The sequence below is a fragment of the Olea europaea genome, chromosome 11 (genome assembly GCF_002742605.1).
Source record: "Olea europaea var. sylvestris chromosome 11, O_europaea_v1, whole genome shotgun sequence".
Lineage (NCBI taxonomy): Eukaryota > Viridiplantae > Streptophyta > Magnoliopsida > Lamiales > Oleaceae > Olea > Olea europaea.
In genome coordinates, this window is record NC_036247.1 from 33,997,628 (window position 1) to 34,101,118 (window position 103,491).

At 33.9% G+C, this 103,491-nt stretch overlaps 7 protein-coding genes, 1 non-coding gene and 1 pseudogene across 8 annotated transcripts; 5 read left to right on the forward strand and 4 right to left on the reverse strand.

Moving 5' to 3' along the window:
* Window positions 1–14,912: 14,912 nt before the first annotated feature.
* LOC111404165 lies at window positions 14,913–17,291 on the forward strand. Its single transcript, XM_023032929.1, has 2 exons — window positions 14,913–15,069; window positions 15,426–17,291. The coding sequence occupies exons 1-2, from the start codon at window positions 15,023–15,025 to the stop codon at window positions 16,291–16,293; spliced, it is 915 nt and encodes a 304-aa protein (XP_022888697.1). The 5' UTR covers window positions 14,913–15,022; the 3' UTR covers window positions 16,294–17,291.
* Window positions 17,292–21,847: 4,556 nt separating this feature from the next.
* Window positions 21,848–24,300, reverse strand: LOC111404167 (cytochrome P450 76A2-like). The gene is made up of 2 exons (XM_023032930.1): window positions 23,265–24,300; window positions 21,848–22,726 (listed from the first exon to the last, which is right to left on the reverse strand). The coding sequence occupies exons 1-2, from the start codon at window positions 24,189–24,191 to the stop codon at window positions 22,115–22,117; spliced, it is 1,539 nt and encodes a 512-aa protein (XP_022888698.1). The 5' UTR covers window positions 24,192–24,300; the 3' UTR covers window positions 21,848–22,114.
* A 4,088-nt stretch (window positions 24,301–28,388) lies between these two features.
* LOC111404767 lies at window positions 28,389–35,473 on the reverse strand (annotated as a pseudogene).
* Window positions 35,474–45,780: 10,307 nt separating this feature from the next.
* Window positions 45,781–57,195, forward strand: LOC111404168 (probable 3-deoxy-D-manno-octulosonic acid transferase, mitochondrial). The gene is made up of 12 exons (XM_023032931.1): window positions 45,781–46,011; window positions 46,111–46,204; window positions 50,636–50,678; window positions 51,853–51,975; window positions 52,198–52,317; window positions 52,400–52,478; window positions 52,941–53,057; window positions 53,655–53,752; window positions 54,469–54,559; window positions 55,853–55,972; window positions 56,066–56,136; window positions 56,830–57,195. Exons 1-12 carry the CDS (start codon window positions 45,813–45,815, stop codon window positions 57,025–57,027), a joined length of 1,353 nt encoding a protein of 450 aa, XP_022888699.1. The 5' UTR covers window positions 45,781–45,812; the 3' UTR covers window positions 57,028–57,195.
* A 2,099-nt stretch (window positions 57,196–59,294) lies between these two features.
* Window positions 59,295–64,932, reverse strand: LOC111404768. The gene is made up of 6 exons (XM_023033528.1): window positions 64,137–64,932; window positions 63,147–63,354; window positions 62,711–62,781; window positions 60,322–60,557; window positions 60,069–60,239; window positions 59,295–59,823 (listed from the first exon to the last, which is right to left on the reverse strand). Exons 1-6 carry the CDS (start codon window positions 64,757–64,759, stop codon window positions 59,726–59,728), a joined length of 1,407 nt encoding a protein of 468 aa, XP_022889296.1. The 5' UTR covers window positions 64,760–64,932; the 3' UTR covers window positions 59,295–59,725.
* A 3,635-nt stretch (window positions 64,933–68,567) lies between these two features.
* TRNAR-UCU lies at window positions 68,568–68,640 on the forward strand. The gene has a single exon. It is a non-coding gene; the product is annotated as a tRNA-Arg (tRNA).
* A 12,648-nt stretch (window positions 68,641–81,288) lies between these two features.
* LOC111404169 (F-box protein PP2-A15-like) lies at window positions 81,289–86,329 on the forward strand. Its single transcript, XM_023032932.1, has 3 exons — window positions 81,289–81,734; window positions 82,435–82,553; window positions 85,583–86,329. Exons 1-3 carry the CDS (start codon window positions 81,417–81,419, stop codon window positions 86,034–86,036), a joined length of 891 nt encoding a protein of 296 aa, XP_022888700.1. The 5' UTR covers window positions 81,289–81,416; the 3' UTR covers window positions 86,037–86,329.
* A 7,152-nt stretch (window positions 86,330–93,481) lies between these two features.
* On the forward strand, window positions 93,482–95,571 carry LOC111404170 (putative homeobox-leucine zipper protein ATHB-51). The gene is made up of 3 exons (XM_023032934.1): window positions 93,482–93,841; window positions 94,201–94,538; window positions 94,688–95,571. The coding sequence occupies exons 1-3, from the start codon at window positions 93,745–93,747 to the stop codon at window positions 94,922–94,924; spliced, it is 672 nt and encodes a 223-aa protein (XP_022888702.1). The 5' UTR covers window positions 93,482–93,744; the 3' UTR covers window positions 94,925–95,571.
* Window positions 95,572–96,887: 1,316 nt separating this feature from the next.
* Window positions 96,888–100,663, reverse strand: LOC111404171 (probable glycosyltransferase At5g03795). Its single transcript, XM_023032935.1, has 4 exons — window positions 100,383–100,663; window positions 98,665–98,861; window positions 98,209–98,554; window positions 96,888–97,730 (listed from the first exon to the last, which is right to left on the reverse strand). Exons 1-4 carry the CDS (start codon window positions 100,590–100,592, stop codon window positions 97,053–97,055), a joined length of 1,431 nt encoding a protein of 476 aa, XP_022888703.1. The 5' UTR covers window positions 100,593–100,663; the 3' UTR covers window positions 96,888–97,052.
* Window positions 100,664–103,491: the final 2,828 nt, after the last annotated feature.

The following is a 103,491-nucleotide window of genomic DNA, read 5'->3' on the forward strand; positions in this document are numbered from 1 at the left end:
TTTTTTTTCTCACGTTGAATGCCCTTTCATACAAGTGAAAATCTATTTTTTCTTGCAAGGGAAAATAATGGCAACAACATTTCTATTTAAAGGTAAGAAAATGATTAATTAAAGGTGACTCTTCAACCATTTTCTCTACGTGGGCTGCATGGATGCATTTCTTACTTCAATCAAACACCTATCAATTCATTAACCACCTCATGCTTAATTTAAAACAATTCATGCGTTGATTAAACACCTCATGCCTGCTTGATACATGCAATACACGGCCAAGTGGAAGGAAAGAAAAAAAGAGAGAAAAAAAAATACTTAACCTTGGTAATTAGGTGCAAAATTGGACATTTATCCCAAACCCCTAATTAACAAATTATTTGGAAAACTTTTAATAAATCAACCAATGCAGAATTTGGCAACCATTAATAATTTTGGCCATACGAAATTTTGAAAAGTTAAATTGCTATCGTAAAAATTAAATGAGCAAGTTAAACGAGCATAGAATTTCGGAGTATTACGTTAATAGCGAGCGAGGCGCTCCTCTCAGGCGGCGGCGGCCGCTGCAAGAGCGGCATTTATCGTCACTCGGGCTGCTGCAGTTGCAGCGACTACTGTTCTAGCAACGGCTGCCATTGCACTTGGCGACGGTGGTGAGCGCAGAAGCGTGCCGGCGACACGCTGCCGCCCTCATTTTTTTCTTCAAATCAGATTCCAAAAATTTATTTTCTTTTCAAAATCAAATTTTGAATATGAAAATTAACTTTCATAATTACTAGAAACAATGTAACGAACAAAATCAACTTTTGATTATGCTCAAAAATTCAAAACAATCTCTAACAAATACAAAGCAGGCTCAGATACCACTATTGGGAATTTACTTATCATGCGCAACGAAAATTAAAACAAATTTCAATTCCCGCCAGGAATCGCCTTTGTGTTTGATAGAAATTGTGATAAAAGTGATACATTTTCACGATCTACAAACTCCTTTGCCTTATCTTTGTTCCAGCAACTTGGATCTGTTTTTCGCAACTGTCCAATTGTCCAGCCTCCAACGATGATCCACACAGAGAATAAAATTGTAGTATTAGGACTTTTCTTGTGCTAGCAAGAATAATGAAAAATCTCTACAATTTTGAAAACTCTAATCATATTTATATAAGTCTGAACGGGTTTGGCCTGACCCGATCCAACATTTAATTAAATTTGGTCCGTGAATTAATTAATCCAATTAATCAATTCAGGCCTATAAATAATCAACCCAATTAATTATTTTATCCTACACTTGTTAAATTAATTAATTAACAAATCACAATCTTCCAGTTATCCTTTTGTGTGCGACCCATCAGGTTCCCGATCACGATGCCTAACGATGTGAAATATTATTTTGATTTAATCAAAATTAATAAATTAAAACACCCAATTTATTATCAATTCACACTTATCGTCCCAAATTGACATCTAACAATGTGTCAGAGCAATACATGTGACGAGAAATGTCATAAGGTATGATAAAACCAAACTCGTTCGTTTACCGTGAAACTATAATCCCTTCGTCAATATGATCCGATCAATTATGAACATGGAAGTGTGTCAATCCAGATTATCAATCATATCTTTCACTCCACTATTAAGTCAATATAAGTCAAAAACTCATTTTTTACTTATGAGTACAACTTGGTCAAGGATTTCGTTATCGACTTAATCGAATGAAATATGAATCATAATCTTTTACTATCTAAGAGTGACGAATCTTGATACATTTTATTATCTCGTGTTTTAGAAGTATGACTTATGAAGGAAGATTCCACTAATCAAGCCAAGGAGGAAAAATCAGCCACCACTAATCAAGCCAAGGAGCAAAAACTAGCCAGATAGCAAATAATCATGCCTGTAACAGTCAATCAATTTTCTGTAAATATTATTTTTGTATAACCATGGAATTAACTTGCTACTTTTATATATGCAAAAGGTTAGCTAATTTCCTAGAATAGAGATCGGAGATTTTGTATTTAAATATGCGCAAGTCATTGTAAAATGTAGGTTGTAAAGTCTGTCATTTTTATAGAGAAATAAAACACTGCTCTAATTTCCATCAGTTGCTCTTGTTGAATTTCCATCATGGTATCAGAGCTGCTATTCTCTCACGAGAGTTTGATCCCCATTTCATCTAACCCCACTCAAAATCCTTCATCCCTAACAGATATTCCCTTGATTGCTCTCAGAGTTTCAGCACAAATCAATGACAAACTTACTCCCTGAACCTTCCCACAGTGGCATGCCCAATTTGAAGCTCTTCTAACTGGGTACGACCTCCTTGACTACGTCACTGGAGAAAAACCTTGCCCCCATCAAACTTACCAACCCTCATCCTCCCTTCAAAAAACACACTAGGTAAGGCAGGTTAAACTAATCCTAAGTGCTATCCTAGCATCCACTGCGACGACCATCACCCCTCTCATTTCGTTTGCGAAAACTTCGTAGGAAGCGTGGAAAAAATTAAACACCCTCTATGCAAGTAAATCTCAAACCAGGGCAATGTAACTTAAAGAGGAAATAACACTAATGAAACGGGGCAATCAAACCATCCAGGAATACCTACATATAGTGAAGTCTATTGCTGATGAAATAGCACTCATTGTTTATTCAATTTCAGATGATGATCTCACTTTATATATTCTCAATGGTCTCGGCTCTGATAATCGGGAGATTGCTGCACCCATTAGAGCTCAGGAAAAATCCCTCACCTTTAAGGAACTACATGATCTGTTCATAGGTCATGAGACATACCTGTGTCGTCTTGAAGTCTCAACACAGTAGCTACTATCCACGGCCAACTACACGAACCGGCGTCCAAGTTCTTCCTCTTCATCTGGAAGCAACGGCAACTCCTCTCGGGGTCCAAATAAGCAACATATCTTTAAAGGGTCCATGGCCCAATCACGCCCAAATAGTTGGCCACGTGATAATAGGAAGCAAAACAACTTGGGCCGATACAACGGCCAACGACGCTTCCAGCCCAAATGTCAACTTTGTGACCAATTGGGTCACATTGCAAAGCAGTGTCCACGAGTGACTTTTCCTAAAGCTACTGCAAATTGTGCTTCCACCTCTCATTAGTAGAACACTAAGTGGCTTATTGATTCTGCTGCTTCACATAATATTACGGGTGATTTGGCAAACCTCTCAATGCACTCGGAATATGGTGGGACAGATGAACTTGTAATAGGCGATGGTTTAAGTTTGCGTGTATCACACATTGGTTCTTTAGTATTTCAATCACCAACACGTACCTTTCATTTAAATTATACACTTTGTGTTCCAAGTATCCGCAAAAATTTGATTTCCATTCATTACTTTACTACTCAAAATAATGTTTTTCTTGAATTTCACCCCACTTATTTTCTTGTCAAGGATCAGACCACGGGAGCGACTTTACTCAAAGGTGCATGTGAAAATGGTGTTTACACGCTCCCAGACTCCCTGACGGACTCTCCTTCAAAAATGGTTGCAAATGTGCATGAGCGAACATCGATTGATGGGTGGCGCAAGAGGCTTGGACATCCATCTCAAAAAGTTGTTCATTATCTTATCAAATCTTTTTCCCTTCCAATTAAAAAAGACCAAGTGTCTCACATTTGTATTCATTGTTCAATGAATAAAGCACACTAGCAACCATTTCATTCCACTAGTTTAAAAAATAATGTACCCCTTGATCTCATCTACACCGATGTTTGGGGTCCCATGCATATAATTGGTATCGATGGTTCTAAATATTATTTGATTTTGGTCCACCATTTTACCAAATATGTGTGGTTCTACCCTTTAACAAAAAAATCCTATGTAAGCACCATTTTTCTACAATTTAAAAATCTTGTGGAAAATCGCTTTCAAAAAAGAATCAAAAGTCTCTATTTCGATAATGGTGGTGAATTTGTGGCACTCAAAAATTATCTTTCATTTCATGGAATTAGCCACTATACCACGGCACCCCCTACATCACAACAAAATGGGGTCTCCAAACGTCGTCATCGTCATCTTGTTGAAACAGGATTAACCTTATTACAAGATGCTTCTCTTCTCCTATCATATTGGCCCCATGCTTTTGAAACAACTGCTTATCTTGTTAACTGACAACCAACACAATTGTTAAAAAATAAATCACCATTTGAAGCCTTATTTCAACAAACACCAAATTATATCAAGTTAAGAAAAATTGGTTGCCTTTGTTTTCCTCTAATCCGGCCCTACAACTCAAATAAACTCCAGCCCAAATCCATCCCATGCCTATTCTTAGGCTATTCCCAAACCCAAAACGCATTCAAGTGCCTTAATATGAACACAAAACCTATGTATCTCTCTCGGCATGTTATCTTCGATAAAACCAAAAGTCCCATCAAGACCCCAAGAACTCGGCACTAAATCCTCGCCATCTATGCTGCCTATATCGATGATTCCCGTGCCATAACCACCGTCAGTACAGTCTGAGAGCTCACCACCTTCCGCTGTACCCTCAGGTAATTCCCCTAATTTCTCTTCTCAAAATTTCCCCAATTTAAACTCAATTTCTTCGATCACACCACACCAGTCGCACACAAGTGAGTCCACTCACTCAAGTCCCTTACTCACCACGGGTAAACAAACTCCTTGTACAGAAATTATCGAGTCCGTAGTCAATAACCCACCTCCTGAGATAACCCGAACTCACACCATGACCAATCGGTCATCTACAAGCCGAAACAATTAAACTCAGTCACAAAACATCCTATTCAACCAACCATTAAACCAAACTGTGTGAGTCAAGCACTTCGTGAACCAAAATGGAGACATGCTATGTCTGAAGAACTCACGACATTAATGAGGCATGGTACGTGGGACTTAGTTTCTCTTTCTACACACTGCAAACCAATAGTCTATAAATGGGTATTTCAAGTTAAGAGGAAAGCTGATAGGTCTATTGATCGCTTTAAAGCAAGACTTGTGGCCAAAGGGTACAACCAACGCCCTAGCTTAGGTTATAAAGAGACATTTAGTCCAGTTGTAAAGTCGGCAACAATAAGAACTGTCTTGACTATTGCTGTTATGCAAGGATGGATTTTAAGACAACTTGATGTCAACAATGCATTCTTGCATGGGATGTTGACTGAAAATGTTTACATGGTTCAACCTCCAGGGTTCAAGGATACATCTAAGCCTAACCATGTCTGCTAGTTACACAAGGCCATCTATGGCCTAAGACAAGCACCAAGAACCTAGTATTCGGCCCTCAAGAAAACCGTTACAGAGCTTGAGTTTATGAATTCTAAAATAGATTCTTCATTATTTATATACAGAACCAGCTCGGTTACATATTTTCTGCTAGTATATGTGGATGACTTAGTCATAACTGGCAGTGATACTCAATTTGTTGCTTTAGTAATCACAAAACTTGGACACTCTTTCTCTTTGAAAGATATGGGATAGCTAAATTTTTTCCTGGGGACGGAAGTTATACCTACTAAATCTGGTCTCTTCTTGTCTCAGCATAAATACATTAGACATATCCTGTCCAAAAGTAATATGCTCGGTGCAAAAGATGCATCCACACCATTATCAACCACTACATCCCTCAAACTCATTAATGGAACCAGCTCCATTGACAGCACATAATTTATGAGTGTTCTATGTGATCTTCAATATCTATCTCTCACTTCATGCATAAGCCCACTGCATCGCATTGGACGGCTGCGAAGAGGCTCCTTCGTTACTTGAAACAAACAATTTTTCATGGAATTCACATCAAAAAATTCAGTCCGTCAACTCTTACCACATACAGTGATGCAGATTGGGCAGGGAACTTTGATGATAGAACTTCAACCTCTATTTATATATGTTTCCTTGGCACAAATCCAATTTCTTGGAGCTCGAAAAAATAAAGAGCAGTTGCTCGATCATCAACCGAGGTCAAGTACAGAGTCCTTGCAAATGCGGCCTCTGAAACCATTTGGCTCCTTCAGTTATTTCAAGAACTTAGCCACCCTATATTATCCACACCAAAGCTACTTTGTGATAACTTGGGTGCCACACAACTGAGTTTCAATCCAGTCCACTACTCTTGAATGAAGCACATTCAAATTGATCTACACTTTGTACGCAATATAGTTCAGAAAGGAACACTCCAAGTTCATCATGTAAATACATAGGACCAGCTTGCAGATATTCTAACAAAACCACTGTCAAAGCAACGTGCGGAACAACTGAGAAACAAGATTGGTCTTGTCGATGGTAGCCCAATCTTGCGGGGGCGTATGAAGGAATATTCCACTAATCAAGCTAAGGAGCAAAAATCAGCCACCACTAATCAAGCCAAGGAGCAAAAACCAGCCAGATAGTCAATAATCATGCCTGTAACAGTCAATCAATTTTCTATAAATGTTATTTTTGTATAATCATGAAATTAGCCTGCTACTCTTATATTTTCAAAATGTTGGCTAATTTCCTAGAATAGAGATCGGAGATTTTGTATTTAAATGTACCCAAGTCATTGTAAAATGTAGGTTGTAAAGTCTGTCAATTTTACAGAGAACTAAAACACTGCTCTAATTTCCATCAGTTGCTCTTGCTGAATACCATGTTAAGATTTGTGATCCATCTTAATAAGGTCAACTTTGTTAAGAGGAGTAGTCCAAGATCTTTTTAAGTTGGTCAATATTTCGGTATTTAACCGATGTGGGATTTTTATCCCTTAACACGCCCCTGCAAGATGATGGCTCGTTTGAGCAGACCAATCTTGCAATCCGTTGCTCATTAATTGAGACTTATAATCGGATCGAATCGCTCGTTGGGGCTTAATGGACTCTGATACCCTGTTAAGATTTAGGGTCCATTTTAATAAGTGCCATATTTTGAAGCTGCTAAGATGATGACAAGTGGTGCTATGATGATGTTTATGGAAGAGTTTTGTTCCATTTCTTTTTCTTCTTCGTTTGGTGAGTTGCATATAGAGATTGAGGGAAATATGATTTTCTGCTTTTTTTTTTTTTTTTACTTCGAAAGGGCTTGCGAGAGAAATTGATTTTTGGGAGCTTTTCTTGGTCGATACATGGTGTATGATTTGTAATCTTGAACATTATTTGATTTTTCTAGTAGTTTTAGAGTGTTAGTCACTCCTGTGAAAGTTCAACGTGGTGAATAGGCTTTTTGACTGAACATTCAAGTTCTAAGCGACAAAAAATCTTGATGATCTATACTTTTCAGTATATTGTTGTTTATGGTAATTGGACCCAACATAGTTGAACCCCATGATTTTAGAAAAAATGTCAACAAATACGGTGAATACTCGTCATGATTATTATGTGGCTGACTCTTCTTCCTTACCTAACGCTCTTAGAAGGGAAGTGCTATAGTTCTAAATTTTCAAGAAAATAAAAAGAAAAAAGTAATGAAAATGAAATAAACTTATAACGTGTGACACATAATAGAAAATAGTAAACATGATAATAAATAAATTTTAATATGTTTTTATAATTCTATCATATGTGAATGTCAATTTTTCTTGGAATGCTAAGATCAAGAATAAATAATTATTGATAATATATTTTTTTAATAAAGTGCAAAATATAAGTCATTATTATATGGGAAAAATTCACAAACCATGTTTTAAGTATGCACACTTCAAAATTAAAGTGGTTAAGTTTAATTGTGCAAAAATCAGGTTTTTATTTAATTAATTAAAATATTTAATAATTAAATATAATAAAAATCACAATTACATAATTAATGGTCACAGATCTCCAATTATAGTTCACGGATTTATTTAAGATCACATATTATCAAATTAGTTGGTCACAAATCAAATTTTGTTGGTCACAGATTTTTTCATGATCACAAAATCAAAAATTTTGTTGGTTATAGACTATTTCGAGGTCGCAAATCAAAAATTTTATAGGTTACAAATTTCATCATTGATCTTAGATGAAAAATTATAGGTCACAGATTATCTATTAATCACATATTTTCGAATTTGTTGATCACAATTATCAAATTTTAAGGTTACATTAGTCACATGTCACAAAATAATTGGCCACAAATTATGTCGAGATCACAAATCAATTTTTTTCAGGTCATAATTCAAAATTTTTTTCGGTAGGTCACAATTAAAATTTGGTAACAATAAAACTTGCTTGGTCACAGACACCAAATAATCGGCCACGGACAACCGCCACCAACACCACCTCCACACCACCACCATCACCATCATCAACCACCGACACCACCACCGTCGACAACTCCACTACACCATTAACAAGATCTACCATCGCCACCAGCATCCCTACCTGAACGGCCAACAAAAACCACCTAAACCCCATCAACACCAAAACCACCACCACAAGCAGCCTCAATACCACCACCACAGCCCGACACCACCATCGCTGAATACCACGACAACCGTAAACCACCACTACCACCACAATTCGACGCCGCCACCGCTAAAAACCATGGCAGCCTGAAACCACCACTACCACCACCACACCCCAATGCCGCCACCGCTGAAAATCAGATCAGCGCTCACAGCAATGGGGTTTTGACACCATGGCGCTCACAAAGCAGCCTCCACCAACACACCTTGACGCCGCCAGTTGTGGTTTGCCTCTACCACAACCCAACGACGCCGCTGCTGAAAATTGGAGCGACGGACGGCGACAAGGTCGCTCACATTACAAGCAGCCTCCACCAACACACCTACAACGCCAGCTGAAAACCACATCAACCCAAACCACCACTACCACCACCAGTCGCTACCAGCTCCATACTCGACACTGCCACTGCTGAAAATCGAACCAGCGACCACAGCGATGGAGATTTTACCACGGTGCAAGAAGGCGACCGCACCAGAGAGGAAACCACGACGCTCACAGTGATGGAGGTTTTACTCCCTGCTGAATGCTGTGGTGACCGCACCGGAGAGAGGCAGTGACTGTCGATCGGGGCGGGGGGGACTAAAGTTAGAGAGAGAGAAGCGAGAGATGGAAGAGAGGGAAGAGGGATAAAAATATTAGGGTTTGGGAATTAAATTTGAATATTTAATATTTAATTATTATATTAAAACCTGGTTTTTGAACAATTAAACTTGGTCCTTGATTTTTGAATTGTGATCTTCAAAGACCTGCTACCATGTAATTTCCACTTATTATATATGGTACAGGCACCTTCAAGAATCCAATCCAAATCTCAAAAGCTTTCTGTTGTAATCCACTCTTTTTCTTCATATCTTATGATACGGTTTGTCGGTGAAAGAAAGAATCAGCATCTCCAAGTCTTTTTAAGAGACAATTTAGGATTTGTCTGCCTTTCTTTCAACATCCTAATTATGAACAATATATATGAGTTTTTAATGTTTTATTAGTTTTGAGAAATTATATCGCTTTGCATTCAAATCATGTGTGGAGTTTTCAATCTATCAACAATTGTTTAATCTGTAACCAATAAACAATACGTGATCAATTAAAAAGACATATTGTAACCAAAAAATAATGTGAGGCCTAAAATTGTTTATTTGTGAGCTATAATTTGATAATTTTTTACAGTATAATAAGTTATGACTTACAATACTTGTAATTTATGATCGTTAAATAAATTGTGATTTATAAATTTTTATTTATCATCGATGAACAAATTGTGACCTATAAATTTTTTTTAATTGTAAGCGTAAAATAATTTATGACAAAAAAATTTTCTAATTTGTGATCAAAAAATAATATTTTACTAACTAAATCGTTAATTTAAATTTTTGATTTGTGACAGATGAAAGAATTGTGACCAATATTTTTTTTAAAATTGTGATCATAAAATAATTTGTGACATAAAAATTTTAATTTATAATCGAAAAATAATGTGTGATTAACTAAATCGATAATTTGTGATTAAATTGTATAACTCAATAATCTTAATATATTTAATAAATTATATAATTAATTAATTAAATCATAAATAAATTTTAATAAATATTTGATTTTTTAAATTTGAAACTTTTATTCTTCATTTTAAAATGAGTCATATTTAACTTCTTAGCTATGAACCTTTTCGAGTTAATAATCCAAATGGTCACTGAACTTTGCAAAAAAATTTTACTGGGTAACTGAACTTTAAAAATCACCTAAGTTGTCACTAAACTTTGCAAAATGTTTACATGAGGTCACTGAATTTAAAAAATCACTCCATTCATCACTGAACTTTTCAAAAGATTTTCACGATGTCACTGAACTTTGAAAAAACTTTCCCAAGGTTTACTGAACTCAATGACCCTTGGGAAAGTTTTTGTAAAATTCAATGATGAATGAGATAATTTTTAAAGTTCAGTGATTCCGTGGAAACCTTTTGCGAAGTTCAATGATCCCGTGAAAACCTTTTGCAAAGTTCAGTGACGATTTGGATGATTATTAAAGTTCAATGATCCCGTGAAAACTTTTTGTAAAATTCAGTAACCATTTGGATTGTTAACTCGAACTTTTTCCATAGAGTAACTCTAGTTTTTTTTCTTGGAAAAAATGGAAAATAGATCCAAAGATGCCAACTCCTACCAAATCATATTTGAAACTCGACAGAAACATAGTTTGGACTATAATCGTGTCTCTAAAGTCAGATAGTTGGGATTAACGATGGGCCATATTTGGACTAATAATTTTGGCTTTCTGTAAATTAATCATTATATACGTACATATAGTACAATCGAAGAATTATAATTCTTGTTTGGTGGAAATTAAAATCAAAATTTTAATTTAAGTTAAAGTCAACAATTAATTTTAACAACATATTTAGTAGGATCCACAACTTTTCAACTACATATTTTTATCAATCTTCTTGTAATTTAATAAAAATCTGATTTCAATTCCCTCAAATAGGGCTACATTTGGTATACAGATTAATATTTTAAATATTTTTTTTTCTTTTTCTTGATACACAATTTAATATGTTGTTTTCTTTTTCTTGACTCCTTGAGTGTATCTAATCCTACTTATTGCAAGTTGTATTTGTTATACCACCATAAAATTAGTGTTGATAATAATTTTATTCTTGAATACAAAAGATTTTTTTTTTTTAGAAATATCGCATATTTATTTTGACTTATTATTTTTCATTACAAATAAAAATTAAACATTACATTAGTTCATGCATCATGACAAGAGTGTAAAATTAGTGTTGATAATAATTTTATTCTTGAATAAAAAAGAATTTTTTTGGAGAATACCGCGTACCTATTTTGACTTATTATTTTTCATTACAAATAAAAATTAAACATTACATTAGTTCATGCATCGTGACAAGAGTGTAAAATTAGTGTTGATAATAATTTTATTCTTGAATAAAAAAGAATTTTTTTGGAGAAATACAGCGTACCTATTTTGACTTATTATTTTTCATTACGAATAAGAATTAAACATTACATTAGTTCATGCATCATAACAAGAATTCTAGATTGTAAAGTTTGATATTATATTCTTTAAATGTTGAAAATGTTAAATAGTATTCATCTCCTTGAGCAAGTTTATTTGTGCTTGTGTTTGACTGTGCTTAACATTTTTTTTAATGTGGTTCTAAGGATGACGACCGTAAATATAAAATAATAAAAAATTAGTTAGACAACATTTAAACACGTCTAAGTACTAAACTGTATCCTATTATATATATGTGCTATACAATAATTAAAATTAAAGAGTTAAATGCTAGAAAAATATGTAACTTTTCCCATTAAGCTCTTGATTTATAGTCTCAAATTCGACTCTTGCACAAGTGCTTCACGACATTTAGAATATGACTTTGAATCTCTTACTTTAATTTGCTTAAGTTGACTTTGCACCATTTTATAATTGTCCTTGAAAATTTAACATTTCTCTTCTCAAAGTAGTATGACTTGTCCCCATCCTCTTATTCGAACTCAATAATGCATACTTCAATCACCTCATCATGTTTAATTACAAACTCAATTTTTGAGCAAACAATAAAGTCGAAATGTAGCGTGTTAATTCTATCTTATTTGAATGCTGCTAATTCAATTGGACTGATTACCATTAATGTATTTGTCTCTACGTGCTCTTCTCCTTACGTGTTGGTTCCTTCAATTGAATGATCAGTCTATTATCCAAATTTTTTGACATTTGCATAAGAAAATTTTCATGAGAAGCCTCCATTTCTTGTTGATGATCGGTGGGATTTTTATTACTCTTACCATCTCGTCAATAGAGATTTTTGTGTCTATCTCAACTCGAATTGTGTGTTTACTCGTAAGGATTGTACTCTGGGTGTGTATCGTCTAAACTTATTTGGACTGCCAGCTTTTCATATCATTGCATTGCCAAAAAATTCCATTCCCACAGGTGTGCTTCATCAATTTCGACATATGAATTATAGTGGAGATTCCTTCTATTCATCCTATACTTGGTAGCACGATAATACCCATAGCATGACCTATGCATGTATTGCCAAGTACATGTCGAGTTATACCATTGTTAACGTTATTTTGCCCTCAATCCTCTCAAAACAGTCTTTTTGTCAATTAGTCCCTATTTGAGCTTGATTATTAAAAAGAACTAACTTAAAACTTTCTTGCATCTTATGACAAATGAATTATATATCATATGTCAAAATTAGTGTCCATCATTTACCAAATACAATTGAAAAAGAAATGTTTAGTGATCAAGGACTAATTTTATCCAATAATGCTACCTAGCATCAACGATGCTAAAATACCAATTCATGTGACTTTATGCCATAGACTCAATAAAAGATATAATTAAGTGATTCATTTAATTGTACCTCTTATTTAGTGTCATATTATTGTCATTTAAATTGATGTTTTAACACTAATGATACAAAATAACGTTACTCAATTTTAACAGCATAGATAACATTTGAGTAAAGAAAAAAAAAAGTTTTTTCCAGATTACTATGCCATTTGAGTAGAGCCAAAACAACTGTGTTAGAATATCGGTGTGATCCGAATTCTCTTTTAGAGATATATTTGGAGTTGAATGTTCGTATTGGAGAGTTCTTGAAGAAGTAATAGACGACAATGAGAAGGTTTCTCGATTTTGACAGTTTTTCTCTCATATTTCAACTCAAATAATTCATTATTAGTCTATCTACTATAATAGGGTTTTCACTTTTGTGTTAAACTCTTGTTGGTATTAATTCTCCGAGTACGTTAGAGATTTTTGTATTATAAATATGTGATGTATTACACATATTTATCTAATTGACTCAGAGAGTGATCCAGATGGATCTAAATTAATTAAGAAAGACTCGCAGATAGAGAGATTACAAGTCAGTCTTATGAGATCCAGCATCACATATTGTAACTCTTTACTTTTAATATAGTAAATTCTCCACATCTACTCGTGATTTTTCCCGTTTCAGGTTTCAACGTAAATCTTGTGTGCTCATTATCTCGTCTTTACTATTCATAACAATTGGCTTAATTTCCAACAAGTGGTATCAGAGCTAAAGTTTGACAATTCTTGGAAGGCCAGTTTGGTTTCTTATTAGAGCAAAATTTAATCAACTCAAAATGAGGTTTGATTGTTTCGAGATGGCAAGTATGAAGTTTGATATTTTGTTATCGGATAGCACCACTAGATTTTTGTTTGGAAGTTGGGGGAAAAGCAACGTAAGGATCAAGTTGTCATAAAGGGACAAAGAACACTTCGATTATATGTTTTGGAAGGTTTAACGATCATGTTCGATGTAGTTGTCGATTGTAGAAAATAGATATTGGACATCGGGAAAGATTCAGTGAGACTGATTTGATTATTTCATCTATTGAAAAAAGAGGCCAATTATCAACTCAAAAGCGAATTATTGTAAGATTGTTGATCCCTTTTCAAGATTTAGATTAAAAAAAAAGGTGGATTTCTTTACTTTTCTTCCACATTTCTTCATTCCTAGTGATATTATTTCCTTCTTGTGTATAATTCAATCAATAGGGTATTATACTAAATTTCTTCATTGTATTGGATATTTGATGAACCCTTTTGTTCATTTATTTTAGTTCAAGACTATTAATTTAGTATTTCTTGAATTTTTTACTAGTTTTGCATTCCCATCATAATTATTTAATCGCTTAACTACCAATTAGATAATAAGTTGTTTGTTATAGTGTAGAAATACTCACACTGAATTTAAAACTCGGTAAAACTAACATGTTTAGTTAGAATTAAAAATAATCTCTCTCACACATGCAACCACTTAGATAATATAAACTAAATGCATGATTTTCATATAAATTCGGATTAGGAATAAGATCAGGTCGATTAATCATAGGTTCGTATATTTTGGAAAAAGTCATTGAATAGGTTAAAGTTATCGATTGTCAAAATGCATTAAATTAACTATATTATGAATTAAGAGTTGAAATAAGTGGCAATAAGGTATTCAGGATTCCAATGCAAGCATCTCACATTTGAAAACTTCACTTTTATTACTTTAATAGATTAATAGTAGTATAGAAAACCAAACAATCATTCTCTTGATGTCACTCACACTTGAATTTAATAAAAACTATTGAACTAAATATTAGACTTTATTTCGCGCGAAAACGATAAACTTAAAAACTTTCTATTCCTATTACTTGTACAACGATCTTGTACGCTTGCAAATTTCAATGTCACAAATATTCATAATAATTGGCTCAATTTCAAACAAATTTAACACTATTACATTTCCATTAAACTCTAATTAAATAATAAGACAAGCATATGCCCCGAGAAATTCCTACAGCCACTCTTAGCTTCACCCAAGTACCAAAATAAACAATGCCAATAAAAGTTAAAATTTTGCACAAAAAATCCAATTTATATCCTAATACGACGGCGTGTGGTTCCACCAGAGTTGCCACGTATGACAGAACCCCATCGCATATACAAATAATTTTCCCTTGGTCACTCCGAATTTTGGCATGATGGCGCGACGTTTACAAACCTACACCTCCTTCAAACTTCCTCTTTAACTACTCTTTTTAACTCTTTTCTCTCGATCCTTTTTTCCAATTAGTAAAATGATGCTTGGGCGCTCGAATACCATTGGAGATTGCTTGAACAATCGGTGAGCTTATGTTGTTAATTAGCATAATTTATAGGTTTTACTCGCTGCATTGTTTTTTCAGGGTGTAATATTGGAAAATTCTGTAGAATTTCGCTCTATTGCTGATAGTATCAGAAAGATAATGATTTTCATATGCTTAAACCTAAAACATTTATGTGTTATTATGCTAAAAATGGGAAATTATTTGGAAATGTAGTTTATGCTCATGAAGTAGCCGACTAGTCGTGAAGTTTATATAATTTGTAACAGTTATGCGTCTACTTCAAATACACACAGAGTGTGTGTGTATTTCCTTTTTTTTATGTGGTTTCAAATTTTTTTTCCCTAAGTCATCTGATTTGTGAAATTTTATACAGATCAATGGATGGTATAGGTGAATTAGGCATTTATCAAATATGTGGGACGGGGGGCAAAACTGTGAAAGAGAATTGGTTTGGTAATATATGGAGAAGTTCTCGCAAGGGTAGAACATTGGATCCTCAGAAGCTCGTGATTGGAATTTTGGCATTTGAAGTCTCGAGGTTGATGTCGAAGGTGGTTAATATATGGCAATATCTTGGTGATCAACAGATTGTTAAATTGAGGGAGGAGATTGTAAACTCAATTGGCATTCAAAAACTAGTTTCTCGAGATAAGGACTATCTGATGGATCTTGTTCTTGCTGAGATATTTGAGAATCTGTTGAGTGTGTCGAAGTCGGTGGCTATTCTGGGGAAGAAGTGTGAAGACCCACTATACCACAATCTTGAACGAGTATTTGATGATCTAGGCGAGATAGATCCCAAATGGATATGGTGGCAATACAGGCTAAAGAAGATGGAGAGGAAGGTTAAGAAAATGGAGAAGTTTGTTGCGAGCACGGAGCAGTTGTATCAAGAGCTTGAAATATTGGTAGAGCTCGAGCAGAATCCGAGACAAATGAGGGCTGGTGCTGATATGGACCAAGTGAATTTATTTGGGTTTCAGTGGATGGTAGTGTGGCAACGTCTGGAAGTGAAGAATCTTCAGGAGACTTTTCCTTGGGTTAGAACATATGACTATATTGTTCGGTTGCTTTTGAGTTCCCTATTTACGATTCTTGAGAGAATCAAGCACCTACATAGAACAAATCAGATCGAAAATATTGAGGACCATAATCAGTACCCCGTAATGATTTACTTATGCGTGGGAATTCTATCTCAGCTCGTATGCAATTGTCAGTTTATACATCTGAAAACAAATTGAATAGGTCATTTTCTGATCTGGCCCCGTCTGATGACAAGATTAGATCAAGGAATAAGCAGTTGCTTGTTCTTTCCCCATCATCCATCCATTCGAGGAAAATTACTCAAATGAAAGGCAGACAATTAGCTCCTGGTGGCTTCAAAGGACAGGTGACTGGTGGAAATAACTCCCCTGTTAAAGATAGCTAAGTACCTTCAAGTAGCTACACTTTGCAGTCAAACGATACTTCTAATAAAGACACTGATGACTCCATTGCAATTCCAACTCGATACAGTAGCACAACTTCCACTAAACAATCTCTCTTCAATTCCAAGCGGAATCTGTTAAATGCCTCTCCAGCTACTCTCGATTATGCTGCTTTGGATCTCCGCTATGGAAATGTCATCCTAATAATCAAGAAGCTAGCTTCAGCTCCTGAATTGATCAGTGACGACTTAAGAGACTATCTTTACGATATGTTACCAGCAAGTATCAAAAACCGTCTGAGAGCAAAACTCAAGATAGTTTCAAAATCCTTAGGTTCAACGACTTATGATACCTCCTTTTGAGAGGAATCGAAGTTAGCACTGGTAAGAACACTGGAATTTTTGTCTCCACTTGCTCTTGACACAATAAGATAGCATTCTTTTCTGAACTTTGAAAGGCAGCGAGTGATTTTTGGGTCAAACGGGCTTCTTGTTCAGACCCTTCACTTTGCGAAGCAAGTAAAGACTGAAGCAGCAATTTTCGAACTTCTCATGAGATTAAATTACCTCTCAAGATTTCGTAGAGAAATTAAAGAAAAAACCTCCCGATAGTCTTCTTGTAGTAGAGCATGTGATGGTTATATTTTATCCGTAGATTTCTCATGTGCCTTTTAAAGTTTAATGAAGGGTATTTAGTTGGGCATGTATTGTGTTTCATATGGATCCTCTATGACTAACTTTTTGGCATGAGCTTTTTTTACAGTTGCATCGATCTAAACTTTTTCCTATGGCATGTTTGGTAAGTAATAGAAGATCGGATTAAAAATCAGATTCTAATTTTATTTGCTTAAATGCTATCAAGTATTGTATAGTCCTACTAAATAAGCCACTAGTATATATTTCTCCATGACTTTTACTCCTAATGTCATTTGGTGAATCAGATTGATTTATCTCTACGCAGAGTTTGCTAACTTGTTTCAGTGTAGAATACAGCGAATCCTATCTAATGCAGGTACTGCTGTTGCTATAAATGCATCAGCTCATCCCTCATAAATTCACTTTGCTAAACCACAATATAAATTCCTTTTTTCATCAATTACATCAATCGAATAGAATCAAAGTGCTGTGAAGTAAAGAGGCGACAGTGCTTTTGGAAAATTTGGCGAGTTGGTGAAAAATTTAGGTTCATTGAATGAAAGATAGAATATGAGATATTGATATATGGCACATTCGCACTAACGGTTACAAGAAGTGCAAGAAGGCACAGGTTTGAGTGTATTCTTTCCTAATTATGTCGGGAAAGAGTGCAAGAAATATTTTGACGTATATCGTTTTATTGTCCTGCTAAAGGCTTTGCTTGATCAATATGAAGAAGAACTCAACCCTAGTAAGCCCATAGCACTATGCAGCATCTCTTCCAAGAAATTCGAACTAATACTTATTATTATGAAGGTCGAGAGCCAATCTTCCTCGTACCATTAACAAAAATGGAGAAAAGCAAGGAACCGATCCGAATCATGACACACGAACATTTCATATAATTTTATTATGTGGCCTCCATATTTGATTAGACCTTCATAGTAGCTTGAGTTTCTGCTTTAAACAATTTAAAGTAACTTACTCCTTCAGATTTATATAAATAGGGACGAGATTATAAATCATGAACAAAATTATTATTTGTGTCCATGGACTTCTCTATGTGTCCTTAAAAACAGTTGTCCAATCACATAACAAGATTGTAGGAAATCAATATTTTCTCCACCTGTTCTAGCAAGAAAAAATAGAATTCTCTCTAAAATGCAAACCCTCACTTTATTTATATAAACCCAAACGGGCTTGGTCTGTTTTCTGACTCGGTCCTGGGCGTTTGTTTCTCATTTTTATAAGAATGAGAATGAAAAATATAGTCCTTATGAGCTCCACACAAGAGATAGAAATTCAAATTTGGTGGCTTGATGTGAATGATAACGGTCATATTTTTCATTTTAATAAGAAAAGAATGGGAACCAAACATGGGCTTAATTAATCTATTTAATTAAATCTAGTCCATGCAAACATATAAATAAGCAACTCAATTAATTAATTTATCCAACGCTTGTTAAATTAATTAATTGACAAATCACAATGTTTTAGTTCTCCTTTTGTGTACGACTCATCATGTTCCCAATCATGATGTCTAATGACGTGAATTATTAATTTGATCTAATCAAATTGATAAATTAAAATACCATTTTAATTTATCAACAATTTACATTCGCTGTCCCCAATTGACATCTAACAATGTGTCAGGGCAATGCATGTGATCGAGAATGTCATGTGGTATGAAAAATCAAACTCGTTCGTTTACTGTGAAATTATAATCTCTTTGTCAATATGATCCGATCAATTACGAGATATTGAAGTATGTAAATCCTGATTATTGATCATGTCTTTCATTTCACTATTAAGTCAATATAAGTCGAAAACTCTTTTTCGACTTCTGTGTACACCTTGCCCAAGGATTTTGTCATCGATTTAATTGAATGAAATGTAGATCATAATATTTTACTATTTAAGAGTGACAAATCTTCTATTGGTCATTCACAACATTCATAAGATTCTTAACATACCCGAACGATGTAGTATTAGCGGCCTTTGGCAGAGCAACATCTAACACCGTCAAAGTATGGTTGTCCTCATATAAGGCACCATGATGATCACAAGTCAAACGACCAATTTCACTCCCAGAACGTTAGAGATTAACCACTGATATTCATATAATTATCCATGTGGAATTTCTCAACGGGTTTCCAATATTTTGTTCCATAACAAAACATCCATGTATTCATTTAAATATCACCACACTTTAACCTGTGAGATCACCTATTTACTTTACAAGTAAGAAATGTCACACGTAATGATCTATCTGTAATAACGATATCTGTATCTCGTTATTACTTATGACCACGTATGATTTAACACTCAATCAGATATAATTTGTATCTCATAATCACAACTTCTCGTATTAATAAATTACCAAAATTTGAATCTACGAACTCTATTATTTAATTTAATTGAATATTAAATATTAAATCTGCCATAAATTGCATCAATTATATATTAAAAGTGTTTATGTCCAAAATTGATTAGATCTAAGACATAACACTTACACGAACAACCTCAAAGCTTTTAGAGAACAATGGGGACTATTCAAACAACCTTTCGATGAAATGTCTATCTAAACAAAAAAACAAGTGTCAATGGTTTCTAGGTATGCGACGCGTGCACAATCCAAAACCCATGGTACTTAGGCCTTCTCTCTTTTCTCACAAAATTGGGTGCCTTTGTGGTCCAAACCCAAATGCCAAACACGACATCATAAAAAACCAAATATTTTTCACTAATTTTTTCATGTGAGTCAAATGTTCACCAGTTCAATCAAAATTTCAACATTTCAAGTTTTAAGTGGGTTAACCTGTAAAGTAATTAAAAATGTCGATATGCTTTCTTTTCTTGTTCTGGATCAATAAATCCTTCAAGTTGCTCTATATGAACTTTTTCATCTAATTAAAATGTCATTTTACATCCATTTGATATATTTTCAAACTATTTAATGTTGTTATTGCTATAAGCATTCAAATGGATGTTATTCTTGTAATATGTGAATATATATCGAATAATCAAGATCTTTCTTTTTTTTTTTTGTAGCCTTTAGCTACAAGTCTTACTTTTATATTTATATTTGTCAATTGATTCACCGGCATTTATTTCACTTTTTAAAGCACATTTGCCCCCATAGAAATCTCTCTATATTTTGTCCTAAATTTTCAAGTATTTTGTCAATTTGAAACAACTCATAGACTCTATTGTAAGCGAGTGAGCCACGGTTATGACGTACGAGTGATGAAGCCCTCACTCAGGAGCTAGTGACTAAAGGTTGGTTCTTTATTTTCTTATGGTCGTGTACATAGAAGAAAAATAGCTAAGACTATAAGAGTATTAACTTAAAGTTGTGTAGTGCCACTATTGCTATAAGCATTCAAATGGATGTTATTCTTGTAATATGTGAATATATATCGAATAATCAAGATCTTTCTTTTTTTTTTTTGTAGCCTTTAGCTACAAGTCTTACTTTTATATTTATATTTGTCAATTGATTCACCTGCATTTATTTCACTTTTTAAAGCACATTTGCCCCCATAGAAATCTCTCTATATTTTGTCCTAAATTTTCAAGTATTTTGTCAATTTGAAACAACTCATAGACTCTATTGTAAGCGAGTGAGCCACGGTTATGACGTACGAGTGATGAAGCCCTCACTCAGGAGCTAGTGACTAAAGGTTGGTTCTTTATTTTCTTATGGTCGTGTACATAGAAGAAAAATAGCTAAGACTATAAGAGTGTTAACTTAAAGTTGTGTAGTGCCAATAGTATCGACATGAAGAAGAGGCTATCGACTTTAAGAAAACATTATTGTGATCACCTAAGGCCAGAACTTTGTAACTCTATCTTTTATTTATTTTTTTGTGTTAATTTAAATCTATTTATATAATTAGCTCCTATTTAGTTCTAATAAAATAATTGATAAAAATTTAAGTCAAAATCAACAATTAATTTTAGTTACACATTTCATGGAATCCACAACTTTTCAACCACACGTTCTATCAACTCTTATCAAAATCTACTAAAATCTGATTTTTTATTGAGTAGTAAAATTAAATGTTAAAAATCAAAAGGTTGTTGGTTTATTTAAAAAAAATTTATTCTCTAAATTTATATATACTCTTTAACAATAAAAAGCCTCTTGAATATGCCGTAAGTTAATTAAATATCATTTTCTCCCATAACAAAGCAAGATGCTTATTTACTGTATCACTTTGCCGTCGTAGATATAATAAGTTTTATCACCGTAAAAACTATTGTGTACAAGTTGGAAATTTGACGCATATTTTCAACACTAATGGTTGTTTTATAAAATGTACAGAAAACGGTGATAAATTTTCTTTCATTTCCCTTAATCGAAATTAAACATTTATTTCAAGGTTTAATTCCATTTTTTTATATACACTTTCCAAAGTGTCACTAACAAAGAAATATTTGCAGAGATCGATTAGGAGCAGACATGAGACTGGAGAATGATTGTTGACTGTATACGACAATTCATATGATTCCTCCATTCCAACCAGGTGGCTAGCACCCAACGATGGCTAGCCATTGTGTACACTTATAAAGGAAAAATCTTCGTCCAAGGCGCCTGATTGGCGCACCCTCCGGGCACCGCCCTGTGCGTCCAGCAGGGCACCACTTGTAGATTTGATACAATTAAAAGAGAGCTTAGCGGTGAACAATCAGCATTATATCAACAAAAACGATTTCATACTGTAGAAATTATCATCAAATTGTTCATCCAAATAAGCAGATACTCATATATATATATATATATTGTAGGTCTATTACAAGATTAATCAACTAACACCAGGGACAGATACAAGCACGGGCGCGACCATGCTATAACCCGTGTCCGCCCCTGAAAATGTCTACTTTATTCTTTTTTTATTTTATTAAGATAAATTCATTTATTTTTGTTTTGTAGCCCGGCTGGATCCGTCACTGACTACACACACACACATATATATATAGGTCTATTACAAGATGAATCAACTAACACGTTTTGTTGGTACCACCTTCAAGGGTTCCTGTTTTCGCACAACGGTTCCAATCAACTCATTCATGTCAATGGTGTTTGGATTTTTCGAAAAATCAAGTTCCCAATTAAATTCGTGAAGCAATGAGCCTAACAAAAAGTGCATCATAAGATGGCCTAATGGAAGACCTGGACAAATCCTTCGGCCTGCACCAAATGGTATGAACTCAAAATGTTGTCCCTTGAAATCAGTATTGGAGCCTAAAAACCTTTCCGGCTTAAAATCCCAAGGCTCCTCCCAATTTTCTTCGTCTCTTCCAATGGCCCAAACGTTAACAAAAACTTGTGTTTCTTTGGGTATCAAGTATCCCATATAATTAGTGTCTTGAATTGCCTTCCGAGGTACGAGGAAAGGAACGGGAGGATGTAAGCGTAGGGTTTCTTTGATAACTGCTTGCAAGTAAGGAAGTTTACCGATATCACTTTCTTCGAATTTCCTGTTTGATTCTACCACACTTGAAATCTCGTTTTTAACCCTGACCATTGCTTTCGGGTTGCGTAGGAGCTCCGCCAATGCCCACTCGATGGAGGTGCTAGAAGTCTCTGAACCAGCTAAGAACATTTCCTGCATAGGAATGCAGTTGCTTAGCAAATGATTGAGAAATTATTTATGATAAAAAAAAAAAAGGATTTCCAACCACGAAGAAGATTACAAACTTTTTTCTCAATTATGTCTTCAACAAAAAATTCACTTTTTAACCAGATACCTAATTTGTGGATAGAGTAATGCTATTTGTAGTCGTTCACTGCAACAGTTATCCTACGTGGCATACATATGACAGTTGATTATTTGATACATTGATGTGGTAGTTTTTTTATTCATTAATATATCAAATAATCACATGCCATGTGTATGTCACGTAGGACGATTGGTGTAGTGAGCGACTGTAAATAACATTATTCTTGTGAATAATTTTTTCAATGAATGATTGGTAAGGAAACTTCAACTTAGGATATAAATGTACTCCGATATCATATTAAAATCATATCATCTAAAAGTTTTTAAGTTTTAGAGAAGGATACACATATATGCTTTCCGTTTCAAGTTCTAATCCGAGTAATACTAACGACTAATTTTGGTCAAAATGAAAGTTGAAATATACCAGGATAAATGTGTTAATCTCCAGTTCTGATAATTTAGCAGGTTCATTCTTGCTTCCTTCAAAATCAAGCAACACATCCAAGAAGTCTTTCCTCGTCGGTCCGCCTGCCAGACGTTCTTCTATACGCTCCTTGACAAATTTTGTGGCAATATCCATTGCTTTCCCCAAATCACGGTCCATTTTTCTTCTTAGACCTTGCAGGTCAAGCCATCTAAGCCAAGAGAATAAATCTGAAATATTTGGACGGCCACCCCACTCCATTATTCTCTTCATGGCGTCAAAGAATTCTGAAGCCTCTTTCGACTCTGGATCCACTAAATCTTTGGACAACATCAGATTCCCGATCATGTTAAACGATGCCAAGAAAACATATCGTGCCACCTGAATACCATTCCTCCTTCCTTCCACAGAGTTGGCTTCTTTTTCTATCCACAAGAGCATATTGTCAGTGCACTTTCTCCTCAAAGACTCGGTCTCGTTGATTCTCTTGTTAACAAACATTTCCACCGTGCAGAGCCGTCTCATCACCCGCCAATAGACGCCATATGGAGCCAACGCCAAGGAACCTTTGTGGTAATTCTTTGACCTCAAGATGTCAGTAATGTTGCGGTTGATGAATGAGAGATCATGGTTCTTGAAAAATTCATTGGCTACATCTGCAGATTGTATAACCATCGTGTTGACTGAACCAATCTTTAACCACACAACGGGGCCATACTTTTGTTTGAGTCCGGCTATGGTTCTATGTGGTGCAGTTCCAAGTTGGAATATGTGACCAAATAATGGCCATCCAGGTGGTCCTGGAGGTAGCCTGCTGTAATTTGGCCTTCTTTTGTAGAATATGAAGAACAACATTGGTAAAAAGATGGTGCTGGAAAAAACAAGGAAACTCCACTCCATCTCTACAGAACTCAAACTCATCTTCATTCTTAGCCTAATGTCTCTATTAATATTTGCAGTACTCCAGATTTCAAGCTGATAACAAATCTTCTGCTTATAAAATTACTGTTGACTTTTGAATTAATTTACAGTGCTGACAATTACGGATGCATGCTTCTCGAATGTATGTACTTTTAAATATTAGATATTCAAGATTATGGAAACATAATTGAGGACTTGTTTGAACTACATTTTCTCAGAAAAAATATTTTCTTAAAGAGTTATATCATTTCAATCACATATTTTTCAATAAAATAATATTATACGCAAATCTAAAATTTTTCTTTATTTTTTAACCATACATTTTTCATCAATATATTATTAAAAAATTCATTCTAAGAAAAATAATGTGACTCAAACAAGGGTTAAATGTGCATCACATGGACTCTTGAAATTAGGAAAATGAAGAATTATTATATATGAATTGATTTCTTTTATTTTTGTTTATATATTATTCAAAAGTTTAAGATGGACCACGTATTCTCATTTAAATCTTAGAATAAAACTAATTGGTCAGAGTTAAAGACAGGGCCAAATTCAAGAACGCCAAGTGGCCAATAGCCACACCTCCAATATGGGGGGGGGGGGGGGGGGGCCGGGGGCGGGGGGGGGGGGGGGGGGACCCCCCCCCCCCGAAAGAGAATTTTGATTTCTCTGCATGTATTGAAGGGAATATTTGGCATTTCGAAAACCAATATCGGATGAATGAGAAATTACGAATTCTTGGCTCCTTGCCTATGACAAAATGATATATTACACCAAAGAGGAAATGGATTTTTTTTATTTTTTTTTATAAAGATAAAGCGAGTAATTAGAATTAAGTCATAATAAAGTAGTTGAAGTGGAAAAAATCAAATTCTTTAAACTCCAACAAAAAAAATATTGTTAAAAGTATTGAGAAAAAAGAATTATATAGGCAATCTATATTTATGAACAACAATCGAGTATATTTTGAAAGTGTTTATAAATGATTTAAATTATAAATAAGTAAAATGAGTTGTAGATAGTACTTGTTAGTTTTTCAAAATTTGTACATAAAAAGTGGCTTAATTGTTTATAGAATCATGCTACAAGTACATTGAATTTGACATTAATTTTTACATTGTGCCACGTGACAATATCATATTAGACAGTTTTTGAAAAAAACACACTTTCCCGTCAACTCCATTTTTGAAAACATTTAAAAACAATGGAGTGTCAAGACTCCATGTCAACGAAATAATGTACAAGAAGTTTTATTCTTGTTTATAAACATAAGCCAAACATAATAATTTCTTTATGAGCATTTTTGGCTAAGCTTAAATCCTTACCTTTAAGTGAAAAGTAAATTTTCAAATAAGTAATTTTTTATTAGTGAAATTCAGAAATAAGCAACTTACAGTAATATTTTTCTTCAATAATATGATGCCACGTGTCAAACCTTGGGATCATTACATTTGCATACATGGCACCCTGAGATTTCTTCTTCTTTTGTATTATGAGCGAACCAAACAAGGACTTGATGCCTACCAATGAAGATATTCAATTGGATGTGGTTGAATTTTATTAAAATTACACGATTTTCTGCATATTTATTCATATTATCTTATATTTATTGTTATAAGAATCGCTCTCAATCGGGTAGAATGTCACGTTTATTTATATTAATATGTTGTTGAAGAGGCGTCACAAAAAATATATGCATGTACAGTGAAAGTTTGGGAAATTTAGTTAAAAGTGTTGGAATCAATTCTCTATCTTAAGACATGATGTTTCATCCGTTTATAATCTCTTTATAAGTTTCCTTACATAGATTTGGCCTTGACTTTAAGCCTAGCCAAACAACACGGTTCTAAATCTGATCTTCTTATCGTGTGGAGATGTAGTATGGTCCCTTCATCTGGGAGGAATTTTGATTGGATTTTAAGCAATTTGTTTTCAAGTGGGTCCCAATGCTGCCATTTTTTGACTTTTTAATCAATAAATTATCACCTAAAAATCCATTTCCAAATATACCCTCTTTGACATAGTCAAACATAGTGATTGATGGAAATGTGTACAAGTAATTCAAAGTAAAAATAGGGGTGATATAGTCTTTTCACACTAGACTTCAATTTTAGGTGATAATTTATTTCTGTTGTAGTTAAAAAAAGGGGGCAAGGTATCTTTTTCATTGGCAACAGTCAAAGAATTGATGGCTTTCCTGAGAAAATGGCTACGAAATAGGGGCCTAATTTATTTTTTTTAATCGAAGTTACACTTGCACAATTTTTTCCAACAAGCGGCAATAAGATTTAGTCATGGTTGTTCTCATTTTTTCTTCATTAAAATGAAAAATATAATCGTTATTCATCACATTAAGCCACCAAATTTGAATTTATATATCTTGTGTGGGGCCCATAACTATTATATTTTTCATTCTCATTTTTATAAAAATAGGAAACAAACGCCTCCCTAAACTTAGTTCCGGTCTTACTTAATACCATGTTAACTTTTTCAATTGCTTGATAACGTGAATTTTACGTTGCTTTACAATATTAAAATCTATAGAATATTAAAAAAGTATCAAATATTATCTATTTAACACATTGGCAGTCAATCGGACCTGGTTTTCAACCGTTGAAAGGGACAATGTTGGAAAATCTACTGCAGTACAGTAAACTTGACACTCACATTGTGGATGTATCACAATAGTCGGAACCAAATAGGCAAATACGAATACATGAAACAATAAATATCCCCAATTTTTTGCATAATGGCTAAAATATTATGTCTTCTTAACGAATTTTAAACGTTGATATGAATATTGTTAATTGCTAGTTAATAATCTTTTCTAGTCTTCAATAATTACAAACCGTTGATAGATTTAAGGAAAATTTAAATGCAGTCTACAAGACTACTACCAACCACAGAATGCCCTCACGTAGACGCTATCGCTAATCAAATATTAAATTTCTTAAATATGTCAATATGGTGAAATGTCTTTTCTTCGTTAATAAATTCATCTCCCTATTATTGAAAATAACTTTTTTATTTGAATAATTTGACTTGCTTGCTACTATTTGATAATTAGTCATATTCACTACAACAAAAATAGCATTTTCTAACGTTTAAAAAACGTTGTTGAAGGTCTTTTGCAATGTTTGGACGTATGTTACAAATCTTGATATTGTTGTTAAGATCAATATTTGTTGTGTGGTTACGTTCAATATTTGTTCCTTCCTTCAAATCAAGAAGAAAATAAGGGTTATTTGACAAATTTTTTGACAAAAATTTTAGCAGATTTTAATAAAATTGGATGAAATGTGTAATGACGAGTTCATGAAAAGTGAGGTTAAAATTAATTATTAACTTTGCACTCGAACTTTTGTTAACGAGTTTTTAAGCTATTTGAATTAAATACTAAGATGATCCAAGTAATGACGTCAAAATATAGACTTATAACTGAATAGGTGGACAATTTTGACATAATTCTAGATCAATCATTGAAGTTGTGTATAGATTTCAAAACTGGGTCCCAGTGTAATATTTTTGGTGATTATATTCAACAATTTAATGTTACTTTTTCTTAGACCGTTACCAAGGATTTCTTGCTCGTTGACAAAATTTGTAGATAAGTCCTTAATGAAAAAATAATATTCTATATTATTATTCGACTCTCAACGTCTTTAATAAAAATTAAAGTGCTTCACTTGCAGAAAAAATTTAATTTTAACATGTAATATACTATTTTCAATATCGAGAGTTTGACAATATTGGACTTACCCAGTACTGTAAAAAAGTTAAAATAATGAGTATTAACATACATAAACGTTGCAAAAGGCAATATTAGCAACATTCACTTAAAAAATATTGCCAAATCTAAATTATTAACATCAATGGCAACATTTACTCATTAAAATGTTGCAATAGACTCTTTTAGCAATATTTAATTAATGAATGTTGTCATTTGTATATTGCAAAAAGGCATTTTTGTTGTGAAGATATAAGTGAATAAATTTTTTTGTTTGTAGTTGAGGAAACCACTAAGCAAATTAAATAAGATAACAAATAACAAGAAGATTATATTACTTTTATGTTTCTAAGCCTAAGATTATAGATTTGTTCTTCAATACATGGAGTTAAATGCACCAAAGGCACTTATTATTACATGATACTTTTTTGTAGATAAAATTAAGATACATTTATAGGTGATGAATACAAGAATCAAACTACATATTTTCTTGGTATCACCTTCAAGGGTTCAAGTTTTCGCTCCACAAGTCCAATCTTGTCATTCGTGTCAATGGGGTTAGGGTTAGTAGAAAAATCATGCTCCCAATCAAATTCGTGAAGCAACGAGCATAATGCAAAGTGCATCATACGATGGCCTAATGGAAGATCGGGACAGATCCTTCTGCCCGCACCAAATGGAATGAACTCAAAATGTTGCCCCTTGTACTCAATTTTCGAGCCTAAAAACCTTTCTGGCTTGAAACACAAAGGCTCCTCCCAGCATTCTTCTTCTCTTCCAATGGCCTAAACATTAACGAAAACTTGAGTATTCTTTGGTATGAAATATCCCACAAGATTAGTCTCCTAAATTGCCCTTCGCGGCAAAAGGAAAAGAATTGGAGGATGCAAGCATAGTGTTTCTGAAAGGGGGCAAGAAAAACCCACACAATAAGTTGCAAAATACAATCGAACTTAAAATAGAAATTAAACTTGCAGAAAATAAAGAACACAACAAGATCTTTCGACCGAAGCCCCAGAGGTTTAGTGACAAGCACCTAATCCCCTGTTGAGCATCCAATCGAAGTGGATATTGCTCGGTTGCACTAAAACCCCAAAAATAGGCAATCGAAGGTTACGGAGTTCAATTACTACAAGAATACACAAGAACGATACTTATCTCTTCGAAGGAACTACAAATCTACCTCAGACTCACAACGAATCAACAGACCACATCCCTAATCTCAACACATGAGAACTCTAAGTATCACTCAAGAACAAACCAGTATTCAGTGATTAATAACCTTCAAAAACATCGAATGATATGATCGATTCCAGAAAATAGGGAAGATTGAAAAACCCTAACTCGAGAGAGAACTGAAGAACACTCTCGAACCTCACTCAAGAGTCATACTAAATGAAAAGTCACTCGGCCAAACGAACAGCCAATCTCATTTATATCACCAGCATGTAAACTCTTCATCCAACGGTGGAAATTAAGCCAGGTGTCATCATCAGGCAGAATGCCATTTATAAAAGTGTGTTTTCATAACACGTTTTTGGTGGCAGAAAATATGGAAGCATAAATAACATGGTTCGAGTCACAACAATCTCCACCTTGCTACCATATTTTCTACTTTAGTGCAGCCAGGAGACAATATCACTTTCTCCTTTCATTTGCTCCAAGTACCTACAATTTTATCATATAGAGTCAATAGATAATGTCTTCAAATAGTTTTTAAATTTGTTCAAAATTATTATCTTTGTTCCCATATCAGATGGGTTATATTGAGTAGGTACTTTACCAATTTTCAAAACACCTTTTGAAATGATGTCTCTAATAAAGTGATACTTAATGTCTATGTGTTTAGTCCTGTCATGATACATGGGAATTTTACTAAGATGTATAACACTTTGATTATCAGAATATAATGTTGCATTTTCATCAACAATTCCAAGTTCCTTAAGTAATTCACTTAACCATATTCCTTCTTTAAAAGCATCAGAAGCAGCAATGTATTTTGCTTCAGTTGAGGATAAAGCTACAATCTTTTGTAATTGTGATTTCCAACTAATTACTGTACCACATAAGGTAAAAAAATAGGATGAAGTTGATTTCCTATTATCCCTATTTCCAGCAAAATCAGAATCGGTAAATTCCTTTAAGGTTACTCCTCCTTTGTTCATCTTAAACACAAGACCCAAGTTTACAGTACCCTTTAAGTATCTTAAGAGTCATTTTAAAGCATTCCAGTGTTCTTCCCTAGGGTTACTCATAAACCTACTTAATATGCTAATGCTGAAAGCAAGATCAGGTCTAGTACATACCATTAAGTACATCACAGAACCAATAACATTTGCATAAGGTATTTTTGACATTTTATCAAATTCTTCAAAAGTTTTGGGACAGAGATCAGAGGTTAGCTCAAAATGATTTTCAAGAGGCAGAGACTCGGATTTACAGTCAAACATGTTGAATTTTTTCAAAATCTTTATCACATAATTATATTGATTCAGAAATAACATATTTTTCTCTTTATCTTTATAAATTTGCATGCCAAGAATCTTTTTAGAATTTCCAAGATCTTTCATATCAAATTCAGATTTAAGTTGTTACTTAATATATTCAATTTCAGATTTATCACAACTTGCAAGCAACATGTCATCCACATAAAGTACAAGATAAAGAGAATGTTTACCTCCTTTACCTCTACAATACAAACATGTATCATAATTGTTCCTTTGAAAACTAAGTTTCAATACAAAAGAATCAAATCGTTTGTACCACTGCCTAGGAGCATGTTTCAGGCCATACAAGGACTTCTTTAACAGACACACAATATTTTCTAGATTTCCTTTCACAAACCCAACTGGTTGTTTCATATAAATTGTTTCATCCAGATCTCCATAAAGAAAAGCAGTCTTAACATCCAACTGGTCAAGTTCCCATCCAAATTGAGCAACTAATGCAAGTAAACATCTAATTGTAGTGTATTTAGATACAGGAGAAAAAATTTCAGTGTAACCTACACCTTCCTTTTGTGTAAACCCCTTTGCAACTAACCTAGCCTTATACCTAAGACTATTATTTCCCCCCTCACCTTCTTTTCTCCTATAAATCCATTTATAGTCTATAAGCTTTTAACTTTTTGGCTTCTCAACTAATTTCTAGATTTTATTTTTAAGAAGTGAACTCATTTCATCTTCCATAGCTGTTATCCAATGCTTAGAGTCTTTGCAGTTTATGGCATCTTCATAAGTGTTAGGCTCATTTTCAGTTTGTTCCTAATAGGTAAATAATGAAACAAAATCATCTTAATCATATCTTGCAGGTGGTCTAGTCTGCATTCTTTCCCTATCTCTAGTTAATTGATATTCTTCAATGGGATAGGTTGGATTTTCAAACTGGTCATTAGTGTTATTATGTAGATTATTTTCAGTTTCATTTTCAGCATCATTTTCTACGTTAATCATTTCTGGTTCAACAGGTACATTGGTTTTTCCTTCAATCTTAGGAGGCTCCACCTTAATTTGTACATCATCAGAAGTCAAATTTTGTTTTCCTTCTAGGCATGGCATAAGGGATTCATTAAAGACAACATCTCTTCTAACAATCACCCTATACCCCTTCTCACTTTTAACCCACAGTCTATAACCCTTCACATTTTCACCATAACCCAAGAAAACACATTTAAGTGATCTAGGTTATAGCTTTTCAATATTTTGGTGTGCATAAGCAGCACATCCAAAGGTTTTTAAATGTTAATAATCAACAGAATCTTTAGTCCATACTAATTCAGGTACTTCAAAATTTAGGGCAGAAGTGGGTGTTCTATTAACTAAATATGCAGCTGTTTTTACAGCTTCACCCCAAAATATTTTTGGCAAGCCAGAACTTAATAGCATGCATCTAACTTTATTTAGTAAAGTTCTGTTCATTCTTTCAGTTATGCCATTTTGTTGAGGTGTATAGGTAACAGTGAGATGTCTTAATATACCATGTTCTTTATAGAAGTTATTGAACTCATGATTACAAAACTCCAAACCATTATTTGTTCTTAATATTTTTATTTTGTGATCGGTTTAATTTTCTATTTTTGTTTTCCAGTCCCTAAAGACTGAAAAGGTCTCATCTTTAGATTTCAATAAAAAAAAATTCAGATTTTTCTTGAAAAATCATCAATGATCAAAAGATAATATTTAAACCCTGAAAGAGTACACACAGATGCAGGTCCCCACAAATCAGCATGCAAGTACTCAAGAATTTGTTTAGTTTTATGAGTTCCAGACAAAAAAGGAAGCTTAACTTGTTTACCAATCACACACTGTTCACAATGACCAATATCACCAAGATTTTGTTTACCAAAAATTCCTTTGTTTTCTAAAGTTTTTAGACTTTTCTTGCCAATGTGGCCAAGTCTCTCATGCCATAATTTTGTAAAAGAAAAATTTTCAGTTAAAGTAGTAGCAATTAAGCCAAGTAAAAGTTTAGCTTTAAGAAAATAAAGTCCATGTCTCTTACGGGTACTAATGACTAAATCATTGCCCCTAAGAATTTCAATATGTCCATGACCCAATTTTATGTTGAACTCCATATCATCCAACATTCCTAGAGACACTAGATTTCTCTCAAGTTCAGGCACATATCTAGTTCCTTTTAGAAATAGGACCTTCTCATTATCAAGTAACAATTTTATAGTACCTATTCCATTTACTTTACATGTCATATTGTTACCCATTATGACTTGCCCACCAGTAGTTTTTTCAATTTCAAGAAAACTATTCTTATTAGGGCACATATGAAAAGAACAGCTTGAATCAAGAATCCATTCATCACTTAGTCTCTTGTCCCCATTAATAAGGACCAAGTCATTTTCATTTTTATCTTTGTTATACATGAAGGCTGCATCCCCAACTTCATGTTTCTTTTCTTTTGACTCATTTTTCTTTTTATAACAGTCTTTAATAAAATGACCCTGTTTTCCACAATAAAAACATTTCTTTCCTTTGGCCTTGTTTTTAGACTTTCCCTTATCACCCCATTTTTGCTTATTTTCAAATGAAGCTTTTGAGTGATAGTTAGGTTTACTAAAGCCTTTTCCTTTTGCCATTAAAGTATCCCCATTATGACTTTCTTTTGTTTCATATTTTATTTCAAAGGCCTCATTTTTTAGGGTATTAATTATTATTTCTGTAGTAAGTTCATCCCTGCCATATTCTAAGGCAACCTTGTTATCTTTATATCCATCACTAATAGAGTTCAACAAGATCATAGCCAACTGATCTTGTGAAAGTTTTTCATCACAGTTGGTAAGATCTTGAGTCAATTTTGCAAACCTATTCAAGTTGTCATCCAAATTAGTGGAAGGGTCCATCTTAAAAGAAAAGAGTTGTTTTAATAGGTAATATTTGTTTGGGATGGTTTTTGTCACATACTGTTTTTCTAATTTAGTCCATAGTTCAGAAGCTGTCTTAGTTTCACCAATAGTTCTTATAACATTCTCAGACAGATACAAGAAAATATTACTCCAGGCTATCTCTTCTAATTCAGCCTTCTTAGTAGGGTTCATGTCTTGAGGCCAAGTGTCATCTAAAGCCCTAACATATCTCATTTGCATTAGTATTGCTTTCATCTTTTGATTCCACATATTGCAATCAATTTTTCCATCGAATTGTGCAACCTCAAATTTAACAGTAGTCATTTTCTTATGTCACACAAAATGTACAAGTTCGAGTCAAAAGATCACACCACAGCATACACTGGACGCACAACAATGTCAACAAGATTCACAGTATTGTTCAAGAAGACGCAACACATGCAAGTTTAAAACACATATGTAATATGCAAATCAATTCAAGAACTGAATAACAAAGGGCAGAAATTTTAGGTTTCTGTAAAATTCCACCTTCAAGATTCCCCAGATACACCCCCAAACTGGGCTTTTCTCAGATTCCCAAGATCTCACAGGAGTCTTTGGACAAAGACCAGACACCAGTGGGTAATTGGTGTATGGTTAATCAAGGGAAGAAAATTGAAACACACGATTTCATAAAGTAATCTTTACAAATTTAAAAAGATCTCACCCAACGAGTATAAAATACTCAAGGTCCTTCAATACTGTTTTAAAACAGTTCCAAAAATTTCAAATCTGCAGTAGATCGATCCTTCCTTCAAAGACCCAGGTATCTTACCTCAGTTCAACGCTCTGATACCACTGAAAGTGGGCCAAAAAACCCATACAATAAGTTGCAAGATACAATCGAACTTAAAACAGAAATTAAACTTGTAGAAAATAAAGAACACAACAAGATTTTTCGGCCGAAGCCCTAGAGGTTCAGTGATAAACACCTAATCCCCTGTTGAGAATCCAATCGAAGTGGATATTGCTCGGTTGCACTAAAGCCCCAAAAATAGGCAATCGAAGGTTACAGAGTTCAATCACTACAAGAATACACAAGAAAGAGACTTATCTTTTCAAAGGAACCACAGATCTGCCTCAGACTCACAACGAATCAACAGACCACATCCCTAATCTCAACACATGAGAACTCTATGTATCACTCAAGAATAAACCAGTATTCGGTGATTAATAACCTTCCAAAACATCAAATGAGATGATCGATTACAGAAAATAGGGAAGACTGAAAAACCCTAACTCGAGAGAGAACTGAAGAACACTCTCAAACCTCACTCAAGAGTCATACCAAATGAAAAGTCACTCAGCCAAACGAACAGTCAATCTCATTTATATCACCAACATGCAAACCCTTCATCCAACGATGGGAATTAAGCCAAGTGTCATCATCAGGCAGAATGCCATTTATAAAAGCATGTTTTCATAACACGTTTTTGGTGGCTAAAAATATGGAAGCATAAATAACATGGTTCGAGTCACAACAGTTTCTTTAATCCCGGCTTGCAAATAAGGGAGTTAACCGATATCACTTTCTTCAATTTTCTTGTTTGATCCTACCACATTTGAAATCTCATTTTTAACCTTAACCATTGTTTCTGGATTGCGTAGGAGCTCCGACAATGCCCATTCAATATGAGCTACTAGCAGTCTCCGAACCAGCTAGGAAGATTTTCCGTATTAGAAAGTGGTTGCTTAATATTGCTTTCAAATGATACTAATAAAATGGAAAAACTTAAAAGTAGTAGACAAGCTTATTTATAGTTTTATGCTATCAATGCTAATGATTCAACTCACTGTATTTTAGCCAAATTGGAAAGAAAATCAGTAACAATGTAACATTACCAATATGAAAATGTTGATCTCCAGTTCTGATAATTTAGCAAGTTCATTATTGCTTCCTTCAAATTCCAGCAACACGTCCAAGAAGTCTTCTCTCTTTTCTCCACCAGCCTTGCGTTCTTCTATACGCCCCTTCACGAATGTTGCAGCAATTTTCAATGCTTTCCCCATATCACGGTCCATCTTCCTTCTTAGTCGTTGCAGGTCGAGCAATCTATTTATATTTTCACATATTCTTCTTCATATTCCAGAGTCACTACAACAAAAACAACTTTTTACGGCATGCATCTACTGCATGCCGTAAAAAGAGACTAATTACGGCATGCGCTATATGAATGCCTTAAAAAATTAATTAATTAAAGTATTTACGGCATACATCCTCTGCACGCTGTATTAAACAAACATTTACGGCGTGCTTATAGTGCACGCCGTGTATTGTAAAAAATATGAAATTTAAAAAGCCCTAAATGTCATTTCTCCCAATTCCCCTCCCTTCAACACTACCTCTCCACAACTTCGTCCGACGCCACATCTCTCTCTGCCTTCCACCGCCGACCAACGGAACCCCGCTCTCACTCTCGTCTCTCTCCCTTTACTTCAACGTCTACGCCACCATTGGCGTCAATAAGGTAAGTAATTACTTTTTTGTCTTCAGGATTCGAGTTTCAAATTAGAATATGGGCTGTAAATCCTGAAATCCAAACCTAACATTTCATCCCCTCTCTCACTCGATGGATGACAGCTCTTTGGGACTCTCACTCTCAAAGTCTCTATCGACTACCTAGGCACCATCTGCAGAAGAAGGTATAAGTGCTAATTTTATTTTCTACCAATTAGTAAAAATTAGTATCTCATTGTACATTTAGGATTAATCTATTAGGAAGAAAGGATTTGAGAAAAATATATTGTAAATTAGGAATGGATTATAATTTATTATGCATTTATTTGATGGGATGTGTTAGATTACTGATTAATTAACAAGCTATAAATATGGAAGATTTAACATCCTTTTTAACTTATGATTTTCTTTATACTAAACTTGCCTTGCCTCGTCCATATGTTCTCCTTGTAGTATTTGATTTTCTTTATACTAAACTTGTCTTGTTCTTATATTGTTCGGAATATTACCGTGGCTCTTGGTTTGGTGGCAATTGCTTTGCATTTCGGTAGTTGGACTTTTGGCCTGTGTATTGGTTTGCGCATGGGACAATTTTCTAGGGCAATTTTTGTTATTGGCCATGATTGGTAATCCCTTTTTCCTTTCTCAATATCTACTAACTTTATATATCTAATACAAAAACTAAGTGTCTATTAAGATTAATTAGATTTGATTACTTGGATTGGTGAGACTGCCCGATATAACAAAATTTTACTTTCACTATCAACACAATTAACAGCTATGAAAAGAACGGAGTTGTCTATGATTGGTGTCTTTGTTGATTACAGTGGCCATTGGAGCTTCTCCGAGAATCTCAATCTCATGGACATGTTGAAAATGACGAATCATGGGTACCAGTAATGTTTTCCATAGATTCTTGAGCTTTTTTTTTATTCATGGGTACATGGCAATTTTTGTTTATCTTTCTTTTAAGAATCTGTGGGTAATTTGTGGTTATGATTTCTTAACTGGATGGTCCAATTTGTGTCCCTGCCATTTCTTTTCTCATTCCAGTTGCCAGAGAAGATCTACAAGAATCTGGATTTGTCAATCAAATTCCTCAGATGCAAAGTCCCTTTTCCCCTGTTTGCATATCCACGGTATCTGGTAAGGTTGCTTGAGATTATTACAGTTAAAAAGAAATTTTCTGTGTACTTTTTTGATAACATGGCGACATTGAACGTTACCAGACATAATAAAAGGATCATATCCTTCTCAATACTTATGTAGAATGGATTGGACAATCCTCACACGATTAAGAGAGTGTTGCTTAACTAAACTTGTGTTTTGTCGGTCTTGTATTGCAATGGTCTAGGAGTCCAGGGAAGAAAGGTTCACACTTCAATCCTTGCAGTGATTTGTTCAAAAGCAATGAGAGTTCCAACGCCACCACCCCAGTGGATATTGGTGAGACATGCTAGATGTGTGTCTCCCGCAGAAAAAAATTGAGGCCATGGCTCCAGAGAATTTTGATTATAAATGGAAAAAGAAAGAAATTACAAAAGGGAGGAACTTACAAATTTACTAGAAAAATGTTAAATCTGAAGACTCCAGTGATAACTCCGAGGCAGATCCATTTGGTAGAATATATAGTGGAGCAACACTTCGCCATCCGTGTCTTTGGCTTCTTAGAATTGTTTAGACACAATCTACATTTTTTTTTCATTTTGTAATAAATTGTACTTTTTTTTTTTGTTTATCGAAATTATGGAAAACGAGATTACGAATGTATTAATGTATGTAATTTTGTTCTTTAATTATTTTATTTATTATAGGTTTGATGGCAATCAAATGAATAAAAATTTGATGTTTAGGACTCTTTTACGGCTTGCACGTGTATGCCATAAAATGAGGCATCTTTTACAGCATGCATATGTATGCCGTAAAGAGCAACATCTTTTTATGGCGTGCAAATGCATGCTGTAAAAAGTCTATCAACAGCGCACATTCCCTTTTTTACGGCATTCATTGTACACCGTAAAAAAAATTGAGTATTTACGGCATGGCTTTATACGGCGTTCAAGTGTATGCTGTAAAGAACTTTTTAAGGCATGCATTGTATGCCATAAAAAACAAATTCTGTTGTAGTGGTATAAGATAGAAAATCTTTTGCTTATAGAAGTATATTTGACTTCAAGATTTCCCATGAATCTTAACTCGCTTTTGGCCGCTCTACGAGGCCAGTTCGTTGCATATTTTTTGCTGGAAGCCATTTGCGATCAGTAGTTTAGATTAAACATATAGTGCTAACATTGAACTTGTGGAGTTCTGTTACCCATTTAACCATTTTAATCTTTCACACAGAATTAGTTATCTATTTCTACTATCAAAAAATATATTCTTCATGTTTCCTAGAGATACTTTTAATTATATATAAGATATCCTAGATCATGAAAACATAAAGAAATGTTTGTTTGCCCTGGCCCAGAATATCAAATTGAATGTGGAAATTGGGAGAAGTGATGAGTACATCATATACTTTCTGTTGTCTTAAGACTTAAATCAGCCAAATATTTAACTCGAGGGTTTATTCTCTCTCCTTATTTATTTTAAAGAGTAATGGGGAACCTTTTCTAACTAAACATGTCAAGAGAAGGCTTCTATGGCTAAGAAATTACAAGATCTGTTCCAAAATACCTCACAAAACCCCGATACCTTGTGCGGGGTAGGATTAATGTGTGTATGTATATGTGTGTATTATAACCCTATTATTTTCATATAGTGAAAAATAATAGTCATTTTGCTTGCATGGATGTAAGCCTACTCTCGAACCATGTAAATTTGTGGGTTCTCTCTCTTACCAAGGGGCAGAGGCACACTTGGGCAAGGATGGTCAGTGGCCCTCCCAACAAATTTCGACTTTTTTTTTTATATATATATTAACAAAGAAAAAGGAAAAAAGAGTAAAACTTACTCCTCTCTTTCTCACCCATGGAGATGCTGAATTTTGCAAATTCTTTGACATAATTGGCTAGTGGAAGAGAAGCTAAAGCTGGCTTTTAGCATTTTCAGGGACGGAATTTGTTTATTTTTTACTATGCTAAGGATGATTTTTATGTTTACATATATATAAAGATTTGGTCTTTGGTACTTATATAATTGGATTCTATTTAATATATTTCCCTGGTTAGTCATGATCTTGTCATCTGGAATACTGTTTCTTTTATCTTGTTCTAGAATTGAAAATTAGTTATTGATAAAAATCTTCTGGCAATTGGCATGTCATAAACTTCATTGTTAAATCTTGAAACTGAAGTGAAAAAAAGACTGTTATATTTTCAATTCAGAGAAATTCATATGGTAGACATTGGAAGAGGAGACTTTTGTCCAAATCAAGAAATCAATCCAAAGGCTAAAAATTGCTTCTTTGAATACCTTTTCTATTGTCTTCTACTCTTTCCAGATGACCTATAATTTTATAGTGAACGTTTTACACCCTCTTGATGCCAATAAATAAATTTGGCACTCCTTAGATAATTGAATGGTAAGGCGACTAGACAGATTTGATTACCCTTTTCGAAAAGAGGACACTATTTTTGGACGTCCAGAGGGACAAATTGAAAAATTCAATAATAAATGGAGTATTTATTTATGGGATCGAGCTGTTGTGCCAGGCTCATTCTGTCAGGCTTTTTACAGGCTGTGACTCAAAACATGGAGGTGGGGCCGGTGAGCATATTTTTGGGCATTATTTTACTGAGTTGGGGACCCACCTCTTCACTCACCTGTAAAACACCTGGTAGAGGATCAGCCTGGTAGAAGAGATTAATCCTTATTTATGGAAGCAAACTAGCTGCATTATTTGTAGGAATGAATTGGATATCATTGGTTAAATGACAGTTTAGCTATATATATTGAAAATAATGTATTTAACAAAATTGACAATGATATAATTATATGACTTTTTAAAATATGAAAACAGGTCGAGAACAATGTTATTATTCTATATTATTTATATTTATTTTTGATATGATTTTTTCGCACCCAAGTAAAATATTTGGGCTCCGTAACTTCTCTTACCCTCTCTTTGTTGATTACATACCATTCATCATTACCGTCGCATATAACACAACAAATTAAGAGTCTCTTGAATGTTCTAAGGGAAGAGTTTTAATTCCCGAATATTTGTGGGAGTGTGTCAAATGCAGCAAATCCATTTGTCCCCTTTTTTCACACTTTTAGTTTCACTATTCTCTCCCTTCTATTTCCCTAAACTGGAAAGGCCTAACCATAAAAAATCTATGGATTCATATGAACTGGGTTAATATTCTGCAGTTGATTAGTATGCAACTTTTCATTGTTTATATATATATATATATATATATATATATATTTTTGTTCCCATTTATATTGTTTGATTCATGATTTTATGTTTAGGCAATTATTAGTATTTTTTGAGTTATTTTTCTTTTTGGAAATGTTTATTATGTATCGATGAGACAGAAGAGATTTTGTGAATAAGTGCTTTGCATATTTAATAAGAATTTTTGTTAATTTTTATAATTTTTTGTTCGTATTTATGTTAAAGTGTATGATTCTTGATTTTATTATTTTTTATATTTATTATTTTTTCTTCCTTTTGGACAGGTTTATTGTTTATGAATGAAATGGAAGAAAATTTATGATTTTTGTTATATCAGTAGAAGGAGCAATGGAAGAAGGAATATAATTCGAGATTGAGTGTTGTATGAATGCGAGAACTTATTTATTTGTGCACCTGCTTTAGAATTGTATCTTGGCCCCTTAGAGAAGATTCTTGGTGAGAGGAACATTCGTGAATCCAGATTGAACATACTAGCTAAGGTGGCTGATATTGTTGAGAGTAATACTTGGAGGCGGCCATCAGTTCGTTTCCCAGCTTTGTCTGACTTGATGCGAGATATGCTTGATACCTTCTGATGGATAGTAATAGAGAGGATGTATTGTGATGGGTGGATGATGTGCATGGAGTCTTCTCTGTTCGAAATGCTTGGGAGTCTCTTCGATTTCGCTGCCCTAGGGTGATTTCGTATCACATTGTATGGTTCCCTAAATGTATTCCACGTTATGCATTTATCCTTTGGCTAGCAATTCTAGGTGGCATCTATACACAAGCTTCTTCACTTTAGTTTGGTATAGTCTATGTGTTGTGCGTTGTTTGGTTATTCGGTGGAGGATTTTGATCATCTGTTTTTTGCTTGCCCATTTGCTAAGTGTGTTTGGCATGCTATGCGTGCAAAATGTAATTTGCCTTGAGTTAAACGGATTTGGGCAAATACTCTTTTTTGGATGGAGCAATTTCGTGGGAGGTCAATGCAATCCATCGTCATTCGGTTGATATTTGTGGCTTCGATTTATGCTATATGAAGTGAGCGCAATGCTAGGACCCATGGTGAGGCTCCTAAACACGAACTTGCTGTTATTCGAGATATTGTTTTTCCTATTTGTGCATGAGTGAATTTATGTAAGGGCTTGGCCCCATTTAATGAGAATAGATGGCTCCAATATTCATGAGATTGTTCTAAGGATATTTTTTGTTGTCGTTGTTAGAGTATGAACATTAATTTAGGGTTCTGTTATTGGTGTATTTCTAGCCTAGTTTCCTCGGGTGTGCCCTTGTGATTTGTACTTTATTTTTACACTTTGGACATAATACACTTACCTTATCCCAAGAGAGAGAGAGAAAGAGAAAAGTATCACAAAGCATAAGCATGTAATAAATCAATTTGAATAAAAGGTTAAACTACTATGAAACATGTAATTGTAAACCTCATTTATTTTTTAATGGAAGTACTATGTGTAAATCTTTTAATACAAGATCTTTATACACTTTCTTGTCGTATTAAACCATTATTTAAAAGTTTTAACTATTTTAACCGAAGGAATTTTAAATTTATGTGTTTTTTTAGCAATTTCATGAATTCTTCTTACATGCTTTTGCGTTCCATTCTATATATGTTTTCATTCGAATAGGTTTTGATTTGCATTAAATAAAAAAACAATCGAAGCAAATTTTGAAAGAAAGTATGATCTTCTCTCTATGCTCATTTTGCCTCATACGTATAATGATTCACAGTATTACATTGGAGATACCTTACCATTGTGGTAGATAGATTATTTTTTATTACAATTTAGTAATGCTATATTTTTCAATTGTGCTAAAACACAACTCTATATGGCAACACATTATAAGTCCAACTAAATGAATTCCATAACACACATTTAATTAAATTTATCATTGTTCTCTAATCTATTGGGCACATTCCACGATTTACTTCTCTCACAAAGCTCTAGGGGTGGAGTGATAGGGACCTTCAAGTTTGAGATTCAACCTTTATAATATATTAAAATATTACATCAAGGTAGAATCATTTTTTTTGGACTTTTTAACCTTTCTATAATTCAAATATTTCAATGATACCTTACTTTTTCATTTTTGGATATGTAATCAATACTACATCTTTATTGTCATTTATGAAATTTGTGTTATTAATTTTCAATTAATTAACATTCACATTAATCTAGATTTGAAGAATTTTTCACTTGATGAACTTGAATTACATTAATCTAGTGTTATTATAGATGCATTTATTTATATTCATGTATCTAGAAATTTTAATGGGTGTTTAAATTTATTTATTAATAATTAATTTTTTATGTATTAAATGTAATATAAAAAAATTGCTCATTTATAGTATTTCACTATTACAAAAAATTTGAATCATTAAAATTGAGTTTTAAAAGTAAAATTTGAGTACAATTTTTTTCTCTTAAATTTTTATGCTAAATTTTATTGTCTTTAATTCGTTCGAGACTCGTCAAATCCTTCAACAAATTGATAATTTTAGAATAACGTATAATATATGTTCAACTTTGACTCGTATCATATAGAGTGTTATTTAATACTAATGATACTAAATAGCATTATTGATTACAATTACACGAGCTTGAAACCATTAAATGTATGATAAATGGATTATTCGAGGTAATTAAGCAAAATAATTCAACACAAATGTCACTTAATTAGTTTTTTTTTTAATATATATATTGCTCGTAAATTCTTAAATGTCACTAATTAGTTCGTGGATTTTTGCATTATACATTAAGGTAAAGGGATTAATATCACACCTATCAAATCGGATAAGCTTAAAAATATATATTGTCAAGAAAAAAATAAGTACAATGGACACGTCAATTTAGTGAAATATGTTTTAATGTCTTGCTTTCAAATGATCACCAGTTCGAGTCCTCTTAGGACCATTGAGGTGAATTTCCCACTGTAAACTTCAAGGTCCTGTGAAATTAGTCGAGATGCGCATAAGTTGGCCCGAACATTCGTGGTCATAAAAAAGAAAAATATTTTAATGTCCATTAATCATTTTGTTTTATTTAGCCACTTAAATGTCTCTTCCAATATAACAGGTAACTCAACGCTCCCACCTCTCTACGGTTAAAATTTTAAATGGTTATTGAATTTTGCGCAATATTTCTCATAGGTCATTAATCTTTGAAAAATTTCTAATGATCAACAAACTTATTAAATTGTTATCTCACCAGTCTTAAAATTTAAAATAAAAAGGATCGTCAAACTTATCAAATTGCCATGCCGTCCTTCACTCAGCAACTCATCATTAAAAAATTCAACAAATTCGATGATGTGGCAAACAAAAACACACTAACATTACACTTTAGAGCTTGGTTGAGCCCAATTATTTCCTAAGAAAGTATTTTAGAATAATAAATTGATGGATAATGTGTGGTTAAAAAATAAGAAATTTTTTAGATTTACGTATAATATTATTTTATTGAAAAATATATTTTAGAAATAATAGGGATTAAACAAAAGTCTTATTGTCATTAGTTAATGACAAGGGACTCAGCACCCGTTTGGCCTCCATGATTTCACATTATAATGAGAGGAATAGTAATTTTTTGTAATATGATGGTTAAAAAAGAATGAAATTTTTTTGAATTTTTGTATAATATTATTTTATTGAAAAATGTGTGGTTGATAAGAAAAAATAAATTATAATTTAATAGAAATAATGAGGCCAAATGGAGGCTAACGTTGCATATCGCTGTGATAGTCAGAGGAAGAAAAATAATATAATATGAACATCCGTGTTCCTTAAAAACGGACAATCAATGTCAAATGTTAAGAATTTTGAAATAAATAATATTTCATAATTAAGAGAAAATTAATTAAACTATTTATTTTGACACTAAAATAACAATAAATTTCAAAACAAGTAATTTTATTGACTCAAAAATACAAAAAGCCTAAACTCTTTGAACATTAAATAAAAACTACTCCAAGTAATTTTTCTTCTTTTTAGCTAGCCCAAGCATATTCCTAGTTATTATTTTACTTTGAACAATTTTTTACTTCAACGAATTTCGCAATTACACATTACATTACCTTACAAACACTAAGGTCCTATTCGGTATTGATTTAAATTAAATTTTAGGAAAATTGTAGCCGAGGTACAAAACCTTTCGTTTATTAGCAGACTTTGTCCAAACCTTCATTTTGTATCATCCATAGTCCCAAACCTTTCAAAAATATACACTAAGGGTCCAAATGGATGGAAAACATCCAATTGACCGTTAGTTAGCCAAAAATTTTGATTTTGACCGAGTTTTGACCAATTTTGAAAGGTTAAAAAAGTAATTTTAACCATTATATAATACATAATAAAAATAAAATAATAAATAATGAAAAAAGTATCAACAACGTCTTCTCTACTCCACTCCACTCCACCCCACCTGCCCACCCCCCAACCCCATCCGAAAATTAGACCCACGACGACACAGCTCTGTCACTCGCTGATCGTCGCCACCTCCAACTACAAGATGCCGACCACCACCCAATGCTACCACTTCTCCCTTTTTTCACCACCACTAATGTCACTTTCACTGATATCTTGACCACAAGAATCCATTACCCAGGTTCTCAAGAAAAATTCAAAACCAACATTCAAGAAATCGAACCCAAATCCTTCACTCCTCGATGCTGAAATCACCTTCATTCCTCGAGGACCGCTCTGTTATTTCAAATCTGGTGTGCATAATAGGTTGGAAGCACATTCATCTACCCATGGTGTCGGCTGTAGGAAGGGGATGAGGGTGGAGCCCCTAAATACTTACTTAATAGAGCCTCTCCAGGTCGAATCTAGTTGTGAAGAATTGAATTGATGAAGTTTGAAACAAAGATTTTAGAGTAAAGAACAGTAAGTGGCCATGGATTTAGCTAGTTTTCACAACGGTGTGATGCAACTCTGGGATTATCGAATGGGCACTTAATTGATCGCTTTGACGTTTGTGGTTGCTGCTTGTGTTGATGGTTCGGTAGTGTATGGTGGTTGAAAGAGGTCGGAGCTAATGGATTGTGTGGGTGGGCTTGGTGGCATTGTTGCTGAAGGTGGTTAAAATGAGGGGAGGGGGTAGGGTAGGGTAGGGGTGAAAGAGATGAAGACGCAAATTTCTTTTTGTTTTTGTTTTTAGCTTAATTTTATTTTTAAAAGGTTAAATATGTGATTGACGTAAATGCCCTTACCAAATTTGGTCAAAATCAAATTTTTTGGTCAACTAACGGTTAATTGAATTGTTTCCATCCATTTGGACCCCCGATGCATATTTTTGAAAGGTTTGAGACTATGAATGGTACAAAATGAAATTTTGGGCAAAGTCTGCTAATAAACGAAAAATTTGGTACCTCGACTGCAATTTTTCCTAAATTTTAATTTAAGTCAATATAAAACAATTAATGGTAATCACATATTTAATGGATCCCATAACATTTTAACAACACATTTCAAATTTTTTTTTATCAAAATCTACTAAAAGTCAAATTTTAATTCCAATCAAAGGCTAAGGAGTAATAATAGTAAAACAACAACGGGCTCGTAGTCCAATGGCCCGAATCCATCCAGACTCAACCCGCCCGCTTACAATTATTTATATATTTACTTTCAATTTTACCCCACTTGACTATGTAGTGTAGGAGAAAGAAGCAAGTAGCCGTTAATGGCGAGTGAGTGCGGTGAATTAGTGTATAGATTCTACAGAGCCTTAACTTATGGTTTGTCGCCTTTAGTATACCTACACCTAAGGTGGCGCAAATTTCGAGGCCGCGAACATCCCCTCCGGTGGCGGGAACGTCTCGGCCGGTCCTCACTCCGCCGTCCTCCTGGCCCTCTTATTTGGTTCCATGCTGTCTCTTTAGGTAATTGTATTTTTCTAAATTCATTCAGTAACTTAGATTTTACTAAGATCAATTTGTCTGAGTCGGTGTTTGATGTAGATACACTGTGGTTGTTAATAGGTGAAGGAATGGCAGCTATTCCTGTCATAAAGTGCTGCGTGGAAAGGAGGCCTGATGTTGCTGTCTTGATGACGACCACAACTACTTCAGCATTGTGAGGCCAATTCTAATTTGAGTACTTTATTTATTTTAATTTGTACGTCGAATTTTTTGTTGTTCGTCTTGTATTAAATTATTATGAGTTTTTAAAATATGAAAGCAAATCTTCTGATGCAATCATGGCCAATCATTGAAAATTTGTGCTGCTGGATTATTGCTTCTGTGTTTTATGTTCTCCTTAGATTGATTGCTATCGTGGATTTTGAATTAATTAAAATGATTGTGGTGCTGAATGTGTAATTTAGTAGTTACATCGAAAGTATTAAAGTTATTCTTTTAAAATGAAGAGGTGTTCCGGAGACTTGGGGGAATGGAGATAGGCTGTTGTTTGGATTTGAGCATTTTATGAACTAAGGATTGACACATTCAAAATTTATGTTACGCAGAGAATAAGAATGCAGTCATATGAAAATGAACTGCAATAATTAAGGATAGATATCGTTTTTAGTTTTGTGATTTTGTTTTAATCTGCATTTTATTGGATGATATTATATCTCACTATAGCCTTAAGTTGACCATTGATATACGTGATTGATTAGCGTTATTCATTATTATTTGTTATGTATAATCTTTCTTGTCACTTTTGATAGTGCAACTTTTTACAGTGTATTTCTCTTGGACTTGTGGTCCTCATTTGGGGAAACAAGGTATAAAGATCAATTTCGAAGTCTGATTGAAAGAAGTATGTCATGAAAACAGCTTGGATAAAACTTAAAGCTAAAAGAAACAACATGGAACGGAAGCAGTTATATCCCTTTTGTGTAACTGGTTTGGGTTGAATTAAGAGCAACTTACTATTTTTAACTTTCTTGGAAAGGTGGCCCCACCTTTAAGGGAAGTTGAAGATGTTGAGATTTGAGGCTTGATTGAGGGAAATGCTTTTATTATTCTAGCTCATCCCTAATTGTAAACTTGAGATGAGAACAAAATGATAATTGAAGAACAATTCTCTTCAATTGAATAGTAATTTATGGAAATGAGTATAATTTCCAAAAGTTTATTATGTTTTGAGACATTATAATTTTATATAACATCTACTCTAGATAGACCTACATTAACTTAGTCTGTAGTAGTTGTTAAGGATCTAGTTGCTTTAGACATCGTGGAAAAGTAGATTTGTGTAGTTGACAAATTTATTGTGAATAAGGAGTAGTTTCTTGTTGTACATAACATCTAGTTGGATGATTGTCCCTTTAAATTATAGCAAGTTGGAGTTTAGTGATTGGTGGAAAATATGTAAAGTCTCCAGCTCATTTGATCTGCAGTTCTTTTGTTTTACTTTAGTTCTGCAATCACTTGGGCAACATCAATCTGTAAGTTCTGCTTCCTGATGTTTGATGTCTGCCAGTAGCATGGTGTTTTGGGGCGGTCCTCTTTTCGATGATGCAATACCATGTCATTGGTGGTTGGCTGGTTTAGGTTAAATTAAATTCCTCAGTTGTGAATTTTCTACCATTTGAATTGACACGATAAGTTTATACTCTTATGAATAATTCCTAAGCCTATGGCTGCCAGCGAAAATCTTTTCCTCACTTATGGTGCTACATAGAATCTAGACTAGCTTACGCTTTAAATATATGCTTATTGGTTGACCAGTTCAAATTAATGAAACAGCAAATGTTTTTCTCTGACTGTTCCATCACTATGCTGTCACACAGTTTCTGACTTGGTCTACCCTCGAATTTGTTTTGAGCTGTTGTCTCGACTGCCTGGATTTATATGGATGAGGCTTGCATTAAGGTAGTTGGCTTGATTGTATTTTTATTTGTCAATTAGTAAACAAAAAGCTACAGTTATCTGTTAAATTAGTTATGATTCTACGTCAATTTCCTTACTCTAGAATACTGATTATCAATGTTTTAATAGGTGTAAGCCTTGTGGCGTTTTGAGGCATAAGCCTCTTTGTAGACCAAAAAAATGATAAAATTATTAAAATGCAAAATAAACTCATAGTAAATCATAAACAATAAATTCATAAAATAACAATTTAAAGTGTTTAAACATGTAAAAGAAAATTCTATAAAGTAACAAAAGAAACTATTATTTCAGTTGGTGGGTCAGTAAAGTATCCCCAAAGTAGATCTATGAGAAACATATTTTCGTAATGTTTTAATGGGCAATGGATTATTCCTAAAATAGGTCAATCAATTTTTTTATACCTTGTTGCATTTTTTGCTCTCCTTATTCTGAGGGAAATCTCAAGTGGGTTTTTTTAAAACCATGTTGCATATATGCTTTTGCTTAAGTATTGAACCTCTTCAATATTCTAGACTCCTTGGAACTTCTAATGATTCATTATTGAATGCTCCATATAGAGCTACTCTTATAGTTCAGTTATATTATGTTAAGCTATTCAACTACCAGGCTGACATTAGAAGCTTTTGGGATTAATTTTGGTGCGTATTGGAAAAGAATATGATAAATTTTGTTATACTTGATTTCTTACCTTTCTTGTGTATGTAACTTATGACAGACAAACAGTAATAAAGTGGGATGTTTGAATTTTGAAGCAAATCAAGTCCAAAAGCACACACATAATGAGATGAGTCTACCCCCAAAAGCCTTGTCGTTTAAGCGTGAAAACTGATATTGAACTGCAAAAGGGATTAGACTTGAATTTGTAGGCCATGCTAATATGTAAATGAAATTTTTTTGAAGAGCATTTCTACGATAGAAAAGGTGAAATATGTCCACTTTCTAACACATCTGCATCCCCGCTGCCCTGCTCCCTTTCCTCTTTCCTCACTTCCAAAGGTAGCAATGGAGGGGGGAAATCAGGGGAGCTACGTGGGGGAGAGGGGGAGGGGAATGGTGTGGGAAAATTAGAGGCCGCAGGGGCTGGTAAGGGGAGAAGGAGAAGACATGTTAGGTGCGCTGGTATGGTGGGGGTTGGGTAGGAGGAGACACAAGTTGGAGGTGAGGAATGAAATGGAGACAATGGTGTCAACAGATTTACTGTGAAATTTTAGGATCCTAAGGTGAGTTCAAAGTCTTTTAATCTCCTATGCCAGTTTGCGCCTGCCACTCGTACTGAACTAACCAAAGAAGCAAGAGATACTGAAAGCGATTGACTTCTTGCCTTAGCTTCTATAAAAGTAAACAACTAATCCTTTCCTCTTGAATTAAGAATTCACTCCATAGCTTTCAAAGAAAACCTTTTATCCTTCGTTGTTACAGCCCCTCTCTAATCTCTTTAACAAAACTCGTTACTAAATAAAGAAAGATCATAGATCGAAACTTCTAACAGGTGAACCTATCTCCGGATTCCTTGACTAACTGAGCTTGAAGCGAGTTTTTTACTAATCAATACTAGTAGAATAGAGTGCTACTACAGGAGAGAAGGAAGTAATGAATATTTCAATCGCGCTTAACTCATACTTCAATTCATAAAAGAAAGTCGAATCTTCCTCAAGATATATTCGAGACTTCAAACACAAGATCTCTATATGGATCTATCTCCATATCTAAATATGGAAAAACCAACACTTAGAGGGCGTAACCAACGGAAGGTTCTCACCCTCGCCCAGGGGACATCGTTCTGAGTATTAAGAGAATTTGGGCTAGTAGATGCACTGACATCTTCTAAAAACTGTACAGCTCGTTAGCATTCATTGCAGGAGTCCCTTTTAACACTGGATGTAGATTAGGTTGCATTATCATGCTTGTCAGTTTGACCCTTCATTTTCACAGTTTCTGAAACATCATCCTCAGAACTTGTTTCACAGTTTCTGAATTGATATATGTCATTTTCCTATCTGATATGATAAAAAGAGGAGGATGTTTTGTTAAAACAATTAATCTTATTATTATATTATATATAAAGTATTAATCCGTTAATCATGGATCCTTGTGCCTCTAGAAAGATCTAGGATAACAGAGTAGTTCTCCTTGTATGAACATTTTGTGCTTCATTCACAGAAACATGTAATATTACACAAGGTAGTATAACATGCTGTATGAGTAACTTGCAGCAAAATGTTTTTGTTCGCAATAGTGATGGAAGCACTTGGAGGAATCTAGGTTTACAAAAACAACAAATAACATTTTTATTGCATGAAGAATGGTTTCTGAAATTTATTGGCTAGGCAATTGGGAGTGACAGTGGCATGATTTGAACAAGTAACTGGTTAAAAGCCAAATCTTAGGCTTCATTTTAGAACTGTCTTGTTTTCGAAGGTTACTACATTGATATGAGTCCTAACTCAATATTGTTTGCCGAATCATACAGGTAGATAGGGCTGGCAGAAATTGGTTTGCCTGTATATTTATTGCCAATTAATTAATTTCTGCCTAAAGAAATGACAGTTATTCACATTTGTGTGTATATTTTTTTATTTCTTATCGATGCTGATGAAAATTGAAATTTTGACTGTTTTCCTCGTCTATTTTATTTTATTTACTTTGAATTTTTCATTTATTTCTGCAGTGATGTGATAAAAAACCAGCTTCCGAGCGATGTCATGTATCAGGTGCTTAAAATTAGTGAGTTTTGCAATATTTTAATCAATTTTAACATTTATACGTAAGCTTTCCCATTAATCGTTATCGATAAAAGAATTATATCTTAAAAAAGTCGAACTTTTTTATCATCTGAGATATACTTTCAAATGAGTTGTGTCCTATGGTACATTTACTTTTAAGTTATATCAGTCAGTACTCATTTGTGAGTTGTGACCATAATGCACTATCTTTGTATTGTACCACTTCTATGAAGTGCAACCCTCCCCTCCACTCCCACTCCTACTTCTCCCACTATTCACACATATATGTATCGATGCCATTCAGCCCTTGTTTGAGCCCCATTTTGCCAAAATTTATTTTTCCCATAACTCATTTTCAACCATACATTCTCCCAATAAAATAATTTTACATATAAACCCAAAATTTTTTCTCTATTTCTTCACCGCACATTCTCCAAAAAATCATTATTCCAAAATCTATTAACCCAAAAAAATGGGACTCAAACAAGGTCAATGTTTTAAGTATTTTCATCAACAAGATTGGCTACTATAGTGAAAGTTATCAAAATGTGAAGTAATTAGATGCGAATTTTGTGAAGATGAATAGTTCTTACGATACATTGTGAAACATAGTAAGTGCAAAAGAAACTTCAGATGAGTAGACCTATTACTTTTCCATGTGCAACAAGTTCCTATCTGACCTCTATATTAGTTACTGCTATGGAGCTATAATTGGTGTTTGTGTAGCAAAACTGTAAGATTGTCTGCGTAATTTTTTTGCCTGATGGTGGATAGCATATTCACGCTGTTATTGATAATTTACTGTATTGCCAAAATAAAATGATTCTTAAGTGCGTTTCATCTATCATTTTTGTTCTTTTTATCCATTTTAGAGTTAGAAGCATTAACGAACTAAAGCAACTCCCTGTCAGTATGATGCTTAATTAGATCAAGCCGAGAATGACTTAGCTAGAGTGAGAGAGTTCCGATTTGAGTTGTAATGCAGTTAGAAGGCAATAACTATTTCGCTGGCATAGGGCACTTTGAACACACACACACACATGTCCGTATTGATAAGAAAATGTTATGCATATGTAAGCATTCAGCACATTTTAGCTCAAGTTTTTTGGTGGAAATTTATCAGTTATCTAAGTTTTGATACTTTTATCACCTGATGAACCAGTTTGCGCCACTTGATTTGCCCTCCGCCATGGATGCTTTCCTTGGTTATTGGAAGCCAAGTGCAATCATACTATTGGAAAGTGAATTGTGGCCAAATCTCATTGTGGGTGCCGCTAGGAATGGTGTAAGCTTTTCTCATTTCCAAGCTAATGTATTGTTTATAAGAAACTCCTTAATTATTACTTATAATCTCCTGGAACTTGAGCAATTTCATTACTCTTTTAATTCCTTTGTTTTGCATGGATCAGCAGAAGTGGTGCTCCATTTTTGTAGATAACATTTTCTGTTTCATGTAATATTACTTCTCATAATTAGTTAAATTCACACCCTTTTAGTCTCTCTTCAGATTGCATTGGCATTGCTAAACGGCAGAATGTCCAAAAAATCTTTTCAAAACTGGTCTCAACCGGCAATTCTTCCATTGATTAGATTGATGCTCTCAAAATTTTCGTTGATTCTCCCATTGGTATGTTCTTATTTGCTGTCTTATAAAGAATTTTAAATCCCTGTCTATCTTTCATTTGCTACTCTTTTTCATTTTTTCATAGAGCACAAACCAAGGAATTCACTTTCAGCTGTTGCAAGCTCCCCCTTTCATTATCAACTTCTCGGGAGACCTAAAATGTGGTATGGCCATAATTTCCAATTTGTTAGATGTCTTAACAATTTTCAAATTCACAATGACTTTCTATTTGGCTGAATTGATTATCAACCCCTTGCTGAATCCAGTTACTTATATTCTTTGATAATCTAGTGCACCATTCTCAAAACAGCTTTTTCGTGAGTTCTTTAATCTGGCCTTTTAATCTCAATCACTTACCTCCGTTTGGCAAACTTTATAAATCAATTTATAAATGCTCAAACCAATTCATAAATGGCTAATCTTCATTTTCAACCACACATTTCCGTGGACCAAAAGTAGTGTCCACTTATCCCCCACTCATTTCTATAATTTTATATATTAAACTGCTTATAAATTATTTCAAAACGGAGGCTTATAAACATTTTGTTTGTCCTTTTGATCATTAAAGCACGCTCTTTTATTTGATGATGAGTCTACCGATTTTAATTTTGTTGCTTTATTTTCAGCTATTGATGATTTTGGCATTCTTGAGGGAGAGAGGAGCATTCTGGAAGAATTACAGGTAGAACTTGCTCATAGAAAGGTGTGGATGGCTTCATCCATACACAAGGGTGAAGAGAATGGTAAGTGTTGATAGATTTCGGATAACTGCTTTTAAGATACCTGATATACGATGACCCTTTCGCAATTTGATATTAATGAGATATGATAGTGAAATGGAATTATCGAAGTTGGATGGAACCCTAATTCTTTTAGCATTTTCATTTCATTCTTTTGTGGAGGAGATATGTAGGAACAAAGTAATTTGCTAGAGGGTAAAAACTTCTTTCTAGGTGGTCCCAGTTGAAATGTCACGTTCTGAAATAGGAAGTATCTATTTTGTTATTTCTCGTGTTATTGTGTATACAAATTCAACTGTTCGTAAGTAATGTATATTAGAATAACGAATAGTTTTGCATACTTCACCTTTATTTTATTACACACCATACACCTCACCGGTAATCTATCTGAATTGATTTTTGTGTGTGTTTTGATGAGTAGAGGGGTTTAGGTGAAAGAAATGTGAAGAGTGAAGTGCATGACAAGAATTTGCTATGTATTTTTAACTGCCACCAAATTTGGGAATTTTAATGAGCATGATATGTAATTTCTTCTCTGTATCGAAATTTTCTGTAGTCAATAATAAGTTTTAATCTGAATGCTCACAAACCTCTGTGCAGTCATTCTAAGAGCTCACAATGTGCTTAAACAAATGCATCCGGGTATTGTCACTATCATTGTTCCACGACAACTACGACATGGGCAAGATATCGCTCTGGTATGATTTTAAGACAGAGAAGCTTTGGCTGATAATAATAATCAGAAAAATTTTCCCCTCCCTGCTTACTAGAAGAGTGCCAGGTATCCATAACAGGACACCAGGCAGGACAGTGGCAGGGTAATGTTAAAATTTGAAGTGCTTGCTTAACAATGTAGAGCTTCCCTCATCTATAAGATATTACCACACCTCCTAGCTTGACCCCTGATTTGATTCCTAGATTTTGAGATGCTCAAGATGATTTGAGTAACTTTTCTGTATTGAAATTATGGCTCTGCTGATATGCTGTGCTGTATTATCTCAAGTTTATTGTGAATTCTCAAGAAGATAGAAATGTTCCTTGATGTGATTCCTAGATTTGAGGTGCTTCTGAAAAAACTTTGAGCAACTTCTCTTTAGACAAATTATCGCCCCGTTGATATGCTGTGCTGACACTGTATTATCTCAATGATCTGTTGAATGCTTGAGAAAGAACACTCTTGGTCTCTTTGAAGTTCATGAGGACACGTATTTGCATGTAATTATATACTTTTAGAACCCCACGTCATCACTTTCCTAGGGACAGACACAACTTACTCTTCTCTATAATTATGTGAATTGTTCTTCATATGGCTGTCAAATTTTACCTTGTAACACAATTTTCCTGACCTGTTTCAAATTTTCACTGTTGAATTGAAAGGCTGAACTTACCACGTGCATTTGCTCTAATAACACAGAAGTTGCAGAAGGAAGGAGTTCTTGTGGCATTAAGGTCTCGTCGTGATAAGCTTATGCCTGGAACAAATATATACATCGTCGACTCATTAGGTTCATGTACTTTCAACATCACGCCTTCTTTCTTGGATAAACATTTTTGTTGAAACTTGAAGTTCAGATGCCATCATCAAATTTTTTTCTTTTCCTTTTGTTTTTCAATTGTTAGTCACTCATCAGTGTCCTAATTTTATTTATTTTTAATCATCAGTAGCCCCTGTCTGGAATAAAGGCATTTATAACCAATATTTTCTTTTGCACTGCAATATTATTAAACCAGGAAACACCGTAGTTCTTATTTCCCAGCATGTCTTTGTAGGCATTCTCCTTCAAAGTTATCTTTTATAATTGTAATAATTGAGGCTTTTTTTCTGAAGTGAATGTGATCCTGTTACCTGTATCATTGGTTAGAAGATGCGGGATAAACCTAAACTAAAATGTCATGATGTTATTGCAAAATATTTGATTCCTCAAGATCTTTCTCTAGATTTAGTTATAGATTAAATGCAGTGGGGAGAAACAATTCACGTAGTTGACCTCAGAGTTATTGGAATAAGGATTGTTTTTACCACTGTTGCTGATTTTATTTAAACATAACATTACTTTAGTTTGTTTCATGCTATTGATTTTCTGTTAAACTAAATTGAACTCTTCACTTATATGCATATAAATTTTTATTACTAAATTGCCTTGGCGGTGATTTTTTCCATAAACGAATGGTGAAACTAATTGATGTATACTGAAACTACATAAAAATGCTGTTATTTCTAGGTTCTTCTGAAAATATTATGTCATATGAAGATTTTGTTTAATTTCTGATGTAATAAGACATTCACTTCAAAGAGGTGCAAGCCTTGCTTTGCCTATTGCGCTTGGTCTTTCTCAGTTCTCCACTGAATCAGTTTCTTACCCCTTCTACCTTTTTCATATTCAGTTATTTGATCAGCTGATTGCAAATTCGTGAAATTAATATATAAAAAATGTTATCGTCATTTCAGTCAATCTTTTTCTTTCCCTTCCAAAGTTCTCTTCCCTCATCTGTCTGATTTTGAAATTCTGAAAATCTAACAGGTTTCTTTTATCATGCTTCATTCACATTAGAAAAAATCTTCAGAGTACTCTAAAATGTAAGATAGAACTGATGTTCAGAGTTTTACTTCCCTGTAGGCTCTGCCCTTCTCAGGATTGTCCAAGTAAATATCCGTGAGTTGCTTAAAGATTGCTTGTATTGCCAGTGGAAGATTGCCATAGTCCTTTAAGAATATAAATTTGTGCATGTTTTCTGTCTCCATTTGCTATAGCAGGGCTATTATTAATAAGGCCATCATATTTCTTTGAAATTCATAGGCGAACTGAGAGACTTCTACAGATTGACACCAATAGCTGTTGTAGGAGGGTCTTTCTTACCGGGTTCAGCTGGTCATAATATATCAGAAGCTGCTGCAGCTGGTTGTGCTGTTTTGACTGGTTAGTTCTACATGAGTTCCATCTTACACATATCATTATATGGCGCCAGCTAATAATTCTAAGTTCTCCTTTTTCTTGTTTTATATTTATCAGGTCATCACGTTGGCCACTTCTCACAGATGGCGCTAGAAATGCAACGCTTGAACCCTCTGTCAGTTCTGCAGGTATTTAGAACCATAATTCATATTATTGCATCTCATTTGTTTTGTATATTAACCCACGATGACTAGCAACATATTTCATTTTTCCTTCTATTTTGCGTGTGTTTGGTTTTGGGTGGGGGTGGTAGTGTTTAGGTACTTACCCATATGTGTTCACGGCAGTAATTATGTTCTGAATGTGGCAACTGAATCATTTTATGCTTTTATTCGTCTTCTTTTGGAGTTTGAGATCTCATAAATTTCTTGCAATGTGATAGAAATCTTTGCACTTGAAGTCAACTTGATTAGCAAGCATTATTACTTGAGGGTTCCTGATGTTCCAGATTAATGGGGTGTGGATGCTATAGACAAAGTCCACTAATTTCATCACCTTCCAAATATATATGTGCAAGAAAGAGAGGGATCAACGAGTGGAATCTGGAGAATGTAATGCACAGAGAGAAGTATGCTATCTCATATTGACGATATGCTTAAAGATGAGGCTCAACGCCAAATAACATTATGTAGTTATGTTAGCATAAGGCACCTCTCTCTTTGTTGGACACTTTATAGTGGCATGTGGAAGTAATACTGGTAGAAGTAGCGAAGAAGAAACTAAAAGCAATAGTCCCAGTTTTATCTTCACTGCTAGGAACTTTTTCCCCCTGTATCTCTCCTTTTGAGTTAGCTCTTCAATGTACTGCTTCATTTTTGCAGATTTCTGGAGAAAAGCTTGGAGATGCTGTTAACGAGCTCTTCTGTAATGACAAAATTCTGGAAGAACGCCGTACAGCTGCAAAACATGCTTATCATGCTTTGTCTAGGGGAGTTGTTGAAAACGTATGGCGGCAGTTGCAATTTCACATTTTCAATAAATCCATGCGAGGGATGAATGTTGTAGAGCAGAGAACCTAAAAGTGAAGGAGTTATGTTTACTTGTATATTTAGGTGAGACCATTTGACCCAAGTGCCGGTTTGAATTTTGTGACATCTGAAGTTGGAAATTTTTAATCAAATCACCAACCAATGGGACAATGCTAAAATTTAACCAGGCTTGAAACGAGAGTAATAGAAATTAATTTATATCTCTGGTACCCTCATCATACTCTTATCGGCATGCATTTTGTGAGTTTGGATCATGGTCACTTTCGAAGTCTATCCTCGTTGAAGCACACACTAAACCAGTACAAATTTGTAGTTGATTATCTCTGTGTAATCCCAAACTATGAACCTCTTTGGTGTAGAAGATCATGTCTTGGTGGAACCGGTGAGTTTGGATCATGGTCACTTTCGAAGTCTATCCTCGTTGAAGCACACACTAAACCAGTACAAATTTGTAGTTGATTATCTCTGTGTAATCCCAAACTATGAACCTCTTTGGTGTAGAAGATCATGTCTTGGTGGAACCGGCGAAGAAATCTAGTATGCATATTGCCTTGCTCAATCTTCCTTAACGAGGTCCATAACTTGTTTACTTGTATGATAAAATATGGATATTTTATAGCTAAAAACAAATTAAAAAGATTGAAAATAATAAGTCAATCGAGAAAACCTATATGGTGCGGAAGCAGAATTGGATATCTTGAAACAAGATTAAAGTTGAACCATGTTTGAGCATTTTCACAAATTGTGAAAGTGTTATAAGAAAATTAGTAATTGAAATTTGCAAGATGCCCTATTTGTGAATAAAGTAATAACATGAGGAGGTTCTTGATTGGAAAGAATTAGTGTGCGATCAGCTTATCGTTTTGAGGCCATTTTCAGTTTTTAATTTTCCAAAATATTCAAAACGTGTTTGGTATGTTATTTTAAAAAATGCGTTTTCGAAAAAAAAATGAAAATTTTACAACATAAAATTTAAAATGACTTCTTGATGTTTTGAGTGTTTTCAATGTCATTAAATTATTTCTAAAATTTTTAAACAAAATGCATTTTCTAATTTTTAGTTTTGAAAACCAGTTTTTCAAAATGACAAACTAAACTTTTTTTTTACAATCTCAAAATAATTCTTCAAAATAGAAAATAAAAAATAAATTTAAAACATAAAACACAAACGCAAACGCAAACGCAAACCAAACTCCGGCTGATTCTCTCGAGTTTTATGAACAAGGCACTCTCTTTTAGAGTTACTCTCTAACCACTGGGGCAAATATTTCTTTGATGAGAGACGAGTAAAACATTTTAGGAAGAACCGAAGAAGTGATCCATTTGCCATTTTCCCATTCACGTTGGCTTGAAAGACAAAATACTAACTACCCTCGTCCCACATTTTTTATATTTTATCGATCTTATACGAAAATTCCTTTACAAATGCTTTTTTCAAGAATCATGAATTATTATTTTTCGATATTTTTTGAGTTTAGGATTTGTTCATTATTTTATTGCCCGACTTTGATATTAAAGTATAAGAATCCAATTTATCACTTGCTAAATTCCTTTCAAACATTTTATTCGGTCCTTGTTTGGATTCAAATTACAAATAAAAACGTAGTCCATATGGTAGAAAATGAAATCTATAAATTATAAAATTACAAGTAAAAATGTAGTCCATGTAATAGAAAAGGAATTGATTTAATTAATTAGAGTTAATATCAATATTTTGATTATAGATAATTTAAGAATCTAAAAGCATAAATAGATAAGCTACAGCTTCGCTACTTTGTAAAATATGTTACAAATTCTTCTATAATTAATTTTTTTAAATATATCCAATTTAATTACATTTTTTTATTAGACAATTAAAAGTTGGGCTCTAAATCAATCTCCTCCAACCGTTTATCATACTTTCCATATGATTTAAACAAAACCATTTGACTTCATCTATACGTCCTTGGCTCGAGATGTGCACGAAGGATATCAAAGATGCACTAATCGTCCGATGAATGATCTATAGAAAATTGCCCTACGATTTATCATAATTTCTTAAGCCAAGCCCATACCCTCAAAAGCGACTCGAGCTCAAGAAGAGCCCAAGCAAGGTGGTTCACTTTTATAGCCCCAACACTTGACTACAGTGAGCCGTGGGTCGCATTGTACTCTTTCGCTTCGTTATTTGCGCAAAGCACCACATTCTTTCTTCAATTACTATCACTAGAGAAAGCATCACAGAACAAAACATCTTGTGCAGTTGACAACTTTCTGGGCTCAAATATGAAAGGAAAAACTAGAATAATGTCAGAACAGAAGCAAAAAAGCACTGAAACTTAAAACTAGGATGAGTCAGGTCTCCCAAAGAATATAACTAGAATTCCTTAACTCCACAAGTGCAAGATTAGATTTTATCAAATAGTAATGGATCCACTCACTTTCCCAATACATAAATCAATTTCACAAAGGTCGTCTTACAAGAAGATGGCCAAGGATATTATCAAGAGATTTTCTATTACAATTGAGTATAAGATTGGGAATTTTACCCATCAGCAGTTACCCCATTCATTTGGTATAAAATTAGGGACTTTTTCCATCTCCCCATATTGTGCAGACAGCTTCATTGAAAAGGAATCAATTTGAACTCCACTCTGTTATACGGATGTTACTTGAACAGAATTTTCAAGAAATCACACGTTTAAATGCCTTGTGAATCTTTTAGCCAGATAACGAAGTCCACCGAACACTAACTAATAGGCCCTGTTTGATCAATCAGGGTGCCGACCTGTTCTCCACATAATGCCCTTGATATATTTCCCGGCTCATGAAGATTGAAAATGACAACTGCCAGAAAAGAATGCATCTTAATTGAGATAGAAGTATATAAAATTTAGAATTAATTCTTCTCTAGCATGTCCAATACAAAACCATGCAAGGATTAAAACAGATCCAATTAAAGCACAGGTGAGAATGCCAGAGACAGGTACAAGATGCATAAAAATTAATAAAAGTACCGCTGTTTATGCAACTGTGTGTGGGTGAAAGTGAGGGGGGACGGGTTGGTTGGTAGCACGAAATGAGTTATGGACCTGGAATCCCATTCTCCTCGCAGAATGTCATAGCCATCATGTCCATTGGCGATGCACCTCTAGAAGCCAAGTCCCTGAAGGATATGTGCTCTGCCGCAATATTGTTATTTCTAGGGTCGCAAACAAAAACACCGTCCATGTTTGTTCCTTTCATGACCACATCAGCATGAACTGAATTGAATCAAGATTTGAAATATCTATCAGAACTGGTAAGAAATCAAGAAGAATTTTAAATCATAAATTAATGCTATACTTTCTGATGCTCTAAGAGCTGCAGCTGTATCAGTAGAAAAGAGTGGATTTCCTGTCCCAGCTCCAATACCGCCAAATATCACCACTCTTCCTTTCTCAAGATGCCGGATGGCTCGTTGTCTACTATATGGTTCAGCAACCTCTGGCATAGAGAATGCACTCTGCACGCGTGTCTGCACACCCAATTTCTCCAAAGCCGACTGCAGCAGTATGGAGTTCATCACGGTTGCCATCATTCTGGTCTCAATAAGAATATTATCATTGTCAGCCAGCTCATGAATGAGAACAGGTTAACCACAATGACACACCTCCCTTTTCTATTTATTAACTTACCTACTTTATAAATAACTTTGAGACTCCTCAAATTTTCAGATGAGAAAGATTGTGTGCAGCTGGTGAACAAACAAAAGTACCATAACAAAGGCTGCATAATATTTTCAATTGCATAGTATGAATTGTCCAAATTAATTAAGAATTTCATTAACTAAAGTGCCTTCTCACATTTGAAGGGTGAGTCAGAATTGTTTTGATGACTGAAGATTCATATTAGAGGAAGGATAAAGAAGGGAGTAAAAAAGTTAATTTTATTTTTAGTGCAAAGATCGTAGTAGAAAAAAATGGCAGTCATTCAAAAATGGTTGAGAGGCTTCTAAATTAGAAGCCCATTGTAATTTACTAAGTTGAGCTGCACAAAGCAAAACAATATGACCCTTATTCCCAAACAATCTAAGGTCAAAGTATCATGTCTCTCACAGGGCACACCCTCACTAACCCTTACCACTGCACGTTGCAATCTAATGCAAAGCTTCGTCGGTAAGGGAATAAACCAATTGAAAGCAAAGAGGATTCACACCGTAAGAAGTAACAAAATTTTATGATGGTTGACAACCAGTCTTAATCACCCTCCTATATCCAAGCATGAGATCGGATATGAAAAATAGGCGAATTGTGTTGCAAGAGGATCATATGGTTGAAAATTAAACTAGAGAGCTCGGCGAGCTTAGGAGAGCCATGACTTATACTTTAGTGGAATGGAAGGGTGATACAGATTATCCTAGAAATTAAGGAGGAAGTTATGCATTTTTATTAACGAATACAATGATTTGTTCACTGAATTTTGATTACACCAGTTAAGAGAATTTTGGTATTTATGATTTTATAAACTCTCTTTAGGATAGTTAAATGGTCTCATGTTACATTATTTGATTTAATGCCGTAGCTATTAATCCTATGGTGTCGCACTTCCTCTGAATTCTCTTTTGATTAATAAAATTATTTGATTACTTATCGAAAAAAAAAAATGTTATACTATTCGAGTGAAAGTGATTGTACAAGGATATGGGGTAGTTTCTAAACTAACCAAGCCTAAAATTTGTCAACAACACAGATAGGATCAGGATGGTGAGCAGACTATGTATATTGTTACATTTTTCCATTTAATTTTTTTATTTTATTATTATTATTATTATTATTTTATGAAAAAGGAATTCATGATAGTGCTGGAGTTAGATTCCCGAAACTCAATGTTATAACAATTACCAACACCAAAAAATCATAAGCTTATGGTTTATCAAGTGAAGTAGACATCAGATTGCACGGTAAATTCTGATGGCATAGGAGTCTATTGGTAGATTTACAATTCATTTCATAATCTAATAGGATAAAGAATTACTAAAGTCGATTTAGCAAATTGCCTCCACGGGTAGCATTCTTATTGTGGACGATTGTAAGGGGGCAGGTGTCAATGATGGAAAATCTTCGACGAAAAGGCTTTTATTTAACCGAGTGATGCTATATGTGCAAAAAGGATGGGAAAACGGTATACCACTTGTTCATTCATTGTGATGGTGTTTGCTGGCTTTGGAACAATATCCTGACTTCTCAATCTATGGTTTGGGCGCTGCCAAGGCTATAGAAGACGAATTGCAAGCATGGAGGCGAAAACTTCATGATAAGGATAGCAAACTTGTATGGAACCTTATCCCGGGATGCATTGCATGGTGTGTTTGGAGAGAAATGAACAATCGTTGTTTCTAAGATCAAACAAAGATAATAGCGCAGATTAGGGAAATGTTTTATTTGACTTTGTATAATTGGTTTAATACCGCGGCTAAAAATCTTGTAGAAGGGTTGCCTATTGTCATGTTGTTCCCCTCTTGTTTAAAGTGATAGTACACATCCCATGTAATCTCTTTTAATTAATAAAATTTTGATCACCTATGAAAAACAAAAACAAAAAAAAAAAAAACAAACAAAACTTGAGGGGTTACCACTCATGAGATAACTTAATCAATTTTTAAGAAATATGCAGGATTGCAGTTTTGGCAATTAATGTCTCTGATCAGTGGGAAATTAATGTGGACTAGAGGAGGAAAATTATCACCACTCACTTCACAATATACTTATAACTATAAGCACAGTAATAATGTAAATTTGAAGATGTACTCGAGAATTGATCAAGCTATAACAATCAATTTTATATCTTTCACAAAGTTTCTTTGTATCGTTGTATTTCTCTTCATATATTTACAATTTGTTAATGTTGTTAAAATAAATTAAAAGATATTAAAAAATGTAATCATCTGTGCAAATTCATTGCAAGTAATTTGAGAAAACAACAGGTATAATTTACCAAAATACTACTGAGAAGTAATCATGCCATGCAAAAAATAGAAAATATGAAAGAAAAGTCTTAAGAAAATTATTTAAAACGATAGTCTAAATATAAAATAAAGATGAGTAAAATGAGAAATGTAAGTTTGTTTTCTTTGATAGAAACACAAAAGTCGTTCGGGAAATGTCAGTGTAATTCGTTAGTTAGCTTGCAAATTGGATCCAATTATAAGAAAATAAAATGGGGTTAGCATAAACCTTTGGATCTATATTATTTGAAGCATTTCCAGCTAGAGCAGCACCACTTATTTTGAACACGACTCTTCGCCACCTAAGATTAGCAGATGGTTTCGACTTCATCGTCATAATCTGACCACCGGGACTTGCAGTTGCAGTTGCAGTTGCAGTTGTTGTTGCATGTCTGCCCTTGGAGAATGGTATAGATCAAAATAGAAGACAAAGAAGTCAAAAAAATCAAAAAGAGTATAGAGTCTACCCACTGAAAATATGTCCAAAAGGCAGCTTATATCATAAATTTCAAACTCAAGAAGCATAGACTCCACTATGAAACAACTAAGATCCACCCATATCAAGTCCTTGAGCTATTGCTCTTGAGGAATGGCCCAGTCTGGCCCATTCCTCTAAAGAAGTTTTTACGGGATCCCTAAATTCCATCATTGATAGATCATCTATCTAATTCACTAATTCAATGAANGCCCATTCCTCTAAAGAAGTTTTTACGGGATCCCTAAATTCCATCATTGATAGATCATCTATCTAATTCACTAATTCAATGAAGAATGGACCAATAAAGGGATTTTTCGAGAAATGAGAAATCTTCGATTTTTCAATAAAGACGAATTTTAACTTGTTTCTTCCTTATAACATAAAAAGTCACTAAACTTATCGAATTAACTTCTCATTGATGTATTCTTTCGTCGAGATTCAATCCAAATCATGATGGCATTTTCTCATCATAAGCTAAATAGGTTAAAAGCACTATTAGACACCGAACCGTCAGTGACCCTTCTTGTTTCAGTTTGGTCACTCAGTTAAAATTTAATCGATTTTCTACAAAAAATGTCCATCATACAGAACTTTTCTGAATATCTCCGTCATACAGTCATCAAAATAACAAGAGGCAGATAGGTTACAGAGAAAATGAAATTCACAATAAAATCAAGATATATTTTTCATATATACCTCTTTGGCTGCCTAGTACAAATGGAGGATCCACCGCTGACAGAGTTCTTTTCCTCGTCTGCAGCAGCTTTAGCCGCAATACTGTTCCCAACAATTTGCTCCATCTGCTGGAACCAAGGCCAGTGACTCGCCGATAAGCCACCGTTGCTCAACCGATGCCTCTCCAATTTGTATCGCTTTTTCAAATTATCCACCTTGTTCTTACACTGCTCCACGCTCTTGCTCTGCTTATCGCATCTATCGCTAACCGTCGCCGCCACCTCCTCCCAGTCCCTTCCCCTCAAATTTCCCCTATTTAACTGCACAAACTTATCGGTATATGCCTCCAACAAGCACGCGATGGCCGTGTCACTCCATTCTTCTCTGTCCTTCCTGTAGTCACCGGCGGAAGACGAGGCGGAGTGTAGTCTCGTCCTTTTTGACACGCCATTGCTGATCTCATCGCGCTCGGTAGCGCGTTTACCGGATCGGGAACTCGGATCCGGTTCGGAATCGAATGGATCGGAGTCTTGGTCGTACGGATTGACGCTAAACGGCGGGGTTTGGATGGTGGCGGAAGGTTGGGTGGAATCAGGGTTTTGGTGGTCGTCGAGAAGGGAAAAATCGTCGTCACAGGAGGCCATGGACGGCGTTAGGGTTAGGGTTGACGGAAACGGAGAAGAACAGACGGACGTGAGAGAAGGCGTTTGGGGGATTTGTTGGGTTGAGGGAGAGGCGTTTAGTGTGTGACGAGTCCGTTAGGTAAGCACGTGTTGCGCGGTCACGTGAGGGGGCCCATTTTTTTTTACGTTACGAAAAAGTTTCCGTTTCTAATTTGCAAGTTCCGTCCTGAAGTTACGATTGAGACTTCTATTTGTACATGCAGTCCTCAAGCTTTGAATTTGATCGCATCTTCATGCCATCTTTAAAAAATGCCTAATCATGTTTAGCAATGGAGAACAACACTTTGTATAGTGTGGCAACTAATGAACATACTGAACTCTTTGACAACCTTAGTGAAAGGGAAGGTAATGTGCTTACAAGTAGGGATAAAAATGAGTCTTTTATTCCAAAAATTTTGACTATAGAGGTGTGAAGCAATGTTGAAGGGTTCTAGGTGGCCTGTGGAGAATGGAGCACGAGTTCAAGTTCAGTCTTTTAACAATTTGTGGTTGTCAAGACCAACTTCATTTAGATCGATTACAACAAGCTGCTAAGGGCAGAATCATGAGATACAACGAGAATGAGAGTTTCTTGTCAATCTATTCGTTGGGACATTATTTGTTAGGATATTCTCGTTCTCCATTTCTAGCATTGAATATTTTTTTCGAAATGACATCCCCAAGAGTTGAACACTACTCTTTGCATGCCACATTGGTCCTAAAATGCACCCATAAGCTCATGCTATATAGCTTGCTCAGGAGATATTATAAGATGTGGTCATACGAATATGTGAATTAGAATTGAGTAGTAGTTGTGAATGTCACGAAATGTGTAGATAAAAAGTATATTTGACTAACTTAAATTATAATTCAAAAGAAAGCTTTGCCAACACATGCCAATACAGTAATATAGGTGATGACCTCTAAGCCAATGCTTGGCAAGTGTTCAAGTCAAATCACCTTATGTCAACAAATATTGTGAGATCGACAAGCCAAACATGTGATTAAGACATCATAAGCATGCAAAGGCCTCCATGTCACTAAAAGGCCCAACGACAATTTGCACTACAATGGTGAAATTAGTTGCCTTAAGAGGATGTAATTTGGGTTTGGGAGAAATAAATGGACACAAGTTTTGGCTAACGATATAATATTGCACATCTTTTCTTCAATTCTACACAAGGTATTTATAGGAAAATAATATGAAGGGCATTTGTAAACTTTCATCATTTTTTGTCACACGTTGGGTTGCAATCACAATTAGATCAGGTATGATTCTATTTCTTTTAAAGCGGTTTTTTTACAAAGTGTCTGTGGGCCTCTTGCTATTCGGAGTTAGGAATCTTCAAATGCCCCCCTCCCTTCCCTCCCCCTTCCCAATATGGCATATTATGCGACAAGGAATGCATAGTCACAAGATTCTTGCCTTATATTAGGAATATCATGTGCGTTTCTCCATCACTCCTACTATCGAAAGAAACGTGTGAGGAGGATTTTCTTTAAGTTAAATAGATTTCCATTTTTGGCTTCACTTGCTATGGTTGACGAGGTGCAGACTCATCCTTTTCTATATAGCTATGAGATTAGTTGCATTACAAAATGCCTCATAGGAAGTCCCTTCATTCACGGTATATAGATTCTGATGAAACAAATTTTAGATAAGGGGAGGCACTTCGTTTGCTTCTAGCAAAGCACTTTTTGTTCATATAAAGCTTAATAGAGAGGCTTCTTATGATGTGGTGGGTACATCCGACATGGAACTTTAATCTTATGTAGCATGCACATGGACGAACATATAATGAAAGAATAATGATTTTTAACACCATTGATGCTAAAACATCATCCTACCTGACATGTTGGCGGCATTGAATAAGGAGTTGTGAAACTCATTTAATTGAACTTATCAAGTGTTATCATGAGGTATTTTTTAGTACTAGTGATATTATATAATTACTCACAATAAAATAGCAATAAGATTTTCGAGACATGTGGAAGTTGTTTCAAAGAAAGAAAGAGAAAGAGTGCCCAATTCCAGAAAGGAAGAACGAGGGTAACTAACAATTAGCAAGCATACAAACACCATTATCACACAGTTCAACTGGCTCTAAAACAAAAAGTGTTACAAAATAAAAAGATTGAGAATGATATTGCTCAATAATTAAAATTAAAGATCAAATTACTACAAATATCTTAGATTGAATACCAATAGTGCAATTTCTTCTCCTGTGACTTAAAACTAACTCAAAAACACGCACGTGGCGTCAAAATCACGCAGGTAAGCTGTGGCCTTGTACCATTTAACATGTTTGACACACACATCAACCGACACATATTTGTAGTTGGACTACTTACTTTTTAATGGCTTTAAGTTTGTGAAAGAAAATGTTTTTCTCCATCAGGCAAATGTACTCCCACTCTGAAATATCACTCACTTATTGCTTATGAACATACAAAAATGAGTGATATCAGTAGATTGTACAATGAATTCCATAAAATAGGTTGATAAAAAGTGACTTGATTTTTATAAATATTTGTAAAATATAATTAAGATTTTTACATAATAATTGAAGGTTTGAAGTGCTAATCAGAATTAAAAGGCAAGTATACAAAGAAATTAAGGGATGTTAAATTTATTAAGAAAAAAAAAATATTTGGGAAAAGGAGTGAAAACCAGCATCCATATGTTCCCATAAAACATTTAGCCCCAACTTAATGACCATTATAAAGAGAAATTGATGGAAAATGATATTTTAAATAGTGATTTTTTGAAAATGTGGGATTAAAAAGTAGAGAAAAGTTTTGGGTTTACTTGAAAAATATTTATTGTGTGAATATATTATTGAAAATGAGTATGAAAAATATTAAATTTAGAGTATGTTGGAAACCTATGACACACTTGGAATTCACTGCTTCCTCTGTAGTTTGCAGTATGTTGTGACCTAAAAAGGGACAGAAGAAGAAAATGTAAACAGAGCAAATGGATATTTCTTGTGATTTTAGTGTAGGTTCTGAAAGTAGCACTTCATCATGGGATGGCCTTGGGAATTGTGAAGTCACATGATCGAGCTATCATCAGCCACAAAGTTGGAGATGCATCTGTAGTTAAGATTACTGAACTCGAAGATTAAAATGCTTGGGCCAACATTTATAGGCTATACGCCCATTCATTTTTGTCAGTGGACGGACAATGATGAATGGATTGAAAACTATCCCATGGTTTATTTATAACTTGAATGTAGATTCGGCTATTCCTCTTCATAGAAATTGTTGTAACGCAAATCGATTATGAGCACCACAATTTTTATGTTAGAACCTACAATTGATTTGTCGTGATGTTGAAATGCTGTCTTTTAGCTTTCGAAACTTATACTATGAAACTGCTTATCAGGATTAAGTTAAGCAATTATTTGACATAACAACATTATGAAGCATTGTCTTGAAGGATAGAGCTAAATCAGGCTGTATATTGCGTTTATTATACAATGCTAAAATGTTAGGCAGCGCTCACTTATTGGGAGTGGCGGAAAAAGGATTTGTAGAGTCTGTACTAGAATAAGGCTTAATTTGTTATAAAATGCAATATTACAAATCACCAATGGAGAAATCGGAGTTTATATCCACTATATCTTTACTTCCAAGGTAAATGAATGAAGAACTGAAGTAAGAAAGGACACCTAAAAAAAGAAGTGCAATTAAATTCCCAGAAGATCTCCTCAATATTTGATGTTTTATTAGGTTACTTCGACTCTTTACAGATAAGTATAGAAATTATTTCTGCAATCTTCAAGAAGCGCCCATGGCCTAATGGATAAGGCGTCTGACTTCTAATCAGGCGATTGTGGGTTCGAGTCCCACTGGGCGTGCTGGTTTTTATTTTATGTTCCCAATCTGGTAAATATTCAGCTTTTTTTTATTGTTATTTATAATTATAAAAAATGTCATTTTTAAGGAAAAGTGAGTTTTTTTTTTTTTAAATAATCAATAAAATTTTCTGGTTTTCAAAGTTTGCCAAATGCTCATTTTTATTTTACGTTTTCAATCCGGTAAATATTCAGTTTTTTTATTGTTATTTATAATTAGAAAATGTCATTTTTAAGGAAAAAGTGAGATTTTTTTTATATTAAAAAAATCAATTAATTTCTGGTTTTGAAAGTTTGCCAAATGCTCACTGATGTTTTAGAATCGTGATTGAGAACTTCAAAAGAAATGGTAAAAAATTTGGCTCATTTTTCATCACGGTCGAGATTGTTGAGAAAATTTCCTCAAGTATTCCAAAATAAAATAATAGTATTGAAAGGAAATAAGGTGAAATTTTCCGGTTAAAATCCGGCGATTGAAGAAAATATGCCGAAAGATACCATTAATCCTGGTCAGGATATTGGCAAAGTTTCCATTCTGATTTGCACTTGTTTTGACTGCTGAAATTTGGAGTAAATTGTAGGTCAAAATTGTAGCGATGTTTGTTATAAATTGATGACGTCCTTTTTCTTTTGTACGCGATTTGAGATGAAAAATCATAAGTTTAGCAAAATTCATGGGAGTTTTTTTGTAGTTAGTTCAAAGGAGTATAAAATTGTGAGTGGGGAAAATCTTTAGTGGTTATTTTCCTACAATACTTGGAGGTTCGATTAGATTGTACAATTTTTTCAAATAGTGCAAAACTTTGACAAAATTTCCCTTCTTTATATATTTTTCTCTCAACAAGCATCTTGTTGGATATTTGGTTAAATAAATCGAGAATTGAAAATCGATTAAAGTGACTTCGTATCGACTTCGGACAAATACTCAAAAGCTCGACTCAATCCGTTTAGGCAAAATTGTTTGCCACTTCGCCGCTTCGGGGCGCACAAATGGGGATCGATCTGTCCGGTCAGGTCGCGGGGGTCGAGGGGGCAACGCCCCCGAAAGAGAATTTTGATTTCTCTGCATGTATTGAAGGGTATATTTGGCATTTCGAAAACCAATATCGGATGAATGAGAAATTACGAAAAAGGACGAAAATCGGGTCAATATTTGACCGTGCGACCGCATGGTTGGTAAACCGCGCGATCACACGTCAAATTCAATTCCGATTTTTTGAGGAAAACCGTGCGACCGCACGGTTTATAACCGTTGTCCGGTGAATAGACACCTTTTCATAAAGGTGCATTGTTTGGAAATGGTGCATGGTTTGGCCTCAACCATTTCGTCCACACCCTTTCATGGTCTATAAATAGGACCCTTTGGGTTTCCTATTCCTCACAATTTTGATATGCAAAACATCTCTCATCCTCTCTTCTATCCAAAATCAAAATCATTTCATTTATTTTGATTTTCCTTCATTTCATCCTTGGAGTACATAAACCTAAATTTGGTTCGTTGTACTTGTGTTTTGGAGTGCTACAAACACAAGTGTAACCGTTGTATCTTGGGAGTCGATTGCCGAAATCCGTAGGCACCGTTGCGGGGCAAATTCGACTTAAGGACAAAGAATCCAACTCTTGCCTCGGCTTTGTCCCTACTTTCTTCTTCTTTTTGTTTGTGTTTTCTTTGCCATTACTCTGTTCAATTTTCGACACGGATTTACAAACGATCATTATACTTATTTTGGGATCACTATTCACAAAATTCCTCCAAGACATCTCATGAACAAATTTAAGAGAATTTAACCTTAATTCCCAAAATAATAATAATAATAATAATAATAATAAAATTAATAAAAATATACTGCATTTGTAATGTTAATTGAGATTTCAAGGAATTGCCATATCAAAGTCCTTGTTGTAAGTATTATGCCCTAGGTCCAATCAATTTTGGACATAAATACTTTTATATATAATTAATGCAATTTAATGACAGATTTATTATTTAATTAATAGACAATTAAATAAATAATAGAGTCCGTAAATTCAAATTTTCGTAATTTGTTAATCACAAGGAGTTGTGATTGTGAGATACAAATTATATCTGATTGAATCTTAAATCATCCGTGGTCGTAAATAATAACGAGATACGGATATCGTTATTACGGATAGACCATCACGTGCGACATTTCTTACTTGTGAAATAAGTAGCTGATTTCATAAGTTAAATGACACGTGGATGTTTTGTTATAGAACAAAACATTGGAGACCCGCCGAGAGATTCCACATGGATAACTATCTGAGTGTCAGTGGTTAATCTCTAACGTTCGGTAGTGGAATTAGTCATTAGACTTGAAGTCGTCATGGTACCTTATATGAGGACAGTCATACTTTGGCGGAATTATCTGAGTGTCAGTAGTTAATCTCTAACGTTCGGTAGTGGAATTAGTCCTTAGACTTGAAGTCATCATGGTACCTTATATGAGGAAAATCATACTTTGACGGTGTTGAATGTTGCTCTGCAAAGAGCCGCTAATACGACATCGTTTGGGTACGTCAAGAATCATATGAAGGTTGTGATTGATCAATAAATGATTCATCACTCTTAATAGTAAGAGATCATGATCTACGTTTCATTCAATTAAATCGATAACGAAATCATTGACCAAGGTGTACTCATATGTCGAAAATGAGTTTTCGACTTATATTGACTTAATAGTGGAGTGAAAGATATGATCGAAATTCGGGATTGACATAATTCCATATCTCGTAATTAATTGGATCATATTGACGAATGGATTATAGTTTCAATGTAAACGAAAGAATTTGATTTTGTCATACCACGTGACATTTCCCGTCACATGTATTGCCCTGACACATTGCTATATGTAAATCAAGGACGGCGAGTGTGAATTGACGATAAATTAAAAGGGTGTTTTAATTTATCAATTTTGATTAGATCAAAATAATATTTCACGTCGTTGGGTATCGTGATCGGGAACCTAATGGGCCGCACACAAAAGAGAATTGGAAGATTGCAAATTGTCAATTGGTTAATTTAACAATCGTTGGATAAATTAATTAATTAAATTTGTTATTTATATTCCCAAATTAATTAATTGGATTAATTTATTTACGGATCGGGTTTAATTAAATGGATTAATTAAATATTGGAACGGACTGGGTCGAACCCGTTTGGGTTTATATAAATACATGACTAGGGTTTGAGATCCATATGATTTTCATTATTCTTGCTGGCACAAAAGGAAAAAACCTAGTAGCTACAATCTTATTCTCTGTGTGGATCACCATTGGAGGCTAGACAATTGGATAGCTGTGGGTGGCAAATCAAGATCACTGGAATGAAAAGAAAAACAAAAGGTTTGCAGAATTCGTCAAAGGTACAATCTTTATCACAATTTCTATCTAAACACAAAGGAATTATCGATGGGAATCCAAATAATTTTAATTTTTCGTTGTGCATGTACAAGTAAATTCTCAACAGTGGTATCAGAGCATACTTTGTGTTTGTTAGAGATTGTTTTGATATTATTGAAATCAAAAGTTGATTATTCATGTTTTCTTGTTTCTAGCAATTTGTCAGAAAATTTACTTTTCAATGTTTCAAAATCTGGTTTTGAAAGAAAAGTTCTTGGATCGGAATTAAAAAACAAAAAATAATAAAGGGTCAACGGCGGGGCCACGAGGGGGCAGTGCCACCGTCGCGCACTGCTGGAAGTAGTAACAGTAGCGACAATGGCACGCTGCAGCCAGTGGCGAACACCACTGCTAGCGCTGCGTTGTCGCACACTGCCCGGTGCGAAGGTAGAGCGGTGACTGTAATCGTAGCTGCGATTATCTTCGCTGCGATTCAAGAATTGCAGCGCGAGGCGCTGCAGTCATGCAGTAGCGCTCGCGCGGCTGTTGCAGTGACGTCTTCGCTGCATGACAACAGCGAGAGATCCGGCACACATTGCCCATGGGAGGCGCCGGCCAGTGCAACCTCGTTGTTCTAGATCTTAGGGTTTTTTAGATGTTGGTGAATTGATTGGAAACGGGGGCCTCTAATGCAAATTGATAATTTGCAGCCCCTGTCTACAATTTAATTTTAGGGTTAAGTTGTAATTTTCAAATAAGGACCTATTTCTGTAATTTGTGAAATTGGGAGGGTCGGTTCTGAAATTTTCGAAATTGTGAGGCTTTGATTATAAATTTTAAACTTGGGTCAAATTTCAATTTCCAAAAATTATTGAATTGGTTTTAAAATTGTAATTTAAATGGGTTTGACCCATAATTTTAATTTTGACCCATAATTTAGAGTTGGACTTTATTTTGATATTTAATTAAAATTTGATTTTAATTAAATTATTCCGCCCTATAATTATGAAATTAGAGTTTGACTCTAATTCGATATTTATTAAAATTGGATTTTAATTAAATATGCCTCTAATTAAATAATTGATTAATATGATTAATTAATTATTTAATTATTCCGATCCATTTGTCTAAAAGAGTTTAGACGACTTAATTGCTAAAAACTTGAAACTAAATTGCTTATAATATTAGATATTATATAGGCATACATTTATGTGATGAATGTATTATTAGTGGATGATTATGAACTCGACCATATGGATGTGTTGAATGGTTGATTTTTATTCTTGTTGTTTTGTGGGCCTGCGAGCCCATTATTATTGTTATTATTTTGGGCCTACGAGCTCTTGATCATTTTAGACCTGCGAGTCCGTTATTATTATTGTTACTATGGGCCTGCGAGTCCAATTTCATTTAAGTCTGCGTGCCAACTAGTATAGGATACAAGTTGCAACTGGATTAATTAAAGAGACAAGAAGAGGAGGAGACCATGGAGATGGTGCATTGATACTGTTCAATACTATACCTCCTAGGAATTGACCAACTAGTCTTCCCTATGGCTCGGGAAGATTAGTTAGTAAAAATTATTATCATCCACACTATTATATTATGTTATATATATTTATTTGCATAGTAGATGTATAATAATATATATATGATTGTATCGTTATTAATGAAACTTTTAAATGCAAAACCCCTCCACAAAATATTAAGTTACATATATAATTGTCTTCCATCATTATAGTGAAAAATCAGAGTCCGAAATCGTCTCAACTTGTTGAATAAACTCAAGGCTGGTCTATTAGGGATATGTTTGACACTATGAAATATTAGATATTTCTGAATGATGGGTTCGACTTAACTAAAATTTACTTTTTGTTAAGTACACTCAAGGAGATAAATTTTAAATGCACGTTAAGTTAACACATAAGATGTGTGAAAACAAAGAATTGTCAGCTTAATGATCTGGGAGTTGTATGGAGATACAATTAATAATAGTATTTACCCAAATGTTATATTAAGGTTTGTTGAGTACACTCAAGATCTTAATATAATAGATGAGATCCCAGTCCACTGTGAGTCAAGTATGGACTCCATAAATTTATGTAAGAGGGTCATAAATTTGTATTAAACAGTGGGAGCATAATTAATTTAATAAAAGTCAATGTTAAATTAATTGATGTATTTTATATATTATTCTTTTTCTTTTCGTCATTTATATTTATTGAATCGTGAGTAATCATGAGTATTTGAATGGCATACTAGATGCCAACAACCAAACTATATTTTCTTAATTGACACTGCAATTTGAGAATTATTCTCATGCATGAGAAAATTGGTCACGTCCTTGAGTAGCCCTTTTCAGAGATACCTGTTGATGACTCGATTAAAGAAGAGGTGGCTGATATAATAAATGCAGTGATGACAATAGTACTGCAACATATGTGATACATGCAATTATGTCACCTGAGTTACAAAAACAACTTGAGAGTATAGATGTAACACATAATTCTTCATTACAAAGAGTTGTATGATAATAATCATGTGTGGAAGGATATGAGACTTCCAAACAACTATACCGGTGCAATATGATAGAGTAATCTTCAATCGATACTTAGACACTGAGAATTATTGACGTTGAGAAATGTCTCAATTGAGTTCAATCATAAGCCATGAACTAAGTAGTGACTTAGTTCTACAACCTCTGTCAGAGAAAGCTATTCATAACTAATTATGAATTTAACGTGAATAAGCTCAAATGCACAATTATTGAGTTGCTTAACATGATTGAGACTGTTAAGCCCAACATCAAAATTAGTAATGGACAAGCCATTGATTCCTCTAAAGATATTAAGAGGAAGTCTAAAGGGGCTTTGTGAAAGCATCGAATATGGTTAAGACCGTCAAAGCGAAGGACAATACAAAATCTAATGACATTTGGTTTCATTATAGAATGAAAGGTCATTGGAAGGACTATTGCAAGGTTTATGCCTATTTCATTATTTTCTCGAGTATTAGATACCAGATGTGGATCTCATATTTATACAAATATGGAGAAACTAAATAGAAGTAGACCACTGCGAAAATGAGAAGTTAACCTACATGTTGGAGATGAGCAAATGTTGCTGCATTGCCTGTAGGAGCATACTTCTTGCCGTTGCCTTTTGACTTAGTAATGGAATTAGAGAAATATTGCTTTGTACCCACCATAGCTGGAACATTAAAATGAACTTCATGTTCAGACATGAATCATTTTAATGTTAAGGATAATTGTTGTTCCTACATATCTTGATTAAGATCTTAAAAATTGTGGTAAGTTACAAAATAACATTTATATTCTAAGTACTAAGGATTCTATAATGAGTATAAAATTATAAGGCATAAATGCGATAATCTAATTATTACCAAAATCTGGCATGGCAGACTTTGTTATATAGATGAAATGCAACTCCAAGGTAATATAAAGATGTATACTGGGAATTAATTGATTTTGACAAGTACAAATTATGCATGTCTGGCACAGTGACCAAATCTTCTTTTACTTGAAAAGAAGAAAGGTCAGCATAATTACTGGTCTAATGCATAGTGATGCATATGGATTTATATCAATCAATGTCAGGTAATATTTCTCTTATTTCATCAATGATCATGGATACTTGATGAAAACTCAAACATGAAACTCTTGAAAAGTTCAAGGGATTCAAACTAAAAGTAGAGAAACAAATAAGTAAAGATACCCTCACATTAAGATTCGATCAAGTGAGAGTATTTTAACGATAAAATCTAGATTATCTAAGAGAGAATGAGATTCTCTTGCAGTGGACTCCTCCACATACACTGTAGCATAGTGGTGTATCTAAAATGAGGAATCGTTAACTATTAGATATAATGCGATTAATAACAAGCCATATAAATCTCCCAAAATTGTTTTAGGGTCATGCATTGATTGCAGTGTGTAACACACTAAATCATGTCCCATCTAAATTGGTTAACAGAACTCCATACGAGTTATGGAAAGACAATAGTCTGAATTTATCTTATATGAAAGTTTGAGGCTATGACACTTATTTGAAGCGCCTTGAATCGGATAAGTTTGACACTAAATTTGATAAATACGTATTTGTGGGAATATTCAAAGGAAACATTTGAATATAAATTATATTATCATGAAGAAAGTTTTCGTCTCACGACATAACGTCCTCTTAGAGAAAATGTTTACTCTAGGAGAGGACAGTGGGAGCAAAATAGAACTTAAAAGAGTTCAAGAGTCCACAGATATAGTTAACCAAGTAGATAAATCCAAGTTTGATCACATATCTGATATGGGACATACTCTTAATCAGGGAGTAGAGACTCCTGAGGACATGTCAGTTTTATGTGAGTCTAGTAGGATCATTCGACCTTCAAGAAGGTGTGAATCCATGATTACTAATCAGGTATTACTGATCCAAGATGATGAACCTACTAGTTGTACCAAAATAAAGTCAAGTGTTGACTTAAAGGAGACAACAAGAGGCCATGATACTCGAGATGAACTCGACGTATGTGAACAAGGTTTGGACCTTGGTCGAGCCTCCTGATGGAATAAAATTTATAAGGTTTTGTAAATAGTTTATAAGGGAAATGTCGATATAGATGATAATATCCATATATACAAAACAAGACTAAAAGTAAAGGTTAAGTGTTGACCTTGGTGAAACCTTTCTCCTGTGGTCTTGCTGAAGTCCATTCGGATTTTGGTTGCAACAGTTGCATATCGTGACAATAGGTTAAGATAAGTCTCTATGGAGCTGAAATCTTCGATTTGATGGAAAAGTGAAAGTGTTTGATTTTATCAAATTTGAAGACGAACTGTGTTGTTTACAAGAAGATAGTGGGAGCATTGTCGTATTCCTAAAATTATAGAAAACGACATCCCCATATTTCACTCGTTGAAATAATGGTTGTTAAAGGATTTATTCATGACAGATATAGGAGAAGCAACTTGATTTATAGAGATAGATCTAGAAGATTGATTAACTCATCCCAATTTACATAAATGAAATCTTCTCTATGGAGAAACTGGTTTACTCTTAAACGGTGTATTGGAAAGGTTCCGAATGTGAAGCAACCGTTGATTCAATAGTAGAAACCTAATACATGATTACTTCAGAAGTAGCAAAGAGTTGCAACCTGGATCATGATATTCATAAATGAACTTCGAGTAGTTACTGATATTACTGATCACATACCATTGTATTGTGATAACAATAAAGATATTGTGAAAGCAATAGAACTAAGGTCTCATCAATGATCCAAACATGTATTAAGGCGGTATAATCTCATCAAAGAGATCATACATAGAAATGACGTAAAGAGAAGAACAAATTTCCACATTTAACTATATTGCAGATCCACTGACAAAGAGTTGTTGTAGCATAAACATGATCGTCATGTAAATTTATGATATTGGATACATAAGTGATTGGATCTAGTGCAAGTGAGAGTTTGTAAGTATTATGCCCTAGGTCCAATCAATTTTGGACATAAATACTTTTATATATAATTAATGTAATTTAATGGCAGATCTATTATTTAATAATAGACAATTAAATAAATAATAGAGTCCATATATTCAAATTTTCATAATTTGTTAATCACAAGGAGTTGTGATTGTGAGATACAAATTAAATTTGATTGAATCTTAAATCATCTATGGTCGTAAGTAATAACGAGATACAGATAGACCATTCATTCCTTATTTGTGAAGTAAGTAACTAATCTCACAAGCTAAAAAATAGGGAAAATAAAATATATCACTAAATACACATTTCAACAGTTTCTTAATGTTGTCAATAGCATCCAATTTTCGAATGTCTTTTTTGCAAGCGACGCCTAAAGAATAAGTTGTGGGCAGGCAATGCATATAAGTACAGACAGAAGTGATTACGAATGAGATTGATATGATTCAATTGTTTAAATGAATGGGTCTTTTTAATTATGATAATATTTGGGTATTGCAAACTTGTTGCTTGTGGAACTGGGGTCATTAGGTCAATGTGAATAAATTGTCAAAAAAAAAAAAAAAGAGAGAGAGAGTACAAATTCAATTCTAGAGTTGGGTATTCATGATTTCGATTCTAGAACTATCTGGGATTACTTAGATTCCCAATTCTGATTTCTAATTTTTGTTAAAACATTTGATCTTAGTTTTGGTTCGGGAGGTTTCATTCTAAGATTATGTTTGAACCACATTTTTTCAAAAAAATAAAATAAAAAAAATTCTTAAACAGTAATTTGACATCATTTCAAATACACGTTTTTCAATAAAATAATATTACACGCAAATTCAAAACTTTTCTTTATTTTTTAACCACACATTTTTTATCAATATACTATTCATAAATACATTCTTAGTAATATAATGTGGCTCAAACAAGGGCTAAATATGCTAACCTTTAGTGTTAGTGTGAATAATAAATGAGTAGTAGCCGTGACTCGTGAGTGTATGACTAAAATTAACATTTGACTTCAACTCCAAAAAATTAGGAAATTATATAATTGTTTAGGTTTTGTTATAATCTCCTTATAATTTGAGATTTTATTATAATCTCCTTATACTTTGAAGTCATACTCAAATATTAATTTAAATTACACGATCACAATTATTATCCAATTATTATCTGAACATTTCTTGGAATCAGCTCATCTTCGTTATAATCTCACTATAGTGAAACCCAAAAAAATGTTCTTGAGATTCCGTTTGTGTAAAATGATTAGCAATTTTTCAAGTAGAATAGTTCTTAAGATTCCGCTCTTGATTTTCATTATTTTTAAAATTTATTTTTCTTTCTCTTATTTTTACGTATGCATTCTTCAATAAAATAATATTACACGTAAACCAAAATTTTTTACTTATTTTTTAATTACATATTTTTTATTAATCTACTATTCTAAAATATAATTTTCTATTAAAAATGGGACTCAAACATGCTCTAATATGATTTTATCGAGATGGAAAAAATGAACTTTTTAGCAAAGCCAAACATAATCTCATACTCAACTACAAGAATGTCTTCAAAAGGCATAAACAAACGAGTAATGTTATTTATAGGCAGTGATTGCTGTAATCTTCGTATGTAACAATTTATCATGTGAAGCATTATCTTGTTATTTGAAACTTATATTATATGACCAAATGCAAATAAATTTGAGATCTTATATGTTCGGCCATGAGGGTTGTCATTAAACTTAGCAGCCCACATAATTAATAAATTAAATTAGTATAGTAGACTACTGGTGGTCGTATCGTGGCAGAGTTTGTTCATGAATGTCAATTCTGTATCAATATAATGTTAGCAGCGTTATCACTCAAGTTATAGGTGTTGGGAATCTACTTATACATGCACAGCGGAAAATTAAAATTATTTCGATTCCAACCGAGGATCCCTTTGTGTTTAGATAGAAATCGTGATAAAGATTGTACCTTTGACGAATTCTGCAAACCTTTTGCTTTTCTTTTCATTCCAGCAATCTTGATTCGCCACCCACAGCTGTCCAATTGTCCAGCCTCCAACAGTGATTCACACAGAGAATAAGATTGCAGCTACTAGGATTTTTCCTCTTGTGCAAGCAAAAATAATGAAAATCATATGGACGTCAAACCCTAGCCATGTATTTATATAAATTCAAACGGGCTCGGCCCGGCCCGATTCGGTCCAATATTTAATTAATTCATTTAATTAAACTCGGTCCGTGAATAAATAATTTAATCAAAGCTATGTTTTCTAGTCACTTCACGTGAAACCATGATCTTCAGACCGCAGTCATCCTGTTTTTTTTTTTTCCTTGAAACGTGTCCAAGACGTGTTAATTGTGCGGCTCGTCCCACTTTTTATTCCAACAAAGACGTAATTTAAGGGGTTGTGATATATGTGCTCGGACGTTGACACGCTCGATTACACGCTCCTCACACAAGGAGCTCGCACACTTTTTTTTATTTGACGCGGGTTCCCTTCTCGTGAGGGAAGTGTAATTAGGCATGTCGACTTTCGAATATAAATAGCAAAATTCTAATTTAAGTAATTGTTTGTTTCTTAAGAGTACCAATATAAATTATTAAATTAGATTTTAACTGCAACTGACAAAAATCTTATCCTTTATTATAAATCAATCTAATGGTTTAGATTTATTTTCTTAAAAATAGAAAAAAAAAAATAAAATTGGCCCCATCCCTTACCTCCACCCACTCGATCTTCCTACACCATCGCCAATTAATTTTTCACTATTCATGTGCTTCGTCCCGATCATGAATCGCAATGTGAAAAAAATAAAATCACGTCTCTGTTCACAATTGTTTGTCAGAAATTGGTAGTCGATCCTCTCTAACACAATCTCGGGTCAAGATTTTATTCAAAGCATTACCGTTTATTCAGAAATTCCGAGGCAAGACTATAGTTGTCAAATGGAGGAGGTGCGATGAAGTCCATGGCCCTGCAGGTGTCTGTAATTGCGGGCATTGTCATCATCCTACAAAGATCAAGGTGAATGAGTAAAGGGTTATTGGGGGAGTGGTGGCTGGGGCTAATTTCTATTTTTTATTTTAAAAAAAAATAAAACTAAACCATTAGATTGATTTATACTTAAGGAATGAGATACTCCATCAAATCATTTGTCAAAAATCTTTATAGGAGGAATGCTCCCTATTTATTATATATAAAACAATTTAGTTAGGACTGAACAACAAACTGTCAAATTGTAAAATTGAACCAAAATCGTTTTTTGAAACTCTTGATTTTGGTCCATTTAAATCCATCAACGTTTTGGTTTTAAATCTTTGCAGATCGTTTAAAAAAGGTCTGAAAATAAATTAATTTAAATCTTATTCAACCCAATTAAAATTAAATACATCCCAATTAAAATGATATCTCTATATAATACATGATCCAATTAAACTCACAATCATTCATCCTAATTAATAACTTGTACACATATACACATTAGTCATCGCAATTGTGAATGTCAAATCCTCAAATTATGTGAAGTATTGAACAATCGTTGTTGAATCAAATGATTAAATAAATTAAAAAAAATAAAATAAAATCGACATAGAGCTTGTTTAGTACAAATTTTAAGTTCATTAAAATTAATTTTTTTGATCGTTATTTCACTATTCCAACTTCTTATTTTGAATTCGTCTCCCACAAATCAACTAACAGTACCAATAAAATGTGCACACCAAGCGAGAACGCTGGCATTGAATTTCAAAACGCTGTCCCCTTCCTCGTCACTCTCGTCATCACCATCCACGTCGTTGCTCCACCGTCCCCGCCGCTACCATCCCACTATGGTTCTTAATAATAAGTTTGCAAAACCACCCCTCCTTAATAACATCCAGAGATAATAAATTTGCGGTTGATAAATCCATCTTCTTTTATTTTTATATGGGGGCATCATTATCGCTTTTGGCGGAGAACGGTTCGGGCAACGGGGGTCCGAGTCTGGGGGATATACCTGAGAGCTGCGTGGCGTGTGTGTTTCTGTACCTGACGCCGCCGGAGATTTGCAATCTGGCCCGCCTCAATTGGGCCTTCCGTGGGGCTGCCTCATCCGACGCCGTTTGGGAAGCCAAGCTTCCTTCCAACTACCATAATCTCCTCGACATCCTCCCCCATACCGATGGCGACACCCACCACAAGCTCTCCAAGAAAGCCATATTTGCCATCCTCTCGCGGCCCCATCCCTTGGACGACGGCAACAAGGTACGTGAAAATAAAAATCCATTTTACTTAAGAAAAAGGAAATATATTTTAAAATTTTTATTCGCGTTATAATTTCTACGATGGTTGGATGTTGGATCTAATTTCGGATCTTTTTTTTTTTTTTTTTGAAATTTGTGCTACTTAATTTTTCGAAATGATTAGAGTTTTGGTTCTTTATTATTAATATTATTTTCAATTATTCTCTTACGAGTGGAATTGGGGGAATTTAGCATTCCGTTCAAAACCTTTTCCTAATTTGGAATAAGAACGTGAACCAACCCCCAGAATTTCTTTCCATGGTTTGGAGAAATTTGATGTTGATAGTTCAGTGTTATACTCGTGTTTATATCTTGAACTAGTAAGTTTTTCGGTTGATCATTAAATTTATTTAGATTTTTATTTATTTATTTATTTATTTTTTTCCCATCTCGATTCTAGTCTCAATGCATGGACCTTTGTTTTGATGTTAAAATATCTGCTCCTAGCTTTTGGGTTGGTGAAAGTTAAAATTGGCTCATTAGTATATCGGTCCCTTTTTTCCTCAGTTCCTACAGGTATCTATATAATTTGAGTTTATGCGGGAATTTTAAATTTCAGTGTATTGAGTGATTAGGAATCTTTCATTTGGTACTTCCAATCTGGGTATACTTTGGTAATTCTTAATACTTATTCTTGTCTTTTCAACTTGGAGGAATTGCAGGAAGTTTGGTTAGACAGGTTTTCTGGGCGGGTTTGCATGTCAATATCAGCCAAGGCAATGGCAATAACAGGGATTGAAGACCGGAGATATTGGAATTGGGTTCCTACAGAAGAATCTAGGTTTGATTCTAGCCATTAATAATATCTTATGCCAGTAGATACCATCATTATATATTTAGCTGATCCAGCCACTAGATACCTCTTTGCTTCTGGATGTTACATTCATAAAAGTAGTGTTCTAAAAATATAAAGCCTGGCTAGGTGGCTAGGCTGTCAAGCTTTGGTGTAAATAAAAGTTATATTTCTATCGAGTCAAACTATCAGACATTCATAAAGGCCTCGTTTGGGAGTGATTTTGTGACCGTTAGAAGAAAAGTGGGCCACCTAAGAGAAGAAGTTAAACTTTACGGCTGAAATAGTGAAATAACGATCAAAAAATCAATTTTTTGGAGTGAAAAATTACTCCCAAACAATCTAAGAGTGACTCAGTGCGTTTGGTAGAGATTTTGATAATTGATTTTTTGATGGTTAGAAATTAAATGGGTCCTACATGTGAGAGAAAAATTCAAAAATGACGGCTGAAATAGTGAAATAATGGTTAAAAAAATGATTTTATCTGGCTTTTAAGCTGTACCGAACAAGCTCTCAATTGGACAAAATGATGCCTAGAGATTCAAATTTTGCATGGCTGCAAATGGCATGACTCCATACCATTGAATAATGTCAATGAGATCAAGAAAGAGACGTGTGATGAAAATTGTTATATCCACTATAATACAATTAAAAAAAAAAAATTATATAGAAAAAAGGGAAATGAGAAGATTTGATTTGAAAATTTCCAACACCTACATCAACGTCGAATCTTGAAAAATCCTAATTTATGTTTGATGGGATATCTTGAAAGGAGGATTCATACACTCGGTTAACATCTACCTGTTTACTATTATTAACAAAAATCTTATTAGTATCTAATGTTAGTGCAAAATCTTGGGGAAAATTGCAGTAATGGTCTCTAACTTTTTCAATTTTTGCAGACTTTGCCCAAAATTTCAATTTGTGCCAACCAATGTCCCTAACCCTTAAGAAATATGCATTTGGAGCCCAAATGAATTTGACTGTTAGTTGACCTAGAAAATTGATTTTTGACCAATTTTGACTAAATTAAAAAGAAAAGAAAAGATAAGTTAGCATTTTATACATAAAATAATGTAAAATTAAATTTTAAAAAAATAAAATAAAATAAAAGAAACTAAAAAATTCATCTCTCTGACAATCACTACCAAACTGGAGAAACTCAATCAAACAAAAACACAAGCACAAAACAATTACGAGAATCAAATCGCTAGATATTGTCACACAATTAAACCGTTCACCACCTAGAAATTTTTGCACCAGAAATCAAACCCACTAAATCTCGACATTGTGTACTTCGCAGAAAACGAATCCCAAAAATCAAACCCCATATCATCTTGCCGGTTGCGGGTGAACTAATCTGCGTGTGAACTCAGAAATCAAACCCCATGAATCTCAACACTTTGATTTCATATATCTAAATGTGAATTGTGTCTGCATGTGAATTGATTTTGTGCAAATGAGGAAGCTCTATGTGTTCCGCAGTTAAATTCTGCTATGTATAATTGTAGATGCAGCGCAAATCTACCTCATCTTCAATTATCAGGGGAGAAGAATCCTAATTTGATTTTGGGTAGGTGGGGTCGATTACGATGGCAATGGCAACGGCAACGGCAACGGTGGCTCTCTAGGTTTGGTTTTGGGTGGGGTTTGGGGGTGTTGTGGGTGAAGGAGACAAACTTATTATAGCCTTCCAATTTTATTTTTAAAATTTTTTTGTTTATTTATTTAATGTGGTAATTGCAAACTTACCATTTTACCTTCCAATTTGGTCAAAATTGGTTAAAAATCAATTTTCTTTGTCAACTAACAGTCCATCCATGTGGACTCTTGATACATGTTTCTAAAAGGTTGGGGATATTGGTTGGCACAAATCAAAGGTTAAGATAAAGTCTGTAAAAATTGAAAAGGTTAGGGATCGCCGTTGCAATTTTTCCCAAAATCTTGCATGTAACATGTTAGGCACTCTGAGGTTATCTGCATGTAGTTTTGGTGAGTGGCCATTGATTGAACTAGAGTTATTAAAATTGGCCCAGCCCAATAAACCTGTGACCTAGACCTTGAAACGGGCAATATCATATTATGCAAATGGAAGTGGCCCGTTCAAAAGTCGCATTTGACCGGGTCGATTAGTGGGTTTTATATAATTGTCGGGCATCGGCCCTGTTGAATTTTTAACCAAATTTTAAAACTTTTCTCCATTTCATTTTAACACTTGACCTCTAGCTAACTAGAACATGAACTTACCACCAGAGCAAGCCATATTTTGTTGTCTTCTTGTGTAATAAACTATATCAAACCTATGAATAATTTGCTGTCTTCCATAATATTTTTAAAAAAAATTAGTTCAACATTTTCATTCATTTTGTAATATCAAATAATTATTTTATATACTTATTTTATTTGAGAAAAAATAATTTTAACTAAGATAAATTTAATAGATAATACACAAATTTTTGGTCAATAACTAACAAAAAGGGAAATTATACTTTTTAAATATTATATACAAAATTAAAAAATCAAAATTTAACCATTATCACTAATAAATGAGTTCAAAAAATCATTAATTTAAAGGTATAAAAATAATTAGTGACAAAGAACTTGAAAATTTTATGTCTCAAAACATTAAAAAAAAAATAATAATAATAAAAATTATACTTTAAAAACTATTAAATTATTTTGAAGTAATGGCTGACCGGTTCAACCACTGGTTCATCAGTTTGACCAGTAACCCGAAACCTAGTGCCTTGATCGGGTCGATGTTAGGGTTGGGTCTAATAACTGTGGATTGAACATTCTGATGAAATCTTGTTTGTCTATTTGAAAATGCAGTGTTCGATATGTAGAAAAGCTTTCTGTTTTTATATTGTAGAATGTAACTGAGAATTCAGCGGGAAATATTTATGGCACCAAAATTAATACAATCTGACAATTTAATCAGCTTGCACATATTCTTCATATATTGGAGCTGTGTTAGAATGTGAAGTTATCTCTTCTGGGCTGCCTTTTTATTACAGATTTCCTGTTATAGCCTATTTGCAGCAAATATGGTGGTTCGAAGTAGCTGGTGTGGTGAAGTTCCCTTTGAATCCAGATATATATACTTTATCTTTTAGGATTCACCTTGGAAAATTTTCCAAACGACTTGGACGCCATGTTTGCAAATTTGAGCACACTCATGGTTGGGGTATAAAACCAGTACGATTTGAATTGTCTACTTCAGATGGTCAGCAAGCATCAACTGAGTGCTTTTTAGATGATACTGAACAAGATGTCGCAAATGGGAGCCACAAGCGTGGCTGCTGGATAGATATCAAGGTAGGTGAATTCACAGTTAGTGAATCAGATCCTGAGACTGAAGTGAGATTTTCGATGAAACAGATTGATTGCACCCATTCAAAAGGGGGACTTTGTGTCGATTCTGTATCGATTATTCCCAGTAATTTGCGAGAGCGTAGAAGAGGTTTTTGAAGTGACAATGATGTGGTATGTTCTCGAGTTATGAGCAACCTTTGATGGCCCATATGGGGTTATATCGTGCAGCTTATACTTTTTGATAGCGTTGATATTTGGAGGATATAATCTAAAATGTTTTTGCAGTAGTTATGTGTCTTCTGCCCATGTAATTTTTATGGTTTTGTAATTCATGCAGTTTTGCTGCACATAAATCTGCAGAACATTAAGAAAATGTGCTACATTTGTTGCCTGATTTTTTGCCAAATACAGTTGATTTTCTTTAATGAGATTCAAAAAAGGTACAGCTCTATACTTAAACAGACCAGTGACACTGGTACTACTCTTTTTTCCCCTTAAACATTTAAATGTGTAGAAATATTCAGTGTCAAGACACCGGATTAACTCGTCCCATTTACTGGTATTATCTAGTCTTTCTGCTGGTGTGTGTATGGATGTTTCCATGGAGGTATGTAAACTTATATTTCTTTCTTTTTTGATCATTGTTTCCACCCCTTGCGATGGATATCTCGTGATTTTTTGTTTTTCCATAGTTTGTAAGTGATTTCAGAATAGTTAGTTGTTGAGGGACTGTTGCCACAGGATATGTGCTTTCATTTGCCGATGAGGACACTATCAGCAGATAGCACCAGCACAATTCTAAGACTGTTATGGTTAATTTGTACCATGATGTCATTTATGACGTTGCTAATTCTGTGGCATTCTGATTTTCTTAATTAACTAGTTCTGTTTTTCGTCCATTGTCAATTATAATGCAAAAAATTTGACCCACTTATACACATAACTGCAGTAGATGCGGATATATGTGAAAGAATACACAACTTCATTAATTTTGCTACTTCCATCCAATTCCTGAAACAGAGTTTCTTCACCTGCTAACTTGTCTTTATAAATGATGTTTTCTTCAGGAACTGCTAAAGCTAGACATGGCATGATTATCCAATTGAGATTTGAAATGCTCATACTTTGTGTTATATTATTTTATCTTTTTACTTGATTATTTTATTGTTGAAAGTAGTACAGAAAAGTGGGTTCATGTGATTTCATTGGCTGAATTTGGATCTATCGTAGCATAATAGTAGTTGAGGAAGGAGAACCAAATATAGTACATTTAGAAAGTGAATATTGATTTCCAATGGAGTAAATGATACTTTAGGTGTAACTGTCACTTGGCCATCTTATTGAGTACCATTTAAATGTCTTGAGTAAGGATGGAGTATAGAGTACTAGAGTATTTTCTTCTAATTGGTCCTTCATGTTTCGAAGTAACCATTAATATAAAATTTTGGGTGTGTAATTTGTATATGCTTCATAGATGCTCACATTTAACTGTCTTTTCTATCGCCACACATATGCTTTGGGGGGGGGGGGGGTTGGTGTTCTTTTACTGTGGTTTATGTTACACGTGTACTTACTCCAGTCCGTCATAATTAGGCTATGGAGTTCTGTAGTGTGAGAAATACTATAATCCCTGCCTATACGAGAGACTTTTTGTGCGCGCCGTCCCCTCTGCGAGAGTGAGGGGGAGTTGGTTTAGTGTATTGATTGAATAAGTGTAAGGTGAACAGAGGAGGAACTTCTCTTTAAATCATTAGTGTGGTGTTCCCGACTTCCGATGACATTTTTTACTATAATTTTACTGATGCTTAAGATCTGTAAATTTTACTTTTAGGGTGATTCAGTGCTGTCGTTTGCTTAGATCACATATGATTTGTAAATACTTAATATGCCACTGTTTCTTCTGTCAAAACTTGCTATACTTTTGGTTATTCATGCTACAATCTTTTTTCTATGAATTTATTACACTTGAAAGGTCTCAAACTCCTTTTTCTCTGAAGTTTTTACATTCACCCCAGTCGAGTGAAAATTTTCATGCTCCTTTCTTTTCCATATTATGGTTCAGGATGGATATAGTTTACCCCTCGAGAGGCCGTGCATTAATGTCTGAGTTTGGTGATTTTTATGAGGGTGCTGTTGCATCTAGCAGAGTATGTTACTTTGGTGGTTGGGAGGTTTTGTACTCCTCACACATTTAGTAATGGCTGCGTTTACGTTATTTATAACATGGTGTGGATCCACAGTAGATTGGGGTACTCATTGCCTCACATTAAATCCATTTAGGAGGCCAGAGGGGGGCCGGCCATAACTCCGTACTCAACCCTCTAGCTGACAGCCGCGGCCGCCTCTGTACAACGTCATCTTGTCCTTGTACTGGCAATAATTTAGTGAACAAGGAGACACTGGCTTCAATTTATTCACTCTTCATTGTATGTAGCCACCTCGTCACAACTGGAAAATTTTCGTCACAACTGGAAAATTTCAAGATTATCTCAACCATATGAACATCGTTCACTTGCATTTTACAGGCGACAAAATGAAATGTGTTTTGAATTCGTGTCCATTTTTGTATTGGCTCTTTGTCAGGGCGGGGGATGGGGTCCAGGCTTGCCCTTGCCCATGCCCATTTAGTGTTTAGATTTGGAAAAGAAATCGTTAATTTTATTTTATTTTATTTTTTTCTGCTCAGCTTCGTCCATGGTCTTTGTAGTAGATAAAGAACAAAGAAGTATCAAACTCTCTTATAGTACTCTTCCAGGTTACTATTACTAATTACTCGACTAACTCATTTCGAAGTATTATGAGCGGGCTAACTCGACCCTGGTACTGCAGTAACTGGCTGTTTCGTAGAAGTGTGCCATGAATGTTTGGGTTTATAGGATTTATGTCTTCTTTTGTTTGTTTGAGGTTGAGAGTTGAGGGAGTAATGTGCATTCTTGAATTTGGTCTGTCGCGTGGGGTTTTTATCTTCTCTCATGTGTAAGTATGTTTTATTACGAACATGGCAAGATCGTTTTCGCATTCAAGTGATACTATTTACTGCAAAAATGACCAAAATTGTACAGCTAGAATTCATTGCAAAATTTCACTTGACTTGCCCCAAATATCTTAATTGTTAATATTGAACTAATATTAATCTACGGAAAAAAAATTAATATTGTAAGTGAAAACTTCAAAACATGATGGTCTTTGTCCATGAAAATAATCATATCAGTAAAATTGTTATATTTTGCGTCAATAAATATTGTAGCAATTGATTAAGGATTTTTATTTCACAACTGAGATAAAGTGTACGAGGTAATATCCCACCTACTATCCTAAATAAGTTGTTATATTTTGAATTGAGTGGAAGGTTCAAAGGCATTCGAACTTTTATGGGTAATTGGCACAAAACGTCCTTACCTTTCAAGTCTATTGTGGAAAACGTCCCTACCTTTCATTTTTTGGCATTTTTGCCCTCATTTCAACCTTTCTTTGCGCTGGACGTCCTTCCGTCCATATTTCATCAGTTTTTCCGTTAATTAAATACAAAAATACCTTTTTCTTTCCATAAACAAGGGTAAAATTGTCCTCACCCACTTCACCCCTTTTTCCCGCCATCAACTTAGTCCATAAGTAACAGTAGCAGCAACATGAATCTGAAAATACTTTAAATGATTAAGTAAAATAAAGAAAAAATATCGTGAACACATTATATTTCACAATTCCACAACTACTGTTGCTGTCATCTTGTGTCACTGGAAAAATTTAGAAAGACATATTAAATGGGTAGTTAATTTATAATGAGTCAATTTAAAATGAGTCATTCATCTTCTCCATTGAGCCAAAAAGAGTCATTCACCATTTTGGCTCATTATAAATTGATTACCCATTTAATATGTCTTTCTAAAATTTTTCAGTGACACAAGATGACAGCAACAGTAGTTGTGGAATTGTGAAATATAATGTGTTCACGATATTTTTTCTTTATTTAACTTAATCATTTAAGGTATTTTCAGATTCATGTCGCTGCTACTGTTACTTATGGACTAAGTTGATGGCGGGAAAAAGGGGTGAAGTGGGTGAGGACAATTTTATCCTTGTTTATGGAAAGAAAAAGGTATTTTTGTATTTAATTAACGGAAAAACTGACGGAATATGGACGGAAGGACGTCCATCGCAAAGAAAGGTTGAAATGAGGGCAAAAATGCCAAAAAATGAAAGGTAGGGACGTTTTCCCCAATAGACTTGAAAGGTAGGGACGTTTTGTGCCAATTACCCAACTTTTATTATTCGGAACATTTTTAAATTTGAAAATCCATCTAGTCGACCTCTAAAGATCTAAACAAGAAAATAATATCACGAACACAGATCATAGAGTTGTATTTTACATTATTTAGTAATGTTTGGGCTGGATTAAAATCTGACTTTAATTTAAGTCAAAGTCAAACAATTAATATTAACTACATTTTTTATGGGTTCTACCACTTTTCAACTACGTGTTTCAAAATATTTCTATCACAATCTAAAAAAAATCTAATTGTAATCATTATCAAACACCCTCTAAAATCAAGATGTGTACAAATATTGCAAAAAGAATATGTGTACAAATATTGCAAAAAGAAGTATCTTTTCGTAGTATAGCACTTCATTTTAATGGACTAGTTTCACTACTAAAAAATAAGGCATCCTATGTTTGGTCACGGAATCTGCAAGTCTGCAGTGACGGATGGACCATTTCATTTTATGGAAATAAAAACTTGGAGGGTCCAAATTAATACAATCCTATAGATAGGTCCTTATTGAGGAACAGTTTTTCTCGTACGACAAGACGAAAATGGACAGCTCTCATTTATAGCAATAATTTAAATCTTATTAATTATTTTTATTGCTTTATCTGCTTCATTACTAATTTACTTAAAATCTATGTAACATATCTAGTGATGTAGCCGACTGCAAATAAAGAGGTCTAGTTTTTTATTTTACTATTTTTTTTTCACTTTGATTAATACTTAGTTAGGGGCAATTATGTCCTTCAAAATTGACTATTCTTATTTTTCTGTTTTACTTTTATTCACACTACAATTTTTGTTTATCGCACTATGTTTTAATTGTAATGAATGTCCTTAATCTTTTTTTTCTAATTGTCAGTCTTATGTCTTCGCATTCTAATTATTATCCATCAATTAACTATTACATTTTGTCCCTGATGACATTTTCTCTCTAAATATTTTGTAACGTATTTTGAAATGAGGGTCAAATATTTTGTCGAACTTTAGTGGGTCAAAGAAGTTATTTTGTGCTCTTCTAACAAATATTTCAATGAAAATAATCACCAATAGTGAGATGTTTTAATTAATTAAAAATTGAGGATAAAAATTGAGGATAAATGTAATGGAACCTTAATTGCAATTAAAATTTGATCCAACTGACAAAAATTGTAATGTAAATATAGTTACTCTTTACTATTTAAACTTTTATTACAACATTGTCATTTCCTTACGTTGATTAGTGAATTAAATTGGAATCTAGGAGTCTTTCATTTTAAATTAGTATTTTGTGGGATCAACGTTTTGTTCATCAAATTATTGTTCGATATTTGATTTAATCAACGAGATCATGATTTCAATTAGTCTTCAATATTTGGCTTAATTTTCAATATCGTTTGGAATCATCGAGCTTCATTATCACAACATGACATGCTCGACTCATTTTGTACTTTTTATGAAAATGAATGTATTGTTGATATTGATGTTTAGAAATAATTGATATTTAAATTGAATTGAAATAATAAATATATTTTTATTATTGATATTTATTTTTATTATTGAAGTGATAAGGAGAGAAAAATAAGAATTTTGCTTGATGCACGAGACCTGTACAAAATCCTCACATCCTTGAGAGAGTGGGTGGGGGGTGGGTGACTATTTAAAAGAAAAATTCCCCCACCCCTACCCCCACCCATGCATTGTGAGTACTATGTACAGGGCCTGCACAGTAAGCAGAGTTCAAAAAATAATTTAATTCACGGAAATGATTGCGGTGTCGTAAAATAGTAGTGCTTAAAACATATTTTAATTAATGACGTAATATTGTGTACTAATTTCTTTGACAATATATAAAATAAATGTGCCACGTGTTCACTCCTTATTACAAGAATTTAATGTATTAACACATCATTAAACCGTACAAATTAATTAATTAATTCTCAGAAGAAAATTTCAGATTTAGGCCAGTTTGAAAGTGATTTTGAGAATTGATTTTGGATCGTTAAGAAAAAAGTGGGAGCCACCTGTGAGAAAAGAAATCAAACTTTATGGTTGGGATAGTGAAATAACGACAAAAAAATCAATTTTTTGATGTGAAAAATCACTCCCAAACACACCAATCCAAATAATGAATGGCCCTTGGCATGGTCAAAGAGCTGAAATTTATTTTTCTAATAAAGTTTCCATAATTACACTCTTTATAGTATGTTTATATTATTCAAAACTACTTATTTACTTTTAAAACATTTCATGATAATTGGATTAAGGCCTAATTCGAAAGAATTTTTACTTCTACTTCTTGTAGAAAGAAGTAGAAGAGTTTATTGAAAAAGCTATATTTAGTTTCTCTAAACTTTCTTCTATTCACGCAAAACACTTTAGAAAATTATCTAAACATATTTAAAAGTAGTTTTTGAATCTCACAAGCAACTTTTGATTTTCAAAAATCCTGCCGAACGAGCATTTCTCTGGAAATAGTGCAGATCAAGTGACAATGGTTTAGAACTCAGACGGAGACGTAAATTTTTACGACTGAACCTCTCTAAAAATTGGAACTCTTAGTACACTTGCTATTCACTGGAAAAAAACTCTAATAAGTAGATAATAAGAATGGAATAATGCTATTTAATATCAGTGATGTTGAACATCAGTTTAAATGTCAGCATTTCATAAGTCCTATTAAATATATCATAATTTCTTGTATTTTTAATTGAATCTGTAATTTAAATATCTGTAGTGCTAAACATCATTAAATACCACTTCTCTGTCTAATAAACTATATTTTCCCCATCTAATTTTCCGTTCCCTCTTTTCTTCTGGACATGCATTATTATTAAAACGGTACACTATTATTAATTAATTAATAAAATTTTAACTTGGTAAATCAAGAGGAGAGTGCCTAATTAATTATGAGCTGTAAATCCTACTTTTGCTACTCTTTTTAAAATGAAATGGTAACCTCTCCTCAACGCTCATTTTGTAGGATCTGATTATAGACCCAACCCCATTCATTGAATGCAGTTGCAGAGAAAGGAAAAGATCCAAAGAGAAGGGTTGTGATCAGCTTTTCTATCAAATTTACTCTCTTTTTTGTGCTTCTTTAAACCGTGTCATTTACTGGTGGCTGTTAAGACGTGGCAGGCTCTGTACTGATTCTATGTTTCCTTCTTAAGAGGCCACTTGGGAGAAGAAGGGTGGAGTGGGATAGGATAGGGTAGAGTAGGGTAGTGTAATGTAGTGTAGGGTGGGGTTGAATAGCAGTACTTCCTATGGGGAAGAACCTAGTCAGGCTGAGGCGTGAGAAAGGGAAGGCACATCTCTGTAGTATAAGGGGACCAGATTGAGACCTTTGATTGCCATTTTCATCTTCCTCAAATATAACCGACAATCTTCTCTTTTCTCTCTCTCTATCACACACAACACCTACTCACAATTCTGCTGCTATTTATTTATTAGAACTTGCGTCCGAAGTTGAAGCATAAAATTTACGAACCCTTGTTGCACCCTAAAGCTTCTCAAATTCTTGTTGCATCAGAAAGGAAGTCAAAAACCCTTAAAACATTTTTCTTCTCCATTCTACAGAGGGAAAGGAGATTTAGGGTTTATATTTGCAAACAAAAATGGATTGGAATGGTAATCCAAGAGTGCCTTCCGTTTGTCGACCAGATGGTTCTTCTTTCAGCCTCCTCTGCAACTATAATTATGATCATTTTCCAGGTAAATCACCAGTCTTTTGTCTATGACGACGTTAAAGGATCATTAGTGTGTGCTATTTTTTATGTGTTCTCCCGCATGGAGCTCGCTGAAAACAGGTGCATAGGAAGAAATCCGAGTATACTTGCATGTTTCTGATTTCATTTTCTCGTATTTGGGATTACATCTTAATCCCTAATATTTCTTCCCTCTACAACAACTACTTAAGAAATTTTATATTCTTAATATTGATTTGCTGCTTTTTAGTTCTGTGCGTTTATCTATGTCTTCCATTCGTTAAAATTTGATAACATCAACTAAAAGTAATAGTCGTTTCTGGTTGCCTTCATTCTGAGCAACTTTTAGCGTTCGATCCTTTTCAGGTCTAGAGATGAGACAGTTGATGCAGACGCAACATGCATATCTCCCGACAATGGACAAGAACAACAATATTAATAATTATGGAAACCAGGACAAGAAGAAGAGATTAACCAATGACCAGTTGGAGTCATTGGAAAACAGTTTCCAAGAGGAGATTAAGTTGGACCCTGATAGGAAGATGAAGCTGGCCAAGGATCTTGGGCTGCAGCCGCGCCAAATTGCTGTTTGGTTCCAGAACAGGAGAGCTAGGTGGAAGGCGAAGCAGCTCGAGAGATTGTACGATTCGCTTAAGCAGGAGTACAATGCTGTGTCCAGAGAGAAACAACAACTCCAGGAAGAGGTTAGAGTAGTTGCATAGCAATTTCAGTTCTCCCTATGCCTATTGTCATGAGAAAGACTATTTTTAACATTTCCCCCCCCTCATCTTTAACAAGATTCAACTCCGTACAAGTTTCTAACTTGTGAATTTATTTCTGTTTCGATATCAAGGTTTTGGCATTGAGGGCAATACTTAAGGAGCAATTGACAAAAAACCAAGCCTCCACCGGTTACACAGAAGTTTCCGGCGATGAGACAGTCGAAAGCACGTCGATTCCAAGCTCCGACAAGCCTCGAGGAGGGACGAGTATTCATCACCAGATAACAGAATGCAACTATGTCCTGAACATGGAAGACTATAATCCTATGATGCCTCCATATTGGGCTGCTCCACCTTCTTGTCCCTGAACTTTCTCTATCCTTTTTATACTTAGTTTAATAATTCTACTTTCAGGTTCTAAGCTCTAACTATTTTACTTCTTAGAAAATTGGAATCAATTACTCAGTGACAGATTGAGTTACAACTTTTAATGTTGAGGTCGCCCAACCTCAACTTATTTATTTAGGCTAATAGAGTAAAGACTTCTAGTGACCAACAATGCTTTATCCAGAGTCTGTTATTTTTAATGCTGTTTAACTTCTTCATGTGATAACAGTTTAAAATCAAAGGCAAATGTTAAAGAAAAATAATGTTATGATGTATAGCTTTCGTTATTGAATAGTAGTACTATTTAGCAATAGCCGTGTTTGATTCTAATTTATGTAATTGAAACAACTACTATCTCATTGTTCAATGAAGTTGAGATGCATTTTTATTCAAGAATGAAATACTACCACCAATCCCTTTGGACTTGGGGCTCGGGCCTTCGGTAACTAGATCATCGATGGCTAAAAGGGTTCAGAAGTGTAAGAAAATAAAGTTGTGATGTGTAGCTTTTGTTATTGAATAGTAGTACCATATAGCACTAGACAAGTTGGTACTAGTTTATGTGATTGTAAGTTTGTAACTACTACTGTCACATTGTTCAATGAAGTTGAGATGCATTTTTATTCAAGAATGAAATATCACTACCAATCTCTTTGAACTTGATGTCTGGGTCTTCAGTAATTGGATCATCGACTGCTAAAAGGATTCACAAAGGTAATATGCTTGTTGTCTGCTCGTCTTCTCAGGCTACGGTGTCAGTGGAGGCGTTGTCGCCGGTCAAGTTCTCGTTTACATAGAAAGTGACTTTGGTTTGGCGCCTGGGCAAGTTGAATGCCTAGTAAAGAACGGGTAGAGCCATGAGAGTTAATTAGGAACTTGAAGAGAAATTGAAGAAACCATTCTTTTATTTCAAACCATTATGGAAAAAATGTAAGGGAACCAAAAGCTGTAACCGTAACGACCTAGGGATTGCAGCAAAACTGGAAGATGGAAAAAGGGAAAATCTAATCCTTACACAGACTTCAACAAGAAATACTACATGCTAATAATAATAAATTAAAACCTACAGACCTACACAAACCCAATTATCCTACTAATGCTCCGGGAATTCAAATACTCATTTAACGTTTTCCTCCACTTTTGGTGCAGCGCCCATGGGAAAGTTCCCCTTTGTTTAGTGTCGTGCAAGTGGCACATGTGCAGTGTGCTTCCAAAATTTTCTCAGAAACGTGTTCTTGAATTGCGACTTAATTTACTATTGGGTACCTTCATCAGATGATGACACGTGGTTGAATGCTGGCTGTGAGATTTGTGATTTTTTTATTTTTTATTTTTTTTTATTCTAGGTGAAATCAATGGAGGAAATGTTGTTCCTCACGTTGTAATAATCAGATTAGGGCTCAATATAGTTTACTGTGTTCTTGGTGAACTTTGAGCTCTTATTTGGCTCCCATTAAATTAAAATTCATTTTTATCTCTCTTCCTATCAATCATACATTCTTTAATAAAATAATATTACACATAAATCTAAAAACCTTTCCTTTTTTTTCCCCACTACACATTCTTCAAAATTACTAATCTCCTCATTAAAATGTGAAATAATGGAGCCCAAATAGGGGCTAATTCGATTGGTTTAGAATTTTGAAAAAGATAATGTGCTATGGCTTGATCTTTGTATTTTTTGAACATTTTGTAATATTGGCTGCCATTTTGAGCTATTATAGTGCAAGCGAGTATTGTCTATTTTGTTGAGTAGTAGATGCTCAACAAGAGATTAGATGTTAGAAGCGGTCATCGAATCTCTGTGACTTAGGTTGAAAAATCATTGTATTCTTATTCAACATAATTTTTGAAGTACTCAGAATATAATGAAAAAGAAAGTTAAGTTTAGGTTACAACACTATGGTTTAAGAATATTCAACAAATGTCGTAACAAGTTTCCTCTAATTCATCATACTTTTTGAAATAAATTCAGCTGCACAAATGATATTCATATTTTCTAGTCTGGGCTCCATATTTACTAATTAAGAACATGTTTGACAGCTTTTAAATAACATATATTATCATATAATTTTAAAATTACATCTTTACTAAATTCTGGACAAGAAATCATTCCTCTGCATGGACATCTCGAAGTCTAATGTTCAGTCTCCTAAGCCATATCGAATGCAGTATCATATGAAAAACATCGTACCGTTTCGGAGGAGAATTAACCACAAAATGTTTCCTCATTTGAATCCCTCTTCTCTGCATCTTTATATACTGCCTTTGAGGAATACTCAATAAAATTTTCTTCAAATTTGGTATATCCTTCACCGGAATTATAACAGAAAATGTCTTCCAATTCAAAACATCACTGAATGGAATCACATAATCATCCTTAATAAGCACTGGAACACAGCCCATGTAAAGACCCTCCACCATTCTTGGACTCGCCACTTCATATCCACTGGGGCAAATGCAATATCTGCTTTTTCGAACTATCCCATAATAGGATATATTCTTTGGAAGGTATTTGTATATTTGAACATCTGGATCTTTGTTTTCCCAGTGTTCCAGGAGAATTGGTCGAATGGGGCCGTGAACTCCGCCGGCGTAGAAAACGAGTATCGGACGTTTAGAAGGCGATGGACCGCCGAGCATGCCGTCGATTGTGCCGGCTGGAAGGAGGATTTCTGGGATGGAAACGTCTCTGATTGCGTCAAATCTTTCTGAGGTATTTGCATTGCATAGAGCTCGAATTGCGTTTTGGTGTAGATATGGAATTGCAAATGAAATTTCTGGACCCTGTGATTTTTATCATTTGATGAAATATAGATTAAAACCATTATCACCATTGGTAATACTGCATGTAATTAATATAACATGAAAATTTTAGTGATCAAAATGATACAATCATACAAGTTTGTTCACGTATAACTAATATTTTTACTCCCTTTCTTTTTGTTTTCAAATACTGCTAATTACGACAATTACGATCTTTTTCCGTCACTGGATAGGATAAAAACTTTCTTACTACTGACGTGACAAGATAACCTTAATTATGATTATGTAAAACGGTCATAAACTCAAAGATATATAACTAGTGTTCTCTTGCTACGTCAACACTGAGAAGTTTTTATGCTACCTACTAGGGTAGGGGATCAATTCTACTGATTACGATACCGAATAAAATTCTAGTCTATGTTCACATAATATCCAAACAAATATGTATCCAAACAAATATGTGAAGAAACAGTGATAAAAGTAACTTGTAGTTTCTTACCCAATCATGGCAAGCAAGCATGAAATGATCAGCGCCGAGGGTTCGATTCCAGTAGGGATGCTTTTGAGCAATAACATTAACATAATCGGAGGCAGTCTTTTTCATGAGACTCCAGTCGTGTGATTCAGCCACGTAAATTACTTGAGTTAGCATTGTCACACTGAATGGAAGGAAGAAAATATGAGCCTCCTTCGGGTTACTTGTCCGAAAACGGCTAATTTCCATTGTCTGAATGAAAAATCCCTCGATTGCATATGTGTGCTTGCAGGGACCATAATGAAACACCGGGGGATCCCCTTCTTCGTAAACATATATCTTGAGCCGTTTTTCCATTTCCAAGTAGCTCCTACACTTATATGATTAAGTTTCGCACAGTTCTATTTGAGTACTATTTTAAGAGAGTATAGAGTTCAATGCGACTTTCGAGGGACGGTGCAAATGGAGAAAAATATGTACCTATGAAAGGCTTTGGGATTCCAATACATGGGACCATTGGGAACGTAGAAATGATCTTCTGTTTGGTTCCCATGTTGAGCTTCTCTAATGGCAGCTCGAGCTTGTCCAAGACCGACTTCCAGCCTTTCCAAATTGCTGTACTTTTTTTGTGATCTAGGAATCCTGGTACCATTTTCAAGCACTTGCTTTTCTCGTACCTGTGGAACTATATATTTTCATCAAATTTGTAGTGAAGATGCAGTCACATTTATTGACCAAATTCAAGTAGAATGACCAATATGCCCATATAACATTTAATTCAATTTTCTTTAGAAAAGGACAATTGTGGTATTTTGTTTCATATGGAATAAAAAATAACGGCACAAATGGGGGCCAGTACATTTGCAACGATCAAAAAATGGATTAAAATCTGCACAATTTGCTCCAAGACAGGAGCTAACGGATGATCGACTGTTCAAATATTGTCTTTTTTGAATAAATATCCAGGTTAGACAGACATGTCCAAGAAATAGTTGCGCGCATAAGCTTAATTATTACTTAGGATGATATAAATTCCTGAACTAAAACCACTTAAAGAGCAAATGTAACATTATGAAGCACTTCAACTATTTGTTTATATAGTACGGATGTGATATGTAATCTAACTAATTCAAAGTTATTATGAGTTAATTACAAGAAAACATTCGTATAAGTAAGATGTGTTCTTGATGTAGTTTCTTTGTCTTTTTCCTTTCTTTCGTCAAGATTTATTTGGTGCTCAATGGACCGCACCGTGAGTACAAGATTGAAAAGAATGTGAAGCTATAATTGCCCAAAGTCGTGTTTGTTCTCCCTTCCATTTATATAATTACTTCATTTTCCTTGGAATATCCATTTCCATATATTGGCCTTCATATCTTTAAAAAAAGAGGCAAATATAAGGCATTTTTTAGGTATTACTTTTGTGATTGTATGTCAAAAACTAGTAAAAACATAATGGGCAATTAATTCTTGAGGTCTAGTTATAGGAAAGATACCCAAGCAGAAGTTTGATCCTATATAATTTGGGTAGTGATACTTCATAATTTTTCCAAAATGAAATTACAACCCAAGAGGGAATTAATTATTTTCAATTTTTAATTTTCTCATGACGTCTATATGGATTTTAAAAACAAAATAATATTCATACATTCCCAACAAATACAAATTCTTTTGCATTTCTCTGATAATCTTATTGCACCATAGTCAAAGAAAAATCAACTTAAATGGCTTGATATTTTAGTTTTGTTATATCTTTTCCCAAGCAATAAATCAAACTAAAGAAAAGTTGGCACCGGGATTGGCTCTCCTTCGTTACTTTTTTGTACCAAAAAAAGAAGAAAAGTCGGAGAGTATTGGAGACTTAAAATATGTCGAACATCAAACGTTAATAGGCAAGAAAGCATGTTGATTGTTATTGACTTATTGTGACCGGAAAAAATGTGCTTCTCACATTAAAATAGTGATACATACCATTTTTGATGTCTCTTAATTTAAAAAATTCTTCAATTTTCTTTTTAAATTATTAGGGATGAAAATTAAATAAGGAGATTGAATCAACCTAAATATAGATATACAATCGCAAGAATTCAACTTTAGATTTTTGCCCGACTCACATCCTACGCTAACCATTTCATCAAAAATTTGTGTATTCATTTGAGTCTTACGATCAACAGTTAAGTGTGAGTTGGAGAACTTACCGGCTGTTTTGGATTTGAGTCTCGATCGGAATTCAGTTCTGAGGAATTTATCAAATGATCAGCTTCCGGCAATCTTGATTTCATGTATTTCCCTACATAGTTTGAAGCGAAGGTACTAAAAATGAAGGCCTTAGGACTCATCGAGACCATTACACCAACAGCAACAATCAACGGTACCAAAAACCTTAACACCTTCGAAGATCGCCACATCCTTCACCAAAACTATTCGTCGTCTTCTTCTTAATTACTGTCTCTTCAAATCTCTCTGTATCTCTTTCTCTATATGTGTGTGCAGCGTGTGTATATATATATATATATATATCTTGTGGGAGAATTGAATTTAGTTGGGCTTTTCGTGTAGGAAGAGCAAAGAATTGGTGGGTGCAGTGCTGCAATGAAGTATTCACACAATAACGGAAAGCCAATCGTTTAATAAAATTTTCCTTTTTCATGAATATATTCCTTACGTTCGACCGTGCTCATGATCCCATTAATTAATGTTTGGCTAAGCAAAAATTGTCAGTTTATAAGGACATTTACGTCAAACTAAGTATTAAAATAAAATAAAATAAATAAATGCATTAAAAAATAAAAAATAAAAAATTTAAATGCGTATACTTCTAAGTCCAAATTAAAAAAAAAAAAACGTTTTCTATTCGTCAAATTTGAAAATAAGTAATTTATTGGGTGTCCTCAACTCAAATTTTAATGAATTTTGAAATATGTATAAATTTAGATGTCTCCAACTCATATTTTAATATACTACACTCAGAATTTAATGAATTCCATTAAAATATAGATGGTTTCACTAACCTGTGAATTTCTATGAAATTTATTAATTGGAAATATTTTAATAGATTTTATTGGATTTTTAGGTCAATAATAGAAATACTAATCCCTTTAGGAATTCGAGCCTCACTCCTCATATTTCAATAGATTTCGAGTCAATAAAAATAAAATAAAATAAAATTATTTAAACATTTGACAAAAATATATGTATTAATAATCACAACACTTGAGAAGTTGGTAAACAATATGCACATCTCAGGTATTTTTTTTTTTAACGACTTGTCCCAGCTTGCGCCAGACTATATCCTCGTCCCTGAACCTCCGGCCCCTCAGCAGCTCAGGGAGGTAAATCGCGGGATGTGCCCTTGTTGGTTCCCAGGTCCCACACGGCTTTTACTCATTCCCCAAAGGGAGCCTTCCTCCATAGTGATTAATCCACCAATAATTCCTCCTTTATTGGATCAAAGGTTCCCACCAGGAATCGAACTCCCCACGCTTGGTTTCGGAGCCCCCCAATGTGATTGTTCTGCCAATTTGGATGTGCCCCGGGGGGCGCACATCTCAGGTATTATTATCATGAGAGGGAGTAAATGAGCATTGTATTTTTTTTCTTAATCAAGATTTTGTTTCATTAAATTTTCAGCGAAGGTTTTTAATGATGCAATGTGTATGCAAGGAATAATTGACTTTTTCCTTCATTATAATTTTTTCAACAGGATTTTTATATTAACATTTTAATGAGGCATATCCTTTATTAATAAATACCATAATTTACAGGACATTTAACCACAACATAATTTATATATTTACTCTCATATATCATAAATGAATAAGAGGCTCTTGAAAATAGCAATTATAAGATCTTTTTTTTCACCGAATCATCATGCTTGCTGTAATCATCAAGGATTGATAAATGTCTTGTATGAAGATGATATTACTTGAAGTTATAACAAGCCAATATGGTCATATTTCATTGCTTCTCAAGAAGATAAATTGTCTTATAGCTCTTGAAGAAGCACATTTTTTGATATCTATATTATACCTTACAAAATGACATTCGAATGTTCATCCTAGAAAAAAAGCATTGATTAATTTGACAGTGACATTAAGTTCGACAATTTTTTTATAGTGAACTAGGTGGCACATTTTTTTACCCTTGATTTCAACGACAGTTAAAATAATTCATGGCATAGATTTTTACATCTCATACAATGTCAACCTTAATATATATATATATATATATATATATATATATATGGAACGAGAAATAGCATTTTCCTAATTTTTATATTACTTGATAACTTTTACATATTGAAAGCAATGAGCTTCTTGTAGTTAAGACTTACGGTTAAGACTAAATGTTGATTATATACTTTGAACATATTATGCGTATGTTATTAAAAGCTCATTATTCATTTACGTTGCAATGATAGAAAATTATTTGGACTTTTATAACCTTTTAGAAAGAATAATAGAGCATATTTGCTCAATAACTTATTTTTATTACGAGAGTTACATTAAACTTTTCACGACTCCACAAAAAAAAAAAAAAGAAAAAAAGAAAAAAAATAGGATAAGAATGTAGACATTAATATAAATGCCTTATTAGGTTTTGAAAATCTAATTGAATGCTTCAGAAGTATCAATATTATGTGATATGAACCAAAAATCTTTACTATTGACAATAATTTATTTTCCAATAGTTTCTAGAATATATGTTGAAACGGTATTATTTCAATATTAGTACAATTTAAACACGTACTATATTGAATTAGAAGTTTAATTATTGAATATTTTATTATTTGACATAACCTATAACCCTTATGGAGATATTATTTGTATATAATAAATACATCTATTGGATGATTGTATGGATTTTATTATATATTCGTAGCCTAAAATTTACACGATACAAGAATCTTTATTTACTAAGATTAGGGTAATAATTGTAATATTATTGTTTATTAGTCATTCAAGTAAACATATTGTAATTAAATACTATTTATCATTCTCCAACTCTACCCAATAAATATATTGCTTCAATTCTTAATAGAAAAAAATGCAAAATAATTTTTAATATTTCTCTGTTCAAATACGTTCTTTTCTCTTTCGAATATTTTCTTGTTCTCTTATACTCCCTTGGTTCCATTTACATAAATTGTCTTTCCTTATTTTCTTGTTCCAAATTCCAATTATATAGTCTTTTTTTTTTTTTATTATTAAGAATGTTTTGTTTTTTTCCAATTATCTAGTCTTGTTTTTTTTTTTTTTTTTTTTTTTTATTTTTTTTTTTTTTTTTTTTTTTTTTATTTTTTTTTTT

What these genes read in the sequence shown, in the direction of transcription:
- LOC111404167 (XM_023032930.1), bottom strand. Translation starts at nt 24,191, where the DNA reads ATGAAGATGAGTTTGAGTTCTGTAGAGATGGAGTGGAGTTTCCTTGTT. An exon ending in AGATTAACACATTTATCCTG is followed by an intron (nt 22,727 to 23,264) that starts GTATATTTCAAC and finishes ATTCCTATGCAG; the next exon opens with GAAATGTTCTTAGCTGGTTC.
- LOC111404170 (XM_023032934.1), top strand. Translation starts at nt 93,745, where the DNA reads ATGGATTGGAATGGTAATCCAAGAGTGCCTTCCGTTTGTCGACCAGAT. An exon ending in TAATTATGATCATTTTCCAG is followed by an intron (nt 93,842 to 94,200) that starts GTAAATCACCAG and finishes GATCCTTTTCAG; the next exon opens with GTCTAGAGATGAGACAGTTG. An exon ending in AACAACAACTCCAGGAAGAG is followed by an intron (nt 94,539 to 94,687) that starts GTTAGAGTAGTT and finishes TTCGATATCAAG; the next exon opens with GTTTTGGCATTGAGGGCAAT.
- LOC111404768 (XM_023033528.1), bottom strand. Translation starts at nt 64,759, where the DNA reads ATGGCCTCCTGTGACGACGATTTTTCCCTTCTCGACGACCACCAAAAC. An exon ending in TGTACTAGGCAGCCAAAGAG is followed by an intron (nt 63,355 to 64,136) that starts GTATATATGAAA and finishes CTCCAAGGGCAG; the next exon opens with ACATGCAACAACAACTGCAA. An exon ending in CTTATAATTGGATCCAATTT is followed by an intron (nt 62,782 to 63,146) that starts GCAAGCTAACTA and finishes TGATTGTTATAG; the next exon opens with CTTGATCAATTCTCGAGTAC.
- LOC111404171 (XM_023032935.1), bottom strand. Translation starts at nt 100,592, where the DNA reads ATGTGGCGATCTTCGAAGGTGTTAAGGTTTTTGGTACCGTTGATTGTT. An exon ending in AATCCCAAAGCCTTTCATAG is followed by an intron (nt 98,555 to 98,664) that starts GTACATATTTTT and finishes ATATAAGTGTAG; the next exon opens with GAGCTACTTGGAAATGGAAA. An exon ending in TGCTTGCTTGCCATGATTGG is followed by an intron (nt 97,731 to 98,208) that starts GTAAGAAACTAC and finishes TAAAAATCACAG; the next exon opens with GGTCCAGAAATTTCATTTGC.
- LOC111404165 (XM_023032929.1), top strand. Translation starts at nt 15,023, where the DNA reads ATGATGCTTGGGCGCTCGAATACCATTGGAGATTGCTTGAACAATCG. An exon ending in GGAGATTGCTTGAACAATCG is followed by an intron (nt 15,070 to 15,425) that starts GTGAGCTTATGT and finishes AATTTTATACAG; the next exon opens with ATCAATGGATGGTATAGGTG.
- LOC111404168 (XM_023032931.1), top strand. Translation starts at nt 45,813, where the DNA reads ATGGCGAGTGAGTGCGGTGAATTAGTGTATAGATTCTACAGAGCCTTA. An exon ending in ACACAAGGGTGAAGAGAATG is followed by an intron (nt 53,058 to 53,654) that starts GTAAGTGTTGAT and finishes ACCTCTGTGCAG; the next exon opens with TCATTCTAAGAGCTCACAAT. An exon ending in ACCCTCTGTCAGTTCTGCAG is followed by an intron (nt 56,137 to 56,829) that starts GTATTTAGAACC and finishes TCATTTTTGCAG; the next exon opens with ATTTCTGGAGAAAAGCTTGG.
- LOC111404169 (XM_023032932.1), top strand. Translation starts at nt 81,417, where the DNA reads ATGGGGGCATCATTATCGCTTTTGGCGGAGAACGGTTCGGGCAACGGG. An exon ending in CCTTGGACGACGGCAACAAG is followed by an intron (nt 81,735 to 82,434) that starts GTACGTGAAAAT and finishes GAGGAATTGCAG; the next exon opens with GAAGTTTGGTTAGACAGGTT. An exon ending in GTTCCTACAGAAGAATCTAG is followed by an intron (nt 82,554 to 85,582) that starts GTTTGATTCTAG and finishes TTTTTATTACAG; the next exon opens with ATTTCCTGTTATAGCCTATT.